This window comes from Blastomyces dermatitidis (genome assembly GCF_000003525.1).
Source record: "Blastomyces dermatitidis ER-3 genomic scaffold supercont1.1, whole genome shotgun sequence".
NCBI classification, from domain to species: domain Eukaryota; kingdom Fungi; phylum Ascomycota; class Eurotiomycetes; order Onygenales; family Ajellomycetaceae; genus Blastomyces; species Blastomyces dermatitidis.
The window spans coordinates 3,111,431-3,255,609 of NW_025544774.1; the positions used below are offsets into that span (position 1 = coordinate 3,111,431).

General features: G+C 31.1%; 8 protein-coding genes and 1 pseudogene across 9 annotated transcripts; 5 read left to right on the forward strand and 4 right to left on the reverse strand.

Annotated features, from left to right (window-relative positions):
• Positions 1 to 20,981: 20,981 nt before the first annotated feature.
• Positions 20,982 to 21,761, reverse strand: BDCG_16124 (uncharacterized protein; the record flags this gene model as incomplete). Its single annotated transcript, XM_045425387.1, has 2 exons — positions 20,982 to 21,404; positions 21,501 to 21,761. The coding sequence occupies 2 exons, from the start codon at positions 21,759 to 21,761 to the stop codon at positions 20,982 to 20,984; spliced, it is 684 nt and encodes a 227-aa protein (XP_045279148.1).
• Positions 21,762 to 23,021: 1,260 nt separating this feature from the next.
• BDCG_00393 (uncharacterized protein) lies at positions 23,022 to 23,435 on the forward strand (the record flags this gene model as incomplete). The annotated part of the gene is made up of 1 exon (XM_045415905.1): positions 23,022 to 23,435. One exon carries the CDS (start codon positions 23,022 to 23,024, stop codon positions 23,433 to 23,435), a length of 414 nt encoding a protein of 137 aa, XP_045271745.1.
• Positions 23,436 to 43,368: 19,933 nt separating this feature from the next.
• BDCG_00394 (uncharacterized protein) lies at positions 43,369 to 43,560 on the forward strand (the record flags this gene model as incomplete). The annotated part of the gene is made up of 1 exon (XM_045415906.1): positions 43,369 to 43,560. The coding sequence occupies one exon, from the start codon at positions 43,369 to 43,371 to the stop codon at positions 43,558 to 43,560; it is 192 nt and encodes a 63-aa protein (XP_045271746.1).
• A 16,349-nt stretch (positions 43,561 to 59,909) lies between these two features.
• BDCG_16125 lies at positions 59,910 to 59,998 on the reverse strand (annotated as a pseudogene). The gene has a single exon. The product of its transcript is annotated as a tRNA-OTHER (tRNA).
• A 1,967-nt stretch (positions 59,999 to 61,965) lies between these two features.
• On the forward strand, positions 61,966 to 62,376 carry BDCG_00395 (uncharacterized protein; the record flags this gene model as incomplete). The annotated part of the gene is made up of 1 exon (XM_045415907.1): positions 61,966 to 62,376. One exon carries the CDS (start codon positions 61,966 to 61,968, stop codon positions 62,374 to 62,376), a length of 411 nt encoding a protein of 136 aa, XP_045271747.1.
• A 2,620-nt stretch (positions 62,377 to 64,996) lies between these two features.
• Positions 64,997 to 68,631, reverse strand: BDCG_00396 (Ras guanine-nucleotide exchange protein; the record flags this gene model as incomplete). The annotated part of the gene is made up of 2 exons (XM_045415908.1): positions 64,997 to 68,038; positions 68,092 to 68,631. The coding sequence occupies 2 exons, from the start codon at positions 68,629 to 68,631 to the stop codon at positions 64,997 to 64,999; spliced, it is 3,582 nt and encodes a 1,193-aa protein (XP_045271748.1).
• Positions 68,632 to 69,617: 986 nt separating this feature from the next.
• On the reverse strand, positions 69,618 to 70,803 carry BDCG_00398 (uncharacterized protein; the record flags this gene model as incomplete). Its single annotated transcript, XM_045415909.1, has 2 exons — positions 69,618 to 69,842; positions 70,492 to 70,803. The coding sequence occupies 2 exons, from the start codon at positions 70,801 to 70,803 to the stop codon at positions 69,618 to 69,620; spliced, it is 537 nt and encodes a 178-aa protein (XP_045271749.1).
• A 280-nt stretch (positions 70,804 to 71,083) lies between these two features.
• On the forward strand, positions 71,084 to 72,421 carry BDCG_00399 (uncharacterized protein). The gene is made up of 3 exons (XM_045415910.1): positions 71,084 to 71,514; positions 71,754 to 71,779; positions 71,912 to 72,421. The coding sequence occupies exons 1-3, from the start codon at positions 71,191 to 71,193 to the stop codon at positions 72,216 to 72,218; spliced, it is 657 nt and encodes a 218-aa protein (XP_045271750.1). The 5' UTR covers positions 71,084 to 71,190; the 3' UTR covers positions 72,219 to 72,421.
• Positions 72,422 to 125,359: 52,938 nt separating this feature from the next.
• On the forward strand, positions 125,360 to 125,638 carry BDCG_16126 (uncharacterized protein; the record flags this gene model as incomplete). Its single annotated transcript, XM_045425388.1, has 1 exon — positions 125,360 to 125,638. One exon carries the CDS (start codon positions 125,360 to 125,362, stop codon positions 125,636 to 125,638), a length of 279 nt encoding a protein of 92 aa, XP_045279149.1.
• Positions 125,639 to 144,179: the final 18,541 nt, after the last annotated feature.

Below are 144,179 nucleotides of genomic sequence, written 5' to 3' on the forward strand. Positions count from 1 at the left end.
ATAAGTATACTCAAATCAAGAGTGTACTGGCCAAGCATGACTGAGAATATTCAGATATATGCTCATGAGTGCCCGAATTGCCAGATTGTGAAAGAATCTAAGAAAGGATTAGAATATGAGAAAGTGCAACATCAGATGAAGTGTACAATATAACTGTTTAAATAATGAGAGATGAATCTCATAGACATATTACTGTGAACATTAAATGAAAATTGATGAATAATCACTGCTATTAATTATGCTACTGACTGATCAGTTGTGAAAGCAGTTTCAGAGATAATAGAGAAGATGATAGTGAAGTTTCTATATGATGAGATCTATGTTAACTATGAAATGCTGTGTGAGATTCTAACTGATAATGATGTGAATCTTGTGAGAGAAGCAGTGAGGCATTTCATGAGCCAGTTACAGACAAGACATTGTAGAACAACATCATATCATCTGTGAATGAACAGAAAGATGAAACACTTAAATGAAATCTTGAGCAACATGCTGATAAAATATCTAGTGAGTAAGCCTACAAGACTATGAGATGAATATCTCGGGCAGGCACTATTAACCACACAGATTTGACAGTATGCAGTCTTCAAGTGTTCATCATTCTATCTGTTGTATGAATTGCATCCATGCATCTCAAAGAATGCTTTGAAAAAGGTGAGAAAGAGAGCAGTTACAGACACAGCAGAAACAGCAGTTACAGATGTAGCAGAAACAGCAGTTGTAGACACAGCAGAAACAGCAGTTGCAGATGCAACAGTTGCAGATGCAGAATCAAGATTGAAAGAGATCAGCCACACATGTATAAAAGCTAATAAGTTACTTCTGAACTGAGCAATTCAATTGAAAAGAATATGAGACTCACTTGTTAAGAAATCAAGTCTCAAGATGAGAATATGAGTTCTTATACACAATGAGAGTTCTGAGAAGTTTCAACCTAGATGATTTGAGTTATATAAAATACTCAAATCACATTCTCTGAGAATGTACATATTGAAAGAATCAGAGAGATGAATCTTACACAACTTAATCAATAATTCATGACTTATGAAAGTAAAGATATAAGATCTGGGTGAATTATAATTAACTACAGCACTATTATCAGTGTTGAAAAAGAAGAAACTTATAATTGAAAAGTCTTATAAAGTAAGAGAAATCATAGATACTTATAAATCAGATAATCTCACTTATTTCAATCTTTTCACAATTATAAGAAAAGAATGAGAAGAAATGAAGAAATCAGATGAACATCACACTTCAATAAGTAATAAAACTATAGCTGATTGTACAATAATATGCTGCAGACAGTAAGTGCAATGTGATAAAGAGTGATCTCAAAGTAACAGACTTGCATGTGAGTCAGATCATAGAAGAAAAAGAAATTCAGAGTTGAATTCAACTGTTTATATCAGTTCAATCACAGAGATCACAGAGAATAAACTATCTGAAACATCTGTGAATATGTGAAATCAAGTCATCTCAATCTCTGAGAATGCTCAGAGATTGAGTGAGATTAGTTTCAATAAGCTGTTCACTGTAGTGATCTGAGTGAGTAAAGAGAGACAGTATAATGCATGAGACAGAATTATAAAAGATGAAAGCTGCTGAACCTAGTCACTGAACACTGTATCATATAGAGATTGTATAAGAGTAGTGACTAGCAGATAAAGAAAAAGTGTAAGAAAAGAAAAGAAATAATGAATTGATTATCAACTGTAAGAGTCAGCTGTAAAAGACAAATGTTATTATATACATCTCATTCATTTTCATACATTACATGTTTAATCTATTTTCAACATCACATCATCTGAAAAACATTAAAAATAAAGAAAATCTCAAAACTCAAGATCTGTAAGGAATTTAAGAGTTGCAAGCTGCTCTTGCAATAATACTGTGTATATCTCTGATTCCTCTATCACTCTGCATACAACATTAATGTCATTTATCACAAGATTGACTGGAATGTCAATATAGAAATGTGTACATATATGTATAGAGAAATTGAAGAAGAGTGTGAAACCTGCAGAATCAGAAGCCAGAATAGAAGAAATGAAGATGAAAGAAATAGAAGAAGAAGAAGATGCAGAACTAAATAAATAACAGTGAAAGTTATCTGAGACTGAACACTTATAATCTGATGTGCACACAACCTTTTCTGCAGAGAAGAGAGAGAAAGTGATGAGAGAAGCTTAAGAGTAGAAGAGAGTAGTCTCAGCAGTGTTATCATCTTTGATTAAAATGATCTCTGACATCAGAGTAACTAAGAACTATTGTTAGTGTATAAAACTGTAAAAGCAGGGATAATAATTACTGAATAAACACCTGCTGATCTTAGAATTGTACACATAATTACAACACATACAAGGCTTCTCAGAAAGAGAGAGTGAGACATAAGAGAATACAGAAAGCAGAACACAGTGTGTGAACAGCTCATTCTCATAACAACATCTCAGACAAGACATATAAGCCTCATATTCACAGGTGTAAAAGAGTACAACATCTGCATTCTCATTCTCAAAAACATGAATATCTTTCATCTGCATCACAAAGTCAGATAATAGATACTAGAGAATAGGCTGATACAGATCTATCATTCTGAAAGAATTCATCAGAGTGAATATCTCTGTAATATTAAACTTTGCAGTTGTAAAAAGCTTCTTAATGTCTGTGAATATCATGACTTTATACACAGTAAAACTCATAACAATTTTCTCTAAGAACAGAAAAATCAGTGTCAGAAAGAAAAGATGAAAAATGAAAAGACTTATAATTTAGATACTATTGAGAGAGAGAATGATTCTCTGATATAAATGAACAATTATCTCATCATGAATATTTAAAATAAACATAATAATCAGTGTCTGCAACTGAGCTTCAGATAGTTATATTATACACTGTCTTTGTACAATAGATTATTCTAGAGGTTGATAAGAAGAATAGAAGTATATGCACTGAGAAACATGGTTCACTGAGTCTACACAACATCTTCTTGAAACAGGGAGAGCTAGTAATGAAGACAGAGACAGTAAAACCAGGAGTAGCAGAAGTAGAGGTTGTGGGAACAGGGATAGCAGGAGCGGGAGAACCAGACACAGAGGCAAGAATAGAAGATTGAGAGGGAGTGACAGAGAAAGAAGCAGCAGAAGAAGCAGGAAGAGATGCAGAAGACTCAGTCACACATAACATGAACAATTTCTTCATTATCATGTTCTTCAAGTTCTCAATCAATGATTCAACACTGAGTTCACTATCATCAGTGAATATGAATCTGTCAACATGTGACAATTCTATATGAATAAAAAACAATATATCAGCATCTGTGTTTATACAAAATTGTGCCAGAAAACACAATCAGAAACCCGCTGAGAAGAAAACAGTTGAGAGCATATAAGAAGATGAAGAAGATATGTCATTCATGATAGTATATTCTGATGATTGTTAGAAGATAAACAAGTTCTGATCATATTTCACAATGTGTTACACTTACTGCTAATGAACTGCCTGGTATGAGCACTACAAGAACACTTGTTATGAAAATGTGAGATCATTACCAGGAATATGTACAATGTAATAGATGAACAGATGAAAAGAGTTGAACAGAAGAAGAAGTAGAAATCTTGAATGAGATGATAATATTCAATGATGACGATGATGAAGATGATAATTGAAGAATGAGAAAAGTTAGTAAATGAGTAATATAATATAGTGAAAGTTTCTTTGTGAGAGCATACACAGAACACTAGCTGAATTAGAGATAGGTCACACAATTGTGAGACACTAGTGGCGAGCTAATCCGCATGAAGCTAGAGTGTATGACATGGTCACATGAGTGTGATCAAATCTGATGAGAGAGGATGTGATTCGGAAGAATGTACAATTATCAGATAATAACACAGCCGCTTTCAAACTACTAGCATATGAATGTAAAGAAGGCCCTAGCAGCCACTAATTAATTTAGTGTACGAGATTCAATATATAAGAAGCCGGCGTACGCCTGTAATCATACACTGGCTTAAGCAACCTTTGAATCACATACAGAAGAAAAAGATCAAGATATTAATTTAATCTGAGATTTAATATCATATCCGACTCTCATATTCTAGTGAGTGATATTATAGATAAAGAGAAGAAGTTTAATATTATTCAACTTATAAATATCTATAATGAAAAGTTATTGAAAGAAAACAATAATTTCTGAATAATTGATAGAGGATTTTTAAATATAATTCTCTTAAAAAACTCTATTATTGTAGAAGACTTCAATGTATATCATCTCTGATAGAATTCAGAATACAGAAGAGCAGTAAGACTAGATAAACTAGTTAAATAAACTTTTAAGCATTTAATAGATTTAGTTAACAAGTCTGATCAATAAACATTCTTTAGAAAAGATATGAAACATAAATCTATTATAGATCTAACTTTCATGTTATAAAATCTAATTAAAAAAAGACTTATAAACTGGTTTATTGATTAAATAAGACCTTAGAATCAGGTCATGAGATTATTTAATTTAATATTGAACTAAGTAAAAAATAAATGAGTGAAAATTCTTTTCTCTTTAATCAGTATAACTTTGAAAAAGCTGATTGAAAAGCAGTTGAAGAAAGTGTAAAACAGCTGAAATCTGAAAGGCAGAGTGAGCTCTATTGAAATCAGTGTCAAGATATCTCAAATGAAATACTTAAGAATAGAGTAAAGCTGATTATATCTTTTCTTCTAACAAGTATTAGAGAAAATATTTCAAACAAAAAGTCTTCTGAGTATTTCAAATCTTGATAAAATGAGAATATTACTTCTAAAAGAAAACAATTAGTCACTGCTAAGAGAGATTGAAAGAATAACTTAATATCTGATAAAGAGTTCAAAGCTATCTGAAATGAACATTTCTCAGATATTAAAAGAGCTAAAACAGACTACTGAAACAGATTTCTTGAAGAAGTATAAGAAAAAGAAGTTTTTAAAGTCTTTAACTATACTAAAACAAGAAGTGTAGCAAAGCTTTCAATCTTAGAATATGAATTGTAGAATGAATTATATACAGTAAACTCTTTTGAGAAAAAGTGTCAAGTTTTTATAAGAATTCTCTTTTCAAACTTATCATATTTAGAAGAGAGAAATGTATCACTTTGTGAATATATTAATGAAAATAACTGAGAATGATCTGAGCTTATACATAATGAACTAGAGTCGGCTATATTCTCAAGTTCAATTAAAACTACTGCAGGACCTGATTTAATCAATCACTTAATTATTCAAAACACATATTTCTACTTGAAGAATGAATATTTTAAGCTCTTTTTCAATCTCTTAAAAAATAATTATCATTCTGAATACTGAAGAGAAGCTACTGAAGTAATTCTTACAAAATCTAATAGAAAAGTCTTAATTTCTAAGTCATATAGAGTAATATCTCTGTTGAACTGTTTGAGAAAAATTCTAGAAAAGATAATAGCTACTAGATTATCTTTTATAAGCTCTATTAGTGATTCTCTTCTATTTAATGAATAAATAAGAGATAGAAAATAATGTTCTGTAATTAACACTGTTCTTTCAGTTATTCATAATATTTAAATAACAAAGTATGAAGATCTGATGTTAACTGCAGTTTTTGTTGATATAAAAGATATATCTGATTATATTTCAAAGTCTAAGATGATTTAAATTTAAAGAATATTAAAACTGTTACTTTCTCTAATAAAATAAGTTAACTATTCTCTGTTTAAAAGAATTATATAACTATTCTTTGATAAAATGAAATAAGATAAGACTGAGATAAAAATAGAAGTACTATAAGAATCTTCAATCTCATCAGTTCTATTTATAATATACACTGCATATCTATTCAAGAATAGAGATATGAGAATAGTGAGATCTTTAAGTTATATAGATAATATTAGTCTAGTTTACAGTTCAAAGATAATTAAAGAGAATTTAAAAGTGATTGAGAAAGTAGTAAAGAAAATCTTTGCTAGAGTAGTTATCAATCTAATTTAATTTAATATAAATAAAACTGAGTTAATTTAATTTTTTTCAAGATTCAATGAGAAAAATCTAAGTCTAACTCTTTTAAATAAAGAGATTAAACTCAGTCTAAATGTCAAATGACTAGAAGTATAATTACACTTCAAGTTGAATTTTAAATATTATATTCAATAAAGAATTATCAAGATAAAGAGACTACTGAATAGTATAATCAGACTATTAAATACTGAGAGAGATCTATTCTTTCAGACTATAAAATAATTATACATAGTCTGTATTATCTCAGTAGCTGATTATAAAGTTTAAGTTTAATGAAATAATCAAGATAATTTCACTGAACTCTTTCAAAGTCTGTAAAACAGAGCTTTGAGAAGAATTCTGAGAGTATTCAAATCATCTTCTATGAAAGTAATGAAAATTGAAGCTTCAATTTCATCTTCTACTATTTGATTTGAACAGACCTGTATAAACTATGCTCTGAGAATCATAAAGATGAGCTCAAATTATATAATCAGAGAAAGAGTCTCTTCTTCATTTTTATCAATTACCTCAGAAAATGAACTGAATTGAAATAGATTTCTTGATTGAAATGAGAGTAGTGTTTCAAAGAAAATGCTCTCTCAACTATATAAACTATATTCACTGATTAAAAATCAATCTTCTTTATTAAATATTGAGAAAATTGATTATGAGAAGATATCTCTCTGAAGAGAAAAGCTGAAATCTCTTATAGACTTATAAATAAGTGAACTATCTAAAGAGAGAGAATATGAACAGTATTTAAAGAAGATCTCTATAATTAATATAAATGACTCTATTCTGATTTACTTAGATGACTTAAAAAATGAGAGTTTAAATAGATTAGATACAGGTATTACTTATACTGAAGATAATATCAATTTTATCTTAGATTTCTGAAATTTAAGCTGTGAATCTGAAGTCTTTGATGCTGAACTATTTATAATAGTAAAAGCTTTCAAACTTATTGAGATAAAATCTTATACAAGAGAAAATAACTTGAAAGATATATGAATCTTCTCTAATAGTCAAGCTGTTTTAAACAGACTTAAAAGTAGTCAGATTCATAATAATCAAATGAATCTTGAACTGATATTAAATTCTGTTATAAAGATTTAAAAGAGAAGATTATTAAAACTGATAATTTATCTACACTAAGTTTCTGCTTATATAAATATTCATGACAATGAATTAGCTTATTCAGCAGTAAAAAAGAATTCGGAATTAAGCAGATTTATTCAAAAAACAGTATTCTAATCTTTTATAAAGAGAAATATAAAAGAATCATGTTTAAATAAATGAAATAAAAGCTGATAGAAACAAAAGAAGAGTATACATTATTCAAGATTTAAGACAAAATCTAAGTGAAAATCTTGTTTAATTGAATGTAAAAAGAAAATATTCTCATCTATAATTCAGCTGAAACTAGAACATAGTTATTTCAAATCTTATATACAAAGATTTGATCATAGATTTGATTCAACACAATACTCATTCTGTAATAAAAATGAAAATCCTGAGTATATTATAATACATTGTGCATTATATAATAGTCTCAGAGTCAGATTGAAGAAGAATTATGATTTAAATCAATTAAATATGAGATTCTTATTCTCAACTGAGATAGAAATTAAATATCTAATAGACTTTCTATTAGAAACTCAAGCAGCTATAAGAAAACAGCTAAATTCAGAAATATCTGAATATGAAGAGATGGAAATTGATTAGATATAGTCTGTTAAAACAGCTATAGACTATCTTTTAATAATTTTAATTTATTATAGTCTCTCTTTACTATACTTTTTCTTTTTTTTATTCTTTTCTATCTATCTATTTAATGTGTCTATCTTTAAGACTGTGTTCTCTTTTCTTGTCTCATGATATTATCTAATGATTTCAAATTATTAGAAGGTGTTAAAATACTGTAATTTATAAACAGTTTTTGTATTCTGAGCTAGAATTTTCTGATTTTGCATATCTGAAATTGGTAAATGTATAATAGTTATCTTTAGACTAGCCGCTGAAACTATGAATTTCACATTTGATCCCATTTGATCTAGTTCTATACATTTCTTGGCGTGAATTCTGCTGGAACTAATCATTAAAAAAACATGCATAGTGACTATATATCAGATTTTAAAATGAGATCATGACTTGAAAAAAATGAGAAAGTGATCTCATTTGATCTCATTTAGTTTCATTCTTGACATAAAGTTACTATTTTGCGACATTTTAAGGTTTTTTTTAGACTATTATTAATTTTTTAAAAAGTAATGCTTTTTAATAACACTCAAATGAGATTTAAAGTCATTTAAAGCAACAAAAATAATTTAAATTGAGAAGTGAAAATCATGATCTCATTTGAAAAATGTGACAAGAGTAGACAGTAAGTCTCACTGAGACAGTATGAGACTACTATCTAATGTTAAAACAGTGTAATGGGATCAGTTGAATTGATAATGAAATCATCAAATATTCTGGTTCTGGTCTCAGACACGGTCACACGGTCAGTATAGTTACCTTTATAGATATAGAAAAAACTCTGAGAACTAAAAGTTCTCAGATAGATATCATAGTCTCTAACTGCATACATCTATAATTGAAGAATAATAATAATACTAATGATATATATAAGAAGAATTATTATAAGAGAACATAATCTTCTTTCTTAACTTAGTTATAATTTTAGTACTAACTCAGATTGAATATCATTAATGTATGAAAGTAAATAAACAATCTTAATTAATCTCTATTATATTTCTTGAAATATACTAATATTGTGAAAGAGAGTGTTATCAAATTATATTATCAGATAATATTATAAAAAATATATTAATATTGTGAATATCAATGTTGAAAAAATGTTGATATTTATATATTATAGTAATTTGTGAATTATGATAGTTAAATATATGTATATATATTATTTCTGATATTAATAATTGATTACAACTTGTACAATAATTTCTGAAAACTTAAAATTAATTTCAATTATTAACTAATAGTTATGAACTTATAACTAACTAATATAAAAACAAAAAACTTTTTCTACTTATTATCTTTCTTCTCTTTCTCATTCTTCTTATTATTCTTCATAATTCACTTCTTATTCTCATTCTTCTTCTTCTTCTTATCTGAGATGATAATCATTTTAAAATCTCTCTTTACTATTGTCTTAGAGAAGAGTTCTCACTGCTCTCTCTGAGTCAGATTAATCTGTATCTCAAAATCCTGCATTTTCTGATCTACTGTCTCAGATTTCATCTCAGCAGTAAGTAGATTAATATGCTCAGAGAGTAGAGCTATCTTCTTAATATTCTGAATTATGAAGTGAATTTAAGACCTGAATAAGATCTTAATTCTCTTCTTCTCTGTCAGCTTCTGCTAATTAATTAGAGAATAGAAGTATTATCAAAACTTATTATCTCTTAATAAAAAACTTATCAGTCTTGACTTCTTTATCTTCTACTTTAATATCTTCTTAATCTTCTTCTATCACTGCTTATTAATAGTAATACTCTTCTTCTCTTCTTCTCTCTTTATCTTAATCTTAAATTATTCTTAAAACTTCTTCTGATCTTATTACTGCTCTATAAGACTCTTCACTATCTTCTTTTTCAATCTCTTATAGATAGTGTTATCTGTATTATTTCTATACTTAGTTCAGTCTAAATCTATCAAAAGTGTTACTTAAAATTATTATTATTCTACTCTCTTACAGAGCCTCTTTAAGGTATTATAATATGTCTTATAATCTGTCTCTTCTTACTTAAATATCTTCTTCTTTTCTTTCTTTAATCTGTGATAGTGCTCATACATCTTGATGATCTGCAGAACTGCAGAATATTAAACAAGAAATAATATAATTGATTTTAATAAGTGTTAAGAGAGAATAAAGACAGAGAAGATAGCTAGTAATAATATAATAGTAGTAATAATGATGATGATAATGATAATAATAATAATAGTGATAATGATGATAATGATAATGATAATAATAAAAGAGAAAGTGTATTGAAATATATTATTAACTTATCAAATATAAAGAGACTCAAAGAAAATATTAACAGCTTTCAGAGATGTACAGAAACAGCTACAGTGTTGTATAGTAATATTATCTTCATTTAATACATACACTATTAATATTGTTTGTATACAGTTATTATATAATCTATATCAGAAATACATTTAGAAAACAGATCTTTATTACTAGAGAGAATGATTACAGTGATTCTCTGTTTTTATATTATATATATAAGTTATTTATATTTCTTTCTACTCTTTTTTCTCTTCTTCTTCAACTCATCACTAATTTCAAGCTGATATGAAAACTATTAAAACACTCTTAGAAATTCTCAAATTGAAGAGTATAGACTAATCAAATTTCAAATATAGAAGAACTAAATTATATTTAATAATACTAATTATTTATTTCTTTTTAATAAAATAATAATTATGTCTTCTTCTCTCTCTCTCAAATGAAACATAACATGTGAAAAGTGAGTATCACATCAGATTATAATAATCAACACAGTCTCAGTATACAAGCTGTATACACATAGTGTATGCTAAACTGAGAGACTGTATAAGTTGTAAATCAGCAGCAGCATCTCAAGAAGAGCTGTGTAGTGTGAAAAAGCTATAACTCTTAGTTATATATACAGAGAGTGAATTACTGCAGTAAGTGTATATATATTATATAAAAGTAATGCTTTTTGATAACACTCAGTCTCTGATATTATGAAAATAGAGTCACTTTATAAGATCTGTTTTTATCAGAAGTTGAGAAATCTTATATTTTTTAAGATTATCTTCACACATTTTGTCTGTGAAATCAATGAAGAAAATTATCAATTTCAGTGTTTTACTCTTAATATTATTTAAATGACAGTAGAGTTCACTCTAATCACACTTTTTAAGTGTATATTTTCTAATTATTTACATTTATACAGATATATACTAATTATTTATTAAGTAATATTAAGATAATAACTTATTATAACTGTGTTACTCTCACTGTGAGAGATACACAGTTAATAATAAATATTGTAAAGACTCTGAGAAGTGAGTATTTTAAAAGTGCTATAGCTCTGCTATCTTGATTTCTATTAATTTTTTTTTCTTTTTTTCTTTTTTTTCATTGTGATTTTTTCTTGTTTTTATTTTATTTTTTGATTTTTATTGTTTTTTTGTATTTTATATTTTTTTTATAATTAAAATTATATAAATTATAATTTATGTTTAGAAAAGTAATAATATTTAATAATACTCTTTATTGAATTTTCAATAAATAAGTACTTTGTTATAATATTATGTAAGTGAGAAATGATTTTATAATCTCATTTAATATCATTCTCAATAATAAGATCAGAATGAAAATGTGATTAAGAATTTAAATATATTCTTTATCTGAGATTAGATTTTTATTTGAAAAGTGAATCTGAGATCTTTAATATTTAAAATAACATAATTTGAGATCAATGTGATGAATATAAACTATAATCAGAAGTAATACTTTTAGATAATATAATAAGTGTAAAGTTTGATTCTGATCTCAGACATGATCACACGGTCAGTCTAGTACTGAGTCTGATTTCATGAAGTCACTTAGTGAAAGACTTCACAGACAAAGCCTTAGAGAGAAGAGACTATATAAGAAATCTCACTTCTTATAAATTCTTTATCTCTATTTCTATCTCTTGTATAACTAATAGAGTTAGTGGCTCTTGACTACACACAACTATATAGACTGAAGTTCATAACTACTATTTATAACTCAGCTTAAATACTATTATATATTTAATCTCTATATTTTATCTTTCTACTGTGAATACTTCTAGTAGTTAACAGTACATATCACACTCAGCTGCAAACACCCGAATAATCACCTGCGAGTACTTATTCTTACAAAAGTAGAACTCATACATTCTCTGTAAGTTGAGAAAAAAAGTCTTTTCATATAATAAATTTAATAATAGTATAGCTGTAATTATTACGGACTGCTCTATTACTGTAGCTTTGAATTAAATAACTCAGTAGAAAGCTAATAATAAGAATGTTATAGTTAGAAATCAATACTTTTCTCTCTCTCTATATATAAACAGCTTCTGCTTTTCATCTACATATGCTGCTATTATTGCAGTCTGTGAAAAGATCACTGTTTATTTCTCTTATATTTTCAATACTTTTCATTTTTTCACTGTAGTTATTAAGTCATCTTCTTAAAGCTGAACAGCTCTGACTCAGACTCTAATAGATAAATTATTGACAGAGACTATTACTCTTCTTACACTGTTCTGCATTTATAAAGTGAATACATAAGAAAGTAAAACTTTCAATTTGAGCTGTTCTATCTAGACTGACTGATGAGATTATGAATTTCACATCTAATCTCATTTAATCTGATCTCATACATTTCTTGACGTGAATCCTGCTGGGACTAATCATCAAAAAACATGTAAAGTGACTATTTATCAAATCTTAAAATGAGACTATAACTTAGAAAAAATAAGAAAATGATCTTATTTAATCTTATTTAGTCTTATTCTTAGCATAAAGTGACTATTTTTAGACATTTTAAGGTTTTTTAGGCTATTTTTAATTTTTTAAAAAGTAATAATTTTTGATAATGCTTGAATGAGATTTAAAGTCATTTAAGATAATAAAATGAATTTAAATTAAGAAGTGAAAATGATTATCTTATTTTAAAAATATAATAAGAGTAGATAGTAAGTCTCACTGAGATAGTATAAAACTACTCTCTAATCTTAATACTGTGTAATGAGATTAATTAAATTGATAATGAGGCTATTAAATATTCTGATTCTGATCTCAGACACGGTCACACAGTCAGTCTAGTTCTATCAATCAGAGAACTGTACTACTATATTCATAGAAAGTAACTGTAAAAAAATCTTTATAATCGCTGCACTCTGAGTGAAGACTCATTTACAAATTATGTTAATTTTCAAGATTAATATTAAAATGTATGTGTCAGCTGTCACTATAGTAGTATAAGAAGCTGTTACTTCTATTATTAAAGCAAGTCTATTCTATCAATTTAAGTGTACATTAGTAATAAACTGATGTATAATTAGACAACTGAATAATCAAAGCAGAAGAAGAAGAAGAAAAAGAAGAAGATGATAAAGAAAAAAACAGAGATAAAGAAAAGAGAAAAGAAGAAGAAGATGAAAAAGAAGAAGAAGAAGAAGAAGAAGAAGAAGCTTATTACAATTATTAAATAAAACCTCTTTCTTTTCAAATAATCTACTGCTGCTCTTACAGCTTCAGCTCACTCTGTCAAACACCAGGTCAGAAATAATAGTGTTAAATTACTTAATATTAAAGAAGTTAAGATTAAATATCTGCACTGTAAGAACATCTTTCTTTGAGAAAAATTGAACTATATTCAGCATTTCTTGAAAATGACTGTTGAATTCATTACAGATAATTAAATAGCTTGCAGGCTAGACTGTGCAAATATTATTTTTTAAAAAAATTAATTATTACAAAGTTATCAAATTGATAATTTACAGAGAAGAATAATAATAATAATAAAAATATTCAATTTTATTATATTTCAGTCTGTCTGTAAAATCACTGTTTTTTAATGTAGATTAACTCTGGAATAATTAGCATATCAAGACTTATATACTATAAAAACATTTTATAGTTATAAATAGAATTAATTTATTAAATACATAATTCTTTCACTGTAAACCTTAGTTTTCAATTCAATAATAATGTATTAATATATATTGTATAATTATAGATATAATTAGCTAGAGTATAGTATAGATTATTATACAGCTTTGTTGCAGTTTATATACAGTAATGTATAATAAGTCAGTGTACTAGCAGCTTAGCGCTGAGAACTCCGCATATAATCTCTCTCTTTTAAAATATCTTCATCATTTAACATTCACTTTATAACTTAAAAATATAACTTTCAAGCTCAAGAAGTTGAGAAAAGAGCACTCTATAACTATTATCAATACAATTTTAAACTTATATAAGAAAAAAACACTCTTTTCTATTTATATCTCAACTTTTGAAACTGTTTTACTCAATCATATTCTTTATTATCTATCATTGAAAGTATCAGAATTCTAAGAAATATTTCTCAAAATGCTTTTAGAAATCTTTTACACTCTCTGCTTAAAATCAATAGTATCTTATTCTTTATATGAAGAAGTATATTTTAATCTCTATTCATATTTCTCACATTTTCAAAATCTGAATTTCAACTCCCTCATAATACTGCAAGACAGTATTTTTTTTAAAAAAAAAAGAATAAATGATATATCTTCAAATCTCAAAAGAAGCTCTATTTAAAGTTTATATACAAGAAAATTTGAAGAGTTTTTGATATTAAATATAGAAATTGAACAGATAAAGCCTCAGTGACTGAATGATTAATATAGCCACTCAGTAGCATCTTGATATGAGAAACCAAGGTGTGTGAGTTCAACACCCGCAGAGAATACATTAAATTCAGAACTCAAGCACCTCAGGTTTCTAATAAATACAGAGATGTATAAATCACTTCAATGAATTGCTCTATGTTTCTGAGCTGAGAAGTTATTATTGCATGTATCTAATTATCACTTCTTTGTATTTTCCTATGTTCTTGTTGTCTTGACATGATCTTAACATCTGTATTTCCTCCTGTATAATCATCACTTGACCTGTATTTAACATCATGCAAGAACTCATTATAAGCTCCGCTTGCATATAGATATAATGAAAGAATAATAATAATAATAATAATAATGAACAGATGAAAATAATATCTGTATAAGCTACTTTGATGAAGTTATATTTGAGATTGAATTGAATATATCAAGTTATTGAGTTTTTTACTTACATGATAAAGTCTTTCATAGTTAATATCTGATTTTTACATTTAAATCTGACTGAATCAAAGTGTCTGTATAAGAAGCTATAAGCTGAGATTTTAAATTAAAGCTTGTATTCATATTATTTAATGTCTGAATGAATTCTAAGAGATATATTAAGATTATACTTCTTCATAAATATTCTCACTGTATTCATATTTTTCAGAAATATGAAATTGCTCTATAAGTAAAGAATGATGCTAAATATCATATCTCTAAGCTTGTAAAGAAGTAAATGAAGAATTGACAGATAAACTAAATAAATTAATTTACATAATACTCTGATTTAAATTCTATAGAGAATCTCTGAGTTATTATAAAGCAGAGAATTTTCAAGATAAAATATAGAATACAGTTAGAAGTAGTGATAAGAGTTGAATTATAAAAGATATAAGATACAATTACACAGAAGAAGATACAGACTTTAATAAGATTAATTCTGTAGAGAATGCAAGCTGTTATTAAAATCAGATATGAAATAATTGAATATTAAAAAAGAAAACAGTATACAGATATTCTCTATTGAATTAACTACTCTAATCATGTATATAAAGCTATATTAAATACTTAGTGAAGATTCTATTTATTAAATAGAGAATGGGGTTGATATCTAGATTCTCCGCGCCGAGCCGCTAGTACGCTGAATTATTGAACATTAACGTAATCAATCACTCAACGCCCGCTTACACTAAACACCCGCTCAATCTTCATTTTTTCATTCATCTTCAAACACTTATAACATGCACTATGAAGTAGTTATACAAGTAGTAATTGATGATTTGAATACATAATTGATCTCTAATTACACTGAGACTGCTAAAAAATATGAAATCAGTTAATATATATTATCACAGTATTATATTATTATTATTATTATTATTATTCTTCAATTATAGATGTATGCAGTCAGAGACTATGACATTTACCTGAGAACTTTAGTTCTCAGCGTTTTTTCTATGTCTGTAAAGTTAACTATTATACATTCATCAATTTCAGATATGCAAAATCAGAAAATTCCAGCCCAGAATACAAAAACTGTTTACAAATTGCAGTGTTTTAACATCTTTTGATACTTTGAAACCATTTGACAATATCATGACAAAAGAAAAGAGAAAAAGAACACAGTCTCAAAGATAGACACATTAAATAAATAGATAGAAAGAAATTGAAAGAAAAAGATAAAGAAAAAGATAAAGTAAAGAGAGACTATAACAAAACAAATTATTAAAAGAGAGTGTATAGCTGTTTTAACAGACTATACCTGATTAATTTTCTCCTCTTCATACTCAGATAATTCTGAATTTAGTCATTTTCTTGTAGCTGCTTGAGTTTCTGATAGAAAGTCTATTAAGTATTTAATTCCTGTCTCAGTTGAGAATAAGAATCTCATATTTAATTGATTTAGATTATACTTCTCTTTCAATCTGGCTCTGAGACTATTGTATAATGCACAGTGCATTACAATATGCTCAGGATTCTCATTTATATTGCAGAATGAGCATTCTATTGAGTCAAATCTATCATCAAATCTTTGTATATAAGATTTGAAATAGCCATGTCCTAGTTTCAGCTGTATTATAGATGAGAATATTTTCTTTTTACATTTAATTGAACAAGATTTTCACTTGGGTTTTGTTTCAAATCTTGAATAATGTATACTCTTCTTTTATTTCTGCCAGCTTTCATTTTACTTGTCTAAACAAGATTCTTTTATTTGTCTCTTTATAAAAGACTAGGATATAATTTTTTGAATAGATCTGCTTAATTCTGCATCCTTTTTTGCAGCTGAATCAGCCAATTCATTACCATGAATATTCATGTGAGCAGGAACTCAGTGCAGATGAATTATCAGCTTTGATGTTCTTCTCTTTTGAATTTTCAAAACAGAGTTTAAGATCAGTTCAAGATTCATTTGATCATTATAAATCTGACTATTTCTAAGTCTTTTTAAAGCAGCTTGACTATCAGAGAATATCCATGTCTCTTTCAAAAAATTTCCTCTTTTATGAGATTTTATTTTAATGAGTTTGAAAGCTTTCACTATTGCAAATAGTTCAGCATCAAAGACTTCACATTCAGAGCCTAGATTTCAGAAATCTGAGATAAAATTAATATTATCTTCAGTATAAGCAATGCCTGCGCCTAATCTATTCAAGTTCTCATTTTTTAAGTCATCTGAATAAACCAGAATAGAGTCTTTTATATTGATTGTAGAAATTCTCTTTAAATGCTGTTCATATTCTTTCTCTTTTGATAGTTCACTTATTTGTAAGTCTATAAGAGATTCAAGCTTTTCTCTTCAGGGAGATAACTTCTCATGATCAACTTTTTCAACATTTAAAGAAGAAAATTGATTTTTAATCAGAGAGTATAGTCTGTACAGTTGAGAAGACATTTTCTTTGAAGAATTATTTTCATTTCAATCAAGAAATCTATTCCAATCCAGTTCATTTCCAGAGTTAATTAATGAAAATGAAGAAGAGACTCTTTCTCTGATTATATGATTTGAGCTCATCTTTACAACTCTCAGAGCATAGTTCATACAGACCTTTTCAAATCTAATAGCAGGAGGAGGAATTGAAGCTTCAATTTCCATTGCTTTAATAGAAGATGATTTGAATGCTCTCAGAATTCTTCTCAAGGCTCTGTTTTGCAGACTTTGAAAGAGTTCAGTGAAATTCCCTTGATTATTTCATCAAACTTGAACTTTATAATCAGCTACTGATGTAATACAGGCTATATATAACTGTCTCATAGCCTGGAAGAATAGACCTCTCTCTGTATTTGATAGTCTGATTATGTTATTCAATAGTCTTTCTGTCTTGACAGTTCTTTGTTGAATGTGATATTTAAAATTCAACTTAGAGTTTAATCATACTCCTAATCATTTGACATTTACACTGGGTTTAATCTCTCTATTTAAAAGAGTTAGAGATAGTTCTTTCTCATTGAGTCTAGGAAAGAAATGAATTAACTCAGTTTTATTCATATTAAATTGAATTTGATTGATATCTGCTCTAACAAAGATTTTCTTTACAGCTTCTTCAATTACTTTCAAATTCTCTTTAATAGTTTTTGAGCTGTAGACTAGACCAATATCATTCACATAACTCAGAGATTGCACTATTCTCATATTTCTATTTTTGAATAGATATGCAGTGTATATTGCAAATAAAATGAGTGAGATTGAAGATTTCTGTGATACTTCTATTTTTATCTCAGTCTTGTCTTGTTTCATTCCATCAAAGAAGAGTTGTATAATTCTTTTAGACATAAAACAGTTAACTCATTTTATTAGAGAAAGTAGCAGTTTTAATATCTTCAATGTCTGAATTAACTTTGACTTTGAAACATGATCAAATGCTCTCTTTATATCAATAAAAACTGCAGTTGAGACCAGACTCTCATGCTTTGCTATTTGAATATCATGAACAACTGAGAGAACAGTGTTAATTACAGAACACTGTTTTCTATCTCTCATTTATTCACTGAATAAAAGAGAATCATCTATAGAGCTTATGAAAGATAGTTAAGTAGCTATTATCTTTTCTAAAACCTTTTCTAAACAGTTCAATAGAGATATTACTCTATATGACTTAGGAATTGAAGTTTTTCTATTAGGTTTTGCAAGAATCACTCCAGTGGCTTCTCTCCAGCATTCAGAATGATATTCATTTTTCAAGAGATTGAAAAAGAGCTCAAAATATTCATTCTTTAAGTAGGAATATGTATTTTGAATAATCAAGTGATTAATTGAATCAGAATCTGCAGCAGTTTTAACAGAACTTGAGAAGATAGCTGACTCTAATTCATCTTATGTAAGATCAGGTCATTCCCAGTCATTTTTATCAATGTAGTTGAGAAGTGATATATTCTCTTTCTCTGAATCTGAATCTGAGTCTGATGAGTTCTGAAAGAGAATTCTCATAAAAGCTTGACATTTTTCCTCAAAAGAGTTTGCTGTATATGATTCATTCTGAAACTCATATTCTAAGGCTGGAAGTTTTGCTATACTTCTTGTTTTAGTATAGTTAAAAGCTTTAAAAATTTCCTTCTCTTGTGCTTCTTCAAGAAATTTATTCCAGCAGTCTGTTTTAGCTCTTTTGATATCTGAAAAATATTCATTTCTGACAGCTTTGAACTCTTCATCAGATATTACATCATTTTTTCAATCTCTTCTAGCAGTAGCTAATTCTTTCCTTTTAGATGAGATATTCTCATTCCATCAAGGTTTTGAATACTCAGAAGATTTTCTTTTTGAAATATTATCTCTAACACTTGTTAGAATAATAGATATAATAAGCTTCACTCTATTCTCAAGCATTTCATTTGAGATATCTTAACCAGAATTTCAATATAGCTCATTCTGTCTTTCAGATTTTAGCAGTTTTATGCTTTCTTCAACTGCTTTTCAATCAGCTTTTTCAAAGTTATACTGATTAGAGAGAAGAGGATTTTCACTCATTTGTTTTTCACTCAGTTCAATATCAAATTGAATAATCTCATGACCTGATTCTGATGTCTCATTTGAATCAATAAATCAGTTTACAAGTCTTCTTTTCATTAGATTTTGTGACATGAATATTAGATCTATAATAGACTTCTGTTTCATGCCTTTTCTAAAGAATGTTTGTTGATCAGACTTATTAACCAAATCTATTGAATGCTCAAAGGTTCATTCAATCAGATTATCAGCTCTCACTGCTCTCTTGCATTCTGAATTTCATCAGAGATGATGTGCATTGAAATCTCCTGCAATTATAGAGTTTCTTGATGAAGTTATGTTCAGAAATCCTCTATCAATTGTTCAGATATTGTTATTTTTCTTCAATGACTTTTCATTATAGATATTTATAAGCTGTATAGTATCAAACTCATTTTCTTTATCTATAATATCACTCACCAGAATATCAGGGTCAGACATGATATCAAATCTTAGATTAAATTGATATCTTGATCTCTTTCTTTCATAGATCACTACTCTTGACTTTATCTCAGACTTTTGAGGTAAAAAGCAGTAGTAGCTTGAATGAGAAATAACATATTTTTGCTCAGCATCAAAATTCGGCTCCTGAAGCAGTATAAAATCAACTTTTTATTCAAATGCAATTTGAAGACAAGAATAAATACAATTTGAGTTTCTATTCACATTATTTTAAATAAATGTGATTTTTGAAGAGTTTTTAAACTTTTTTTGTTGTTTTTGTTGTATATTCATACTAAAAGAGAGTAGAGTAGAATCTAATCACTATTATCAGATAGTAGATTATAACTGTTCTGAAAAGTAGGAATCTCAACTGCTTGCATTATATCTAGTTTATCATCAGAGTCATTTCTCAATTCTCTAATCTTAACAGAAGTTTGAGAATTCAAGTTCTATTTACATTTAGCTGAAGAGTTGGAGTTTGAAGACTTAGATAGTTGAGAGTTTCTTCTTTTTGAGCTTGCAGTTGTGAGTTTACTGGCTTGACTCTTCTCTTCAGTTTTAGATTGACTTTGAGCTTCATCTTTTCTCCAGTTCTTTTGAGTTCTAGAAGCAAACATACATTCTTTTGAGCTAGATGCATGTTTTTCTTTGCAATTAGAGCACTTAAGCAGAGTATATTGACAAATTTCACCTCTTTTTGAGCATGTTTCACATTTATGCTCACTAGTTTTGTGATCTCTGGCACAGAATGCACATTTTGAGTCTCTAAAACATGAGATTGCAAAGTGTTCATATCTTTAACAGTTTGAACACTGTGTTTGAGCTTTAAGGTTCATTCTTGAGTCTTTGTATTCATGAACTCTCATTTTCAAACCTGCTACTCTTACTTCAGAGATCTTTGACTGTTCAAGTGTTTTTATATATACTAGAACAGAGGCATTTCTCCTGCTTTGTCTGAACTCAATTGAATTTAGTCATACAGACTCCTTTCTCAGTTGAATAGAGTTGTATTCTTTCAATTCATTTTTAAGAAGTAGCATTTCTTCTTCACAGTCAAAAATTTCAACTGAAATATCATGAAGAATGAATTTGTCTCACTTTTCATCTCTTTCAGATAGAATTGTTGTGTTTAACAAAGATTCTACTGCTGACTTTCAGAGATTCTCATTCTGAATAAGAAATTCAGCACTGAATTCAGACATTGTAGTCAGAATGATGAAGTTTTCAAAGAATAATGATTTAATTGAAGCTATAACTGGTTTTTGAACTTCAATATCAGTCATTAACTGAGAAAAGAACTGCTGATTAATTTCATTTCTGATTCTGAAAATGAGATTTGAGTTTAGCTTGTTTCTTTGCAGAATGTCCTGGTTTGAGACTTTGAGAATAAGTCTTCTATTTCTGAAGATTTGGAAGTTTTTCTCTTTTTGCATTTTCTTTTCCACTTTTCTATGAATAGAGGCATGAGCAGTATTCTTCTCAGTTTTCTCAGGATTTTGAGCAGGTTTTGAGACAGCAGGTTTAGAGACAGCAGGTTTAGAGATAGCAGATTCAGCTGCCTGAGCATATGTTTTCTTCTGATTCAAAGAAGAAGAAGAAGAAGAAGTAGAAAAGAAAGAAGAGCAAACTGAAGAGTCAGTGATTATATTAGAAATTTTCAAAGTTTTTTGAACTGTGTTTGAAATTCCAAGTTTGAACTTGATCACTTCCTGTAGTTGTCTAGCCTGAGCATGAAGAATTAACAGAACTTCTTCATTCATCTCACTCAGACACTGCTTTTCAAGAATTTTACTTGCTTTTTCAAGTTTCTGTATTTCAAGAACTTGTTGTTTCTCTATCTCTTCTTTCTTTCTTCTCTTCAGAATTTCAATCTCAGGAATAACATTTGAGAACGCATCTTTTTCCACATCAACTGAGTGTACTTTTGAACTCATTGTTCTTACTCAATGAAAAGTTAATCAGACTAATTCAATTGAGATATTTATTAAACTCTTTTGAATTGAAAAGTTGATCAGACTGTTTCAATTAAGAGGTTTCTAAGTCTGTTTTCAATTGAAAAGTTGATCAGACTATTTCAAAAGAAGAATCACAGACTTTTGTGTATAAAACACCTGATTTTTTTCACACTAGTTCAGTAACTAGGTTAGATTTTTGAAGAGAATCTAATAAACTAAAATTGATTTTTAAGATAAATCAATAAAATCTTTACAATCTCTTTCTTGAGATACAGTGAGGAAAAGTATGATATCAATTGATAGTAAATCAGATGATATGACAGTTTTTGAGAGAAAAACTGACAAAAAATAAATCAATTTTTTGAAGAGAAATTGATTAAAACTATTCAATTTTATTCTAAATTATTCAATTCTCCTCACACAACAGGTGTGCAACTCAAATCAGTTAATAAAGAGTGTAAAAAAGAATTAAGTATTAATGAAAGCTCTTCAGTCACTGAAAAAGTAATTCTTACTTAAAAGAATATGAAATTATAACAGAAAACAACTCTCTCTGTTTTTAATTCTTTGTAAGAATATTGTGTAAAACCCAGAGAAAAACACCTTACTTTTTTAAGAGAAGTGAAAAACTATTTCTAAAATCTTTTTTTTGCATTAACTGCTGCAGAAGAATGAGATAGAAACTGCTAAGATATGCACTACTGTATACTCTCTATCAAGACTTTCTCTCTTCAGGGTCTTGATATTATAGAGAATATAAGTCTGTTTCTATATGATAATATAAATATTGCCAGCGAGATGTAGAGGAACTGATTATTTATATCTCAAAATAGAAGACTTTGTCAATGATTATATCAATATAGAGTTAATTCTCAAATTCAATAGAAACCTAGTGTTGCTGTTCTCAATCCCTTGCAGAATCTATTGAATATTGAGGTATTAAAACTAGATTTAATATATCTCACTGTGCAGGGATCAAAGGCTCAGTCAGACCTTGAGGTATACTGATTTTATAGTTGTTGTGTCTGCCGATTATGTATTGAGTACAGTTGCTAAGGTATCTTTTTGTACTTTTCTGTCGGGGATGGGCCAGATTGAGAGGGGTGGTACGAGGGCGAGACTTGGTGTTGATGTTCAGATACACTGAAGACAGACCGCGGAGGTTGCACTTCAGAAGTGGCTGTTGATTATGTGCTTGATATTATCGCCGAGGTATCTTTTTGTATTTTTCTGCCGGGGATGGGCCAGATTAGGAAGGGCGGTACAACGGAGGGACTTGGTGTTGGTGTTTTGGAACATCAAAGATGGACAGGGTTTTCGCGGAGGTCGCTCCTCAGATATCTCCACAACTACAGATCGGGGATCTTCCAAAATCGAGAAGATTGGTGCATGTGGCTAGGTCTCTTCACCTTACAATTTGTATGGCACTTTGGCCCGGGGTTGTGGTGTGGTAGGGGAGAACGGGGGATACTCCCACACAGGAGTTTCGAACAACGTCCGGTTCACATTTGGCTGGATAACTCCACCACCACACAGGGTATGCGGTCGGCGATGGGGTCAGAATGCTCGTATGATCGAGGGCTTTTCGATGGATCTATCGGCGGGTTCTTATTCGAAAAATCGAGCGAGTTCGTGGTGAAGCGGTTGAGATGATGTGATCACAGTATTATAGACATGTTCAAATATTAAGAAAGAAACCAAGTTTTACTTACTATAAAAATCTCACAGATTTATAAGAAGAATAGCTTCTTTTTCATATTAATTAATTAACAGATCACAGTTTTTCTTGTACATCTCAAATGCTTTATAATCTCATTATTAAGATTTTAAAAGTATATATTAAAATTAACTAAGTATTATTATTCTATCAGTGTTATAAGAATATAATCAAGTTACTCTATCTTTAAAATATTCATTAAAAATACAAGATTGTAGATAATTTAATATATTTTAAGTACTATTTTAATCTTATAATAGATTTCTTTCTTCTACTGATTTTTTATTTCTTACTAATTAATTTGTAACTATAGATAAAAATCACTTAATATAGTATTAAATCTATAAATATTTATAACTTTGATAAGAAAGAATTTCTATTCAAACTTATTTATACTCTTAAATATATTATATTAATTACTTCACTCATATCAGATTATATAATAGATATCAGTTAGAATAGTAGTTAAGAATTTATAATACTACTTATTTTAATTTATACATATAAAACTTTACTCTTATCTACTTTTATATATTAAGAAGAATTAAGAAATATATAAAATATTTAATTAAAGAATTTTAATAGTGAAAAGAATCAGATTTACTTTAGTATATTAAAAAATAAATAAAGTAATAATAAATATAAATTAATATAGTTAAAGAAGATCTTTGAATCTCTTATAGAAAAAAAGCAGAGTATGAATATAGACTTTTTATATTTAATAATCACTTCTCTTAAATTAATATAATATTTATTAATTATATATATTATTATTAAATTCTATTTACTATCTTTTCTTCTCATTCTATATACTGATTACAGTTATTAGATATTGAAATATTTGAATTATTAAGTAAATTATACTTTAATTAACTGAATGAATAGATGAGAACTAAAATGAGATTTATATATACTATAAAGAGATCTTTTTAACAGCTATTTAATACTATATAAAAGAAAGTAGTTATATCTCTAAATATTATATCTACATTTACTACTACTAATCTATATTTATTTAATTTAGAAAAGATTCTTAAGAAGCTTGTAATATAGTCTTATACTCTTTTAGATATATAATATGAATCAAGAATCTCTACTTCTATTATTAATATATAGAAATTAATAAAATAATTTAAATAGTAACAGTGTTAAATATTTAGTAATCTTAATTAAGTAATTTATACAGAGAAAAATCTTGCTCTTAATAAAGAGATTCTTCTAATAGAGAATAAAAAGCTATAGTAAGCTCTTAATTAAGAGAGAAGATATTATAAGTATAATAGAGTAGTAAGCTTATTAGATTCTTTAAATTTATTATTAATATAGTTCTTTTTATCAGTAAAGATATAGATTATATATAAGAAAATAATCACTTCTAAAGCTGCTAAATAGCAAAAGTAAACTTATAAAAATAATATTAAGTTATAATATACTATTCTTAAGAAATAGAAGAAAGTAAATATTATAAAGAAGAGAATGAAGTAAAAGACAGCTTATCAGATAGTAAAGAAGTAAAAAGATATAAATAAAACTCTAAGAGCTGCTTAATAACAGAATAAAAAGAAGCTTAGAGATGTAAGAAAGACTTAAGAGTAAAAAGAGAAGAAAGAATAAGCTGTTATACAGTAGTAATTATAATTAAATAAAAAAAAGATTAAAGAATTTAAAAGTCATCTTTCTAATTAAAAAAGTAAATTCTTAATTTTATAAATAGTAATTAAATTATATTTTTAGAGCTCTGTCAGAGTATCTATAAATTCACTGTTAAAGAAATTTAATAATATTATAATCTCTACTGCTTGAATAACTACTTACTTATTAAATCTATTTTTATTCAAGATTTCATATTTTAAATAAGTTATTAAGCTTAATAAACATCTACAGAATTAACTGTATATTTTTATATGTAATTTTCTATATATATTTTCATTATATAATATATCATCTTAAAATCTAAATGTGTTGTTAAAATATCATTGAAAATATTTCATCATTGTGATGATGAAATGACGGATATTGAGTGTAAGCAGGCGTTGAGTGATTGATTACATTACTGTACTTGAAAGTTAATTTGCGGAGTGAAGTGAAGCAATATGTTAAATGCTTTCAAAACCTGATTAGAATAGAAGATGAGATCTTACAGATCTCATTCTGTGATATAATTAGTTGAAAAAATGCACATCTTATATAACCGCCTGTAAAGAAAGCCGCAATGATCTGTATAGATAGTTATCACTTATTAAGCAGGTAATTACAGGTTTAATTACTGCAATTTCTACTGCTGTAATATAATAAAACACTCTTTATAGAAATGTAATATAATCTATCTGTATAAAGATTCAATTCTTTATTTATAATTTATATTAATTGTATAAATCTTTTATTTTCTTCTTTATAATAAACACAGTTATAAATTTATACAGTTGTTACAATTAAAGAATTAACTGTAAATAGTCTTTTGTTTATATTCTGTATAAATATAGCTTCAGATTTTTACAGTTTTTACAGTTAATTTAAACAAACAGAGAATTGCATACAACATTAAAAATAAAGATAAAAATAAAGATAGAGAAAGAGATAAATATAGAGAAATAAATGAAAATACAGATAAAAATAAAGAAAAGAGAGAAGAAGAAAGAGAAGAAAAAAAGAAGAAAAAAAAGTTATTATAATTATTAAATAAAATCTCTCTCTCTAGAAATTATTTACTACTGTTATTATAATCTTAGTCTTTATTAGTTCTTTTAAATATTAGATCAGAGATAATAGTAAGTTACTTAATATTAAAAATATTAAGATTGAATATTTACACTCTCAGAATATCTCATTTCAAAGTGTGGTTCGGAAGAACGTACAATCATCGGATAATAACGCGGCTGCTTCCAAACTACTAGCGTACGCGTACAAGTGTAAAGGGGCCATAGCGGCCGCTAATTAATTTAGTGTATAATATTACAATATATAAGAAGCCGGTGTATGCCTGTAATTGTACACTGACTTAAGCAATCTTTGAATCACATCTGATAGCATGTTCAAAAATCAGTGAGAAGTACAGACTTCTTCAGAATGTGATAATTCTGTCTATGAAGTGATTCATAGTTATCATGTCAGTGTGGTTCTAGAATGTCTCAAAAGATAGCATACAAAGAGCAGTGAGTGAAAGAGCATTTGATTGATACTGCTTCACTTGTTAAGGGAAAACTTCACACTCATGCAAATGCCACATATACAAACAGATGAGGTGTGAGAAAAGAGATGAAAGTGATGAATCAGATTCAAAGAGAACTGCTCTTCACTCAAAGAGATAAAAGAAGAGAGTGATTATCACCAGAGTCATATAATGATAACAGAAATTATATAACAATATAGTGATAGAATAATACAGCAATATAATAATAGATATCATACAATCAATAAGAAATCATTGAAATGAATATCTTCTCTAGCTGATATGAACAACACTCTTCTCTGCTATCTGAACTGAAAGATATATAGAATCTCTTAGAGAGTTTACTCAAAGCAGTAAGAAAAGCAGCTGAGATTACTGAATCAGAATTGAAGCTCTGTATATATACAAGAATTCTAAATAAGATTAAGATCTTATGTATGCAGTGACAGACTGAGATAGAAGTTAAATAACAATTGATATTCACTGCAGATTAAGCATTCACTATAAAGAGCTTCATCAACACAATCATCATTATTAATAAAAATAGAGAAAATCAGATCTTAGACCTGTAGTAGAAAATTGAATATTTACACAGATAGATGACTATACTGAATCTGAAGATCTTATCATAATTATTCACAATCTCTTCAGAAGTATACATATTATCAGAGATCACTGTACAGAATGAAAATCTGAGTATGAGATATATTAAGCTGAGAGATCTGCTGAAGTCATTAAGCTTCAATAATAACTGAAAAAATGATGCTGTAATCAGCTGACTAAGTCAGATATAATCATATTATCAGATTGAATGTGAACTTATAGACAGATAGTTAACAGAATTTTAACAAGTTTTAAGATCTGCTGCATTTCTATATAGAAAAGTAAAGTTATTATGAATAACTGATAAAAAGATAAATCTTACAGATCTGAAGTGATATTCATTCTCATGAATATGAAATGAGTTTTTCAAATGAATCTTATATAACTTTGAGAAAGTAAATGTATGAGATAAGTGTTATAAATGCTTCACTAAGTGTAGATAAGTGAGTAATCTTATATTATACTTTATACACTTCAGCTTATACTATCTTATATTGAATAAAGAGCTTTCAACATCTTTCTGTTTACAGATCTTTATTCATGATCTTATATCTGAGTTAAGAGTGAAATAAAAATGCTTAATCTCACAGTCAGACACAGTGAAGAAAGTATATAATATTCTCATTATACAGAAATAAATGAGTCAATTGTAACAGAAAATACTGCAATTGAGTATATCTCAGTGAAGAATAGATAATCAGACTTCTATAATACAAGTTATATACTCAGATATAATGAATCTAGATCTGAATGTCATTGCTAAAGCACTGAATCTCTCAAAAAAGAGATTCTCTGAGTGAAAATCTTGATATTATAAGTATTGAGCTTGCTTCAACTGCAGATATCAAAATCATGATATAAAAGATTTCACTCAGTATACACAGTTAAGAGAAGCAAGAGAGTCAAAAAACTAGCAGAATCAATAAGCTTAAAGCCACTCACTGATATTCTATGAAAAGTCTTCAAAGTGAAAGAGATGTCTGCATTAAATGACTCTCTGAATTCTGTGAATATTAAGAGAAAGCAGACTTCTGACTGAGATGCAGGTGAGAATGAAGTGAACACTCATCTCAATACCTTGAGATCTGAAATGTTAATATATAAGAGATACTTGAATAAGAATTAAGAGATGGCTGCAAAAGTGTTAGCAGACACAGAAGCTTTTACATAATATATTAGTAACTATATAATCTGAAGATTGAAAGAGATCTGTGAAGTAAAGAATTCCTGACATATAAGATTATCTGATAACTGATATTTGATATTATCTGTAAAAGTAAGAGTTCTCTTGCACTTCAGAGAATAATCTTGCTATATTTGAGCATGAGAGCTGCAGAACATGAAATACAACCTTATTCTCAGACTTGATTGATTTCAAAGGTTCAATTTGCAGATTCAATGATATACATATTATATGTAATTGACTGATAGAAAGAAAATGATTCATACAATTCTATCAACTGATATAAGAAGAACATTTCATGTCTCTGATATAGAAGAATTAAATCTGCTTATACATCAATAAGCAAAGAGAACAATTTATAAGACCTTATCTGAAAGCATTCTGTATGTTATACAGAATCTGAAAGTGAAGAAAATCAAGATAAAGAATATACAGAAGAATAAGTGTATAAAGAAGCTTCTGAAGAAGTATGAAAAGATCTTCTAAACAGATCTTTCATCAGAATTACTGTCAGAATGAGGATTTATACATGAGATTGACATAGAGAATACAAAACCAGTCAATCAGAATGTGTATTCTCTGTCACAAATACATCTTGAAGAACAGAAGTGTCAGATCACTGATCTTCTAGAACATGGTCTCATATAATTCTTATTAAGTATGTGAGGCTTTCCAGTTCTATTCATGAAAAAGACAGATGAGAAGTGACAAATATATATCAATTATCAAGCACTTAACAAGCTTATGATCAAGAATGAATATTCACTGTCACAGATTCAATAACAGTTGAATACAGTCAGAAACATCTAATATCTATTAAAGATTGATCTTCTCTCAGAATACTGATAGATCTGTGTAGATGAACTGTCAGTCTCACAAACTATATTTAATATGTAATAAGAGAAGTTTGAATTCCTGATAATGTTATTTGATCTGATAAATGTACTCATTAACTTTCAAACAATGATGAATATGATTCTTTATAAACAGAATAAAATCTCATGTCTTATATATCTTGATAATATTCTAGTCTTTTCAAACTCATACAATGAATATCTGAAGTATCTTGATGAAGTGCTTATAACTCTGACAGAGTATAAGCTCCATATCAAATTAATCAAGTGTGTGTTTGAAATAGAAGAGTTGAAGTTTGTAGAACATGTAGTGAGTGATAACTGTATATACCTTATTCTGAAGAAATTGAATATCATAGTGAATTAGTCACAGCTGAGAAATGTACATTATATATAACAGTTTCTTGAGTTAGTCTCATACTACTGCACATTCATCAAGGATTTCACACAAATATCTGCATCACTCTCAGATCTCTTAAGAGAAATGAATACAAATCTGTAAAAGAAGAAGTTTTATTCAATTATCTAAAATACTGTGTACAAAGAGACTTTTCTCACACTGAGAGAATGTATAATAACATTCTCAGTACTTATTCAATCAGATTGTGATAAACCTTTCTACATTGAGACAGACATATTTAAATAAGCTATCAGAGACACTCTTCTACAGATGAGCAAGAATAGCAAGCTACACTCAGTGATATATGATGATAGAAAACTATCAGACACTGAGCTCAATTATTCAGTGTATGAAAAGAAATTGCTAGTGATCAAGCACACACTGACATTATGAAATAGATATATTAACAACAGATATATGATAACAGTGATCACAGATCACAAAAGTCTCATCTATCTATAATTAATAATAAAACCTTTCAAATGCTTAGTATGTTGAATCTCAGAGTTTCAAGTGTACAATCTTCATATCAAATACTGAAAGAAATCAGACACTGTAGTATCTGATGCAATCAGTTACAGACTCAATTTCATGAATAAGAATTCTATAAATCAGGTATAAGAGATGTTCATATTAAACACACTGAGAGAATGCAAGAAATCAGAATGAGTGAATACTATAATCTCTCACTTGAAGAATGACAAGATATCAGATAATAAGTGTCTTATAAAAGTAGTAGAAGAGATGCTTCTGAACTTTAAGCTGAGAAAATTGAAAAATGATATTATGCTTTATTATAATCTAGAATACACAGAAGCTCTCTATCTAGAATCTTCATTTCAATATGACTTAATGACTCACATGTACAAGGAATTCAGTCACTTAGAAAGCTCTGAACTTATAAGTGTACTTAAATCAAGAGTATACTGATCAAGCATGACTGAGAATATTCAGATATACACTCACAAGTGTCTGAATTACCAGGTTATGAAAGAATCTAAGAAAGGATTAGAACATAAGAAAGTGTAATATCAGATAAAGTGTACAATACAACTGTTCAAATAATGAGAGATGAATCTCATAGATATATTACTATGAATGTCAAATGAAAATCAATGAATAATCACTGCTATTGATTATACTACTGACTGATCAGTTGTGAAAGCAGTTTCAGAGATAACAGAGAAGATGATGATGAAGTTTCTACATAATGAGATCTATATTAACTATGAAATGCTGTATGAGATTCTCACTGATAACAGTGTAAATCTCATAGAAGAAGCAGTGAGGCATTTCATAAGTCAGTTACAGACAAGACATTGTAGAACAACATCATATTATTCATGAATGAATGAGAAGATGGAACACTTGAATGAAATCTTGAGCAACATGCTGATGAAATATCTAGTGAGTAAGCCTATGAGACTATGAAATGAATATCTCAGACAGGTGCTATTAATCATACAGATTTGACAGCATGCAGTCTCTAAGCATTTATCATTCTACCTGTTGTATGGATTGCATCCGCGCATCTCAGAGAATGCTTCGGAAAAGGTGAGGAAGAAAACAGCAGCTGCAGATGCAACAGTCACAGACATAACAGTCACAAACACAGAATTAAGATTGAAAGAGATCAGTCACACACATGCAAAAGCTAATAAGTTACTTCTGAACTGAGCAATTCAATTAAAAAGAATACAAGACTCACTTATTAAGAAATCAAGTCTCAAGATAAGAATGTGAGTTCTTATATATAATGAGAGTTCTGAGAAGTTTCAATCTAGATGATTTAAGTTATATAAGATACTTAAATCACATTCTCTGAGAATGTACACATTGAAAGAATCAGAGAGACAGATCTTATATAACTTAATCAATGATTCATAACTTATAAAAGTAAAGATATAAGATCTGAGTGAATTATGATTATCTGCAGCACTATTATCAGTATTGAAAAAGAAGAAGCTTACAATTGAAAAGTCTCATGAGATAAGAGAAATCATAGACACTTATAAATCAGATGATCTCACTTATTTCAATCTTTTCATAATTATAAGAAAAGAATGAAAAGTAATGAAGAAATCAGATGAATATCACACTTTAATAAGTAATAAGACTGTAGTCAGTTGTATAATAACATGCTGCAGATAGCAGGCATAACATGGTAAAGAGCAGTCTCAAAGTGACAGACTTGTATATGAATCAGATCACAGAAGAAAAAGGAATTCAGAGTTAAATTTAACTGTTTATATCAGTTCAATTGCAGAGATCACAGAGAATGAACTATCTGAAACATTCATAGATATATAAGATCAAGTCATCTGTCACGCTCCCGGCCGCGCCAAGGCCCTGTTGCGGTTCCACACGGCTCATCACTTCCATGCGGATGATTTCATCCTGTCCGAACTGGTTTCCAACTGCCCTATGACATCATTCAGATATATCATAGGAAGATCCGATTGATGAATATGAGAACCCCACTTCTATATGAGATCAGCAGATTACTCTTCCTTGGCAATGAGGCGCTGCTGAGGTATCACTTCAGCTATTCTCACTCATGAAATGAAAGAAGGGTATCTGCTCATTGTCTATATAGAATAGCTAGATGCTGGCTCCTTATCAAAGAAGTCAGTGATTCATTTTACTCTGACTGAAATATACACAAGAGTTACTGTGTGTCTTATACAATCTTCTTAGTATACTAAGTATCATATCTGTGATATTCTTACAATAACTCTGTAGCCTACAAGATCACTATTCAAGCAAGATAGTCAAGCTCACTTATACAGCTTCTCAAACAACTATCTCTACATATCATCACTGACTAGTCACTGCTTCAGTTCTGTCATATTACAATTCAAATCACTCAACCTGATTATATGTTTGAATCAGTCAAGCTCTAACAGACTGATATGATCTCATACACTCACACTGAAATCAACTCAACTCCACTCTCTGAGAGAAACACTACATCATTTCCTAGAGTGTGTACATCTCTATCTTAGCAGAAATCTGAGATTTCTGAACTCACTGTATATTTTGACATGAGCTTTTCAACTGCTCTGTCACTGCTGTGACCTCTACACACCTACATCTATTATAAAGATAGAGAGATTAAGATCAGAGATTCTCTGAGATATAAGAGAAACATCTTATCTGAATTTCACAGCTTTATCTGTACTCTTGAACAGAAATTCCGCCTTAATCTGAGCCAGTATAATACTCATAAAATATAAGTAATATATGCTGTCAACCTTCTTGAAGACACCTCTGTGACTACTTGAATTATCAAGAAGAGAGAGCTTGAGCATATCAATGCTGCTGTGACTTGAGAAGAATTCAAGAACTTTCTATTTAATCAAATTAAAGATCACTGTAATCACAGCTTCACAGCAGTGCAGCAGTTCAACTCATTATATTAATAAGATAATGAGAATTCTTCTGATTTCAACACAAGATTTGAAGAATATTGAGAGAAATTAACTGATGATTTGAATCAATTAAAAATACAGCTTTATCTCATGAAGCTGACTTATAAGATGTGAACAATGATATTATAATATCAGAGTTCATCAATTAATTACACTGAGCTTATAGTGCTCTAATTGCAAAGAAAAACATGCATCTAGCTCAAAAGAATGTATGTTTGCTTCTAGAACTCAAAAGAACTGAAGAAAAGATGAAGCTCAAAGTCAATCTAGAACTGAAGAGAAGAGTCAAGCCAGTAAACTCACAACTGCAAGCTCAAAAAGAAGAAACTCTCAACTATCTAAGTCTTCAAACTCCAACTCTCCAGCTAAATGTAAACAGAACTTGAATCCTCAAACTTCTGTTAAGATTAGAGAATTGAGAAATGACTCTGGTGATAAACTAGATATAATGCAAGCAGTTGAGATTCCTACTTTTCAGAACAGTTATAATCTACTATCTGATGATAGTGATTAGATTCTACTCTACTCTCTTTTAGTATGAATATACAACAAAAACAACAAAAAAAGTTTAAAAACTCTTCAAAAATCACATTTATTCAAAATAATGTGGATAGAAACTCAAATTGTATTTATTCTTATCTTCAAATTGCATTTGAACAAAAAGTTGATTTTATACTGCTTCAGGAGCCGAATTTTGATGCTGAGCAAAAATATGTTATTTCTCATTCAAGCTACTACTGCTTTTTACCTCAAAAGTCTGAGATAAAGTCAAGAGTAGTGATCTATGGAAGAAAGAGATCAAGATATCAATTTAATCTAAGATTTGATATCATGTCTGACCCTGATATTCTGGTGGGTGATATTATAGATAAAGAAAATGAGTTTGATACTATACAGCTCATAAATATCTATAATGAAAAGTCATTGAAGGAAAATAACAATATCTGGACAATTGATAAAGAATTTCTGAACATAACTCTATCAAGAAACTCTATAATTGCAGGAGATTTCAATGCACATCATCTCTGATGAAATTCAGAATGCAAGAGAGCAGTGAGAGCTGATAATCTGATTGAATGAACCTTTGAGCATTCAATAGATTTGGTTAATAAGTCTGATCAACAAACATTCTTTAGAAAAGGCATGAAACAGAAGTCTATTATAGATCTAATCTTCATGTCACAAAATCTAATGGAAAGAAGACTTGTAAACTGGTTTATTGATTCAAATGAGACATCAGGATCAGGTCATGAGATTATTCAATTTGATATTGAACTGAGTGAAAAATAAATGAGTGAAAATCCTCTTCTCTCTAATCAGTATAACTTTGAAAAAGCTGATTGGAAAGCAGTTGAAGAAAGTATAAAACTGCTAAAATCTGAAAGACAGAATGAGCTATATTGGAATTCTGGTCAAGATATCTCAAATGAAATGCTTGAGAATAGAGTGAAGCTTATTACATCTATTATTCTAACAAGTGTTAGAGATAATATTTCAAAAAGAAAATCTTCTGAGTATTCAAAACCTTGGTGGAATGAGAATATCTCATCTAAAAGGAAAGAATTAGCTACTGCTAGAAGAGATTGAAAAAATGATGTAATATCTGATGAAGAGTTCAAAGCTGTCAGAAATGAATATTTTTCAGATATCAAAAGAGCTAAAACAGACTGCTGGAATAAATTTCTTGAAGAAGCATAAGAGAAGGAAATTTTTAAAGCTTTTAACTATACTAAAACAAGAAGTGTAGCAAAACTTTCAGCCTTAGAATATGAGTTTCAGAATGAATCATATACAGCAAACTCTTTTGAGGAAAAATGTCAAGCTTTCATGAGAATTCTCTTTCAGAACTCATCAGACTCAGATTCAGATTCAGAGGAAGAGAATATATCACTTCTCAACTACATTGATGAAAATGACTGGGAATGGCCTGATCTTACACAAGATGAGTTAGAGTCAGCTATCTTCTCAAGTTCTGTTAAAACTGCTGCAGGTCCTGATTCAATTAATCACTTGATTATTCAAAATACATATTCCTACTTAAAGAATGAATATTTTGAGCTCTTTTTCAATCTCTTGAAAAATGGATATCATCCTGAATGCTGGAGAGAAGCCACTGAAGTGATTCTTGCAAAACCTAATAGAAAAACTTCAATTCCTAAGTCATATAGAGTAATATCTCTATTGAACTGTTTAGAAAAGGTTTTAGAAAAGATAATAGCTACTCAACTATCTTTTATAAGCTCTATAGATGATTCTCTTTTATTCAGTGAACAAATGAGAGGTAGAAAACAGTGTTCTGCAATTGACACTGTTCTCTCAGTTGTTCATGATATTCAAATAGCAAAGCATGAGGATCTGGTCTCAACTGCAGTTTTTATTGATATAAAGAAAGCATTTGATCATGTTTCAAAGTCAAAGTTAATTCAGACATTGAAGATATTAAAACTGCCACTTTCTCTAATAAAATGGGTTAACTGTTTTATGTCTAAAAGAATTATACAACTCTTCTTTGATGGAATGAAACAAGACAAGACTGAGATAAAAATAGAAGTACCACAGGGATCTCCAATCTCACTCATTTTATTTGCAATATACACTGCATATCTATTCAAAAATAGAAATATGAGAATAGTGCGATCTCTAAGTTATGTGGATGATATTGGTCTAGTCTACAGCTCAAAAACTATCAAAGAGAATTTGAAAGTAATTGAAGAAGCTGCAAAGGAAATCTTTGTTAGAGCAGATATCAATCAAATTCAATTTGATATGGATAAAACTGAGTTAATTCATTTCTTTTCTAGACTCAATGAGAAAGAACTATCTCTAACTCTTTTAAATAGAGAGATTAAACCCAGTGTAAATGTCAAATGGTTAGGAGTATGATTAAACTCCAAGTTGAATTTTAAATATCACATTCAACAAAGAACTGTCAAGGCAGAAAGACTATTGAACAACATAATCAGACTATCAAATACAGAGAGAGGTCTATCCTTTCAGGCTATGAGACAGTTATATATAGCCTGTATCACATCAGTAGCTGATTATGGAGTTCAAGTTTGGTGGAATAATTAAGGGAATTTCACTGAACTCTTTCAAAGTCTGCAAAACAGAGCCTTGAGAAGAATTCTGGGAGCATTCAAATCATCTCCTATTAAAGCAATGGAAATTGAAGCTTCAATTCCTCCTCCTGCTATTAGATTTGAAAAGGCCTGTATGAACTATGCTCTGAGAGTTGTAAAGATGAGCTCAAATCATATAATCAGAGAAAGAGTCTCTTCTTCATTTCCATCAATTAACTCTGGAAATGAACTGGATTGGAATAGATTTCTTGATTGAAATGAAAATAATTCTTCAAAGAAAATGCCTTCTCAACTGTACAGACTATGCTCTCTGATTAAAAATCAATTTTCTTCTTTAAATGTTGAAAAAGTTGATCATGAGAAGTTATCTCTCTGGAGAGAAAAGCTTGAATCTCTTATAGACTTACAAATAAGTGAACTATCAAAAGAGAAAGAATATGAACAGCATTTGAAGAGAATTTCTACAATCAATATAAAAGACTCTATTCTGGTTTATTCAGATGGCTCAAAAAATGAGAACTTGAATAGATTAGGCGCAGGCATTGCTTATACTGAAGATAATATTAATTTTATCTCAGATTTCTGAAATCTAGGCTCTGAATGTGAAGTCTTTGATGCTGAACTATTTGCAATAGTGAAAGCTTTCAAACTCATTGAAATAAAATCTCATAAAAGAGGAAATTGTTTGAAAGAGGCATGAATATTCTCTGATAGTCAAGCTGCTTTAAAAAGACTTAGAAATAGTCAGATTCATAATGATCAAATGAATCTTGAACTGATCTTAAACTCTGTTTTGAAAATTCATAAGAGAAGAACATCAAAGCTGATAATTCATCTACACTGGGTTCCTGCTCACATGAATATTCATGGTAATGAATTGGCTGATTCAGCTGCAAAAAAGGGTGCAGAATTAAGCAGATCTATTCAAAAAATTGTGTCCTGGTCTTTTATAAAGAGAAAAATAAAAGAATCTTGTTTAGACAAGTGAAATGAAAGCTGGCAGAAACAAAAGAAGAGTATACATTATTCAAGATTTGAAACAAAACTCAAGTGGAAATCTTGTTCAATTAAATGTAAAAAGAAAATATTCTCATCTATAATACAGCTGAAACTAGAACATGGCTATTTCAAATCTTATATACAAAGATTTGATGATAGATTTGACTCAATAGAATGCTCATTCTGCAATACAAATGAGAATCCTGAGCATATTGTAATGCACTGTGCATTATACAATAGTCTCAGAGCCAGATTGAAAGAGAAGTATGATCTAAATCAATTAAATATGAGATTCTTATTCTCAACTGAGACAGGAACTAAATACTTAATAGACTTTCTATCAGAAACTCAAGCAGCTATAAGAAAATGGCTAAATTCAGAATTATCTGAGTATGAAGAGGAGGAAATAAATCAGATATAGTCTGTTAAAACAGCTATACACTCTCTTTTAATAATTTGTTTTGTTATAGTCTCTCTTTACTTTATCTTTTTCTTTATCTTTTTCTTTCAATTTCTTTCTATCTATTTATTTAATGTGTCTATCTTTGAGACTGTGTTCTTTTTCTCTTTTCTTTTGTCATGATATTGTCAAATGATTTCAAAGTATCAAAAGATGTTAAAACACTGCAATTTGTAAACAGTTTTTGTATTCTGGGCTGGAATTTTCTGATTTTGCATATCTGAAATTGATGAATGTATAATAGTTAACTTTACAGACATAGAAAAAACGCTGAGAACTAAAGTTCTCAGGTAGATGTCATAGTCTCTGACTGCATACATCTATAATTGAAGAATAATAATAATAATAATAATAACACTGAGCTTATCAACCTGACTTCTCAGATCTATTTAAATAATCAATTCTCTGAGAAAAAGATCAATAAGATCTCTTCTAAGCAATTAATAACAGAATCTAAACAGTGCTATGATGACTTCAGTGCAGAGAAAGTAAAGAAGAATTTTAAGTATTCTGATTCTTCACTCACTGTAAAGAAATGTTAAAAAAAATTTGACAAAGATCTCTGTTTCAACTGTGAAGCTGATAATCACTATATCAGTGATTATAAGAAGCTGAAGAAGAGAAGAAATTAAGAAAATATCTTCTTAAAGTTGACTTTTCTTCTGACAAACATATCTGTAGAAGATAAAGAAGAGAAAGAAAAGAATTGATAATTCTCACATCTCTGAGTTCATGTTACAATCACAATGTATACTCTGAATGAGAAGATATTAGTGAGATGTCTACTTGACTTCAGAGTGAATACTAACTTCATATTCTATTTCTTTTCTTTGATAAAGAATTGAAAGAAGATAGATTCATCAGATCATATGAAATTTACAGATGAAATGAAATATCACTGTTTTGACATAATTTAAGCAAAGTGTGTGATCACAGACTCAGAAGAAATCTTTAAGAAGAGCAGTCTGCTTCTTCATGCAGTTAATATCATAGATGAGAATGTCATTCTAGGTCTCTCATGATTGAGAGAAAACAATTCTCTTATTAACTGAGTCACTCAGATGTGATAATATCATCTCACTAATGAAGAGACAGTGATAGAGAAACCTGAAGAGTTTCATTGAAAGAATCTTAAGAAAAAGATTGAGTTGATATACTGTGTAGTAGATGATTGAAACTTGAGAACAGATGAAGAAGTCATCATTCTCACTGCAAGATTAGCAGCAGTATCTGTTATTAAAGACAGATGAATACAATGTCTCTTTACAGATTTTAAGAATATCTTTTCAGAAAGAGAAGTAGTGAAGTTTTCTGATATCAAGATACAATATAAGATTTATCTTAAAGATGATGCAACAGCACTGTACAGGTCTCTTTATAACTTATCTGTAAAGAAGTTGAATGTTCTGTGCAAATATCTTGAAGAAGCACAATTAAAGAACTGAATATATTCATCAAAGAGTTCAGCAGAGACACCTATACTCTTTGTACTCAAGAAGAATGATAGACTATGTCTATATGTAGACTACAGAGACCTCAATAAGATGATGATTAAAAATCACTATTCATTACTGTTAATTAACAAGATGATTGATTGATTATCTGAAGCAAAGATGTTCTCAAAGATTGATATACAGAATGCCTATCATAGAATCAGAGTTAATAAAGATGACATTTGAAAAACAGCTTTTTGTATTAAGTACAGCAATTTTGAATATCTTGTTTTATCTTTTAATCTTTGTAATGCTTCAGCCATCTTCCAGACCTATATAAATGAGATACTGTGAGGCCTTGTCAATGTCTTCTGCATAGTATACTTGAATGACATTCTAATCTTCTCAAAAATGAAGAAAGAACATGATACTCATGTTTGAGAAGTGTTGAGTTGCTTGAGACAGTATTAACTCTATGCAAACACTGAAAAATGCTTGTTCTACATGCAGGAGATTGATTTCTTAGGTTATATTATTAAGATGAATGGCATTTCAATGAACAGAAGCTGAGTCTTCATCATTGAGAACTGACCAGTGTCATAGATGTACTGTGAGATGCAGATATTTCTAGAATTTGTGAATTTCTACAGATGATTCATCTATATATATTCATGAATTACTGTCTCTCTTACAGATCTGTTGAAGAGAAGTGTGAAAGACAGGAAAATGAAACTGTTTATTCTCACTCAAGATATCACACAGGCATTTGCAGAATTGAAACAAGCTTTCACAGATGTCATAATGCTGAATCACTTTAATTCTGACTTACTCAGTCAGTGTGAGACTGATGCATTCAGAAATGAGATCTGTGAAATCTTTTCACAGTTGACACTGAAGATCTTTCAATGTTAAAAGAATCAGAGAATAATCACTTCTGAAGAAACAGGCAATGAATTATCTATGAGAGAAGACTTTTTCATGAAGTTTATAAGATACTGTGAATGAAGATCAGTGATCTTCTTCTTCAAGAAGTTATCACTCATGCAGAGAAGATATGATACTCATGATTAGAAAATGTTAATAATTATTGAATTCTTTAAGATCTGATGACATTATCTTCAGAGTAGTAAGTACTCAGTGTAAGTTCTCACTGATCATGCAAATCTGTGTTACTTCTTGATAACAAAGAGCTTGACAGAATGTCAAGCCAGGTGAATGAAGCTGCTTTCAGAGTATGATTTCTATATCTGATATCATTCAGATCAGCTTAATTTCACTGACACACTGTCTAGATGACCTGATTATAATATTGTTAATATGAAGAAGAATTCTATAAAAGAACCTCTATTATCACTGCAGAAGAAGCTGGCTGCAGAGAGTTGAGATTCTCTAAAGCTCAGAAACAGTGCTGAAGAGACAGCTGTGTGACTCAGTATAGAAGATGAAAGAGAACTCAGATCTCTGTGAGAGACTGACACTGAAGATCATGAGCTTCTTGTATCATATCTTGTAATCATTGAATTAATAAAGAATGAAATAGTCTATAATCTTTCAATCTGACTACTTTTAAAATTCATTGATAAATTACAGAAGAAGAATGCCTCTACTGCAGCTTGAATTCAGAAGTTAAAGAAGAAAGAGTCTGATTTGAACTTGAAAGAGACAGACTCTGAGTGAGATAATACTGCTAAGAAATCAAGTTACTGATAACTAGAAGAATGTGAACTTCTACTGCTGAATAGTTCAGTCTTCATTTCTCATAGTAGAGCAGTGTGTCAGAAGTTATTGAGAATTCATCATAATGATTCTCATACAGAGTACTTCAGATTAGAGAAGACTGAGAAGCTTCTAAAATATAAATACACTTGAGATAAGCTTCAGATAGATGTCAAAGAGTATATTAAAACTTATAATATCTGTCAAAGAATAAAGATTCTGCAGTATAAGTAATACAGTGAGTTGATATCACTGTCTATTTCAAAGAACTCATGATAGAATCTATTGATGAATTTCATAGTTGACCTGCTGAAGTCAACAAGAGTCAAAGAATATGACTCAATTTTGGTCATTGTTGACTGCTTCATGAAGATAATCAGATATATCTCTATTTATAAAAAGATTAAAGCTTCTGAATTGACTGACCTGTTTTTAAATATCATCATTTGTGATCACAGTGCTCTGAAATCATTGATAACAGATTGAGAATTTCTCTTCATCAGCAAGTACTGATCAGCTTTTTGCTATTATCTTATAATAAGATGTCTTCTCAGTATCACTTTTCATTCACAGACTGATGGCCAGACTGAACACTAGAATCAGACACTAGAACAGCATCTTTGAGTGTTCTGTTCATATTATCAGAATGATTAACTCAAATACCTTCTAACTGCTGAATTTGTATATAACAATATAAAGAATGCAATCTTAAAGATATCTTCTTTCTATGCTTATTATGAATATAATTCTTCATTACTCAGTGATGTCACAGATGATATTTCAAAGAGAGAAATAGACAGTCAGAATATTGAACAGATACAGAGAATGAAGTATCTCTCAGTGCTAGAAGTAAAAGTGAGATTGAAACTTTTGAATAAAATTCATAAGAAGATGATAAAAAGTATTCACTGTGCTTAGAAGTAGCAGATGAAATACTACAATTGAAAACATCTTCTGATGAAGTTCTTGATAGAGAATCAAGTGTTACTTTCAGCAAAGAATATCAAGATAATAAGACTGTGTAAGAAGCTCAGTGAGCAGTGACTAGGATCTTTTCTGATAATAAGAGTGATAAGTAAGCAGATATATGAGTTAAAATTATTCACAGAATTGAAATCAATTCATTCTGTTTTTCACATTTTCTATTTGAAGCTCTATAAGTAATACTCTGAGACAGAGTCATCTTGACTGAATGATATCAAGATTGAGAGTGATACTGAATATCTTATGAAGAAAATATTGAATAAGTGAATATATTATGATAAGCTTCAATATCTCATTAAATAAGAAGATTATTCATTGTCAGAGAATTCATGAGAACTGCTTGAGCATTTGAAAAATGTTGAGAAAGAGATTGCAATCTATGAGACAGCTAGTAGAGACTGCTCTGTTACATATCAGAGATATTGAGTAAGAAATGCTGCTTAAGACTTCTCATTTTTCTCAAAGGATTTTTTTAGAGATGATCTTACAGTGATGAGCTGATGTCTTATAGACTCTATAGCACTCTTCTTCTATTTTCTCTTAAAGGGTTTTTAGAAGTTTAATGAGACTACACAAGTGTAAAATTCCTGAAGTGATTAGAGAAAGAGAATATTGAAAATTAATAAAAAGATTAATATTATTGATCTGCAGGCTGCTGCTATTCTAATAGAGCTGCAGCTCACTGAAAAAGTAAAAAGAGAGATCAGAGTCTACTTATCAATAATCACACTCTTATCAAACTCATTCTTCACTGTTGAAGTCTTCAGTATCAGTATCTTTATCTGCTGAGAAGTTAGCACTACAGCACTGCAGAGAAGCATGCTATAGAAGAGTATAAGAGATGCTGAAAGTGTCAATTTATTAACTTACAAAGCATCTCAGTCATCTGCTTCAACTGAAGTGAGATTCTCTTTAATCAGTGATTAATCTCTGTGACACTTTCAACAGCAGCACTGACTGATCTCTTCTTGAGATCAGTCATTCTGAGATATTTTTTCATCTCAGAGATTCACACTTTCATCTTCTTTTGTAGATGAGTAAGAAGAACCTTCTCAGTCTTAACAGAATCTGTCAATACTTGAAGCTCTGAGATTCTTGCTCTGTACTGCTTGAGTATCTAGACTTCTTATCAGAACTGATACAACATCTTTCTGTGAGATGATACTTACAGAGAGACAGAAGTTATTATTGCAAGTATAATGAAAATAATAGAAGTGAGAGAAGAAGCAGATGCATAAAATCCCTCTCTTCTTCAGCTGCTTAATACAGTGCAGACAAGTAGCAGTGCTGGCTAGAGACTGCATCAGAGCCTTCTCACAGAGAGAAGATGAAGAAACTGAGAAACTCTGTGAACTCAACTCAGCAGCATCTCAAGCAGGGCTCAGATATGCTGTGAGAGAGGAACTATGAATTAAGCTTCTTAAAGCCACTGTTCCCAGAATCAAGCTCTTTCCAGATTTCTCTCTGAATGACTACACAGGGTCATACATCACTGTATTGACTGAGAGAGAAGGCAGTGTTGCAACAGCAGTGAGAGGGGCAGAGGACAGACCAGACATGGATGAACTAACTGACAGAAGAGATGACATCTCACTGCAAGGCACAGTGACTATCATCACAGCTGTAAAAGAAGCAGAAGAAGAAGAAGATGTAACAATGAGAGCAGTGCTTCTGCAGCTCATTGACATCACTGTCTTCACCTTCAACCTGGCTTTCTTGACAGTCATGGAGGCTGCTGCTGCACCATGAAGACATTTGTTACTCACTAGAAAATGTCAGAATAAGTCCTTGATTGTCCTTCAAGAACAATACTCTCATACACTCACTGTTGTGATTGAGAGAGAGAAGAAAGAAAAATGTTTCATAAGAGAGAGAATCTTTTTAAAAAATTCTGTCACTACTGTTAGCTTTGTCTCTAAAACACATCACTTTTGCAGGGAATTTTATACATAGAATGAAATATGTTGAGAGATCTGTAAGTCACTTGTTAACTATGTTTTTCACATTTCAAATTGATATATAAGAAACTCACTTATCACATGTTTGATTTGAATGATGATGGAAAAAGAAAGACCTATACAGTCAGCAGAAAAACTCATCTATTTCTTTGTATCATGTGCAGTACATGTGCTGTCAATCAATTGATAACTGTTGCTATACAACAAAGATAATTCCTAATTCAGTAATCTTGAGAGTATAGAGACTATGCTCTTAAAGAGAAGAACATTATCACACTCTCAGTCATGTCAAGACTCTGTTACAGTTTCACACAGCTCATTACTTTCATATGAATAATTTCATTCTGTTCAAATCAGTTTTCAACTGCTCTATGACATCATTCAGATATATCATAGAAAGATCTGATTAATGAATATAAGAACCTCACTTCTATATAAGATCAGCAGATTACTCTTTCTTAATAATGAGACACTGCTGAGATATCACTTCAGCTATTCTCACTTATGAAATGAGAGAAGAGTATTCACTCATTGTCTATATAGAATAGTTAGATACTGGCTTCTTATCAAAGAAGCCAGTGATTCATTTTACTCTGACTGAAATATATATAAGAGTTACTGTGTGTCTCATACAATCTTCTTAGTATACTAAGTATCATATCTGTGATATCCTCACAATAACTCTGTAGCCTATGAGCTCACTATTCAAGCAAGATAGTCAAGCTCACTCATACAGCTTCTCAAACAACTATCTCTACATGTCGCCGCCGACTAGCCACCGCTTCGGTTCCGCCACATCACATCATCTCAATCTCTAAGAATACTCAGAGATTGAGTGAGATTAGTTTTAATAAGCTGTTCACTGTAGTGATCTGAGTGAGTGAAGAGAGACAGTATAATGTGTGAGATAGAATTATAAAAGATGAAAGCTGCTGAATCTAGTCACTGAACACTGTATTATATAGAGATCATATAAGAGTAGTGACTAGCAGATAAAGAAAAAGTGTAAGAAAAGAAATAATGAATTGATTATCAACTGTAAGAATCAGCTGTAAAAGACAAATATTATCATACATATCTCATTCATTTTCATACATCACACATTTAATCTATTTTCAACATCATGTCATTCAAAAAACATCAAAAATAAAGGAAATCTTAAAACTCAAGGTCTGCAAGGAATTCAAGAGCTGTAAGTCACTCTTATAACATCATCATACATGTCTCTGATTTCTCTACTGCTCTATGTATGACATTAATATCATTTATCACAAGATTGGCTGAAATGCTAATATAGAAATGCATATATATATGTATAGAGAAATTGAAGAAGAGCATGAAACTCACAGAATCAGAAGTTAAGAGAGAGAAGATAAAGACAGAAGAAACAGAAGAGAGAGACACAGAACTGAACAAATAACAGAAGTCACTCAGGGCTAAATACTTACAATCTGATATGTGCACAGCCTTCTCTACAGAAGAGGAAGAGAAAGCAACAGAAGAAGCTTAAGAGCAGAAGAGAGTAGTCTTAGCAGTATTGTCATCTTTGATTAAAATGACCTCTGATGTCAGAGCAACTAAGAACTATTATTAGCATATAAAACTGTAAAAGCAGAGATAACAATTACTGAACAAATATCTGCTGATCTTAGAATTATATACACAATTATAACATGCATGAGACTTCTCAGAAAGAGAGAGCAGAATACAGAGAAATGTAGAAAGCAGAATACAGTGTGTGAACAGCTCATTCTCACAATAATATCTCAGATAAGGCATACAAGCCTTACATCTGTGAGTGTAAAAGAGTATGATATCTGTATTCTCATTCTTGAAAACATGGATATCTTTCACCTGTATCATGAAGTTGAATGACAGACATCAGAGAATAGACTGATACAGATCTATTATTTCAAAGAAATTCATTAGAGCAGATGTTCTTATAATATTGAACTTTATAATTGTGAAAAGCTTCTTAATATCTGTGAACATCATGACTTCATGCATAGTAAAACTCATAACAATTTTCTCTAAGAATAGGAAAATCAGTGTCAGAAAGAAAAGATGAAAAATGAAAAGACTTATAATTTAAACACTGTTGAGAGAGAGAGTGATTCTCTGATATAAATGAATAATTATCTCATTATGAATATTTAAAATGAATATAATAATCAGCATTCACAATCAAGCTTTAGATAGTTATATTGTATACAGTCTTTGTACAATAAATTGTTCTGAGAGTCAGTAAGAAGAACAGAAGTGTACATGCTGAGAAATATGATTCATTAAGTCTACACAATATCTCCTTGAAACAGGGAGAGCTGATAATGAAAGCAGAGATAGTAAAACCAGAGATCACAGAAACAGAGGTAGCAGGAGCGGGAGAATCAGACACAGAAACAAGTATAGAAGATTGAGAAGCAGCAGAGAAAGAAGCAGCAGAAGAAGTAAGAAAGAATATGAAAGACTCAGTCACATATAACACAGACAATTTCTTCATTATCATATTCTTCAAGTTCTCAATCAAGAATTCAATATTAAGTTCACTATCATTGACAGACACAGATCTGTCAACATGTGAAGATTCTATATAAATAAAAACAAATATATCAGTATCTGTATTCATGTAAAATCATGTCAGAAAACATGATCAGAAACTCACTGAAGAAAACAGTCAGAGATGTATAAGAAGATGAAGAAGATGTGTCATTCATGATAATACATTCTGGTAATTATTAGAAGATAAACAAGTTCTGATCACATTTCATAACACATTATACTTACTGCTAATAAACTGCTCAGTATAAGCACTATAATAACACTTGTTATAAGAACAGAGAGTCATTGTCAGAAACACATATAATGTAATAGATGAACAGATAGAAAGAGTTGAACAGAAGAAGAAGTAGAAATCTTGAATAAGATAGTAGCATTTAATGATAATAATAATGAAGAAGATGATTGAAGAATGAGAAAAGTTAGTGAATGAGTGATGTAATATAGTGGAAGTTTCTTTGTGAGAGTATATACAGAACACTAGCTGAATCAGAGATAGATCACATAATTGTGAAATACTAGTGATAAGCTAATTCACATGAAGCTAGAGTGTACAACATGATCACATGAGCGTGACTGAATCTGATGAGAGAGAATGTGGTTTGAAAGAATGTACAATCATCAGATAATAACACAGCTGCTTCCGAACTACTAGTATATATGTATGAGTGTAAAGGGGTCATAGCAGCCGCTAATTAATTTAGTGTACAATATTACAATATATAAGAAGCCGGTGTACGCCTGTAATTGTACGCTGGCTTAAGCAATCTTTGAATCACAAAAGAAAATTAAATTATACTTAAAGTCTCTTAGAAATAACTATTAAATTTATTAAAAATAATTAAATAGTTTATAAGTTATAGAAGTGTTTTTTTTTAAAAAAAAATAATAATAATAAATAAAAAATTAGTTATTATTATTATTATTATTCTTCAATTATAGATGTATACAGTCAGAGACTATGACATCTACCTGAGAACTTTAGTTCTCAGGGTTTTTTCTATGTCTGTAAAGTTAACTATTATACATTCATCAATTTCAGATATACAAAATCAGAAAATTCCAGCTTAGAATACAAAAACTGTTTACAAATTGCAGTGTTTTAACATCTTTTGATACTTTGAAATTATTTGACAATATCATGATAAAAGAAAAGAGAAAAAGAACACAGTCTCAAAGATAGATACATTAAACAGATAGATAGAAAGAAATTGAAAGAAAAAGATAAAGAAAAAGATAAAGTAAAGAGAGACTATAACAAAACAAATTATTAAAAGAGAGTGTATAGCTGTTTTAACAGATTATATCTGATTGATTTCCTCCTCTTCATATTCAGATAATTCTGAATTTAGTCATTTTCTTGTAGCTGCTTGAGTTTCTGATAGAAAGTCTATTAAGTATTTAATTCCTGTCTCAGTTGAGAATAAGAATCTCATATTTAATTGATTTAGATTATACTTCTCTTTCAATCTGACTCTGAGACTGTTGTATAATGCACAGTACATTACAATATACTCAGAATTCTCATTTGTATTGCAGAATGAGCATTCTATTGAGTCAAATCTATCATCAAATCTTTGTATATAAGATTTGAAATAGTCATGTTCTAGTTTCAGCTGTATTATAGATGAGAATATTTTCTTTTTACATTTAATTGAACAAGATTTCCACTTGAGTTTTATTTCAAATCTTAAATAATGTATACTCTTCTTTTGTTTCTGCCAGCTTTCATTTCACTTGTCTAAATAAGATTCTTTTATTTTTCTTCTTATAAAAGACCAGGACACAATTTTTTGAATAGATCTGCTTAATTCTGCACTCTTTTTTGCAGCTGAATCAGTCAATTCATTGTCATGAATATTCATATAAGCAGGAACTCAGTGCAGATGAATTATCAGCTTTGATATTCTTCTCTTTTGAATTTTCAAAACAGAGTTTAAGATCAGTTCAAGATTCATTTGATCATTATGAATCTGACTATTTCTAAGTCTTTTTAAAGCAGCTTGACTATCAGAGAATATTCATATCTCTTTCAAATAATTTCCTCTTTTATGAGATTTTATTTTAATGAGTTTGAAAGCTTTCACTATTGCAAATAGTTCAGCATCAAAGACTTCACATTCAGAGCCTAGATTTCAGAAATCTGAGATAAAATTAATATTATCTTCAGTATAAGCAATGCCTGCGCCTAATCTATTCAAGTTCTCATTTTTTGAGTTATCTGAATAAATCAGAATAGAGTCTTTTATATTAATTGTAGAAATTCTCTTCAAATACTGTTTATATTCTTTCTCTTTTGATAGTTCATTTATTTGTAAGTCTATAAGAGATTCAAGCTTTTCTCTTCAGAGAGATAACTTCTCATGATTAACTTTTTCAATATTTAAAGAAGAAAATTGATTTTTGATCAGAGAGCATAGTCTGTACAGTTGAGAAGGCATTTTCTTTGAAGAATTATTTTCATTTCAATCAAGAAATCTATTTTAATCCAGTTCATTTCCAGAGTTAATTGATGGAAATGAAGAAGAGACTCTTTCTCTGATTATATGATTTGAGCTCATCTTTACAACTCTCAGAGCATAGTTCATACAGGTCTTTTCAAATCTAATAGTAGAAGAAGGAATTGAAGCTTCAATTTCTATTGCTTTAATAGAAGATGATTTGAATGCTTTCAGAATTCTTCTCAAGGCTCTGTTTTGCAGACTTTGAAAGAGTTCAGTGAAATTCTCTTGATTATTTCATCAAACTTGAACTTCATAATCAGCTACTGATGTAATACAGGCTATATATAACTGTCTCATAGTCTGGAAGTATAGACTCCTCTCTGTATTTGATAGTCTAATTATGTTGTTTAATAGTCTTTCTGTCTTGACAGTTCTTTGTTGAATGTGATATCTAAAATTCAACTTGAAGTTTAATCATACTTCTAATCATTTGATATTTACACTGGATTTAATCTCTCTATTCAAAAGAGTTAGAGATAGTTCTTTCTCATTGAATCTAGAAAAGAAATGAATTAACTCAGTTTTATCTATATCAAATTGAATTTGATTGATATCTGCTCTAATAAAGATTTTCTTTGCAGCTTCTTCAATTACTTTCAAATTCTCTTTGATGATTTTTGAGCTGTAGACTAGACCAATATCATTCACATAACTCAGAGATTGCACTATTCTCATATTTCTATTTTTGAATAGATATGCAGTGTATATTGCAAATAAAATGAGTGAGATTGAAGATCTCTGTAATACTTCTATTTTTATCTCAGTCTTGTCTTATTTCATTCCATCAAAGAAGAGTTGTATAATTCTTTTAGATATAAAACAGTTAACTCATTTTATTAGAGAAAGTGACAGTTTTAATATCTTCAATATCTGAATTAACTTTGACTTTGAAACATGATCAAATGCTTCTTTTATATCAATAAAAACTGCAGTTGAGACCAGATTCTCATGCTTTGCTATTTGAATATCATGAATAACTGAGAGAACAGTGTCAATTGCAGAACACTGTTTTCTATCTCTCATTTGTTCACTGAATAAAAGAGAATCATCTATAGAGCTTATAAAAGATAGTTGAGTAGCTATTATCTTTTCTAAAATCTTTTCTAGACAGTTCAAAAGAGATATTACTCTATATGACTTAGAAATTGAAGTTTTTCTATTAGATTTTATAAGAATCACTTCAGTGGCTTCTCTCCAGCATTCAGAATGATATTCATTTTTCAAGAGATTGAAAAAGAGCTCAAAATATTCATTCTTTAAGTAGAAATATGTATTTTGAATAATCAAGTGATTAATTGAATCAGGATGTGCAGCAGTTTTAACAGAACTTGAGAAGATAGCTGACTCTAATTCATCTTGTGTAAGATTAGACTATTCTCAGTCATTTTCATCAATGTAGTTGAGAAGTGATATATTCTCTTTCTCTGAATCTGAATCTGAATCTGATGAGTTCTGAAAGAGAATTCTCATGAAAGCTTGACATTTTTTCTCAAAAGAGTTTGCTGTATATGATTCATTCTGAAACTCATATTCTAAGACTGAAAGTTTTGCTACACTTCTTGTTTTAGTATAGTTAAAAGCTTTAAAAACTTTCTTCTCTTATGCTTCTTTAAGAAATTTATTCCAGCAGTCTGTTTCAGCTCTTTTAATATCTGAAAAATATTCATTTCTGACAGCTTTGAACTCTTCATCAGATATTACATCATTCTTTCAATCTCTTCTAGCAGTAGCTAATTCTTTTCTTTTAGATGAGATATTCTCATTTCATCAAGATTTTGAATACTCAGAAGATTTTCTTTTTGAAATATTATCTCTAACACTTGTTAGAATAATAGATGTAATAAGCTTCACTCTATTCTCAAGCATTTCATTTGAGATATCTTGATCAGAATTTCAATATAGCTTATTCTGTCTTTCAGATTTTAACAGTTTTATACTTTCTTCAACTGCTTTTTAATCAGCTTTTTCAAAGTTATACTGATTAGAGAGAAGAGGATTTTCACTCATTTATTTTTCACTTAGTTTAATATCAAATTGAATAATCTCATAATCTGATTCTGATGTCTCATTTGAATCAATAAATCAGTTTACAAGTCTTCTTTTCATTAGATTTTATGACATGAAGATTAGATCTATAATAGACTTCTGTTTCATGCCTTTTCTAAAGAATGTTTATTGATCAGACTTATTAACCAAATTTATTGAATGCTCAAAGATTCATTCAATCAGATTATCAGCTCTCACTACTCTCTTACATTCTGAATTTCATCAGAGATGATGTGCATTGAAATCTCCTGCAATTATAGAGTTTCTTAATGAAATTATGTTCAGAAATTCTCTATCAATTGTTCAGATATTGTTATTTTCCTTCAATGACTTTTCATTATAGATATTTATGAGCTGTATAGTATTAAACTCATTTTCTTTATCTATAATATCACCCACCAGAATATCAGGGTCAGACATGATATCAAATATTAGATTAAATTGATATCTTGATCTCTTTCTTTCATAGATCACTACTCTTGACTTTATCTCAGACTTTTGAGGTAAAAAGCAGTAGTAGCTTGAATGAGAAATGACATATTTTTGCTCAGCATCAAAATTCGGCTTCTGAAGCAGTATAAAATCAACTTTTTATTCAAATACAATTTGAAGACAAGAATAAATACAATTTGAGTTTCTATTCATATTATTTTGAATAAATGTGATTTTTAAATAGTTTTTAAACTTTTTTTGTTGTTTTTGTTGTATATTTATACTAAAAGAGAGTAGAGTAGAATCTAATCACTATCATTAGATAGTAGATTATAACTGTTCTGAAAAGTAGAAATCTCAACTGCTTATATTATATCTAGTTTATCATCAGAGTCATTTCTCAATTCTCTAATCTTAACAGAAGTTTGAGAATTCAAATTCTGTTTACATTTAGCTGAAGAATTGAAGTTTGAAGACTTAGATAGTTGAGAGTTTCTTCTTTTTAAGCTTGCAGTTATAAGTCTACTGACTTGACTCTTCTCTTCAGTTCTAGATTGACTTTGAGCTTCATCTTTTCTCCAGTTCTTTTGAGTTCTAGAAGTAAATATACATTCTTTTGAGCTAGATGCATGTTTTTCTTTGCAATTAGAGCACTTAAGCAGAGTATATTAATAAATTTCATCTCTTTTTGAGCATGTTTCACATTTATGCTCACTAGTTTTGTGATCTCTGGCACAGAATGCACATTTTGAGTCTCTAAAATATAAGATTGTAAAGTGTTCATATCTTTGACAGTTTGAACACTGTGTTTAAGCTTTGAGATTCATTCTTGAGTCTTTGTATTCATGAACTCTCATTTTCAAACCTGCTACTCTTACTTCAGAGATCTTTGACTGTTCAAGTGTTTTTATATATACTAGAACAGAGACATTTCTCCTGCTTTATCTGAACTTAATTGAATTTAGTCATACAGGCTTCTTTCTCAGTTGAATAGAGTTGTATTCTTTCAATTCATTTTTGAGAAGTAGCATTCCTTCTTCACAGTCAAAAATTTCAACTGAAATATTATAAAGAATGAATTTGTCTCACTTTTCATCTCTTTTAGTGTAACGTGGCGGAACCGAAGCGGTGGCTAGTCGGCGGCATCATGTAGAGGTAGTTGTTTGAGAAGCTGTATAAGTGAGCTTAACTATCTTGCTTGAATAGCGAGCTCATAGACTACAAGATTATTGTGAGAATATCACAGATATGATACTTAGTACACTAAGAAGATTGTATAAGACACACAGTAACTCTTGTATATATTTCAGTAGAAGTAAAATGAATCACTGACTTCTTTGATGAGAAGCCAGCATCTAGCTATTCTATATAGACAATGAGTGAATACTCTTCTCTCATTTCATGAGTGAGAATAGCTGGAGTGATACCTCAGCAGTGTCTCATTGTCAAGGAAGAGTAATCTGCTAATCTTATATAGAAGCAGAGTTCTCATATTTATCAATCAGATCTTTCTATGATATATCTGAATGATATTATAGAGTGATTGAAAACTGGTTCAGATAAGATGAAATTATCTACATGAAAGTGATGAGCTGTATGAAACTGTAATAAGATCTTGATGCAGCTGAGAGTGTGATAATACTCTCTCTCTTAAGAGTATAGTCTCTATATTCTCAAGATTATCAGATTAGAAATTATCTTTGTTGTATAGCAATAATTATCAACTGATTGACAGTGTGTATACTGCACATGATATAAAGGAATAGATGAGTTGTTCTGCTGACTGTGTAGATCTTTCTTTTCTCATCTTCATCCAAATCAAGCATGTGGTAAGTGGGTTCCTTATATATCAATTTAAGATGAGAAAAACATAGTTAACAAGTGACTTGTAGATCTTTCATCATATTCTGTTCTATATATGAAATTCCCTGCAAAAGTGGTGTGTTTTAGGGGCAAAGCTGACAGTAGTGACAGGATTTTTCAAAAAGATCTCTTTCTCTGTGAAACATTTTTCTTTTCTCTCTCTCAATCACAACAGTGAGTGCATGAGAGTATCATTCTTGAAGGACAATCAAGGACTTATTCTGACATTTTCTAGTGAGTAAACATCTTTGTGATGCGGCAGTGGTCTCTGTGACTGTCAAGAAAGCCAGATTGAAGGCAGAGGCAGCAGTGTCACTGAGCCGCGGGAGCACCACTCCCATTATCACATCTCCTCCTTCTCCTTCTACTTCTCTTGCAGCCATGGTGGTAGTCGCTGTGCCCTGCAGTGAGGTGTCATCTCTTCTGCTGGTCAGTTCGTCCGTGTCCGGTCCTTCCCCTGCCCCCCCCGCCGCCGTTGCAACACCGCCCCCCCCCCCCACCAATACAGTGGCGTATGACCCTGTGTGGTCATTTGGAGAGGAACCCGGGGAGAGCTTGGTTTCAGGGACAGTGGCTCCAAGGAGCCCAATCTGTAGTTCCCCTCCCGCACGCCCGAGCCCTGCTCAGGATGCTGCTGGGTTGGGTCTGCAGGGTTTCTTTTTACTTTTTCAGCGGGCTGCGGCCCCATTAGGATAGCAGCGGCCCGCGGGTCGATAATATTAATCTTTTTATTGGTTTCAAATATCCCTTTTCTTTTAACCGCTTCAGGAATGTTACACTTGTGTAGTCTCATTAAACTTCTAAAAATCCTTTGAGAGAAAATAGAAGAAGAGTGCTACAGAGCCTACAAGGTGCTGGCTCACCACTGCAAGATCATCTCTAAAAAAACCCTTTGAGAAAAATGAGAAGTCTCAAGCAGCATTTCTTGCTCAATGTCTCTGATGTGTAACAGGGTGATCTCTACTAGCTGTCTTATAGATTGCAATCTCTTTCTCAGCATTTTTCAAATGCTCAAGCAGTTCTCATGAATTCTCTGACAATGAATAATCTTCTCATTTAATGAGATATTGAAGCTTGCTGTAATATGTTTGCTTATTCAATATTTTCTTCACAAGATATTCAGTATCACTCTCAATCTCAATATCATTCAGCTGAGATGGCTCTGCCTCAGAATGTTGCTTATAGAGCTTTAAATAGAAAATGTGAAAAACAGAATGAATTGATTTCAATTCTGTAAGTAATTTCAACTTATATATCTGCTTACTCATCACTCTTGTTACTGAGAAAGATTCTAGTCATTACTCACTGAGCTTTTTACATAGTCTTATTATCTTGATATTCTTTGCTGAAAATAGCACTTAATTCTCTATTAAGAACTTCATCAGAAGATGTTTTTGATTGTAGTATTTTATCTACTACTTCTGAACATGATGAATGCTTTTCACTGTCTTCTCATAAATTTTGTTCAAAAGTTTCAATCTCACTTTTACTTCTGACACTGAGGAATACTTCATTCTCTGTATCTGTTCAATATTTTAACTGTCTATTCTCTTCTTTGAAATATTGTCTGTGATGTCACTGAGTAACAAAGAATTATATTCATAATAAGTATAGAAAGAAGATACCTTTAAGATTACATTCTTTATATTATTATATATAAATTCAGTGATTAGAAGATGTTTAAGTCAATCATTCTGATAATATAAATAGAACACTTGAAGATGCTGTTCTAGTGTCTGATTCTGGTGTTCAGTCTGATCATCAGTCTGCAGATGAAATACAGTACTGAGAAGATATCTTATCATAAGATGATAGTAAAAAGCCAATCAGTATTTACTGATGAAGAGGGATTCTCAATCTGTTATCAATGATTTCAGAGCACTGTGATCATAAATGATAGTATCTAAAAACAGATCAGTCAATTCAGAGGCTTTAATCTTTTTATAAGTAGAGATATATCTAATCATCTTTGTGAAGTGATTAACAATGATTAAAATTAAGTCATATTCTTTGACTCTTATTGACTTCAGCAGATTAACTATGAAATTCATCAATAGATTCTGTCATAAGTTCTTTGAAACAGGCAGTGATATCAACTTGCTGTATTACTTATACTATGAAATCTTTATTCTTTAACAGACATTATAAGTTTTAACATACTCTTTGACATCTGTCTGAAGCTTGTTCTAAGTATATTTATATTTTAGAAGCTTCTCAGTCTTCTCTAACCTGAAGTGCTCTACATGAGAATTATTATAATGAATTCTCAATAACTTCTGATACACTGCTCTACTATGAGAGATGAAGACTGAATCATTCAGTAGTAGAAGTTCACATTCTTCTAGTTATCAGTGACTTGATTTCTTAGCAGCATCATCCTGCTCAGAGTCTGTCTCTTTCAAGTTCAAACTGAACTCTTTCTTCTTCAACTTCTGAATTTAAGCTGCAGTAGAGATGTCTCTCTTCTATAACTTACTAATGAATTTCAAAAGTAATCAGATTGAAAGATTGTAGATCATTTTATTCTTTATTAATTCAATGATTGTAAGATGTGATATGAGAAGCTTATAATCTTCAGTATCAGTCTCTCACAGAGATCTGAGTTCTCTTTCATCTTCTATACTAAGTCACACAGCTGTCTCTTCAGTACTGTTTCTGAGCTTTAGAGAATCTCAATCCCCTGCAGCCAGCTTCTTCTGCAGTGATGACAGAGATTCTTTTATAGAATTCTTCTTTATATTAATAATATTATAATTGAGCTGTCTAGATAGTGTGTTAACAGGGTTAAGCTGATCTGAATAATATCAGATATAGAAATCATACTTCAAAAGTAGCTTCACTCATCTGACTTGACATTCTATCAAGCTCTTTGTTATCAAGAAGTAACACAGATTTACATGATTAGTGAGAACTTACACTGAGTACTTACTACTCTGAAGATAATGTTATCAGATCTTAAAGAATTCAATAATTACTAATATCTTCTGATCATGAGTATTATACCTTCTCTGCATAAGTGATAACTTCTTGAAGAAGAAGATCACTGATCTTTATTCACAGTGTCTTATAGACTCTGTGAAAAAGTCTTCTCTCATAGATAATTCATTATCTATTTTCTCAGAGATAATTATCTTCTGATTCTTTCAATATTGAAAGATCTTTGATATCAACTGTGAAAAGATTTCACAGACTTCATTCTCAGATACATCAGTCTCACACTGACTGAGTAAGTCAGAGTTAAAGTGATTCAGTATTATAATATCTATGAAAGCTTGTTTCAATTCTGCAAATGCCTGCACAGTGTCTTGAGTGAGAATAAACAGTTCTATTTTTCTGTCTTTCACACTTCTCTTCAACAGATCTGTAAGAGAGACAGTAATCTGTGAATATACATAGATGAATTATCTATAGAAATTCACAAATTCTAGAAATATCTGCATCTTATGATATATCTGCAGTGCTGATCAGTTCTTAATGATAGAGACTCAGCTTCTATTCATTGAAATGTCATTCATCTTAATAATATAATCTAAGAAATCAATCTTCTGCATGTAGAATGAGTATTTTTCAGTGTTTGTATAGAGTTAATACTGTCTCAAGCAACTCAACACTTCTCAAATATAGATATTATATTCTTTCTCTATTTTTAAGAAGATTAGAATGTTATTCAGATATACTATACAGAAGATGTTAACAAGGCTCTGCAGTGTCTTATTTATATAGGTCTGAAAGATGACTGAAGTGTTACAGAGATTAAAAGATAAAACAAGATATTCAAAATTGCTGTACTTGATATGAAAGACTGTTTTTTAAATATTGTCTTCATTAATTCTGATTCTATGATAGACATTCTGTATATCAATCTTTGAGAACATCTTTGCTTCAGATAATTAATCAATCATCTCATCAATCAATGATAATGAATAGCAATTTTTAACTGTCATCTTGTTGAGATCTCTGTAGTCTATGTATAGATATAGTCTATTATTCTTCTTAAGTATAAAGAGTATAGATGTCTCTGCTGAACTCTTTGATGAATATATTCAGTTCTTTAATTATGCTTCTTCAAGATATTTATACAGAACATCTAACTTCTTTACAGACAAGTTATAAAGAAGTCTGTACAGTGCTGTTACATCATCTTCAAGATGAATCTTATATTATATCTTGATATCAGGAAACTTCACTACTTCTCTTTCTGAAAAGACATTCTTAAAATCTGTAAAGAGATGTTATATATATTCATCTTCAATAACAGATACTGCTGCTAATCTTGTAGTGAGAGTGATAACTTCTTCATCTATTCTCAAGTCTCAATCACCTGCTACACAGTATATTGACTCAATCTTTTTCTCAAGATTCTTCTGATGAAACTCTTCAGATTTCTCTATCATCATCTCTTTATTAGTGAGGTGATACTGTTACATCTGAGTGACTCAGTTAATGAGAGAATTGTTTTCTCTCAATTATGAGAGATCTAGAATGATGTTCTCATCTATGATATTGACTGTGTGAAGAAGCAGACTGCTCTTCTTGAAGATTTCTTCTGAGTCTGTAATCATATACTTTGCTTGAATTATGCTAAAACAGTGATATTTTGTTTCATCTGTAAATTTTATATGATCTGACAAGTCTATCTTCTTTCAATTCTTCATTAAAGAAAAGAAATAGAATATGAAGTTAATATTCATCTTAGAGTCAAGTAGACATCTCACTGATATCTTCTTATTCAGAGTATGTATTATGATTATAATATAAACTCAGAGATGTGAGAATTATCAATTCTTTTCTTTCTCTTCTTTATCTTTCACAGATATGTTTATCAGAAGAGAAGTTAACTTTAAGAAGATATCTTCTCAGTTTCTTCTCTTCTTCAGCTTCTTATAATCACTGATATAGTGATTATCAGCTCTACAGTTGAAATAGAGATCTTTATCAAATCTTTTTTAATATTTCTTTACAGTGAGTGAAGAATCAGAATACTTGAAATTCTTCTTTACTTTCTTCATACTGAAGCTGTTATGATGCTGTTTAGATCTCATCATTGATTACTTAGAAGAGATCTTATTGACTTTTTTCTCAGAGAATTGATTATTCAAATAGATCTGAGAAGCTAGATTGACAAGCTCAGTGTGATTAATTGATGAACTCTGATATTATAATATCATTGTCTGCATCTTATAAGTCAGCTTTATAGAATAAAGCTGTGTTTTTAATTGATTTAAATTATCAGTCAATTTCTCTCAATATTCTTCAAATCTTATATTGAAATCAGAAGAATTCTTATTATCTTATTAATATAATAAGTTGAATTACTATATCACTGTGAAGTCATAGTTGCAGTGATCTTTGATTTAATCAAGTAGAAAGTTCTTGAATTCTTTCTAAGTCACAGTAGTATTGATACACTCAAGCTCTCTTTTCTTAATAACTCAAGTAGTTGCAGAGATGTCTTCAAGAAGGTTGACAGTGTATATTACTTATATCTTATAAGTATTATACTGGCTCAGATTAAGATGAAATTTCTGTTCAAGAGTACAGATAAAGCTGTGAAATTCAGATAAGATATTTCTCTTATATCTTAGTGAATCTCTGATCTTAATCTCTCTATCTTCATAATAGATGTAGGTGTGTAGAGGCTGCAGTGATGACAGAGTGATTAAAGAGCTCATATCAAAATATACAGCAGTTTCAGAAATCTCAGATTTCTGCTGAAATAGAGGTGTACACACTCTAGAGAATGATGTAGTGTTTTTCTCAGAGAATGAGGTCAGATCAGTCTCAGTGTGAGTGTATGAGATCATATCAGTCTGTTAGAGCTCAACTGATTCAAACATATAATCAGGTCAAGTAATTCAAATTATAATATGATAGAACTGAAGTGATGACTAGTCAGTGATATCACATAGAAGTAGTTATTTAAGAAGCTGTATAAGTGAGCTTGACTATCTTGCTTGAATAGTGAGCTTGTAGACTACAAGATTATTATGAGAATATCACAGATATAATACTTAATACACTAAGAAGATTGTATGAGATATGCAGTAACTCTTGTATATATTTCAGTAGAAGTAAAATGAATTGCTGATTTCTTTGATAAGAAGTCAGTATCTAGCTATTCTATATAGATAATGAGTGAATACTCTTCTCTCATTTCATAAGTGAGAATAGTCAGAGTGATATCTCAGCAGTGTCTCATTGTCAAGGAAGAGTAATCTGCTGACCTTGTATAGAAGCAGGGTTCTCATATTCATCAATTGAATCTTTCTATGATATATCTGAATGATGTCATAGGGTGGTTGGAAACCAGTTCAGACAGGATGAAATCATCCGCATGAAAGCGATGGGCCGTGTGGAACCGCAACGGGGCCTTGGCGCGGCCGGGAGCGTGACATTTAGATAGAATTATTATGTTTAGCAAAGATTTTACTGCTGACTTTCAGAGATTCTCATTATTATTATTATTATTATTATTCTTCCATTATACTCATATGCAAGCGGAGCTTATGATGAGTCCTTGCGTGATGTTAAATACAGGCCAAGTGTTGGTTATACAGGAGGAAATACAGGTGTTGAGACCACGCCAAGATAACAAGAACATAGGAAATACAAAGAAGTGACAATTAGATACATGTGATAATAACTTCCCAGCCCAGGAACATAGAGCGATTTTATTGAAGCGATTTGTACACCTCTGTATTTATTAGAAACCTGAGGTGCTTGAGTTCCGGATTTAATGTATCCCCTGCGGGTTTTGAACCCACACACCTTGGTTTCCCACGCCAAGGCGCTACCAGGTGGCCGCATTAACCATTCAGCCACCGGGGCTAGAGATTCTCATTCTGAATAAGGAATTCAGCACTGATTTCAGGCATTGTAGTCAGAATGATGAAGTTTTCAAAGAATGATAACTCAATTGAAGCTATAACTGGTTTTTGAACTTCAATATCAGTCATCAACTGAGAGAAGAACTGCTGATTAATTTCATTTCTAATTCTGAAAATGAGATTTAAGTTTAGCTTATTTCTTTGCAGAATGTTCTGATTTGAGACTTTGAGAATGAGTCTTCTATTTCTGAAGATTTGAAAGTTTTTCTCTTTTTGCATTTTCTTTTTCACTTTTCTATGAATAGAGACATAAGCAGTATTCTTCTCAGTTTTCTCAGGATTTTAAGCAGATTTTGAGATAGCAGATTTAGAGATAGCAGATTCAGCTGCTTGAGCATATGTTTTCTTCTGATTCAAAGAAGAAGAAGAAGTAGAAAAAAAGAAAGAAGAAGAGTAAGATGAAGAGTCAGTGATTGTACTAGGAATTTTCAAGGTTTTTTGAACTGTGTTTGAGATTTCAAGTTTGAACTTAATCACCTGCTGTAGTTATCTAGTCTGAGCATGAAGAATTAACAGAACTTCTTCATTCATCTCACTCAGACACTGCTTTTCAAGAATCTTGCTTGCTTTTTCAAGTTTCTGTATTTCAAGAACTTGTTATTTCTCTATTTCTTCTTTCTTTCTTCTCTTCAGAATTTCAATCTCAGAAATAGCATTTGAGAAAGCATCTTTTTTCACATTAACTGAGTGTATTTTTGAACTCATTGTTTTCACTCAATGAAAAGTTAGTCAGACTGTTTCAATTGAGATATTTCTAAGTCTGTTTTCAATTGAAAAGTTGGTCAGACTGTTTCAAAAGAAGAATAAAAGACTTTTGTGTATAAAACACCTGATTTTTTTCACACTAGTTCAGTAACTAGATTAGATTTTTGAAGAGAATCTAATAAACTAAAATTGATTTTTAAGATAAATTAATAAAATCTTTACAATCTCTTTCTTGAGATACAGTGAGAAAAAGTATGATATCAATTAATAATAAATCAGATAATATGACAGTTTTTGAGAGAAAAACTGATAAAAAATAAATCAATTTTTTGCAGAGAAATTGATTAAAACTATTCAATTTTATTCTAAATCATTCAATTCTTCTCACACAACAAGTGTGCAACTCAAATCAGTTAATAAAGAGTGTAAAAAAGAATTAAGTATTAATGAAAGCTCTTCAGTCACTGAAAAAGTAATTCTTACTTAAAAGAATATGAAATTATGACAGAAAACAACTCTGTTTTTAATTCTTTGTAAGAATATTGTATAAAACCCAGAGAAAAACATCTTACTTTTTCAAGAGAAGTAAAAAACTATTTCTAAGATCTTTTTTTTACATTAACTGCTGCAGAAGAATGAGATAGAAACTGCTAAGATATGCACTACTGTATATCTTCTATCAAGACTTTCCCTCTTCAGAGTCTTGATATTATAGAGAATATAAGTCTATTTCTATATGATAATATAAATATTGTCAGCAGAATGTTGAGAAACTGGTTATTTATATCTTAAAATAGAAGACTTTGTCAATGATTATATCAATATAGAGTTAATTCTCAAATTCAATAGAAATCTAGTGTTGCTGTTCTCAATTCCTTACAGAATCTATTGAATATTGAGATATTAAAACTAGATTTAATATATCTCACTGTGCAGGGATCAAAGGCTCAGTCAGATCTTGAAATATACTGATTTTATAGTTGTTGTGTCTGCTGATTATGTATTGAGTACAGTTGCTGAGGTATCTTTTTGTACTTTTCTGTTGGGGATGGGCCAGATTGAGAGGGGTGGTACAAGGGTGAGACTTGGCATTGATGTCTAGATACACTGACAACAGACCGCGGAGATTGCACTTCAGAAGTGGCTGTTGATTATGTGCTTGATATTATCACTGAGGTATCTTTTTGTATTTTTCTGCCGGGGATGGGCCAGATTGAGAAGGGCAGTACGAGGGTGGGACTTGGCGTTGGTGTTTTAGAACATCAAAGATGGACAGGGTTTTCGCGGAGGTCGCTCCTCAGATATCTCCACAACTACAGATCAGGGATCTTCCAAAATCGAGAAGATTGGCGCATATGGCTAGGTCTCTTCACCTTACAATTTGTATGGCAATTTGGCCCGGGGTTGTGGTGTGGTAGGGGAGAATGGGGGATAATCCCACGCAGGAGTTCTGAACGACGTCTGGTTCACGTTTGGCTGGATAACTCCACCACCACACGGGGTATGCAGTCAGCGATGGGGTCAAAATGCTCGTATGATCGAGGGCTTTTCGATGGATCTATAGGCGGGTTCTTATTCGAAAAATCGAGCGAGTTCGTGGTGGAGCGGTTCTAAAAAAAAAAAAATTAGTTATTACAGAGTATAAATTAATCATTTATAGATAAGAATGATAATAATAAAAATATTAAATTTTACTACATTGTAATCTTTCTGTAGAATTGATTTTCTAATATAAACTAGCTATGTAATATCTAGCAGTTAAACTGACTGTATAATTATATCTGAGATCAGAATCAGATTTTTTACTAGTCTTATTATTAATTCAACTGATCTTATTACACAGTTTTAATATTAAATAGTAGTCTTATACTGTCTTAGTAAGACTTACTATTTACTTTTATCACATTTTTCAAATAAGATTATAATTTTTACTTCTTAATTTAAATTATGTTTATTACTTTAAATGACTTTAAATTTTATTTAAGTGTTACTAAAAAGTGTTACTTTTTAAAAAATTAAAAATAGTTCAAAAAAAATATTAAAATATCTAAAAATAGTAACTTTATACTAAGAATGAGATTAAATGAAATTAAATGAGATTACTTTCTTATTTTTTTCAAGTCATAATTTCATTTTAAGATCTTATATATAGTTACTTTGCATGTTTTTTTAATAACTAGTCTGAGCAGAATTCATGTCAAGAAATGTATGAGATTAGATTAAATGAAATTCAATATGAAATTTATAATATCAGTGACTAGTCTACTAGCAGCTGTATATCAAGACTTGTATGCTATAAAAACATTTTTTTTATAATAGCTCAAATCAAATCTTCTAACAGAATTTTTCATAGTAAAAGTCTTGATAGTTGCTTCAGCTACTGCAGTTATATTTCTCACATTCTATATAGAGAATCTTGTCAGCTAGACTATATCATTATATACTACAAGTATCAAGTACTCACTTACACTCACTTTGCTGCTTACGCAGCTCTCTATACTATTACTATTATCATCTCTATTACTTTTACCACTCTCTTTTACTTTGTATCATCTCTATCATTATTATCAGATTAATCAGAGCTGTACAGACTGCAGAGTCAGCTGATCAATTCACTTATAAATTTAAAGAGATGTATATGACATTATATAAGATTATATTACAGTGCATTTAGCAGCATATGTTATAAACACAGAGATCAAAAATGAACATAGACAAGAGTATAAGAAATGAAAATACTGTAGAGAATGTATAAAAAGAGCAGAATGAAAAAAAGAATAAAGATTTGAGAATTGATTTAAGCTGTATAAGCTGAAGTATTTAAATATTTTTAATAAGATGTCTAGACTGACTGTCAGAACTATGAATTTCATATTTAATCTTATTTAATCTAGTCTTATACATTTCTTGACATGAATTCTGCTAAGACTAGTCATTAAAAAAACATGCAAAGTAACTATATATAAGATTTTAAAATGAAATTATGACTTAAAAAAAATAAGAAAATGATTTCATTTAATTCTATTTAATTTCATTCTTAATATAAAGATACTATTTTTAAATATTTTAAGATTTCTTTTAGACTATTTTTAATTTTTTAAAAAGTAATACTTTTTAATAATATTTAAATAATATTTAAAGTCATTTAAAGTAATAAACATAATTTAAATTGAGAAGTGAAAATCATGATCTTATTTGAAAAATGTGATAAGAGTAGACAGTAAGTTCTCACTGAGACATTATGAGACTACTATCTAATGTTAAAACTGTGTAATGAGATCAGTCAAATTGATAATGAGACTATTAAAAAATCTAGTCCTGATTCCAGACACGGTCACACGGTCAGTCTAGAGGTGCCTGTGATGTCACGTTCCAGCATTTTTTGAATGGAAAAGTTGGTGTTTCTAGAATAGAGAGCTGTTGATTCTTCTACAGAAACTCAGGGGCTTGAAACAGTGATAAGAAATTTTCAAAATCAAAAGCTTTTTGAATCTGACAGTAGCAATTATTGAATCGCCTAACGTACAACATTAACATGTTTATGCCTATTAACCCCCGTCCTTGAAATCAAACCGAAACATGCGGATGTCGTCCACTTCAAGTGAACATGTGGTATGTGCCAACTCCAATTTCAGAATGTGCGTTTTCATCTCGTTCCGAGAGCAACAAAACAACGCGACTGGATGATGCGAGTTAAAAGTAAGAAGTCAAAAAGTCCAACCAAGGTTAATAAATAAGAGATTCGCTCTGCAACTCTTCCTGCCCAGGGTCAGGGTCGTGTGACCATGGTTCTCCAAATACAAAAACGCAAGGAAAAATTAAGGGCATTCGCATGCCATGCTTCTTTTCTTCAGTTTTCCTGCTGTATGTTTTCCCGAAATGAGGTTGTACATCCATTCTCCCAGTTTATACCGTTAGAAAAACGTGAAGAGAGAAACCGAAAACAGTGGCCGTCAACTACGCCCCCCCTCCCGGGCCAAAAAAAAAAAAAAAAAAAGCAAAAAAAAAGTCAAAAAAGGGGGTGTATTTATTACGTCCAAGGGATATCTGAATTGAAAAAAAAAGAGTAGAAAGGTGTGTACACATGAAAAAAGATCAAGCCAAAAACTATTGACGAGTGCGAATAAAATGATGGAAAGAGAAGAATCAAGGGAGTATCATGGTCGTCAAATCGTAACGCGTAAGAGGGTCTGTTTACCAATTATGGCGAATAAAGCCTTCCAGTACAAGAAAACTAGCCCTGAGAAGTAACCGTCTTCGTCTTGGAACTATGGGCCCACGAGAGGAAATCGAACTTGTCCTTGGGAGTTTCACGAGCCAAAGCTGGGTTGGGCTCTCGAGGGCTACTACGCTGGAGGGGCTGTTCTCTGGGCTCCAAGACTAGGGAGCGTCGATAGTAATTCTGAAAGCTTTTCTCTCCCGCAGAACGGACGCGAACGAGCTGATCCTGTATCCAAGTCTGCAGTTCAGGAACTTCAGCAAGTCGGTACGGTATCTGGAAACGCTGAAGTTCACTGATGATCTTCGCTGTTTTCATATGCTTATCAAAATTAATGACCAATTTGCTTCCATCGCCAGTCGGGAGTGCTCGTGTGTCTTGATTTCCGTGGTCCACGAAGGTCAGGTCGGTTAGGTAGGTTCCGACAAAAGGTAGGCATGGAGGCACATGGCCCTGCAACCGTTGTCTAAGAACAGCATAGTTTCTAGAAACATCCACAATTTCCCTCAATTGTTCCAGCAAAATCTTCGTCTTGTGTGAAACCAGCTCCCAAGTGCGTCTCAGCCGAGAAATGGTAGAGGAATTAAGGGAGCAGATAATCGCCATTAGAGAATCGTAGTTATTCAATTCCAAGCATTTAGACGCGACCTTGACCCATTGTTTGATGATAACGGCTCTCTTTTTGGGCTCCTCTTGTTGTAAAATACAATCGGCTACGAGATTAGCTAGGTCTGTCGACAACGTCGACATGGCTCGGACATTAACTGCAAGAGATCCGGATTTTTTCATCCACTCAGTACCTAGCAGTTCTTCTGGAAGGATGGAGCAGAATATCCTAGACTCCTTGAGCGTAAACTGTCGCGCCAGTTCCAAAGCATCAAAGTCCAGTATAGTGATAGGCTGACCCCCAGCTTTCCATTGTTTCAATAGGTTTAGTTGGTTCTTAGATATGAGTGGTGGTGGAAGAGGAACATCGGGGCTAACATATTGGCCAACAGCCGTATTTGTTTTGCCCATGGAAGACACAAGCCGTGGAACCACTGGGCCATGCACAGTGGATACCTTTTCTGCAAGGTCCACAAGCCGATTCCCCGCCGAGGGCAAGACGAGCATCAGTTTGCTCCGAGCAAACTTCAGTATTGAGGGAAGAGCGACATCATCACAGTCATGGCGCCAATGTGACTCAAGCCAACCCTTAAAGATATTGTAGACTCGAAGACGAACGGGACCAGCAGCTTCGGGATTATCCCCAATATAATCATAACGATCCATCAACGCTTCAGCAAAGTCGGTAGGCGTTGCAAAGTGTCGAAACGTGAGGTAAAAGGTGGAAACAAAAAGAGCATCGGGGGTGGATTGGTGAGCAGTCAGTTTTTCGATGAGGGCCCTAAGGCTACCTCCGATTACCTGGCCGTCCTTGAACATGAGCTCCTGGGCGTAAGTCTTTTCCAACAAATTCTCCCCATCATCGCCTTCCTCGATTAGGGTTGACTGAGAACTCTGTAAGCTGCTGTGGGCAACGGCGGATGGGAGTGGTTTGTTGAAATCGGGTGTTGTGACTCGAGTCGACGCCTGGGAAACAGTACTCACCTCCGAATCTCGAATACTGTCCACGTAAGTCGTTTCGCTTGCTACACTTGTTAAATCCGCCGTCGTCCCGGCATGGCACATATCCGAGGGATGGGAATCTTCAGGGGAAGTAGCATGGTAAGGAGCAAAAGCATTGCTATGTTCAGAAGAAGCAGAGGCATCCGCAAGATGATCGTATGAAGAAATATCCAAGTTCAGTGGTTCGCCTAGCGCTGAGGTTGGTGTTTGGGCCATTGCGCTGGTGTATTCAGAGGATGGAGTAGCACCACCAGTCAGGTCCGGGGTAAAAGGGAGTTGTTTGTTTGGTATTAGGATGCGTGGCAAGGCCGACCGCACAGAGACCTCATTGCCATCATCCACATTTTCCATTTGGTCATCTCCATTTGCTTGATCTTCCGAATCATCAATGTACCGGCTGTCAGTAGAGCTTTCATGCTTGTCCGGATTCAATCCAGTAATACCGAGCCCTATACTTTCTAGCTCAAAATCACCACTCTGCTCAAATATATATCTTGCCTTCGCAACACAGTCGCCAGCTCCTCGAACACACCCAGTCACTGCATCAACAAGCCTCTTTCCCTCATCTGGCATGAATACAACCTCGTCGTCTGTGGCGTTTGCTGGTCGAAAGACATCCCGAGTTGCATGGACAAGCTCCGTAATCCTATCATACAACGTATTTTTAGATCGTTCCAGGAGGTCCGAACGATGGAGATCCCGCTCGCATATAGTTCCGACTATCGTGAGCAATGTTCGACAGGACTGCGTTGCCTTTTGTGTCGTCAGAAGAAGTTCGGTCGAAGACCGAGATTGAAGATGGAGACCAATAAATGAACCAAGCACACCAAGGAATTCATCGTAGGCGGAGGCAAGTAGCGTGGAGGCAAGCTTAGGATTTTGAGTGGAGGATGATCCGTTGTAAGATATACGGTGTGAAATAGATATCCTCTTGGGCTGGATGGATTGCGGTTTTCGAGCATTATGGGCGTTGTACAATCCTGCCTGCTCGATTGAACCGTGGGTACCCTCCGAGCAGTCCCCTTGGTCTAGAACGGTGCTGACCCCATTGATGCTAAAGGATAAACCAGAGGAAACCGTAGATCCCATAGTAGGCCCGGGCGAGAACGACGCGTCCACAGGTGGTGTTAATGGCACGTCGTATATATCGTGGCCGAGGCTTACGGATGGAACATCCAGCTCTGCGATGGCTCTACTTAGACCAATCTCTTCATTCCAGACATCCAGGAACCGTACTCCTCGGGTAATGATTTTGAAAGCTTTGAACAGCATCTGGTCGAAGATCGTGTCCAGAGACCCATCAAGTTGCCCGCCATTCGCAACATCTTGTAGTTTTTTTGCTAGTTTTACCAAGGAGGACAGATCTGAAAGGAGCGCCTTTCTGTTTCTCCGCAAGTTATCAAATTTCTGGACTAAGTGGCAATCTCGTGTCAAGCATTCGGATTTTTCCTAGTCATCTCGATCAGTTGGAGTTGAGGTCAAGGGACAATAAGTTTACTAACCAGTAAAAACCGTACACCAGCTATCAGTCCCCTCATATAATCCTGATTGGTAAACTGATGGAGGGTGGACACGGACCCCCCACGAATAGTGTCCCAAAAATCAGTCAACGATTTTAGCAAGGGTCGCATAGGAACCTGGTCGTATGCCTCGCAATAGTTTGTCGGCAACCAGCCACGAGCACCGCTGTCCAGCAAAGTACCATCAGCCCAGCCGTTGGTATGAATTGAATGCACCAGGATTATATCCCCTTGGTCCAAGGGTAGAGTAACCGTCGATGAAGAAACTCCTGCATTCGGTTGGAAGGGGTAGAACGCGCGCAGGTAATTGTGGAATATGGAGACGTCATGACTGCGCCGCTCAACAATATCTTCCAGCGAGCTATGCGGCGTTAGAGGGGGCGTTACATGCATCTGTGATGGCAGTGGGGAAAACATATTGCTCGGGATAATGCGGTTAGGAAGGGGCACGATGTGCATTTGTGCATGAGCTTTGCCTTTCAGAACGTTAAGGGGAGCAACATGGTCATCAAGAATCTCCATGGATAATACACCAGAAACGTCAATCCTTTAAACTCCGAGAAGCGTTGATAACAAGAGCTCTATTATCTTTGCGAACGGATACAATCACACATTGTCCATGGACTGGAGAAGTCCAACCGGTCGGTTTTATGCGGGGAGGGAGTTTGATCGTCAACGATTGAAAACCTGTGGATACGATGTTAGGATCCCCTGTGGATTATTCGACTTCTTCACAAAAGTAATCAGGTGTTTACTCAAACCGGAATCCTTTGGTGATGGTAATTGGAGTATATGTCAAGCGGAATGTGCGATGTAGTAACGGATGAACGATTGCGAGGGACGTACCAGCAACAAGAGAAGGTATCGATAGATTCGATTTCGGGGGTAGTGAAGGATGACAGTCAATTCGCTTGGCGGCCTGCGTCGTTTATCAAAATGTCTTCTAAATGGTGATACTTATGCTGCTGTTATCTTATTCGTCCAGTTTATTGTCCAGCGGCAGACAGACAGACAGTACACGCCAGTATCCAGACTGCGTTGTTGGCGAGCAGAAGAGATGGAGAGATATGTCCCAAAAAGGGAATACGTCGGGAGGGGCAACGACACTCAGTGTCAACACGATGGATGCCCGCAACGACTCGCACGAATATTCAAGGTAGTATACTACCAGACAGCAAACCTGGCCAGTTCATTCAAGGCGAGGGATTAATGAATCAGGTTTTCTCCCAGGAAAACGGAGATCGACGGGGTAAGTACACTACCGGCAAAGGCAGAACGGCAGCTATGGGGTATATGCACAAGAAAGAAAAGCCCACAGCACAAGCATAGACAGAGAAAGGAAGCAAAACAAGAAACTACCTGGGGTTTACCAGAGAGAGATGAGAAAGCAAGAAAGGAGGAGGAAGAAGCAAAGAGAGTGAGAGGCGAGTGTCTGGTGGAGAAGCCTACTGAGGGAGCGAGCAGTGGAGCGAGCAACCAAGTAAGTACAAAAACACAACAACCGAAGCTTAGACTGGACCCGGTGTGGAGGCTTCAAGATTGGCCGTTCCAACGTTGCTGGTAGCGCGTGTGGAGAGAACAGCGGTAGCTTTAGCTTTGCTCTGATTCCGCTCGAGGCCCCTTGCCTTGAGAAACTCGAAAGTTGACGGCGACAAGGTGGCTTGCTCTCCCGGTTCCCGTCCCAAGAATGTCTCTGCGCTAAGCTGGGCTAGTGTACTCTTCTCCCCTGGGTTCTAGTATGCTCAGTGACTCTGACAGTCCGGTATCAGATTATGCCCACTAAAAGCGTGCCGGACCCTCGTCTAAGCCCCCAACCTCATCATGAACAACCTCGCTACGTGAGGTAGGATGAAGGTCGGCCATCAGTTTGGAGACCCCCCAGGAATGATCCGCGCGCTCTCACTGCGGGGAGGAAAAAAACTTCGCATCAATTGGAATCCAGGCGCATGAGGCGGAAGCGCAGTTGAGGGCACGGGGTTCTCAAGCTGTCGTCACAAGTTGGAGGTTGCAGCGCGGAAACCCCCCAAGCTAGTCTAACGGGCAACTGTGAGTGGCGGAATTGGGAATTTCCTCCCCAGTCGAGGGGCCCCAAGGTCACCCCCTTGCAGGGCAAAGAAAAGTTAGCCTAGAATTAGAAATTTTTACAAAACCTTTCACGCTTCGGAACCCGCTATCCCCAATAGAAGGGATACTCTCAGTCCCCGCTGTATTAGGAGCTTTCGAGGCCCAGGATTCAGCTAGTTCTTCCCCGGCCAAGCATTGTCGAGCTTACGAAGCCAAGAAAATTACGAAGGGTTACGACAGGCTCAGCAACCGAGCAAGAGAGAATTACGCTTTGGCGTTCAAGTCAGGAGTCCCGAATGGCGGTTGCTACTGGCTGACGCAGCCCATCACGATCCCGTGGCTGGCCCGGCTATCACTAGTATCCTGGTCAATAAGGGCCCTGAGCATAGACTGTGTATAATGCATTTTTGATCCTGGAAGGCCAAAATCAAAGACGTCCTTCGTGCATAATATATTGCATTCTCCCACCAAGGCACCGCTGAACAGATGCTGCATGATGGACGCGAGAGCCCGATTCGGCGACTCCCAGGAGCAATTGGGCAAGAAGAGGGAAACCCCAGATGCCAACGCCCAAGGACCAATAAGATTTTGCAATTCAATAGCCTGAATTTTGGAAGGGTCAAGCCTCATCCACTACTGTTTTCTTCCGACAGGAAGATTATTCATTCGACTTAGAAAAATTGCAACACAGTTCCATAGACGGCATGGTTCCTCTGAACACGATGCCGGTCCCCGAAACCTTAAAATCCGCCCAACAAGCCAAAGACGTTCTGGGCGCAGAGTGGCTTGCTTGGATTTCTGAGAGATCCGAAAGTTTTTGAAGAGTTTCTCATAAGGTTTACCCAGACAATGATATTGCTCGTACTCATCCCCTTCCCCTTTCACAAACAGTAGTAAATCATTCATTTTGTGTGAATATAATAAAAGCAAAGGGAACGAGCAATAAGAATTCTAGCCGGTGACAAAGCTTACTTACACAGAATTATAAACAAACTTGCTTCGATCTTTCTAATTCACATGGTCAGAGATATCTTCTTTCAAGCCTATGGCGTTCAAACTCCCAGCGGTGCTCCAGCCAAGCATATCAAGGATGTGATGATCGCTGGGCATCAAGCAGGATATCGCTCATGCAGCTGCAGGAAGAAGACCGATCAAACTTCATCTAAGGCTGGTTCTGCTTCTGCAACAAGTAGCTTGACTTGTCGACACATCCCTAGAGCTAACATTACTCTGCAGCAACAATTGATCTATCATCATATTCTTCCTACAAGTGTCTCAACTGTCCCTCATTCAGTGACCAAGTTCTTGAACCTCAAACATGAAATCTCTGGGAGCAAACAGGTAAAAATCACAAAATAAGGCTGCCAGAGGGAGACTGAAAAAAAAAAAAGAAAAAGAAAAAAGGGAGATCCATTTGGTTTCTCGGCAGAGATAACATTTGCATTCAAACACATCTCGTCTCAAATATGTATCTTCTTCCAAGATAAGCTGAAACTGACCACACACTCTGATACAAGATGGGGAAGACCTTGCGTCCTAATCGCTAACTCAGGGGGGAGTTCGCCGATTTTATTCTCCAGATGGCTGGATATGTACCCCGTACAGGGTGCATACACAGTCCCTCTTTGGATTCCTGTTCCCAGATATCGCTACACTTGATTCCTTTGAAAATGAAAAGATATTGATCCTGAAATATGTTTAAAACAAACTAATTTCTATATCACTACACCATATATAGCTCCGACCATCGCATTCTCTTAGTAGCAGGTGATAATGCTTCATATCTCTATCTTGCGGTTGGTACACATGTCCATGGACATTCCCGTACTCTGTACATACATAAGAAATATAACCCAGGGACTCCGGGCAGTCATAACTCGATCTTGGCGGCATCTGCAAGCCCTGGACGTCCGCAAGTGTGCAGGCTCATCACATCATTGTTGCTTGCCCGAAAACGCCTGCATAAATCGTTTTTCAGTAATCCGTACTCCGTACACCAGACGAGCGACACCGACTGGGCAGTTTCTTATCAACCCGCCCAGTAACGAAATGCGCAATAGTTGCCAAGAGAGCCAAGTCGAGATTGAAGCTGCTAATTAGCAGCGTCAGTATTCCATCCCCCGGCCATAACTAACTGATTGAGTCTCCTCAATTGCATACTCAATCTCAAATATCCTCCACAGCAAGGCGTGGGCTGCGAATAACAACAATCGGGAAAGCTTGGGCATCGGGAAATGTATGTGTATCAATCACACTCCCTCACAGCTAATTGGTGGTAAGAGCTGTGAGAACTTGTTCTGTCTAGGCATTAACTGTTCGAAACGAGAAGAGCAAACCTTGAGCTCTCCCCATGTCCCAGAGGATAAAAGGGGTTGCGCCCACTTGAATAGGGTGATCCAGGTCTTTGGAAATGCTCCGCTAAACTCAGGTTTAATAGCTTATTAGTGGGCCGCCGTCGGCCTATAGTCTAACCAGAGTTGGAAAGGTAGCAGACGCGGGCGTGTTATCAAAGTCAGCCACAAAAGTCTCCAAAGGGTTTGCCCCTTTTTTCGAAATCAGTTCTCAGATAGCCCGGCGCCGTTCAAAAGTTGCCGAGAGCTCAGGTTCCCGCTCTGGAATAATATTTTTGGTCAGTTACCCTCGCCCTCAGGAGAATTGTTATCAATTTGCTCTTGAAAAAGGTGCCTGAGCCAGCGTAAGATTATGGGCGTACGCTGGCTCCTTATGTGTAAAATAATTAGTGGAGCTGCTAGAGCTGCTTACATTTGTAAGTGTATTCAGAAGCAGCTGCACTATTATCCAGCAGTCAAATGTTCTTCTAAACCGCATCCTCTCTCATCAAATCCAGTCACACCAGGAAGCAGAAAACTGTTGGGGGTCCCGCGGTTGGTCGGCCCTTCTACCAGCAGTGCGCTGGTGGTGATTGAGCTCTTTTGCCCCAGTAGCCTACAGGTTATGAGACCGTTGAGCGTGAGCCCCGCTGTGGTCAACATGCATGGGTTCAATCCCAGAATGGACTTAAAAATTCCTAACAAATACCCTGGACATTTTAACAGTGCCAAGAGACATCCCAGGAGTGTGCCCTAGAAGTCCCGTGAGCCCTAGGACTGACTGAGTCCATTATTAAAAGGAGCCATTGTGGGGAGGCCACTGAAGGGAGCCACTGAGGGGAAGTATTGTACTCTGTGGTAGCTGGTCCGAGGGGGGGTGTTGGGGGTCCCGCGGTTGGTCGGCCCTTCTACCAGCAGTGCGCTGGTGGTGATTGAGCTCTTTTGCCCCAGTAGCCTACAAAAACTTGACCTCGCTAAGTGCGCCACTTGACCTCGTTATGTAAGCTGACCTCGCAAATGTGGCCCGTGCCATTGCCTGACCTTGCACAATATATAAAATTCTTGCTTCGTCTCTTTTATTGAATGAATACAGAGAGAGGTCTATTCTTTCAGGCTATGAGACAGTTATATATAGTCTGTATTATCTCAGTAGCTAATTATGAAGTTCAAGTTTAATTGAATAATTAAGAGAATTTCACTGAACTCTTTTAAAGTCTGTAAAACAGAGCTTTAAGAAGAATTCTGAAAGCATTCAAATCATCTTCTATTAAAGTAATGAAAATTGAAGCTTCAATTCTCTCTTCTGTTATTAGATTTAAAAAGGTCTGTATGAACTATACTGTGAGAGTTATAAAGATGAGCTTAAATCATATAATCAGAGAAAGAGTCTCTTCTTCATTTCTATTGATTAACTCTGAAAATGAACTGAATTGAAATAGATTTCTTGATTAAAATGAAAATACTTCTTTAAAGAAAATGTCTTCTCAACTGTACAGACTATGCTCACTGATTAAAAATCAATTTTCTTCTCTAAATATTGAAAAAGTTGATTATGAGAAGATATCTCTCTGAAGAGAAAAGCTTAAATCTCTTATAGACTTATAAATAAGTGAACTATCTAAGAAGAAAGAATATGAACATTGAAGCTTCAATTTCTTCTCCTGCTATTAGATTTGAAAAGGCCTGTATAAACTATGCTCTGAGAGTTATAAAGATGAGCTCAAATTATATAATCAGAGAAAGAGTCTCTTCTTCATTTCCATCAATTAACTCTGGAAATGAACTGGATTGGAATAGATTTCTTGATTGAAATGAAAATAATTCTTCAAAGAAAATGCCTTTTCAACTGTACAGACTATGCTCTCTGATTAAAAATCAATTTTCTTCTTTAAATATTGAAAAAGTTGATCATGAGAAGTTATCTCTCTGAAGAGAAAAGCTTGAATCTCTTATAGACTTACAAATAAGTGAACTATTTAAAGAGAAAGAATATGAACAGCATTTGAAGAGAATTTCTACAATTAATATAAAAGACTCTATTCTGATTTATTCATATGACTCAAAAAATGAGAATTTGAATAGATTAGGCACAGGTGATGCTTATTCTGAAGATAATATCAATTTTATCTCAGATTTCTGAAATTTAGACTGTGAATATGAAGTCTTTAATGCTGAACTATTTATAATAGTAAAAGCTTTCAAACTCATTGAAATAAAATCTTATAAAAGAGAAAATAGTTTGAAAAAGGCATGAATATTCTCTGATAGTCAAGCTGCTTTAAAATGACTTAGAAATAGTTAGATTCATAATGATCAAATGAATCTTGAACTGATCTTAAACTCTGTTTTGAAAATTCAAAAGAGAAGAACATCAAAGCTAATAATTCATCTACACTAAGTTCCTGCTCATATGAATATTCATGATAATGAATTGACTGATTCAGCTGTAAAAAAGAGTGCAGAATTAAGCAGATCTATTCAAAAAATTGTGTCCTGGTCTTTTATAAAGAGAAAGATAAAAGAATCTTGTTTAGATAAGTGAAATGAAAGCTGGCAGAAACAAAAGAAGAGTGTACATTATTCAAGATTTGAAACAAAACTCAAGTGACAATCTTGTTTAATTAAATGTAAAAAGAAAATATTGTCATCTATAATACAGCTGAAACTAGGACATGGCTATTTCAAATCTTATATACAAAGATTTGATGATAGATTTAACTTAATAGAATGCTCATTCTGCAATGCAAATGAAAATCCTGAGTATATTGTAATACACTGTGTATTATACAACAGTCTCAGAGTCAGATTGAAAGAGAAGTATGATCTAAATTAATTAAATATAAGATTCTTATTCTGAACTGAGACAGGAATTAAATACTCAATAGACTTTCTATCAGAAACTCAAGCAGCTATAAGAAAATAACTAAATTCAGAAATATCTGAATATGAAGAGGAGGAAATCAATCAGATATAGTCTGTTAAATCAGCTATATACTATCTTTTAATAATTTGTTTTGTTACAGTCTCTCTTTACTTTATCTTTTCCTTTCAATTCCTTTCTATCTATCTATTTAATGTGTCTATCTTTAAGACTGTGTTCTATTTTCCTTTGTCATGATATTGTCAAATGATTTCAAAGTATCAGAAGATGTTAAAACACTGCAATTTGTAAACAGTTTTTATATTCTGAGCTGAAATTTTCTGATTTAGCATATCTGAAATTGATAAATGTATAATAGTTAACTTTACAGATATAGGAAAAACCCTGAGAACTAAAAGTTCTCAGATAGATGTCATAGTCTCTGACTGCATACATCTATAATTAAAGAATAATAATAATAATAATAATAAGAATATGAACAGTATTTAAAGAGAATTTCTACAATTAATATAAAAGACTTTATTCTGATTTATTCAGATAACTTCAAAAATAAGAATTTGAATAGATTAGATACAGACATTGTCTATACTGAAGATAATATCAATTTTATCTCAGATTTCTGAAATTTGAACTGTAAATCTAAAGTCTTTGATGCTGAACTATTTACAATAGTGAAAGCTTTCAAACTCATTGAAATAAAATCTTATAAAAGAGAAAATAATTTGAAAGAGATATAAATATTCTCTGATAGTCAAACTGCTTTGAAAAGACTTAGAAATAGTCAGATTTATAATAATTAAATGAATCTTGAACTGATCTTAAACTCTGTTTTGAAAATTCAAAAGAGAAGAATATTAAAGATGATAATTTATCTACACTGAGTTTCTGCTTATATGAATATTTCTAGTAATGAATTGACTGATTCAACTGTAAAAAAGAGTTCAGAATTAAGCAGATCTATTCAAAAAATTGTGTTCTAGTCTTTTATAAAGAGAAAAATAAAAGAATCTTGTTTAAATAAGTGAAATGAAAGCTGATAGAAATAAAAGAAGAGTATATATTATTCAAGATTTGAAACAAAACTCAAGTGACAATCTTGTTCAATTAAATGTAAAAAGAAAATATTCTCATCTATAATACAGCTGAAACTAGAACATGACTATTTCAAATCTTATATACAAAGATTTGATAATAGATTTAAATCAATAGAATGCTTATTCTGCAATATAAATAAGAATTCTGAGTATATTATAATATACTGTGTGTTATGCAATAGTCTCAGAGTCAGATTAAAAGAGAAGTATGATTTAAATCAATTAAATATAAGATTCTTATTCTCAACTGAGACAGGAATTAAATACTTAATAGACTTTCTATCAGAAACTCAAGCAGCTATAAGAAAATAGCTAAATTCAGAAATATCTGAATATGAAGAGAAGAAAATCAATCAGATATAGTCTGTTAAAACAGCTATATACTATCTTTTAATAATTTATTTTATTACAGTTGTAATGTGACGGAACCGAAGCGGTGACTAGTCAGCAGTGACATGTAGAGATAGTTGTTTGAGAAGCTGTATAAGTGAGCTTATCTATCTTGCTTGAATAGTGAGCTCATAGACTACAGAGTTATTATGAGAATATCACAGATATGATACTTAGTATACTAAGAAGATTGTATGAGACATGCAGTAACTCTCATATATATTTCAGTAGAAGAAAAATGAATTGCTAGCTTCTTTGATGAGAAGTCAGCATCTAGCTATTCTATATAGATAATAAGTGAATACCTTCTTTTATTTCATAAGTAAGAATAGTCAGAGTAATATCTTAGCAGTATCTCATTGTTAAGAAAGAGTAATCTGCTAATCTTATATAAAAGTGAGGTTCTTATATTTATCAATCAGATCTTTCTATGATATATCTGAATGATATCATAGAGTGATTGAAAATCAGTTCAGATGAGATGAAATTATCTACATGAAAGCAATGAGCTGTGTGAAACTGTAACAGAGTCTTAGCACAGTCAGAAGTGTGATAATACTCTTTTCTTTAAGAGTATAGTCTCTATGCTCTCAAGATTACTGAATTAGAAATTATCTTTGTTGTATAACAACAGTTGTCAATCAATTATGCTGTGTGTGATACAAAGAAATAGATGACTTTTTCTACTGACTGTATAGGTCTTTCTTTGTCCATCTTCATTCAAAATAAACATGTGATAAGTGAGTTTCTTATATATTGATTTGAGATGAGAAAAACATAGTTAATAAGTGACTTACAGATCTCTCATCATATTTCATTCTATATATGAAATTCTCTGCAAAAGAGATGTGTTTTAGAGATAAGTTAACAATAGTGACAGAATTTTTTGAAAAGATTTTCTCTTCTATGAAACATTTTTCTTCTCTCTCATTCTTAATTATAACAGTGAGTGTATAAGAGTATCATTCTTGAAGAATAATAAAGGGCTTATTCTGACATTTTCTAGTAAGTAAATATCTTTGTGATGTGGCTGCAGCCTCTGTGACTGTTAAGAAAGTCAGATTGAAGACAGAGACAGTGATGTCAATGAGTCACAGAAGTATTACTTTCATTATCACATCTTCTTCTTCTTCTACATCTCTTACAGCTGTGATGAAAGTTGCTGTGCCTTGCAGTAAGATGTCATCTCTTCTGCCAGTCAGTGTGTCTGCATTCAGTTCATCTTCTGCCTCTCTCACTGCTATTGCAACACTGCTCCCTTCCTCAGTCAATACAGTAGCATATGACCCTGTGTGATCATTCAGAGAGAAACTCAGAGAGAGCTTGATTTCAGAGACAGTGACTTTAAGAAACTCAATTCATAGTTTCTCTTCTGCAGCATGCCTGAGCTCTGCTCAGAATACTGCTGAATTGAGTTCAGAGAGTTCTGCAGTTTCTTCATCTTCTCTCTGTGAGAAGGCTTCAGTGCAGTCTCTGATCAGCATCACTACTTGTCTGCACTGTATTAAGCAGCTGAAGAAGAGAGAGATCTTATATATCTGTCTCTTCTCTCACTCTCATTGTTTCTGTTATACTTATAATAATGACTTCTGTCTCTCTGTAAGTATTATCTACTCTATAAGAAGATGTCATATCAGCTCTGATAAGAAGTTCAGATGCTTAAGCAGTACAGAGTAAGAGTCTCAGAGCTTCAAGTATTGATAAATTTCATCAAGACTGAGAAGATTCTTCTTACTCATCTGTAAAAGAAGATGAAAGCATGAGTCTCTAAAATGAAAAAACATCTCAGAATGACTGATCTTAAGAAGAGATCAGCTAATACTGCTGTTGAAAGTATTACAGAGATTAATCACTGATTGAAGAGAATCTTACTTCAGTTAAAGTAGATGACTGAGATACTTTATAAGTTGATAAATTGATATTTTATATATTTCTCATGCTCTTCTGTAGTGCTGCAGCACTAACTTCTCAGCAGATAAAGATATCAGTACTGAAGACTTCAACAGTGAAGAATGAGTTTGATGAGAATATAGTTATTGATAAGTAGACTCTGATCTCTCTTTTTACTTTTTTAGCAGGCTGTGACTCTATTAGAATAGCAGTGATCTGTAAATTAATAATATTAATCTTTATTAATTTCAAATATCTCTTTCTTTTCTTATTGACTGCTTCAGGAATTTTACACTTATATAGGCTTATTAAACTTCTAAAAAACCCTTTAAGAAGAAAATAGAAGAAGAGTGCTACAGAGTCTATAAGATATCAGCTCATTACTGTAAGATTATCTTTAAAAAATTCTTTAAGAAAAATGAGAAGTCTTAAGTAGCATTTCTTACTTAATATCTCTGATATATGACAGAGCAGTCTCTACTAATTCTCTTATAGCTTACAATCTCTTTCTCAGTATTTTTCAAATACTTAAGTGATTTTCATGAATTCTCTGATAATAAATAATCTTCTTATTTAATAAGATATTGAAGCTTACTGTAATATATTTACTTATTCAATATTTTCTTCATAAGATATTTAATATCACTCTCAATCTTAATATTATCTGATTGAGATGACTCTGCTCTGAGATATTACTTATAGAGCTTTAAATAGAAAATATGAAAAACAGAATGAATTAATTTCAATTCTGTGAATAATTTCAATTCATATATCTGCTTACTCATCACTCTTGTTACTAAGAAAGATTCTAGTCATCACTCACTGAGCTTCTTATACAGTCTCATTGTCTTAATATTCTTTGCTGAAAGTAGCACTTAATTCTTTATCAAGAACTTCATCAGAAGATGTTTTCAATTATAGTATTTTATCTACTACTTCTGAGCATGATGAATGCTTTTCACTGTCTTCTCATGAATTTTATTCAAAAGTTTCAATCTCACTTTTACTTCTAGTACTGAGAGATACTCTGTTCTCTGTATCTGTCTAATATTCTGACTATCTATTCTTCTCTTTGAAATGTTGTCCATGACATTACTGAGTAATAAAGAATTATATTCATAATAAGTATAGAAAGAAGATATCTTTAAGATTGCATTCTTTGCATTGTTATATACAAATTCAGTGATCAGAAGATGTTTGAGTTAATTATTCTGATAATATGAATAGAATGCTTAAAGATGCTGTTCTAGTATCTGATTCTAGTATTCAGTCTGATCATTAGTCTGTGAATGAAATACAGTACTGAGAAGATGTCTTATTATAAGATGATAGTAAAAAGCTGATTAGTATTTGCTAATGAAGAGGAATTCTTGATCTGTTATTAACAATTTCAGAGCACTGTGATTATGAATAATAATATCTAAAAACAGATCAGTCAATTCAGAGACTTTAATCTTTTTATAAATAGAAATATATCTGATCATCTTTGTGAAGCAGTTAATAATGATTAAAATCAAGTCATATTCTTTAAGTCTTGTCAACTTCAGTAGATTAACTATGAAATTCATTGATAGATTCTGCTATAAGCTCTTTGAAACAGACAGTGATATCAACTCACTGTATTACTTATACTGTGAAATCTTTATTCTTTAACAGATATTGTAAGTTTTAATATACTCTTTAACATCTGTTCAGAGCTTGTTTCAAATGTATTTATATTTTAAAAGCTTCTCAGTCTTCTCTAATCTGAAGTATCTCATATAGAGATTATTATAATGAATTCTCAATAACTTCTGACATATCATTCTGCTATAAGAGATGAAGACTGAATCATTCAGCAGTAGAAGTTCATATTCTTCTAGTTATCAGTGACTTGATTTCTTAGCAGTATTATCTCACTCAGAGCCTGTCTCTTTCAAGTTCAAACTGAACTCTTTCTTCTTTAACTTCTGAATTTAAGCTGTAGTAGAGACATCTCTCTTCTGTAACTTATCAATGAATTTTAAAAGTAGTTAAGTTAAAAGATTGTAGACTGTTTCATTCTTTATCAATTCAATAATTGTAAGATATGATATGAGAAGCTTATGATCTTCAGTGTTAGTTCTCTGCAGAGATCTGAGTTTTCTTTCATCTTCTATACTGAGTTATACAGCTGTCTCTTCAGTACTGTTTCTGAGCTTCAGAGAATCTCAATTCTCTGCAGTCAGCTTCTTCTGCAGTAATGACAGAGATTCTTTTGTAGAATTCTTCTCTGTATCAATGATATTATAATCAGGCTGTTTAGACAGTGTATTAACAAAGTTAAGCTGATCTGAAAAGTATTAGATATAGAAATCATACTTTGAAAGCAGCTTCACTTACCTGGCTTGACATTCTATCAAGCTCTTTATTGTCAAGAAGTAATGCAGATTTGCATGATCAGTAAGAACTTATACTGAGTACTTATTACTCTGAAGATAATATCATCAGATCTTAAAGAATTTGATAATTATTAACATCTTCTAATTATAAGTATCATATCTTCTCTATATGAGTAATAACTTCTTGAAGAAGAAGGTCACTAATCTTTATTCACAGTGTCTTATAGACTCTGTGAAAAAGTCTTCTCTTATAGATAATTCATTGTCTGTTTTCTCAGAGATAATTATTCTCTGATTCTTTCAATATTGAAAGGTCTTCAGTGTCAACTGTGAAAAGATTTCATAGATTTAATTTCTGAATGCATCAGTCTTACACTGACTGAACAAGTTGAGATTAAAGTGATTCAGCATTGTGACATCTGTAAAAGCTTGTTTCAATTCTGCAAACATCTGCACAGTGTCTTGAATGAGAATAAATGATTCTGTTTTTCTGTCTTTCACACTTCTCTTTGACAGATCTGTAAGAGAGACAGTAATCTGTGAATATGTATAGATGAATTATCTATAGAAATTCACAAATTCTAGAAATATCTGCATCTCACAGTACATCTGTGATGCTGATCAGTTCTTAATAATGAAGACCTGACTTCTGTTCATTGAAATGTCATTTATCTTAATAATATAATCTAAGAAATCAATCTTCTGTATGTAGAATGAGCATTTTTCAGTGTTTGTATAGAGTTGATACTGTCTGAAGTGACTCAACACTTCTTGAATATGAGTATCATGTTCTTTCTCTGTTTTTGAGAAGATTAGAATGTTGTTCAAGTATACTATGCAGAAGATGTTAATAAGACCTCACAGTGTCTCATTTATATAGATCTGAAAGATGGCTGAAGTGTTACAAAGATCAAAAGATAAAACAAGATATTTAAAATTACTGTACTTAATATAAAAAGCTGTTTTTCAAATGTCATCTTTGTTAACTCTGATTCTATGATAGATATCTTATATATTAATTTTTGAGAACATCTTTGCTTCAGATAATCAATTAATCATCTTGTTAATTAATAATAATAAATAGTAATTCTTAACTGTCATCTTATTAAGACCTCTGTAGTCTATTTATAGATATAGTCTACTATTCTTCTTAAATACAAAGAGTATAGACATCTCTGCTGAACTCTTTAATAAACATATCCAGTTCTTTGATTATGCTTCTTCAAGATATTTGCACAGAACATTCAATTCCTTTATAGACAAGTTGTAAAGAGGTCTGTACAGTGTTATTACACTGTTTTTAAGATGAATCTTATATTATATCTTGATGTCAGGAAACTTCACTGCTTCTCTTTCTAAAAAGACATTCTTAAAATCTGTAAAGAGATATCATGTATGTCTGTCTTTAATAATGAATACTGCTGCTAATCTTGCAGTGAGAGTGATGACTTCTTTATCTGTTCTCAAGTTTCAATTATCTGCTATACAGTATATTGACTTAATCTTTTTCTCAAGATTCTTCTGATGAAACTCTTCAGATTTCTCTATTACTGTCTCTTCATCAGTAAGATGATACTATCACATCTAAGTAATTCAGTTAATGAGAGAATTATTTTCTCTCAATTATAAGAGATCTAGAATGATGTTCTCATCTATAATATTAACTATGTAGAGAAGCAGACTGCTCTTCTTGAAGATTTCTTCTAAGTCTGTGATCACACACTTCACTTGAATTATGTTAAAATGATGACATTTCATTTCATTAGTAAATTTTACATGATCTGACAGATTTATCTTCTTTTAACTCTTCATCAAAGAAAAGAAATAGAATATGAAGTTAATATCTACTCTAGAGTTGAGTAGGCATCTCACTGATATCTTCTTATTCAGAGTATACATTGTGATTGTAACATAGACTCAGAGATGTGAGAATTGTTAATTCTTTTCTTTCTCTTCTTTATCTTTCACAGATATGTTTATCAGAAGAGAAGTTAACTTTGAGAAGATATCTTCTTAATTTCTTCTCTTCTTCAGCTTCTTATAATCACTGATATAGTGATTATCAGCTCTGCAGTTGAAACAGAGATCTTTATCAAATCTTTTTTAATATTTCTTCACAGTGAGTGAAGAATCAGAATACTTGAAATTCTTCTTTACTTTCTCTGTACTGAAGCTATTATAATACTGTTTAGATTCTGTTATTAATTGCTTAGAAGAAGTCTTATTAATCTTTTTCTCAGAGAATTGATTATTCAAATATATCTGAAAAGCCAGGTTGACAAGCTCAGTGTGATTGATTGATGAACTCTGATATTATAATATTATTGTTCACATCTTATGAGTCAGCTTTATGAGATAAAGCTGTGTTTTTAATTAATTTAAATCATCAGTCAGTTTCTCTCAATATTCTTTAAATCTTGTATTAAAATTGAAAGAATTCTCATTATCTTATTAATGTAATAAGTTGAACTACTGCACTACTATGAAGCTGCAGTTGTAATGATCTTTGATTTAATTTAGTAGAAAGTTCTTGAATTCTTCTTAAGTTATAACAGTATTAATACACTTAAGCTCTCTCTTCTTAGTGATTCAAGTAGTTGCAGAGATGCCTTCAAGAAGGTTGACAGTGTATATTACTTATATCTCATGAGTATTATACTGGCTCAGATTAAGGTGGAATTTTCATTCAAGAGTGTAGATAAAGCTGTGAAATTCAGATAAGATATTTCTCTTATATCTCAGAGAATCTCTGATTTTAATTTCTCTATCTTCATGATAGATGTAGATGTGTAGAGACTGCAGTGATAGTAAAGCAGTTGAAAAGCTTATATTAAAATATGTAGTGAGTTCAGAAATCTCAGATTTCTGCTAAGATAGAGATGTACATACTCTAGAGAATAATGTAGTGTTTCTCTCAGAGAGTGAGATCAGATCAGTCTCAGTGTAAGTGTATGAGACTATATTAGTCAGTTAGAGCTCAACTGATTCAAATGTATAATCAGATTAAGTGATTTGAATTGTAATATAATAAAACTGAAGTAGTGACTAGTCAGTGATAATATGTAGAAATAGTTGTTTAAGAAGCTGTATAAGTAAGCTTGACTATCTTGCTTAAATAGTGAGCTTGTAGACTACAGAGTTATTGCAAGAATATCACAGATATAATACTTAGTATACTAAGAAGATTGTATGAGACATGCAGTAACTCTTGTATATATTTCAGTAGAAGAAAAATGAATCACTGACTTCTTTGATGAGAAGTCAGTATCTAGCTATTTTATATAGACAATGAATAGATACCTTCTCTCATTTCATGAGTGAGAATAGCTGAAGTGATATCTCAGCAGCATCTTATTATCAAGAAAGAGTAATCTGCTGATCTTGTATAAAAGTGAGGTTCTCATATTCATCAATCGGATCTTTCTATGATATATCTGAATGATGTCATAGAGTGATTGGAAACCAGTTCAGATGAGATGGAATCATTCACATGAAAGTGATAGGCCGTGTGAAACTGCAACAGAGCCTTGGCACGGCTGGGAGCGTGACAGCAGTCTCTCTTTACTTTATCTTTTTCTTTCAATTTCTTTCTATCTATTTATTTAATATGTCTATCTTTAAGACTGTGTTCTCTTGTCTTTTATCATGATATTGTTAAATGATTTCAAAGTATTAGAAGATGTTAAAATACTGCAATTTATAAACAGTTTTTGTATTCTGAGCTGGAATTTTCTGATTTTATATATCTGAAATTAATGAATGTATAATAGTGTCACGCTCTCAGCCGCGCCAAGGCTCCATTGCGGTTCCCACACGGCTCATTACTTTCATGCGGATGATTTTATCTCATCTGAACTGGTTTTCAATCACTCTATAATATCATTCAGATATATCATAGAAAGATCTGATTGATAAATATAAGAACTCTGCTTCTGTACAAGATTAGCAGATTACTCTTTCTTGATAGTGAGATACTGCTGAGATATTACTTCAGCTATTCTCACTCATGAAATGAGAGAAGAGTATTCATTTATTATCTATATAGAATAGCTAGATGCTGACTTCTTATTACAGAAGTCAGTGATTTGTTTTTCTCTTACTGAAATATATACAAAAGTTACTATATTTCTCATACAATCTTCTTAATATACTAAGTACTATATCTATGATATTCTTATAATAACTCTGTAGTCTATAAGCTCACTATTTAAGCAAGATAGTTAAGCTCATTTATACAGCTTCTTAAATAACTATTTCTATATAATATCACTGACTAGTCACTACTTCAGTTCTATTATATTATAATTTAAATTACTTAATCTGATTATAACTTATAAGTTTGAATCAGTTAAGCTTTAATAGACTAATATAATCTTATATATCTATACTGAGACTGATCTGATCTCACTCTCTGAAGAAAACTTTATATTATTCTCTAAAGTGTATACATCTCTACTCTAATAAAAATTCAAGATTTCTGAACTCACTGTATATTTTGATATAAGCTCTTTAATTACTCTGTCACTGCTACAGCCTCTACACATCTACATCTATTATAAAGATAGAGAGATTAAGATTAGAGATTTTTCAAGATATAAGAAAAATATATTATCTGAATTTCACAGCTTTACTTATACTCTTAAACAGAAATTTCACCTTAATCTGAGCTAATATAATACTTATAAGATATAAGTAATATATACTGTTAATCTTCTTGAAGATATCTCTGTGATTACTTGAGTTATTAAGAAGAGAAAGCTTGAGTATATCAATAGTATTATAACTTAAAAAGAATTCAAAGACTTTCTACTGAATCAAATTAAAGATTACTATAATCATAGCTTGACAGCAGTGTAGTGATTTAACTTATTATATTAATAAGATAATAAGAATTCTTCTGATTTTAATACAAGATTTAAAGAATATTAAGAGAAATTAATCAATAATTTGAATTAATTATAAATATAGCTTTATCTCACAAAGCTGACTCATAAAATGCAGATAATGATATTACAGTATCAGAGTTTATTAATTAATTATACTGAGCTTATCAATCTAGCTTTCTGAATCTATTTGAATAATTAATTCTCTAAGAAAAAGACTAATAAGATCTCTTCTAAGTAATTAATAATAAAATCTAAACAGCACTATGATAGCTTCAGTATAAAGAAAGTAAAGAAGAATTTCAAGTATTCTAATTCTTCACTTACTGTGAAGAAATATTAAGAAAGATTTAATAAAGATCTCTATTTTAACTGCAGAGCTGATAATCACTATACTAGTAATTATAAGAAGCTGAAGAAGAAAAGAAACTAAGAAGATATCTTTTTAAAGTTAACTTCTCTTCTGATAAATGTATCAGTGAAAGATAAAGAAGAGAAAGAAATGAAGAATTAATAATTCTTATATCTTTAAATTTATATTATGATTAAAATGTATACTCTGAATAAGAAGATACTAGTGAGATATCTACTTGACTTCAGAGTAAATACTAACTTTATATTCTATTTCTTTTCTTTGATGAAGAGTTAAAAGAAGATAGATCTGTCAGATTATATAAAATTTACTAATAAAATGAAATATTACTATTTTAACATAATTCAAGCAAAGTATGTGATTACAGACTTAGAAGAAATCTTTAAAAAAAGTAGTCTACTGCTTTATACAGTTAATATCATAGATAAGAATATTATTCTAGATCTTTTATAATTGAGAGAAAACAATTCTCTTATTAACTAAGTCACTTAGATGTGACAGTATCATCTCACTGACAAAGAGATAGTAATAGAGAAATCTGAAAAGTTTCATCAGAAGAATCTTGAGAAAAAAATAGAGTTAATATACTGTGTAACAGATAACTGAGACTTAAGAATAAATAAAGAAGTTATTATTCTCACTATAAGATTAGCAGTAGTATTCATTATTAAAGATAAATATATATAATATCTCTTTACAGATTATAAGAATGTCTTTTTAGAAAGAGAAGTAGTGAAGTTTTCTAACATTAAGATATAATATAAGATTTATCTTAAAGACAGTATAATAACACTGTACAGATCTCTTTACAATCTGTCTATAAAGAAATTAAATATTCTGTGTAAATATCTTAAGAAAGTGCAATTGAAGAACTGAATATATTTATCAAAGAGTTCAGTAGAGACATCTATACTCTTTATATTTAAGAAGAATAGTAGATTATATCTATGTATAGACTATAGAGATCTTAATAAGATAATAGTTAAGAATCACTATTCATTATCATTAATTAATACAATAATTGATTAATTATCTGAAGTAAAGATGTTCTCAAAGATTAATATATAGAATGTCTATCATAGAATCAGAGTTAATAAAGATAATATTTGAAAAACAGCTTTTTATACTAAATATGATAATTTTAAATATCTTGTTTTATCTTTTAATCTTTATAACACTTCAGTCATCTTTCAGATCTATATAAATAAGATACTGTGAGGCCTTGTTAATATCTTCTATATAGTATACTTGAACAACATTCTAATCTTCTTAAAAACAGAGAAAGAATATGATACTCATGTTCAAGAAGTATTAAGTTACTTGAGATAGTATTAACTCTATATAAATACTGAAAAATACTTGTTCTATATACAGAAGATTAATTTCTTAGATTATATTATTGAGATGAATGACATTTTAATGAACAGAAGCTGAGTCTCTGTTATTAAGAACTGACTGATACTATGAATGTACTGTGAGATGCAGATATTTCTAGAATTTATAAATTTCTACAGACAATTCATCTATATATATTCACAGATTACTGTCTCTCTTACAGATCTGTTAAAGAGAAGTGTGAAAGACAGAAAAATAAGACTGTTTATTCTCACTCAAGATATTATACAGATATTTATAGAATTGAAACAAGCTTTTACAGATATTATAATACTGAATCACTTTAATTCTGATTTACTCAATCAGTGTAAGACTGATGTATCTGAGAATGAGATCTGTGAAATCTTTTCATAGTTAATATCAGAGATCTTTCAATATTGAAAGAATCAGAGAATAATCATCTCTGAGAATACAGATAATGAAATATCTGTGAAAGAAGACTTTTTTATAGAGTCTATAAGATATTATGAATGAAGATCAGTGATCTTCTTCTTTACTAAGTTATCACTTACACAGAGAAGATATTAATACTCATGATTAAGAGATATTAGTAATTATTGAATTCTTTAAGATCTGATAACATTATCTTCAAAGTAGTAAGTACTCAGTGTAAGTTCTCACTGATTATACAAATCTGTATTACTTCTTGATAATAAAGAGCTTGATAGAATGTCAAGCTAGATGAGCAGAGCTGCTTTCAGAGTATGATTTCTATATCTGATATTATTCAGATCAGCTTAACCTCATTAATATACTATTTAAACAGCTCAATTATAATATCATTAATGTGAAGAAGAATTCTATAAAAGAATCTCTGTTATCACTGTAGAAGAAGCTGACTGCAGAGAATTAAGATTCTCTGAAGCTCAGAAATAGTGCTGATAAGACAGCTATATAACTCAGTATAGAAGATGAAAGAAAACTCAGATCTCTGTAGAAGACTGATACTGAAGATCATGAGCTTCTCATATTATATCTTACTATTATTGAATTGACAAAGAATAAAATGATCTACAATCTTTTAATTTAACTATTTTTAAAATTTATTAATAAGTTATAGAAGAGAGATATCTCTACTACAGCTTAAATTCAGAAGTTAAAGAAGAAAGAATCTGATTTAAACTTAAAAGAAACAGACTCTGAGTGAGACAGTGCTGCTAAGAAACTAAGTCACTGATAACTAGAAGAATGTGAACTTCTACTGTTAAATAGTTCAGTCTTTATCTCTCATAGCAGAGCAGTGTATCAGAAGTTATTAAGAATTTATTATAATAATTCTCATATAAGACACTTCAGATTAGAGAAGACTAAGAAGCTTCTAAAACATAAATATATTTAAAGAAAGCTCTGAACAGATGTCAAAGAGTATATTAAGACTTATAATATCTATTAAAGAATAAAGATTCTGTGATATAAGTAATACAGTGAGTTAATATCACTGTCTCTTTTAAAAAACTCATGATAAAATCTATTAATGAATTTCATAGTTAATCTGCTGAAGTTAACAAGAGTTAAAGAATATAACTTAATTTTGATTATTATCAACTATTTCACAAAGATGATAAAATATATCTCTATTTATAAAAAGATTAAAGCCTCTGAATTGACTGATCTATTTTTAAATATTATTATTTATAATCACAGTACTCTGAAATTGTTAATAACGGATTAAAAATCTCTCTTTATTAGTAAATACTGATCAGCTTTTTACTATTATCTTATAATAAGATGTCTTCTCAGTACTATATTTCATCTGCAGACAGATAATCAGACTGAATATTAGAATCAGACACTAGAACAGTATCTTCAAGTATTCTATTCATATTATTAGAATAATTGACTTAAATATCTTCTAACTGCTGAATTCATATATAACAATATAAAGAATGTAATCTTAAAAGTATCTTCTTTCTATAATTATTATGAATATAATTCTTTATTACTCAGTGATATCACAGATAACATTTTAAAGAGAAGAATAGATAGTCAGAATCTTAAATAGATATAGAGAATAGAGTATTTCTCAGTATTAAAAGTAAAAGTGAGATTGAAACTTTTAAATAAAATTTATAAGAAGATAGTGAAAAGTATTCATTACACTTATATTATTATTATTATTATTATTATTCTTTCATTATACTTATATGCAAGCGGAGCTTATAATAAGTTCTTGTGTGATGTTAAATACAGATTAAATGTTGATTATACAGAAGAAAATACAGATGTTAAGATCATGTCAAGATAACAAGAACATAGAAAAATACAAAGAAGTGATAATTAGATACATACAATAATAACTTCTCAGCTCAGAAACATAGAGCAATTCATTAAAGTGATTTGTACACCTCTGTATTTATTAGAAACCTGAGGTGCTTGAGTTCCGGATTTAATGTATCTCCCTGCGGGTTTCGAACCCACGTGCCTTGATTTCCCACGCCAAGGTGCTACTGAGTGGCCGCATTAACCATTCAGCCACCGGGGCATCACACTCATGTGATTCAAAGATTGCTTGACCCAGTATATAATTACAGGCGTACGCCGGCTTCTTATATATTATACACTAAATTAATTAGTGGCTGCTATGACCTTTTTACATTTATAAGCAAGTTCAGACACAGCTGTGTTATTATTCAATAGTTATACATTCTTCTGAATCACATTCTCTCTCATCAGATTCAGTTACACTTATATAATTATAATGTCTGTTCTAGCTTTATGCAAATTAGCATGCTACTAGTGTTTACAATTATGTAATCTATCTCTGATTCAGCTAGTGTCTTATATACACTCTTACAAAGAAACTTTTACTATATTATATTACTCATTCACTAACTTTTCTCATTCTTTAATTATCTTCTTCATTATCATCATCATTGAATATTATTATTATCTTATTTAAGATTACTATCTCTTCTTCTGTTTAACATCTTCTATCTGTTTATCTATTACATTATATGCATTTCTGATAATAATCTCTCATTCTCATAACAAGTGTCATTGTAGTGCTTATATCAGGCAGTTTGTTAGCAGTAAGTGTAACATGTTATGAAATGTATATGATCAGAACTTATTTATCTTCTAATAATTATCAGAATATATTATTATAAATGACACATCTTCTTCATTTTCTTATATACTCTCAATCATTTTTCTTCTCAGTGAGTTTCTGATTGTGTTTTCTGGCATGATTTTGCATGAATGCAGATGCTGATATGTTTGTTTTTATTCATATAGAATCTTCATATAGTGACAGATCAGCATCTGCTGATGATAGTGAACTCAATATTAAATCATTGATTGAGAACTTGAAGAATGTAATAATGATGAAATTGCTTATATTATATATAACTGAGTTTTCTATATTCTTCTCTATCTCTTCTACTACTTCTTTCTCTGCTACTCTCTTCTCTGTTTCTTTCTCTGTCACTCTTTCTCAATCTTCTATACTTGTTTCTATATCTGATTCTCCCGCTTCTGCTATCTCTGTTCTCACAATTCTCACTTCTGCTACTTCTGCTCTCATCACTGTCTTCATTACTAGCTCTTCTCATTTTAAGAAGATATTGTGTAGACTCAGTGAACTATATTTCTCAGTATCTACACTTCTGCTCTTCTTACTGCTCTCTAGAATAATTTATTACATAAAGACAGTGTACAACACAACTATCTAAAGCTCAGTCACAGATGTTAATTATTACATTCATTTTAAATATTCATGATGAGATAATTATTCATTTATATCAGAGAATCATCTTCTCTCTTAACAGTGTTAAGATTATAAGTCTTTTTCTTTTTCATCTTTTTTTTCTAATGCTGATTTTTCTGTTCTTAAAGAAAATCATTATGAGTTTTATTATGTATAAAGTCATAATATTCACAGATATCAAGAAACTTTTTATAACTGTAAAGTTCAACATCACAGAGATATTCACTCTGATAAATTTCTTCAGAATAATAGATCTGTATCAGTCTATTCTCTGATATGTATTATTCAACTTCATGATGCAGATGAAAGATATTCATATTTTCAGAAACAGAAATTTAAATATTATACACTTTTACACTCATGAGTGTGAGACTTATATATCTTGTCTGAAATGTTATTATGAAAATGAGCTGTTCACACACTGTATTCTGCTTTCTGTATTTCTCTGTGTCTCTCTTCCTCTTTCTCAGAAGTCTTATATATGTTGTAATTATATGTATAACTCTAAGATCAGCAGGTGTTTATTCAGTGACTGTTCTTATCTCTGATTTTATGATTTTTATACACTAATAATGATTCTTAGTTGCTTCAGTGTCAGAGGCTATTTTAATTGAAGATGATAATATTATTAAGACTACTCTCTTCTACTCTTAAGCTTCTCTCATCACTTTCTCTTTCTTCTCTGCAGAGAAGGTTGTGTACACACTGAATTATAAGTGTTCAGTTCTGAGTGACTTCTGCTGTCATTTATTTAATTCTGTGTCTTCTTCTTTTATTTCTTCTGCCTCTGCTCTCTCTGCTCTGACTTCTGATTCTGCAGGTCCCGCGCTCTTCTTCAATTTTTCTACACATACATGTATGTATTTCTATATTGACATTCCAGCCAATCTTGTGATAAATGACATTAATGTCATATACAGAGTAGTAGAGGAATCAGAGATATGTACAGTGTTATTATAAGAGTGACTTACAGCTCTCAAATCTCTTACAGATCTCAAGTTTTGAGATTTTCTTTATTTTCGACATTTTTTAAGTGATATAATGTTGAAAATAGATTAAACATATAATGTATGAAAATGAATGAGATGTGTATAATAACATTTATCTTTTGTAGCTGATTCTTATAGTTGATGATTAATTTATTTTTCTTTTTCTTACACTTTTTCTTTGTCTGCTAGTCACTACTCTTACACAATCTCTATATAATATAGTATTCAGTGACTAGATTCAGCAGCTTTCATCTTTTATAATTCTGTCTGATACATTATTCTGTCTCTCTTCACTCACTCAGATCACTACAGTGAACAGCTCATTAAAACTAATCTCACTCAATTTCTAAGCATTCTCAGAGGTCAAGATAACTTAATCTCACATATCTGTAAATGTTTCAGATGCTTCATTCTCTGTTGTCTTTATAATTGAACTTATGTAAACAGTTGAATTCAACTCTGAATTTCTTTTTCTTCTGTAATCTGATTCATATATAAGTCTACTGCTTTGAGACTGCTCTTTACTATGTTGCATCTACTATCTGTGATATATTATCATATAATCAGCTACAGTCTTATCACTTATTGAAGTGTGATATTCATCTGATTTCTTTATTACTTTTTATTCTTTTCTTATAATTGTGAAAAGATCAGAATAAGTGAGATTATCTGATTTGTAAGTATTTATAATTTCTTCTACTTTGTGAGACTTTTCAATTATAAGTCTCTTCTTTTTCAACACTGATAATAGTACTGTTAATGATTATAATCTGCTCAGATCTTGTATCTTTGCTTTCATAAGTTATGAATTATTTATTAAGTTGTATAAGATCTGTTTCTCTGATTCCTTCAATGTATAAGTTCTCAGAGAATGTAATTTGAGTATTTTATAGAGTTTAAATTATCTAGATTAAAACTTCTCAGAACTCTCATTGTATACAAGAACTTATATTCTTATCTTGAGACTTGATTTCTTAAGTAGTGAGTCTCATATTCTTTTTAATTGAATTGCTCAGTTTAGAAGTAACTTATTAGCTTTTACACATGTGTGACTGATCTCTTTCAATCTTGATTTCATATTCACAACTGTTGCATCTGCAACTGATACTGCTGTATTTATAACTGCTATTCTCTTTCTCATCTTTTCTGAAGCATTCTCTGAGATGGGCGGATGCAATTCATACAACAGATAGAATGATGAATGCTTAAAGACTGCATGCTGCTGAATTCATATTACTAATAGTATCTGACTGAGATATTCATCTTATAATCTCATAGACTTACTCACTAGATATTTCATCAGCATGTTGCTCAAGATTTTATTTAAGTGTTTCATCTTTCTATTCATTCATAAATGATATGATATTGTTCTATGATGTCTTATCTGTAAGACTGTAACTGACTCATGAAATGTCTCACTGCTTCTTCTATGAGATTCACACTGTTATCAGTTAGAATCTCACACAGCATTTCATAGTTAATATAGATTTCACTATGTAGAAACTTCATTATCATCTTCTCTGTTATCTCTGAAACTGCTTTCATAACTGATCAGCCAGTAGTATAATCAATAGCAGTGATTATTCATTAATTTTCATTTAACATTTACAGTAATATATCTATGAGATTCACTCTTCATTATTTAAACAGTTGTATTGTACACTTCATCTGATATTATACTTTCTCACATTCTAACTCTTTCTTAGATTCTTTCATAATCTGATAATTCAGGCATTTATAAGTATATATCTGAATGTTCTTAGTCATACTTGATCAGTATACTCTTGATTTAAGTATGCTCATGAGTTCAGAGCTTTCTAAGTAGCTGAATTCCTTGTGTATATAAGTTACTAAGTCACATTTAAATGAATGTTCTAGATAGAGAGCTTTCACATATTCTAGATCATGATAAAGCATAACATCATTTTTCAATTTTCTCAGCTTGAAGTTTGAAAGCATCTCTTCTACTACTCTTATAAGACACTTATTATCTGATATCTTGTCATTCTTCAAGTGAGAGATTATAATATTCACTTATTCTAATTCCTTACACTCTTTTAGCATATTTAATACAAACTTTTCTTATATCTGATTTGCAGAATTCTTACTCATGAAATCAGGTCTGTGACTGATTACATCAGATATCACAGTATTCAATCTCTTTCAGTATTTAATATAAAGATTATACAGTTGAAACTTCAAGATTCAACATACTAAGTATTTAGAAGATTTTATTATCAATTGTAAATAGATAAGACCTTCATAATCTGTGATCACTGTTATTATATACTCATTGTCAATATATCTATTCTACAACATCAGTATATGCTTAATTACTAGCAATTTCTTTTCATACACTGAGTAATTCAGCTCAGTATCTAATAGTTTTCTATCATTGTATATTACTGAGTACAGCTTGTTATTCTTACTCATCTGTAGAAGAGTGTTTCTGATAGCTCATTTAAATACATTCATCTCAATGTAGAAAGATTTATCATAATCTGATTAAATAAGCACTGAAGATATTGTTATACATTCTCTCAGTGTCAGAAAAGTCTCTTCACACACAGTATTTCAGATAATTGAATAAAACTTTTTCTCTTACAGATTTGTATCTGTTTCTCTTAAGAGATCTGAGAGTGATGTAGATATTCATATAAAATCCTTGATAAATCTGCAGTAATATGAGATCAACTCAAGAAACTATTATATATAATATATATTTCTCAGCTGCAGTTAATTCACTATGACATTCAATTTCTTCAGAATGAGGTATATACAGTCATCACTCACTATATATTCTATGAACTTTAACTCTTCTATTTCAAACACATACTTTGTTGATTTAATGTAGAGCTTATACTCTGTCAGAGTTATAAGCACTTTATCAAGATACTTCAGATGTTTATTATATAAGTTTGAAAAGACTAGAATATTATTAAAATATATGAGACATGACATTTCATTCTATTTATGAAGAATCATATTCATCATTATTTGAAAGATGATAGATACATTTATCAGCCTGAATAATATTATCAGAAATTTAAACTTGTTTCATTATATATTAAATGCAGTTCACAGAACTGACAGTTTGTCTATATAAATCTGCTAGTATTCTGAGAGAAGATTGATCTTTGATAGATATCAGATATTTTCAACTGTATTCAACTGTTGTTGAATCTGTGATAGTGAATATTCATTCTTATTCATAAGCTTGTTGAGTGCTTGATAATTGATATATATCTATCACTTCTCACTCATCTTTTTCACAAATAGAACTGGAAAGCCTCACATACTTGATAAGAATTGTATAAGACTATGTTCTAGAAGATCTGTGATCTGATACTTCTGTTCTTTGAGATGTGTTTGTAACAGAAGATATGCATTCTGATTGACTGATTTCATATCTCTCATATCAATCTCATGTATGAATTCTCATTCTGGCAGCAATTCTGATGAAAGATCTGTTCAGAAGATCTTCTCATGCTTCTTTAGAAGCTTCTTCATACACTTATTCTTCTGTATATTCTTTATCTTGATTTTCTCCACTTTCAGATTCTATATGATATACAGAATGCTTTTGAATGAGGTCTTATAAATCATTCTCTTTGCTTGTTAATGTGTAAGCAGATTTAACCCTTCTACATCAGAGGCATGAAATGTCCTTCTCATATCAGTTGATAGAATTGTATGAACTGTTTTCTTTCTATCAGTCAACTGTATATGATATGTAGATCATTGAATCTGCAGATTGAACCTTTGAAACCAATCAAGTTTAAGAATAAGGTTGTATTTCACATTCTGCAGCTCTCACACTCAAATATAGCAAGATCATTCTTCAAAGTGCAAGAGAACTCTTACTCTTGCAGATGATATCAAATATTGATTATCAGATAATCTTATGTGTTGAGAATCCTTCACTCAGCAGACCTCTTTCAGTCTTCAGATCATACTCTGACAGGCTGCGCCCGATCAATTATATAGACTATTTCATTACACTTCATAGATTCTTTCATTCCACTCTCAAACACATACACTCTGATTCTCAGCCATTCCCGATCGCCGATTCTCAGTCACTATGAACATGTATGTTTCAATCACTGATCCTCGGTCACTATGAACACGTGTATATTCTTCTGTCTTGAAGCTCCACCGCGTACATCATTATATACACATATAAATATTCATCTGAATCACTGATTCTTGCACTTTCTCTTTCTTTTCTTCTCTAATATTTTTCTCTTTGTTATATAAGACCTATAATATTATACTGATCTATTCAGTGTAGACCTCTTACATAAGAAAAACATTCATTATCTTCTTATTAGAAATGATTATTCACATATCATCTTCTCATTAGAAATGATTATTCATTGAGAGATATCTGAATGCATAATAATATGTAAGAAATAGAGAAACAGTCAAACAGTTAAGCAGACACTGAGTTTTCAGATAGAAGCTTGCTTATCAGTCACTCTAACCTCATAATAAGATCTTACAAAGAGAATATCAGTGAAAGACTCAAAAGTTCTGACACTCAGACATATGAGATATTCATATGATTACACTTCTTCAGATTTCACAGATATTATACATTCAATAAAACAATATAATCATGTCTGACAATAATATAAGAGAACTCTCAAGTATGAGCATAGAGATAATATCATAGTGACTCTAAGTAATGTTGAAATTACAACAGTAACAGATAGCAGACATGCATGTAACTCAACAACTTCAATATAAAGAGATTCAATGATTAACTCATGTGATTTTAACATCTACAGAATTAAATACAAAAGCACTGAAAGAATGCTTAGATACTCTTATATATTTCAATACTTCTGACCTCACTCTCTACTCATCATGAAGAATGGAAATGCTTGTGAAACTGAGTATAGATGAAGATGTCATCAGTTCATTAATCAATCAAGATTGATATATCAATAGATGATTGAAGAATCACATGAAACAGAAATTTCACTCATGAATAAAAGCATGTAAATCAGTGTTATAAACACCTGATAATATTATAAAACATCTTGATGTCCTGTTCTGAGACACTGTCATGCAATAGAAAGTATTAGATTGATTACAGAGAACTTAACAGAGAAACACTTCTCTTACAACATTCATTTCTAACTTCAACATCAAGATTCTAGAAGCAGATAATCAATCTTGAGAGAATTAAATAAAGATTAGCATGCTCAAGAAGACATTAACTTTTGAACTCTTACAGATTCTTATAAGTGTAAATGAAGACTCAACTTATGAAGACTTCTGCACACAGCTTCAGACATTGAATGACTGTCTTATCAAGCTCAAGAATATACAGAACAGTGACAGAAGATGTTATATCTCAGTGACTCATACACCCATGCTGAAGAACAGCAATGACACAGATATCATGAACTGAATAGATTCAAATGTCTATACACAAGCAAGAGTGTCTGCTGTTTGAACAGGCTTTTAAGTTTCTGAGATCACTTCTGAAGAAGTCACTGATCAATGTCAACATGAAGTGTATATTAACTGTAACTGATCATAACACATTGCTTTCAACTGCTGATCAATCTATGTGTCTTTATACTTGAGAGAAAGATCAGTGTCTTCTCAATCAAAGAATGAATCAGTGTCTGTCCACATCAACCATGTTATATTAGAGAAAGATTCAGAAGATAACTATGAGAATGTCTCAGTGAAACAGGGAAAAGATTAGCTTCTGTTCAAATTCACAAACAGAAGCTTAAAGAGGTCAGATGACAACAATTTGAAGAGAAAATAACAATGAATGTGATTCTTGTATCTACTGTGATTGATAATATGTATAATATGAAAGTCATGATAGACAGCAGTCTATATTACTATGCAATGATAAAATCTTCAGTTATAAGATATCATAATCTTCAGTGTATTTCTTTATCAAAACTCTAACTTCTTGCAGAATTTGATGATCTGAAAGATGTTTATATCTATTATATAGTGAAACTAAACATAGATGTAAGAGAACATTAATATGAAGATATCTATATATATGAAGTTAACAATCTTGATTATAATCTTATATTAAAACTTATTCAGTTATCTGAATAAGACATCTTACTGAATACTTGAAACAGAAGCTTGATATTTTCTAATGATGATAGAATTCATGAAGATGATATTCATAAGACTATGAACCTTACACAGATCTCTGTCAACACTTATGAAATACTTCAAAAAAGAAGTCATTATTAAAATCACTGACAGAGTCACTGACAAGTTCACTGACAGCAGAATTATATATCAATCTATTCTATTAGTCTGACTGATATTAAAAAGACTCTAGAAAAATTATTCTGTGTTATAATAACAGATTCTCATACAAAACTCTCTTAATAATATCATGAATATCTAGATGTCTTCTGATAAGATAATATTATAAATATACTCTTCTTATAAGATTCTGAAGTGAATCACAGTATCAAGTTAGAGAAAAAGAATGATAAGAACTCTGAACTTTTATGAGACTCTCTTTATAACATGTTCTGAGATGAACTTCTTCTTCTTCAAAAGACACTCAATGATCTGTTAAATAAAGAATTCATACACATTAGCAACTCTTTCATCACAGCCTCTATTCTCTTTACAAAGAAATCAGATGAAGAACTCTGATTCTGTGTGAATTATCAAGAATTGAATGAATTAACAAAGAAAGACTGTTATTCTTTATCTCTTATCAATGAAACTCTAGCTCATATTGAATAAGCTCAATGATTTACAAAGTTAGATGTCATCATCATGTTTGATAAGATTCACATTGCTGAAGAAGATGAGTGGCTTACAGCATTTTAAACACAATATAATCTCTTTGAATAAGTAGTCACACTCTTTGAACTGATCAATGTCTTCAGTATATTTCAGAAGTATATCAACTAAGCACTCTGAGACTTTCTTAATGAATTTGCCTCTACTTATCTAGATGATATTCTCATCTTCATCAATAGATTCAGAAAGAAATATCAAGAGTATGTGTAAAGAATATTATAATAACTATAAGAAGCAGAACTATCAATTGATATTGATAAGTATGATTTTGAAGTCAAGAGTACTAAATACTTAGATTTCATCATAGAAGATGATAAGAGAATCTGAATGAATTCTGAGAAAGTCTCTGCTATTCTTGAATAAGAGGCCTCATGCACTGTGAAAGATGTACAAAGCTTCATCAGATTTACTAACTTCTATCAGCAATTTATATAAAACTTCTCAGATATCACAAGATTACTTACAGAACTCACTGAGAAAGACTCAGTATTTCAATGATCAGCAGACACTGAAGCTGTATTTATATAGATGAAGAAGATGTTTATTAATACTTCTCTACTGATAACATTCAATTCTGATTGTGAGATAGTTATTGAAGCTGATTTCTCTGACTATGTAATAGAAGAAGTGATATTATAATATAATAATGAAGATATTCTACAATTATGTGTCTTTATATTTAAGAAACTAAGTTCTGCTGAATGCAATTATGAGATCTATAATAAGAAACTTCTCACAATTATATACTGTTTAGAAGAATGAGACTCTGAACTCTGAAGTATCTCTGAATTTGAGATAGTCATAGATTATAAGAATCTTAAATACTTTATAACTATCTGTAAACTCACTGAACAACAGATACAATAATCTGAATTTCTAAGTCACTTTCATTTTACAATACACTATCACTCTGACAGTCAGAACTCGATGACAGACACTCTCTTATAATGAGAACAAGATATACTGTCTGATGTGACAGACACATGCTGAATAAACTGAGAACATCAGCTCTTGAATCTGAAGATATTGATTGACTAAGATAGAATAACTCATGACACTATATACACTTCTCTGATTAGAACATTTTCTCTTCAAACTGTCACTGACACTGATATCTCAACTTCTTTTGAATCTACACTGAATGAATTATAATATGTAACAGCTTAAACTGATAAACTTCTTTAAGTGCTCACTGAAGCAGTATATCAAGAAGCACTCTGATTCCTCTCAGAACTATGTATAAGAATTAACCTCTCAGAATGCTCAATTGATGACAATAATACTCTATAGTTCTGTGAATAATATTGAGTTCTCTACTGTGAACTCTTACACACTCAGATAATGCAAGAGATACATGATTTATATATAACTGATTATTCAGATTATAAATAATTATATTAAATAATCTCTTGAGAGTTCTACTGATCTGAGATATTAAACAGTATTAGATATTTTATTTGAAACTGCAACTGTTATTCTTCTATTATCTTGTGAAAGAACTGTAGAAAAGATCTACTGAAATCACTCAATATCTCTGATAGAATCTGATAAGATGTGATAATTGACTTCATAATTAATCTTTCTGAGAGTAAGAATTGTAGAAATATTCTGATCATTGTGAACTGATTGAGTAAAGATATAATATTAAAATCTTATAATAAGATAAATACTGAACAAGTCACTGAAGCTTTTCTATAAAGTCTGTTCTATTGAATGTATGAATTGTCAAGATTTATAGTATCAGATCAGAGCTGTCAATTCATAAGTACTCTCTGAATAAGAATCTATCAAGTTATCAAGATTATATACTATCTGTTAACTATCTATCATTCTGAGACTGATGATGCATCAGAATAGATAATTCAGATTATAAAAAATTATCTTCACAAGTTCTGTAATCACTTATAAGGTGATTGATATGATCTGTTTCTACATACAGAAGTCACTATCAATGAATGAGATACTGTTTCAATAGATGTAAGTCTGTTCTTTCTTACACACAGTTACTATATAAAAGTATTGAATCTTCTAGAGATTACACAGTTCACACTGAACTCTCACAGTCTGATTCAGATCACTGATAATATAGTAATAAAGCTCTGAGATGCTCACAATTGAGCAGAGACCTTCATAATAACTGTGAAACAAGATTAAGAGAATTAAATCAATGTTTATTAAGACCTCACTGAATAATATAAGATAGAAGATCTGATATAATTGAATCTTAAGAATATATAAATCACATATTCATCTTGTACACTAGATTATCATCATATCAGATATAAAGTGATAGAAGTTCTAAATAGTTATAACTACTATCTTAATACATTATCAGAGATTTATGATATATTTCATACAAGCTTGTTTCACTGTACTATCACTGATTTATTCTTCTCTTAACTAAGTTCTGACTAACAGTCATCAGACATCATAGAAGAAGATAATGAGCTTGAGTGAGAGATTAAGAACATTCTTGATAAGAGATTCTGCAGCTGTGATCAGTAATACCTTGTGAAATGAGTTAACTATAATCAACTGACCTGAACTCTGAGTTCTGTATTATCTGAAACAGTGACTCTTAACTGATAGAAACTGCTTCTGAAAGAAGGAGGCTAATATAACAGGCTGCGCCTGATCAATTATATAGACTATTCTGTTACACTTCATAGATTCTTCTGTTCTACTCTTGAACATGTACACTCTGATTCTTGGCCATTTCCAATTGCTGATTCTTGGCTATCATGAATGTGTATATTTCAATCGCTAATTCTTGACTGCTATGAATGTGTGTATATTCTTCCGCTCTGAAGCTCCACCGCATACATCATCACATACATGTATAAATATTCACCTCAATCACTGATTCTTGCACTTTCTCTTTCTTTTCTTCTCTAATGTTTTTCTCTTTGTTATATAAGACCTATAATATTATACTGATCTATTCGGCGTAGGCTTCTTACACATATAATTATCAATATATTATGTAGAAGCTTCTGTGTCTGCTAATACTTTTGCAGTCATCTCTTGATTCTTACTCAAGTGCCTCTTATACATTAACATTTCAGGTCTCAAGGTATTGAGATGAGTATCTGCTTCATCATCCTCACCTGCACCTCATTCAGAAGCCTGCTTTCTCTTGATATTTACAGGATTCAGAGAGTCTTCTAATGCAGATATCTCTTTCACTTTGAAGACTTTTCATAGAATATCAGTGAGTGTCTCTGAGCTCACTGATTCTGCTAGTTTTTTAACTCTCTTGCTTCTCTTAACTGTGTATACTGTGTGTAATCTTTTACATCATGATTTTGACATCTGCAGTTGAAGCAAGCTCAATACTCATAATATCAAGGTTTTCACTCAGAGAATCTCTTTTTTAAGAGATTCAGTGCTTTAGCAATGACATTCAGATCTAGATTCATTGTATTCAGATGTATAACTTGTGTTATAGAAGTCTGATTATCTATTCTCTGCTGAGACATACTCAACTACAGTATTTTCTATTGTAATTGACTCACTTGTTTCTATACAATGAGAATGTTATATGCTTCTTTCATCATATCTGATTATAAGATTAAGCATTTTCATTCTGCTCTTAACTCAGATATAAGATTATGAATGAAGATCTGTAAACAGAAAGATATTGAAAGCTTTTCATTCAATACAAAATAGTGTAAGCTGAAGTGTGTAAAGTATAATGTAAGATTACTCACTTATCTATACTCAGTGAAGCATTTCTAATACTTATCTCATATATTCACTTTCTTAAAGTTGTGCAAGATTCATTTGAAAAACTCATTTCATGTTTATAAAAATAAATATTACTCTGAGTCTGTGAGATTCATCTTTTCATCAGTTATTTATAATAACTTCACTTTTCTGTGTAGAAATGTGACAGATCTTAAGACTTGTTAAAATTCTGTTAACTGCCTGTCTGTGAGTTCACATTCAATCTGATAATATAGTTATATCTGACTTAGCCAGCTGATTGCAGCATCATTTTTTCAGTTATTATTAAAGCTTGATAACTTCAGCAGATCTCTCAGCTTAATATATTTCATACTCAGATTCTCATTCTGCACAGCAGTCTCTGATGATGTGTACACTTCTGAAGAGATTGTGAACAATCATGATAAGATCTTCAGATTCAGTGTAGTTGTCTATCTATGTAAATATTTAATCTTCTACTGCAGGTCTATGATCTGATTTTCTCTATTTTTATTGATGATAGTAATTGTGTTGACAAAGCTCTTCATAGTGAATACGTAATCTGCAGTGAATATCATTTGTTGTTTGACTTCTGTCTCAGCCTGTCACTGTGTACACAAGATCTCAATCTCATTTAGAATTCTCATACATGTATAAAGCTTTGATTCTGATTCAGTGATTTCTGTTACTTTTCTTACTGCTTTGAGTAAACTCTCTGAGAGATTCTGTATATCTTTCAGTTCAGATAGCAGAGAAGAGTATTGTTCATATTGACTAGAAAAGATATTCATTTCAGTGATTTCTCATTAATTATATAATGTCTATTATTATATCACTATATCATTATATCACTATATTATTATATCACTATATCATTATATGATTTCTGTTGTCATTGTATGACTTCAGTGATGACTATTCTCTCTCTTTTTATTCTTCTTTTAGATAGAAAGTAGACTTCTTTGAATCTTATTCATTACTCTTATTCTCTTTCTCACATCTCATCTGTTCACATATCATACATGGCATTTATCTGAGTGTGAAGTTTTCCCTTAATAAGTGAAGTAGTATCAATTGAATACTCTTCTGCTCACTGCTCTTTATACACTATCTTTTAAGACATTCTAGAATCACACTGACATGATAACTATGAATCACTTCATAGATGAAATTATCATGCTCTGAAGAAGCCTGCACTTCTCACTGATTTTTAGACATGCTATTAGATGTGATTCAAAGATTGCTTGACTCAGCATATAATTACAGATGTACACTGACTTTTTATATATTATACACTAAATTAATTAGTGGCTGCTATGACCCCTTTACATTCGTAAGCAAGTTCGGAAGCGGCCGCGTTATTATCCGACAGTCATACGTTCTTCTGAATCACACTCAGAAGTAGCAGATAAAATACTATAATTGAAAACATCTTTCAATGAAGTTCTTAATAGAGAATCAAGTACTACTTTTAGTAAAGAATATCAAGATAATAAGACTATATAAGAAGCTCAGTGAGTGATGACTAGAATTTTTCTCAGTAATAAGAGTGATAAGTAAGTAAATATATAAGTTGAAATTACTCTCAGAATTGAAATCAATTCATTCTATTTTTCACATTTTCTATTTAAAGATCTATAAGTAATATCTCAGAGCAGAGCTGTCTCAGCTGAATAATATTGAAATTAAGAGTGATATTAAATATCTTATAAAGAAAATATTGAATAAGTGAATATATTACAGTAAGCTTCAATATCTTATTAAATAAGAAGATTATTCATTATCAGAGAATTTGTGAAAATTACTTAAGTATTTGAAAAATGCTGAGAAAGAGATTGTAAGCTATGAGATAACTAGTAGAGACTGTTCTATTATATATCAGAGATATTGAGTAAGAAATACTGTTTAAGACTTCTCATTTTTTCTCAAAGGATTTTTTTAGAGATAATCTCATGATAATAAGCTGATATTTTATGAACTCTGTAGTACTCTTCTTCTATTTTCTCTCAAAGAGTTTTTTAAAAGTTTAATGAGATTATATAAGTGTAAAATTCTTGAAGCAGTTAGAGAAAAGAGATATTTAAAATTAATAAAGATTAATATTATTACTCTATAGACTGCTGCTATTCTAATAGAGCTGCAGCTCACTGAAAAAGTAAAAAGAGAGATCAGAGTCTACTTATTAATAATTACATTCTTATCAAACTTATTCTTCACTGTTAAAGTCTTCAGTACTGATATCTTTGTCTGCTGAGAAGTTAACACTGCAGTGCTGCAGAGAAGCATGCTGTAGAAGTGTATAAGAGATACTGAAAGTATTAACTTAGTAACTTACAAAGCATCTCAGTCATCTATTTCAACTGAAGTGAGATTATCTTCAATCAGTGATTAATCTCTGCAGCACTTTCAACAGTGATATCAGCTAATCTCTTCTTAAAACTGATCATTTTGAGATATTTTTTCATCTCAGAGATTCATACTTTCATCTTCTTTTACAGATAAGCAAGAGAGATCTCTTCAGTCTTGACAGAATTGATCAATACTTAAAGCTCTGAGATTCTCACTTTATACTACTTAAGCATCTGAGCTTTTTATCAGAGCTGATATAATGTCTTTCTGTGAGATAATACTTATAGAGAGACAGAAGTTATTATTACAGATATAACAGAAATAACAGAAGTGAAAGAAGAAATAGATGTATAAGATTCTTCTCTTCTTCAGCTGCTTAGTATAGTGTAGATGTATAACAGTACTGATCAGAGACTGCACTAAAGCCTTCTCACAGAGAGAAGATAAAGAAACTGTAGAACTCTGTAGACTCAACTCAGCAGCATTCTGAGCAGAGCTCAGACATGTTATGAAAGAGAAACTATGAATTGAGCTTCTTGAAGCTACTATTTTCAGAATCAAGCTCTTTCTGAGATTCTCTTCAAATAATCACACAGGGTCATACATCACTGTGTTGACTGAGAGAGAGAACAGTGTTGTGACGGCAGTGAGAGAGATAGAGAAAGAATCAGACACAGATAAACTAATCAGCAGAAGAAATAACATCTCACTGCAAGTCATAGCTACTACTACTGCAGCTGCAAGAGATGCAGAAGAAGAAGATATAATAATGAGAGCAGTGCTCTCATGACTTATTAACACTACTGCCTCTGTCTTCAATCTGACTTTATTAACAGTCACAGAGACTGCAGCTGTATCATGAAGACATTTAATCACTAGAAAATGTCAGAATAAGTTCTTTATTATCTTTCAAGAATGATACTCTCATACACTCACTATTACAATTGAAGAAAGAAGAGAAGAAAAATATATCACAGAGAAAAGAAATCTTTTCAAAAAATCCTATTACTACTGTTAGCTTTATCTCTAAAATACACCACTTTTGCAGAGAATTTTATATATCGAATGAAATATGATGAGATGTAAGAGGTCTACATTGAATAGATCAGTATAATATTATAGGTCTTATATAACAAAGAGAAAAATTTTAGAGAAGAAAAGAAAGAGAAAGTGTGAGAATCAGCAATCAGAGTGAATATTTATACACATATATAGTGATATATATAGTGAAGCTTCAGAGTAGAAGAATCTATACATGTTCATAGCAGCTGAGAATCAGTGACTGAGAATGACTGAGAACTGAAGTATACACATTCAAGAATGAAGTAGAAGAATCTATGAAGTGTAACAGAATAGTCTATATAATTGATCAGAAGCAGTCTGTCATATTAATCTCTCTCTTTCAGAAGCTGTTCTCATTAATCAAGAACTGCTGTTTTGAATAATACAGAATTCAGAGTTCAGATCAGTTAATCATAGCTAACTCATTTCATGAGATATTATCAGTTACAGCTGCAGAGTCTCTTATCAAGAATATTCTCAATCTCTCACTCAAGCTTATTATCTTCTTCTATGATGCCTGACGGCTGCCGGTCAGAAGTCAGTTGAGAAGAGAATAAGTCAGTGATAGTGCAGTGAAGCAAGCTTGTATGAAAGACAATATAAATCTCTGATAATATATCAAGACAGTAATTATAACTATCTAGAACTTCTATCACTTTATACTTGATATAACAGTAATTCAGTATACAAGATGAATATGTGATTCATATATTCTTAAGATTCAATTATATCAAGTCTTCTATCTTATATTGTTCAGTGAGATCTCAGTGAACATTGATTTGTTTCTCTTAATCTTGTTTTACAGTTGTCATGAAGATCTCTGCTCAGTCACAGATATCTCAGAGCTTTATTACTATATTATCAGTGATCTTAATCAGACTGCAGATGTCTGATATGAACTGTGTGATCTCTAGAAGATTCAACATCTTCATATAATAACTGTATGTAAGAAAGAACAGGCTTATATCTATTGAAATAATATCTTATTCATTAATAGTGACCTCTGTGTGTAGAAACAGATCATATTAATTATCTTATAAGTAATTGCAGAACTTACAGAGATAATTCTTTACAGTCTGAATTATCTATTCTAATGTATTATCAGTCTCAGAGTAATAGACAGTTGACAGATAGTATATAATCTTGAGAACTTGACAGATTCTTGTTCAGAGAGTACTCACAAATTAATGACTCTGATTCAATACTATAGATCTCAGTAACTTATATATCTGATAGAATGAACTCTGTAAGAAGACTTCAGTGACTTATTCAGTATTCATCTTATTACAAGATTTTAATATTATATCTTTACTTAGTCAGTTAATAATAATCAGAATGTTTCTATAATTCTTACTCTTAGATAGATTAATAGCAAAGTCAATCACTATATCTTACTAGATTCTATTAGAAATATTAAGTGATTTCAGTAAATCTTTTCTACAGTTCTTTTGTAAAATAATGAAATAACAGCAGTTGCAGTTTCAGACAAAGTGCCTGATACTGTTTAATATCTCAGGTTAATAGAACTCTCAGAAGATTATTCTATACAGTTGTTCACAGTCTGAATAATCAGTTATATACAAATCATGCATCTCTTACATTATTCAGATGTGTAAGAATTCAGAGTGAAAGACTTAGTATTATTCATGAAATTATAAAGTGTTATTATCATCAATTGAACATTCTGAGATATCAATTCTTACACATAGTTCTGAGAGAAATCAGAATACTTCTTATTATACTGCTTCAGTGAGTGCTTAGAGAAGTTTATCAGTTTAAGCTGCTGTATATCATAGTTCATCTAATATAGATTTGAGAGAAGTTGATATATCAGTGACAGTTCTAATTGAAGAAGTATATATAATATCATGAGCTGTTTCATCTTGATCAACTAGTATCTTTGAATTCAAGAGCTGATGCTCTCAGTTCATTCAGCAAGTATCTGTTACATCAGATGACATATCTTACTCTTATTATAAGAGAGTATCTATCATCAAGTTCTGACTGTTAGAATAGTAGTGTATTGTAAAATGAAAGCAGCTTAAGAACTCAGATTATCATGTCTGTTATTCAGTGAGTTTACAGATAGTTATAAAGTATTTAAGATTCTTATAATCTGTATTTATCTCAAATTTAGAGACACTTCAGAGTTCAGAGTCTCATTCTTCTAAACAGTGTATAATTGTGAGAAGTTTCTTATCATAGATCTTGTAATTGTATTCAGCAGGACTCAGTTTCTTAGACATGAAGATATATAATTGTAAGACATCTTTATTATTATATTATAATATAGCTTCTTCTATGACATAGTCAGAGAAATCAGCTTTAATAACTGTTTTATAATCAGAATTGAATATTATCAGTAGAGAAGTATTAATGAACATCTTCTTTATCTGTGTAAATACAGCTTCAGTGTTCACTGATTATTGAAATACTGAGTCTTTCTTAATAAGTTCTGTAAGTGATCTTGTAATATCTGAGAAGTTTTATATAAATCACTGATAGAAGTTAGTAAATTCAATGAAGCTTCATATATCTTTCACAGTATATGAAGCTTCTCATTTAAGAATGACAGAGATCTTCTCAGAATTCATTTGAATTCTCTTATCAGCTTCTATGATAAAATCTAAGTATTTAATACTCTTAACTTTAAAATCATACTTATTAATATTAATTAATAGTTCTACTTCTCATAGTTGTTGTAATACTCTTCATACATGCTCTTGATACTCTTTTCTAAATTTATTAGTGAAGATGAGAATAATATCTAGATAAGCAGATATAAACTTATTAAGAAAATCTCAGAGTGCTCAGTTGATATACTTCTGAAATGTACTGAGAGTATTAGCTAGTTCAAAGAGTGTGACTACTCATTCAAAGAGATCATAATATGTTTGAAATACTGTAAGTCATTTATCTTCTTCAGTGATATAAATCTTATGAAACACAGTGATAACATCTAGCTTTGTAAATTATTAAGCTTATCTAATACATGCTAGAGTTTCATTGATAAGAGATAAGAGATAATAATCTTTCTTTGTTAATCTGTTCAGATCTTAATAGTTCTCACAGAATTGAAGTTATTTATCTGACTTCTTTGTAAAGAGAATGGAAGCTGTAGTGAAAGAGTTGCTAATATATATAAATTTCTTATTCAACAGATCATTGAGTGTCTTCTGAAGAAAAAGAAGTTTATCTTGAGATATGTTATAAAGAGAGTCTCATGATAACTCAGAGTTCTTATCATTCTTCTTTTCTAACTTGATACTGTGATTCACTTCTGAGTCTTATAAAGAAGATATATTTATAATGTTATCTTATCAGAAGATATCTAGATATTCATGATATTATTAAGAAAGTTTTATGCAAGAATCTGTTATTATAGTACAGAATAACTTTTCTAGAGCTTTCTTAATATCAGTCAGACTGACAGAATAGATTGATATATAATTCTGCTGTCAATGACTTTGTCAGTGACTCTGTCAGTGATTTTGATGATAACTTCTTTTTCAGAGCATTTTATAAGCATTGGCAGAGATCTGTGTAAGATTCATAGTTCTGTGAATATCATCTTCATGAATTCTATCATTATTAGAGAGTATTAAGCTTCTATTTTAAGCACTCAATAAGATGCCTTGTTCAGATAATCAGACAAGTTCTAGCATGAAATTATAGTCAAGATTCTCAACTTCATATGCATAGGTATCTTCATGTTGATATTCTCTAATATCTATGTTTAGTTTCATTATGTAATAAGTGTGAATGTCTTTTGAATTGTGGCGGGCTGCGCCCGATCAATTATATAGACTATTTCGTTACACTTCATAGATTCTTCCAGTTCATTCTCGAACGTGTATGCTCTGATTCTCGGCCATTCTCGATCGCCGATTCTCGGCTGCTATGAACATGTATAGATTCTTCCGCCCTGAAGCTTCACTGTGTACATCATCATATACATGTATAAATATTCACTCAAATTGCTGATTCTCACACTTTCTCTTTCTTTCCTTCTCTAATATTTTTCTCTTTGTTATATAAGACCTATCAATATTATACTGATCTATTCAGTGTAGGTCTCTTATACTAGAAAAATGTTCTTCATCTTCTTATTAGAAATGATTATTCATGTATCATCTTCTTATTAGAAATGATTACTCACTGAGATATTTGAATATGTAACAATGTATAAGAAATAGAGAAACAGTTAAACAGTTAAGCAGATACTAAGTTCTTAGATAGAAGCTTACTCATCAGTCACTCTGACTCTGCAATAAGATCTTACAAAGAGAATATCAGTGAATGACTCAAGAGTTCTGATACTCAGATATATGAGATATTCATACAATTACATATCTGACAAAATGATATAATCATATCTAATGATAATATAAGAGAACTCTTAAACGCGAGTATAGAAGTGATATCACGGTGACTCTGAACAATGTTGAAATTACAACAGTAACAGATAGCAGATATACACATGACTAAGTAACTTCAATACAAAGAGATTCAATGATTAATTCATACAATATCAACATCTACAGAATTAAATACAAAAGTGCTGAAAGAATACTTAGATACTCTTATATATTTCAATACTTCTGATCTCAATCTCTACTCATTATGAAGAATGAAAATACTTGTGAAACTGAGTGTAGATGAAGATGTCATCAGTTTATTAATCAATCAAGATTAATATATCAATGAATGATTGAAGAATTGTATGAAACAGAAGTTTCATTCATGAATGAAAGCATATGAATCAGTGTTATGAACATCTGATAATATTATCAAACATCTTGATATTCTGTTCTGAGACACTGTCATGCAACAGAAAGTATTAGATTGATTACAGAGTACTTAACAGAGAAACACTTCTCTTACAACATTTATTTCTGACTTTGACACTAAGATTTTAGAAGCAGATGATCAATCTTGAGAGAATTAAATGAAGATTAGTATGCTTAAGAAGACCTTATCTTTTGAACTCTTACAGACTCTTATAAGTGTAAATAAAGACCAGACTTATGAAGATTTCTGCACACAGCTCTGAATAGACTGACCGCTGGGACCATGAATTTCACATTTAGTCTCATTTGATCTGGTCTCATACATTTCTTGACGTGAGTCCCATCAGAATCAAGCCTTAAAAAAATCTGAAAATGAATCATTTCTGAGAGAAATGATGTGAAAAATGATTAGATTTAATTCAAGAACAGTGAAATGAAAGTAATTTCTCAGAATAAACTGTGAAAGATGATCATTCTTTCAAAATCAGAATGAGACTGAGACTGAAGATCAAATTCAGTCTCATTCAGTTCATTCAGTGATTGCTTATATAATCAGAATTTGATAATAATTATTGATAACACTCATGAAATAACTAAATACATTCTTGTATAAGTTTATTCTTTACTTTCTCATGAAAACTACACTTCTCTGATATACTGTGATCAGAGGTATTAAACTGTCTGATAATTCTATGTTTTATAATCATGAGTTTCTTGATTGTTTCTTCTTGTAATTGTTCTCAGTAATAGTGATAAATATCTCAGCTTGAGTTGAACTTTCACTTCATTCTCATCTCTGTCAATCAAATTGTCAGAATATCACATATCATCAGTATAACAGTTAAATATATACTCTCAATAATTTTTTATAACTCTAGAATTGATTTGATGTATAAATTTATTGAATCATCTTCAAGATAGTGATCAAATTCAGTTTTATAAGTATGTAGTTTTATCTGATTTTCAATTGTAATTAATGTATGTAAGTTCTGTTTCAAAGTTAGTATTATAGTTCTATATAATATAAAGTGTTATCAAAGATCATTACTTACTAGAGAATTATATTTCACTATCTTCACATCTCTAATATCTACTTATTCAAATCTCTGATAGTTAATATTATAGTAGTCTCAGATTAATTTAACATATAAGTCTCATTTCTTCTCTATTCAATCTTGAGAAGTGTAGATATTAACTTGATAAGAGAGATCTAGTAGAGCTGTTACAGTATAGTACTCTATAAAAGATTGTTCAGTTTTACTGTAGTAATATATTAGTTTATCTCTTACAGTAATAATAGTCTATACTATAGTATTATCTCAGACTGAATTTCCTTTTAAGTGATTCAACTGCTTCTCAAGATGAGTAAATAAACTATTATATACTTATCAGACTGACTGCAGTATTGATGTATAAGTGATTGAGACTGTCTTTATTATCTTATAAAACTGAAACAGTAAATCAATCACATATTTCAACTGAGTTCACTTTATATCAGAAAGTTTCAATATCTGAATCTTTTCTCAATTAGAGTATTACACTTAATAATTAATTATCTGATATAATTGAAGAGTCTAAACAGTTATCTTATATATTGAACTTTATCATATTTTAACATTCTGTATTATATTCAGTGATATGAGGGATTTATTTATTTATTGAATATCATGAAATCATTGTTATTATTTAGAAAACATATAAATTACATTAGCAATGTTTTAAATCTGTGATATTTAAATTATTAGTCAATCTATTCAAAATTAACAGTAGTATTATTAAAAAGTGTTATTAAAAAACAATATTAAAAAGTGTTAGCAAAAAATATTATCTTTTGTAAAGTAAATATAAAAGTTACTTAAGTAATCACTTTCATCTCATTCTTATCTCAAGAATCAGTCATCTCATTATTCTTCATCTTAATATTAAGATTCTTTATCAGTGTTTGTATTACAAGTTGAATCATATGAGTAATACAGAGAATATGATCTTGTTTATTATTTCAGAAATGCAAAGTCAATTTTTACTTCAAGCTGTTTATTATAATATAGTTATTTACAGTATTATCAGTTGTAATTATAAGAAGACTGAAACTAATATCTCAATAGTCATTTTTAATCACAGTTATTAATATCTCTATTATATAATTCTTAGTATGACTACTGATTAATGATTCAAATTCAATTAATATCTCTTAATAAGTTCAGTTCTTATCAATATAATAACATGTAACTCTTATAAATATAAGATTATTTATACTAGTTTATATATTCACTGTGAGTAGACTGGCCGCCAGGACCATGAATTTCACGTTTGATCCCATTTGGTCTGGTCCCATACATTTCTTGGCGTGAATCCCGCTGGTGTGGTTCGGAAGAACGTACGACTGTCGGATAATAACGCGGCCGCTTCCGAACTACTAGCGTACGAATGTAAAGGGGGCCCTAGCGGCCACTAATTAATTTAGTGTACAAGATTCAATATATAAGAAGCCAGTGTACACCTGTAATTGTACACTGACTTAAGCAACCTTTGAATCACATCTGATAGCATGTCTAAAAACTGGTGAGAAGTGCAGGCTTCTTCAGAGTGTGATAATTTCATCTACAAAGTGATTCATAGTTATCATACCAGTGTGGTTCTAGAATATCTCAAAAGATAGTGTATAAAGAGCAGTGGGCAGAAGAGCATCTGATTGATACTGCTTCACTTGTTAAGGAAAAACTTCACACCCAGGTGAATGCCATGTATGTGAACAGATGAGATGTGAGAAAAGAGATGAGAGCAGTGAATCAGATTTAAAGAAGACTGCTCTTCACTCAAAGAGATAAAAGAAGAGAGTGACCACCACCAGAGTCGTATGATGATAACAGAAATCATATAACAATATAGTGATAGAATGATATAGCAATATAATGATACAGTAATATAGCGATATAACAATACAGTGATATAGCAATATAATGATACAGTGATATAGTAATATAATGATAGATATCATATAATCAATGAGAAAACCACTGAAATGAATATCTCTTCTAGTTGATATGAATAACACTCTTCTCTGCTACCTGAACTGAAAGATATACAGAACCTCTCAGAGAGTTTACTTGAAGCAGTAAGAAAAGCAGCTGAGACTGCTGAACTGAAATCAAAGCTCTGTATATATACAAGAATTCTAAATGAGATCAAGGTCTTATGTACACAGTGATAGACTGAGATGAAAGTCAAACAATAATTGACATTTACTGTGAATCAAGCATTCACTATGAAGAGCTTCACTGACATAATTATTATCATTAATAAGAATAGAGAAAACCAGATCTTAGATCTGCAGCAGAAAATTAAATATTTACATAGATAGATGACTACACTGAATCTGAAAATCTCATCATAATTATTCATAATCTCTTCAGAAGTATACACATTATAAAAGATCACTGTGCAGAATGAGAATCTGAGTATAAAATATATCAAGCTGAGAGATCTGCTGAAGTCATTAAGCTTCAATAATAACTAAAAAAATAATACTGTAATCAGCTAACTAAGTCAGATATAATCATATTATCAGATTGAATATGAACTTACAGACAGATAGTTAACAGAATTTTAACAAGTCTTAAGATCTGCTGCATTTCTACATAAAAAAGTGAAGTTATTATAAATAACTGATAAAAAGATGAATCTTACAGATCTGAAGTAATATTCATTCTTATAAATATGAAATGAGTTTTTCAAATAAATCTTGTACAACTTTGAGAAAGTGAATATATAAGATAAGTATTACAAACACTTCACTGAGTGTAGATAAGTGAATAATCTTATATTATACTTTATACACTTCAGCTTATACTATCTCACATTAAATGAAGAGCTTTTAACATCTTTCTATTTACAGATCTTCATTCATAATCTTATACTTAAGTTAAGAGTGAAATGAAAATGCTTAACCTCATAGCTAGACACAGTGAAGAAAGTATATAATATTCTCATTGTACAGAAATAAGTAAGTTAATTATAACAGAAAATACTGCAATTGAGTATATCTCAGTGAAGAACAGATAATCAGACTTCTATAATATAAGTCACACATCTGAATATAATGAATCTAAATCTGAATATCATCACTAAAGTATTAAATTCCCTGAAAAAGAAATTCCCTGAGTGAAAATCTTGATATTATGAGTATCAAGCTTACTTCAACTGTGAATATTAAAATCATGATATAAAAGATTACACTCAGCATGCACAGTTAAGAGAAGTAAGAGAGTTAAAAAACTAGCAGAATCAATGAGCTCAGAGACACTCACTGATATTCTATGAAAAGTCTTCAAAGTGAAAGAGATGTCTGTGTTAAATAATTCTCTGAATTCTGTGAATGCAAAGAAGAAGCAGGCTTCTGAATAAAATACAGATAAGAATGAAGTGAATACTCATCTCAATGTCTTGAGACCTGAAATATTAATGTATAGAGAGCACTTGAGTAAGAATTGAGAGATAGCTGCAAAAGTATTAGCAGATATAGAAGCTTCTATACAATATATTAATAATTATATAATCTGAAGATTGAAAGAAGTTCACTAAGTGAAGAATCTTTGATGTATAAGATTATCTGATAATTAATATTTGATATCATCTGTAAGAGTAAGAGTTCTCTTGTACTTCAGAGAATGATCTTACTATATTTAAGTATGAGAGCTATAGAATATGAAATACAATCTTATTCTTGAACTTAATTGATTTCAAAGATTCAATTCACAGATTCAATAATATACATGTCATATACAGTTGACTGATAGAAAGAAAACAGTTCATATAATTCTATTAACTAATATAAGAAGAACATTTCACATCTCTGATATAGAAGAGTTAAATCTGCTTATATATTAATAAGTAAAGAGAATGATTCACAAGATCTCATTTAAAAGTATTCTGTATATAATACAGAACTCAGAAGTGAAGAAAATCAAGATAAAGAATATATGAGAGAACAAGTGTATGAAGAAGCTTCTGAAGAAGTATAAGAAGGTCTTTTGAACAGATCTTTCACTGAAATTACTGCTGAAACAAGGATTCATACATGAGATTGACACAGAGAACATAAAATCAGTCAATCAGAATATATACTCTCTGTCACAAACACATCTCAAAGAACAGAAGCATCAGATCACTGACCTTCTAGAATGTGATCTCATACAACTCTCATCAAGTGTGTGAGACTTTTCAGTCCTATTCATGAAAAAGACAGATGAGAAGTGATGAATATATATCAATTATCAAGCACTTAACAAGCTTATAATCAAGAATAGATATTCACTGTCATGAATTTAATAACAGTTGAATACAGTCAGAAACATCTGATATCTATCAAAGATTAATCTTCTCTCAGAATACTGACAGATCTGTGTAGATAAACTGTCAGTTCTGCAAACTGCATTTAATACACAATGAGAGAAGTTCAAATTTCTGATAATATCATTCAGTCTGATAAATGCATCTGTTATCTTTCAAATGATGATGAATATGATTCTTTATAAACAGAATAAAACCTCATGTTCTGTATATCTTGATAACATTCTAGTCTTTTCAAACTTATACAATAAACATCTGAAGTATCTCAATGAAGTGCTTATAACTCTGACAGAGTATAAGCTCTACATTAAATCAATCAAGTGTGTGTTTGAAATGAAAGAGTTGAAGTTTGTAGAATATGTAGTGAGTGATGACTGTATACATCTCATTCTGAAGAAATTGAATATCATAGTAAATTAATCACAGCTGAGAAATGTACATCATATACAACAGTTTCTTAAGTTGATCTCATACTACTGTAGATTCATCAAGGATTTTGCATGAATATCTGTATCACTCTCAGATCTCTTGAGAGAAACAGATGCAAATCTGTAAAAGAAGAAGTTTCATTCAATTATCTGAAATACTGTGTGTGAAGAGGCTTTTCTCACACTGAGAAAATATATAATAACATTCTCAGTGCTTATTCAATCAGATTGTGATAAATCTTTCTATATTGAGATAGACACATCTGAATGAGCTATCAGAGACACTCTTCTACAGATGAGTAAGAATGACAAGCTGCATCTGATAATATATAATAGTAGAAAACTATCAGATGCTGAGCTCAATTATCCAGTGCATGAAAAGAAATTGCTAGTAATCAAGTACACACTGACATTGTGAGATAGATATATTAACAACAGGTATATGACAACAGTGATCACAGATCATGAAAGCCTTATCTATCTATAATTAACAATAAAATCTTTCAAACACTTAGTATATTGAATCTCAGAGTTTTAAGTGTACAATCTTCATATCAAATACTGAAAGAGATTGAATGCAGTGATATCTGATATAATCAGTCACAGATCTGATTTCATGAATAAGAGTTCTGTGAATCAGGCATAAGAAATATTTGTGTTAAATGTGCTGAGAGAATGCAAGAAATCAGAATGAGTGAACATCATGATCTCTTACTTAGAGAATGACAAGATATTGAATAACAAGTGTCTTATGAAAGTAGTAGAAGAGATGCTTCTGAACTTCAAGCTGAGAAAATTGAAAAATGATGTTATGCTTTACCATGATCTAGAATACACAGAAGCTCTCTATCTAGAATCTTCATTTAGATGTGACTTGATAACTTGTATATACAAGGAATTCAGTCACTTAGAAAGCTCTGAACTCATGAGCACACTTGAATCAAGAGTATACTAGTCAAGTATGACTGAGAATATTCAGACATACACTCATAAGTGTCTGAATTGTCAGATTGTGAAAGAATCTAAGAAAGGATTAAAATGCAAGAAAGTGCAACATCAGATAGAGTGTATAATATAACTGTTCAAATGATGAGAGATGAATCTCATAGATATATTACTGTGAATATCAAATGAAAATCAATGAATAATCACTGCTATTGATTACACTACTGACTGACCAGTCATGAAAGCAGTTTCAGAGATAATAGAGAAGATGATGATAAAGTTTCTATATAATGAGATCTATATCAACTATGAAATGCTGTGTGAGATTCTAACTGATAACATTGTGAATCTTGTAGAAGAAGTGATGAGACATTTCATAAGCCAGTTACAGATAAGACATTGTAGAATAACATTATATCACTCATGAATGAACAGAAAGATGAAACACTTGAATGAAATCTTAAGTAACATGCTGATAAAATATCTAGTGAGCAAGCCTATGAGACTATGAGATGAATATCTCAGACAGATGCTACTGGCCATGTGAATTTAACAGCATGCAGTCTTCAAGTGTTCACCATTCTATCTGTTGTATGAATTGCATCCGTGCATCTCAGAGAATGCTTTGGAAAAGATCAGAGAGGAAGCAGTTGTGAAAACAGCAGGAACAGCAGTTGCAGATGCAGCAGAAACAGCAGTTATAAATGCAGCAGTAGCAGTTGCGGACACAACAGTTGCAGACATGGAATCAAGATTGAAAGAGATCAGTCATGCATGTGCAAAAGCTAATAAGTTACTCCTGAACTGAGCAATTCAATTGAAAAGAATACAAGACTCACTTGTTAAGAAATCAAGTCTCAAGATGAAAATGTAAGTTCTCATACATAATGAGAGTTCTGAGAAGTTTCAATCTAGATGATTTAAGTTATATAAAATACTCAAATCACATTCTCTGAGAATATACACATTGAAAGAATCAGAGGAACAGATCTTATACAACTTAATCAATAATTCATAACTTATAAAAGTAAAGATGTAAGATCTAAGTAGATTATAATCATCTGCAGCACTATTATCAGTATTGAAAAAGAAGAGACTTACAATTGAAAAGTCTTACAAAGTAAGAGAAATCATAGACACTTATAAATCAGATGATCTCACTTATTCTGATCTTTTCACAATTATAAGAAAAGAATGAAAAGAAATGAAGAAATCAGATAAATATCATACTTCAATAAGTGATGAGACTGTAGCTGATTATATGATAACACACTGCAGATAGCAGATATAACATGATAAAGAGCAGTCTCAAAGCAGCAGACTTACATGTGAGTCAGATCACAGAAGAAAAAGGAATTCAGAGTTGAATTTAACTATTTACATCAGTTCAATTGCAGAGATCACAGAGAATGAACTATCTGAAATATTCACAGACATGTGAGACTAAGTCATCTCAATCTCTGAGAATGCTCAGAGATCAGATGAGATTAGTTTTAATGAACTGTTTACTGTAGTGATCTGAGCAGGTGAAGAGAGACAGTATAATACATAAGACAGAATTACAAAGATGAAAGCTGCTGAATCTAGTCACTGAACACTGTATTATATAGAGGTTATATAAGAGTAGTGACTAGCAGATAAAGGAAAAGTATAAGAAAAGAAAAGAGATAATGAATTGATTATCAACTGTAAGAGTTAGCTGTAAAAAGACAAATGTTATTATACACATCTCATTCATTTTCATACATTACATGTTTAATCTATTTTCAACATCATATCATCTGAAAAACATTAAAAACAAAGAAAATCTCAAAACTCAAGATCTGCAAGAGATTCAAGGGCTGCAAGCTGCTCTTGTAATAATACTATACATATCTCTGATTTCTCTACTGCTCTGTATACAACATTAATGTCATTTATCACAAGATTGACTGAAATATTAATATAGAAATGCGCATGTGTACATGTAGAGAAATTGAAGAAGAGCACAGAACTCACAGAATCAGAAGTCAGAGCAGAGAGAATAGAGGCAGAAGAAACAGAAGAAGAAGAAGACACAGAACTGAATAAACAATGACAGAAGTCACTCAGAGCTGAATACTTACATTCTGATATATGCACAATCTTTCTCATAGAAGAGGAAGAGAAAGCAATGAGAGAAGTTTAAAAGTGAAAGAGAGTAGTCTCAGCAGTATTATCATCTTTGATTAAAATGACCTCTGATGTCAGAGTAACTAAAAACTATTATTAGTATATAAAATTGCAAAATCAGAGATAAGAACAGTTACTGAATAAACACTCACTGATCTTAGAGTTGTATGTATAATTACAACATGCACAAGACTTCTCAGAAAGAGAGAGAGAGACACAGAGAAATGCAGGAAGTAGAACACAGCATGTGAACAGCTCATTTTCACAATAACATCTCAGACAAGGTGTACAAGTCTCACACTCACAGATGTAAAAGAGTATAACATTCATATTTCTGTTTCTGAAAACACAGATATCTTTTATCTGCACTATGAAGTCAGATAACAGATATTAGAGAATAGACTGATACAGATCTATTATTCTGAAGAAATTCATCAGAGTGAATGTTCTCACAATATTAAACTTTATAGTTATGAAAAGCTTCTTGATATCTGTGAATATCATAACTTCATACACAGTAAAATTCATAACAATTTTCTCTAAAAACAGAAAAATCAGTATTAGAAAGAAAAGATGAAAAAGAAAAAGACTTATAATCTTGACACTGTTGAGAGAGAAAGTGATTCTCTGATATAAATGAATGATTGTTTTATTATAAATATTTAAAATAAACATAATAATCAGTGTCTGTGACTGAGCTTCAGATAGTTGTGTTGTACATTGTCTTTATACAATAAATTATTCTAGAGATCAGTAAGAAGAGTGAGAGTGTATATACTGAGAAACATGATTTATCAAGTCTATACAACATCTTCTTAAAACAGAGAGAGCTGATAATGAAAGCAGAGATAGTAAAACCAGAAGTGACAGAAGTGAGAATTGTGAGAATAGAGATAGCAGAAGCGGGAGAACTAGACACAGAGATAGATGTAGAAGATTGAGAGAGAGTGGCGGAGAAAGAAACAAAGAAGACAGAAGAAGACATAGAAGACTCAGTCACACATGACACAGATAATTTCTTCATTATTATATTCTTCAGATTCTCAATCAATGATTTAATATTGAGTTCACTATCATCAGTGAATACAGAGCTGTCAACATGTGAAGATTCTATATGAATAAAAACAACATATCAGTATCTGCATTTATACAAAATTATGCTAGAAAACACAATCAGAAACTCACTGAGAAGAGAAACAGTTGAGAGCATATAAGAAGGTGAAGAGGGTGTATGAGAAGGTGAAGAAGATGTGTTATTCATGATAATATGTTCTGACAATCATTAGAGAATAAACAAGTTCTGATCATATTTCACAACATATTACACTTACTGCTAATAAACTGTCTGATATGAGCACTACAAGAATACTTGTTATGAGAACAGAGAGTCATTGCCAGAAACATGTACAATGTAATAGATGAACAGATGAAAAGAGTTGAACAGAAGAAGAGATAGAAATCTTGAATGAGATGATAATGTTTAATAATGATGATGATGAAGATGATGATTGAAAAATGAGAAAAGTTAGTGAATAAGTGATATAATATAGTGAAAGTTTCTTTGTGAGAGTGTATATGAAATGCTAGCTGAATTAGAGATAGATTACATGATTGTGAGACACTAGTGACAAGCTAATCCGCATGAAGCTAGGGTGTATGACATGATTACATGAGTGTGACTGAATCTGGTGAGGGAGAATGTAGTTTGGAAGAATGTATGACTGTCAGATAATAACACAGCCACTTCCGAACTACTAGCATATGAATGTAAAGAGGGCTCTAGCGGCCACTAATTAATTTAGTGTATGAGATTCAATATATAAGAAGCCGGCGTACGCCTGTAATTGTACGCTGGCTTAAGCAACCTTTGAATCACACTGAGACTGGCTATCAAAAAAACAGATAAAGTGACTATATATCAGATCTTAAAATGAAACCATGACTTGAAAAAAATGAGAAAGTGATCTTATTTGATCTCATTTAGTCCCATTCTTGGTATAAAGTTACTATTTTTAGACATTTTAAGGTTTTTTTTAGACTATTTTTAATTTTTTAAAAAGTAATGCTTTTTGATAATGCTCAAATGAGATTTAAAGTCATTTAAAGCAATAAAAATAATTTAAATTGAGAAGTGAAAATCATGGTCTAATTTGAAAAATGTGACAAGAGTAGACAGTAAGTTTCACTGAGACAGTATGAAACTACTATCTAATGTTAAAACCGTGTAATGGGATCAGTCAAATTGGTAATGAGACTATCAAAAAATCTGGTCCTGGTCTCAGACACGGTCACACAGTCAGTCTAACTGTGAGAGACACTTTTTGATAATTCTTCAACTCTGATTCTAGATATTATATATTGACTTTATAGTATATCTCAAGATTGAACTGAAGACAGAATTGATGTGAAATATGAAGATTTAAATTAAGTATTTAAAGAAGTATTCAGAATTCAGAGTTTTCAATTAATTGAAGAGAAAGATTCAGAGATATATATATATAAAGTAATTATTCACAGAAGTTATCAGATGAGAGTTATGAAATCAGAGTACTAATATATGATTATTTTCACATAATTTTCTTCAAATTAGAAAGTTAGTATTATTAAAAATTATTATCTAATAGAGTAACTTATCAGCTTATTAGTAATTTTCTGATTATTTTTCTTTTATTATCTGTATTCTGATAACTTCAGATGTGAGAAAATTTCTTCAGAGCTATAATCAGTTTATAATGAATGTTTCTGAATAAAGTTACAGTGATTGTAGCAGAGAGATGACTCTTCAGTAATCTATAATACAATCTATTAATAATTATTTCATAGTTCATCTCAGTATTTATGTTGAGTTTTTTATAAATTTCATGACCTGAAATCAGATATGAAGAATAAAGTAATTATTTATCATGATTGAAAAAGAGCATTCTGTGTTGAATTATAAATAATATAGACTTTGTAATTCACAGTGATTTCTTGAAGAGTTTATAAATCTTCAATAGAAGTAAAAGAAGTGAAAGAAGTGAATTCAGAAGATATAATAATAATTTAAGAAAGATAATAATTTATTTTTAATAACTAATCACTGATATGTATAAGAAGAATTAATATAAGAGAAAATAATCTTCTTTCTTAGCTTAGTTATAATTTTAGTACTAACTCAGATTGAATATCATTGATGTATAAAAGTAAATAAACAATCTTGATTAATCTCTGTCATATTTCTTGAAATATATTAATATTATGAAAGAGAGTGTTATTAAATTGTATTATCAGATAATATCATTAAAAATATATTAATATTGTGAATATCAATATTGAAAAAATATTGATACTTATACATTATAGTGACATGACATAATAGTTGAATATATATATATATATTATTTCTGATATTGATAATTCATTACAACTTGTACAATAATTTTTGAAAACTTAAAATTAATTTCAATTATTAACTAATAGTTATGAACTTATAACTAACTAATATAAAAAGAAAAAAACTTTTTCTACTTATTATCTTTCTTCTCTTTCACATTCTTCTCACTATTCTTTATAATTTACTTCTTATTCTTATTCTTCTTCTTCTTCTTCTTATCTGAGATGATAATCATTTTAAAATCTTTCTCTTCTGCCTTCTCAGAGAAGAGTTCTCACTGCTCTCTCTTAGTCAGATCAATCTGTATCTCAAAATCCTGCATTTTCTGATCTGCTGTATCAGGTTTCATCTCAGCAGTAAGCAGATTAATATGCTTAGAGAGTAGAGCTGTCTTCTCAATGTTCTGAATTATGAAGTGCATTCAAGATCTGAATAAGGTCTTAATTTCCTTCTTCTCTGTCAGCTTCTGCTAATCAATTAGAGAACAGAAGTGTTATTAAAAATCATTTTCTCTTAATAAAAAACTTACTAGTTTTGACTTCTTTATCTTCTACTTCAATATCTTCTTAATCTTCTTCTATCATTACTTATTTATAGTAACACTCTTCTTCTCTCTCTCTCTCTTTATCTTGATCTCAAATTATTCTCAGAACTTCTTCTAATCTTATCACTACTGTATAAAACTCTTCACTATCTTCTTTTCTAATCTCTCACAGACAGTGCTATTCACATTATTTCTATACTTAGTTCAGTCTAAATCTATTAAAAGTGTTACTTAAAATCATTATCATTCTACTCTTTTACAGAGTCTCTTCAAGGCATTATAACATGTCTTGTGATCTGTCTTCTTACACTTGAATGCTCTCTTCTTCTCTTTCTTCAATCTGTAACAGTACTCACGCGCCTTGATGATCTGCAGAACTGCAGAATATTTGAAGAGAAATGACATGATTGATTTTAATAAGTGTTAAGAGAGAGATAAAGACAGGTAATAATATGATAATAATGATGATAATGATGATAATAATAATGATAATAATAATAATAATAATAATAATAATAATAATAATAATAATAATAATAATGATGATGAAAGAGAAAGTGCATCAGAATATATTATTAACTTATCAAATATAAAGAGATAAAGAAACTATTAACAGCTTTCAGAGATGTACAGAAACAGCTACAGTATTATATAGTAATATTATCTTCATTCAATACATGCACTATTGATATTCTTTGTATACATTTATCATATAATCTATATCAGAGATACATGCAGATGTGGTTCGGAAGAACGTACGACCGTCGGATAATAACGCGGCCGCTTCCGAACTACTAGCGTACGCGTGTAAAGGGGCCATAGCGTACGCTAATTAATTTAGTGTATGAGATTACAATATAAGAAGCCGGTGTATGCCTGTAATTGTACACTGGCTTAAGCAACCTTTGAATCACATCTGATAGCATGTCTAAAAACTGGTGAGAAGCGCAGGCTTCTCCAGGGTGTGATAATTCTGTCTATGAAGCAATTTGTAGTTATCATGCCAGTGTGGTCCTAGAATGCCTCAAAAGATAGCATACAAAGAGTGATGAGTGAAAGAGCATTCAATTGATGCTGCTTTGCTTGTTGAGGGAAAACTTCATGCCCAGGCAAATGCCATGTATGTGAACAGATGAGGTGTGAGAAAAGGGATGAGAGTGGTGAATCAGATTCAAAGAAGACCGCTCTTCACCCAAAGAGATAAAAGAGAGAGTGGCCACCACCAGAGTCATATGATGATAACAGAGTGATATAGTGATATAATGATATAGTGATATAACAATACAGTGATAACAATAGACATTGTACAATCAATGAGAAACCACTAAAATGAATACCTCTTCTAGCTGATATGAATAACACCCTTCTCTGCTACCTGAATTGGAAGATATGCAGAACCTCTCAGAGGGATTACTTAAAGCAGTAAGAAAAGCAGCTGAGACAGCTGAACTGGAATTGAAGCTCTGTACATGTATGAGGATTCTAAATGAGATTGAGACCTTGTATATGCAGTGGCAGGCCAAGACAGAGGCCAAACAACAATTGACATTCACTGCAGATCAAGCATTTACTATGAAGAGCTTTATCAACACAATCATCATCATTAATAAGAATAGAGAAAATCAGATCTTAGGCCTGCAGCAGGAGATTGAACATTTACATAGATAGACAACTACATTAAACCTGAAGATCTCATCACAATTGTTCACAATCTCTTCAGAAGTGTACACATCATCAGAGACTGCTGTGCGGGATGAGAATCTGAGCATGAAATATATCAAGTCAGGAGATCTGCTGAAGTCATTAAGCTTCAATGATGACTGAAAAAATGATGCTGCAATCAGCTGGCTAAGTCAGATGTGATCATATTATCAGATTGAATGTGAACTCACAGATAGACAGTTAATGAAATTCTAACAAGTCTTAAGATCTGCTGTATTTCTACATGAAAAAGTGAAGTCATTATAAATAACTGATGAAAAGATGAATCTTACAGATCTGAAGTGATATTCATTTCTATGAATATGAAATAAGTTTTTCAAGTGAATCTTGCACAACTTTGAGAAAGTGAACATGTAAGATAAGTGTTATAAACACTTCACTGAGTGTAGATAAGTGAGTAATCTTACATTATACTTCACACACTTCAGCTTACACTATCTTGTGTTAAATGAAGAGCTTTCAACATCTTTCTGTTTACAGATCTTCATTCATGATCTTACACTCAAGTTGAGAGCAGAATGAAAATGCTTAACCTCACAGCCAGATATGATGAAAGAAGCATACAACATTCTCATCATATGGGAATAAACAAGTCAATTATGATAGAAAATACTGCAATTGAGTATATCTCAGTGAAGAACAGATAATCAGACTTCTATGACATAAGTCACACATCTGAACATGATGAATCTAGATCTGAATGTCATCACTAAAGTACTGAATTCCCTGAAAAAGAGATTCTCTGAGTGAAAATCTTGATATCATAAGCATCAAGCTTGCTTCAACTGCAGATGCTAAAATCATGATGCAAAAGATTGCACTCAGTGTGCACAGTCAAGAGAAGTAAGAGAGTCAAAAAACTAGCAGAATCAGTGAGCTTAGAGACACTTGCTGATATTCTATGAAAAGTCTTCAAAGTGAAAGAGATGCCTGCATTAGATGACTCTCTGAATCCTGTGAATACAAAGAAGAAGCAGGCTTCTGAATAAGGTGCAGATAAGAATGATGAAGTGAACACTCATCTCAATGCCTTGAGACCTGAAATGTTAATGTATAGAGAGCACTTGAGTAAGAATTGAGAGATGGCTGCAAAAGTGTTAGCAGACATAGAAGCTTCTATACAATATATTGATGATCATATGATCTGAAGATTGAAAGAGGTCTGCTGAGTGAAGAATTCTCAATGTATATAATTATCTGATAACTGATATCTGATATCATCTGTAAAAGTAAGAGTTCCCTTGCACTTCAGAGAATGATCTTGCTATATTTAAGTGTGAGAGCTGCAGAACATGAAATATGACCTTATTCTCAGACTCAATTGATTTCAAAGGTTCAATTCACAGATTCAATGATGTACATGTCATATGCAGTTGACTGATAGAAAGAAAATGATTCATACAATTCTATCAACTGATATAAGAAGGACATTTCATGTCTCTGATATAGAAGAGTTAAATCTACTTACATATTAACAAGCAAAGAGAACAATTCACAAGACCTCATCTGAAAGCATTCTGTATGTCATATAGAACTCAGAAGTGAAGAAAACCAAGATAAAGAATATATGAAAGGACAAGTGTATGAAGAAGCTTCTGAAGAAGCATGAGAAGATCTTTCAAACAGATCTTTCACTGAAATTATCACCAGAACAAGGATTTGTACATGAGATTGACACAGAGGACATAAAATCAGTCAATCAGAATGCATACTCTCTGTCACAAACACATCTTGAAGAACAGAAGTATCAGATCACAGACCTTCTAGAACATGGTCTCATACAATTCTTATCAAGCATGTGAGGCTTTCCAGTTCTATTTGTGAAAAAGGCAGGTGAGGAGTGACAGATGTGTATTAATTATCAAGCACTTAACAAGCTTACAATCAAGAATGAATATTCACTGTCACAGATTCAACAACAGTTGAATACAGTCAGAAACATCTGATATCTATTGAAGATTGATCTTCTCTCAGAATACTGACAGATCTGTATAGATGAACTATCAGTCTCATGAACTGCATTTAATACACAATGAAAGAAGTTTGAATTTCTGACAATGTTATTCAGTCTGATAAATGCATTCATCATCTTTCAAATAATGATAAATACAATTCTTCATAAACAGAATGAAACCTCATATCTTATATATCTTGATAATATTCTAGTCTTTTCAAACTCATATAATGAACATCTGAAGCATTTCAATGAAGTGCTTACAACTCTGACAGAGCATAAGCTCTATATTAAATCAATCAAGTATGTGTTTGAAACAGAAGAGTTGAAGTTTGTAGAATATATAGTAAGTGATGACTGTATATACCTCATTCTGAAGAAATTGAATGTCATAGCAAATTGACTGCAGCTAAGAAATGTACACCATATACAACAGTTTCTTGAGTTAATCTCATACTATCACAGATTCATCAAGGATTTTGCATGAATATCTGCATCACTCTCAGATCTCTTAAGAGAAATAGATGCAAATCTGCAAAAGAAGAAGTTTTATTCAATTATCTGAAATACTACATATGAAGAGGCTTTTCTCACACTGAGAGAATATATAACAACATTCTCAGTGCTTATTCAATCAGATTATGATAAACCTTTCTACATCAAGACAGATGCATCTGAATGAGCTATCAGAGGCACTCTTCTATAGATAGACAAGAACAGCAAGCTGCATCTGATGATGTATAATAGTAGAAAACTATCAGGCACTGAGCTTAATTACTCAGTGTATGAAAAGGAATTACTAGCAATCAAGCATGCACTGATATTATGAGATAGATATATTAACAACAGACATATAACAATGATGATCATGAATTATAAAAGTCTTGTCTATCTACAATTAATAATAAAACCTTTCAAATACTTAGCATGTTGAATCTTGAAGTTTCAAGTGTATAATCTTCATATCAAATACTGAAAAGAATTGAATGCAGTGATGCTGAACACAATCAGTCATAGACCTGATTTCATGAATGAGAATCCTGCAAACCAGGTACAAGAGATGTTCACATTAAACACACTGAGAGAATGCAAGGAATCAGAATGAGTGAACACCATGATCTCTTACTTGAAGAATGACAAGATATCAGATGACAAGCATCTTGTGAAAGTAGTAGAAGAGATGCTTCTGAACTTCAAGCTGAGGAAATTGAAAAACAATGTTATGCTTTACTGCAATCTAGAATATGCAGAAGCTCTCTATCTAGAATCTTCATTTCAACATGACTTAGTGACTCACATGCACAAGGAATTCAGTCACTTAGAAAGCCCTGAACTCATGAGTGTACTCAAACCAAGAGTGTACTGGTCAAGCATAGTCAAGAACATTCAGATGTACACTCACAAGTGCCTGAATTACTAGGTCACAAAAGAATCTAAGAAAGAGTTAGAACATGAGAAAGCACAACATCAGATGAAGTGTATAATACAATCATTCAAATGATAGAGAATGAACCTCATAGACATATTATCACAAATATCAAATGAAAATCAATGAATAATCACTGCTATTGACTACACTACTGACTGGCCAGTCATGAAAGCAGTTCCAGAGGTGACAGAGAAGATGATGATGAAGTTTCTACATAATGAGATCTATATCAACTATGAAATGCCATGCGAGATTCTAACTGATAATGATGCAAACCTTGTAGAAGAAGCAGTGAGGCATTTCATGAGTCAGTTACAGACAAGACATTGTAGAACAATATCATATCACTCACAGATGAATGAGAAGATGAAACACTTGAATGGAATCTTGAGCAACATGCTGATGAAATATCTAGTGAGCAAGCCTACAAGATTATGGAATGAATATCTCAGACAGGTGCTATTAGTCACACAAATCCGGCAGCATGCAGTCATCAAGTGTTCATCATTCTACCTGTTGTATAAATTGCATCCGCGCATCCTGAAGAATGCTTTGAAAAAGGTGGAGAAGAAAACAGCAGTTACAGACACAGCAGTCACAGATATAACAGTTACAGACACAGAATCAAGATTGAAAGAGATCAGTCACACACACACAAAAGCTAACAAGTTACTCCTGAATCAAGCAATTCAATCAAAAAGAATACAAGACTCACTTATTAAGGAATTGAGTCTCAAGATGAGAACATAAGTTCTCATACACAATGAGAATTCTGAGAAGTTTCAACCTAGATGGTTTGAGTCATATAAAATACTCAAATCACATTCTCTGGAAATGTACACATTGAAAGAACCAGAGAGACAGATCTTATGCAACTTAATCAATGATTCACAACTTATAAAAGCAAAGATATAAGACCTGAGTGAATTATGATTATTTATAGCACTATCATCAGTATTGAAAAAGAAGAGACTTACAATTGAAAAGTCTTACAAAGTAAGAGAAATCATAGATACTTACAAATCAGATAATCTCACTTATTCTGATCTTTTCATGATTATAAGAAAAGAATGAGAAGAAATGAAGAAATCAGATAAACATCACACTTCAATAAGTGATGAAACTGTAGCCAGTCATACAATAACACACTGCAGACAGTGAACACAACACAGTAAAGAGCAGTCTCAAAGTGACAGACTTGCACATGAGTCAGATTGCAGAAGAAAAAGAAATTCAGAGTTGAATTCAACTGTTTACACTAGTTCAATCACAGAGATCACAGAGGACAAACTATCTGAAATATCTGCAGACATGTGAGACCAGGTCATCTCAACTTCTGAGAATGCTCAGAGGTCAGATGAGGTTAGTTTTAATAAACTGTTCACTGTAGTGATCTAAGCAGGCAAAGAGAGACAGTATAATACATGAGACAGAATCACAAAAGATAGAAGCTGCTGAACCTAGTCACTGAATACTGTATTATATAGAGATTATGTAAGAGTAGTAACTAGCAGACAAAGAAAAAGTGTAAGAAAAGAAAAGAGATAATGAATTAATCACTAACTGTAAGAGTCAGCTGCAAAAGATAAATATTATTATACACATCTTATTTATTTTCATACATTACATGTTAATCTATTTCCAACATCACATCACTCAAAAAACATCAAAAACAAAGGAAATCTCAAAACTTGAGATCTGTAAGAGATTCAAGGGCTGCAAGTCACTCTCACAACAATGCTGTACATATCTTCAATTCCTCTATCACTCTGTATACAACATTAATGTCATTTATCACAAGATTGGCTGGAATGCCAATATAGAAATGTGTACACATATACATAGAGAAATTGAAGGAGAGCGCAGAACCTGCAGAACCAGGAGCCAGAGCAGAAGAAACAGAGACAGAAGAAACAGAAGAAGAAGGTGCAGGACTGAACAAATGACAGTGAAAGTCATTCAGGGCTGAACACTTACAATTCAGTGTGTGCACAACCTTCTTCACAGGGAAGGAAGAGAGAGAGAAAGCAATGAAAGAAGCTTAAGAGTAGAAGAGAGTAGTCTCAGCAGTATTATCATCTTTGATTAAAATGACCTCTGACACTGAAGTAACTAAGAACTATTGTTAGCATATGAAACTGTAAAAACAGAGATAACAATTATCAAACAAACACCTGCTGGCCTTAGAATTGTACATGTAATTACAACACACACAAGACTTCTCAGAAAGAGAGAGAGAGACACAAGAGAATGCAGAAAGCAGAATACAGTGTGTGAACAGCTCATTCTCATGATAACATCTCAGACAAGATGTACAAGCCTCATATCTGTGGGTGTAAAAGAGTACAACATTCATGTTCCTGTTCTCAAAAACACAGATATCTTTCACCTGCATTATGAAGTTGAATGACAGATATCAGAGAATAGGTCAATACAGATCAATCATTTCAAAGAAATTCATCAGAGTGAATGTCTCTATGATGTTGAACTTTACAGTTATAAAAAGTTTCTTAATATCTGTGAATGCTATGACTTCATACACAGTAAAACTTATAATGATTTTCTCTAAGAACAGAAAAATCAGTGTCAGAAAGAAAAGATGAAAAAGAAAAAGACTTACAATCTCAACACTGTTGAGAAGAGAGATGATTCTCTGAGATGAATAGATGATTGTCTCATCATGAATATTTAAAATGAATGTAATAATCAGCATCTGTGATCAAGCTTCAGATAGTCATGTTATACACAGTCTTTATACAATAAATTATTCTGAGAGTTGATAAGAAGGGCAGAAGCATACATGCTGAGAGACATGGTTCATTAAGTCTATACAACATCTTCTTGAAACAGGGAGAGCTAGTAATGAAAGCAGAGGCGGCAAAACCAGGGGTCGCGGGAACAGGGGTAGCGGGAGCAGGAGAACCAGACACAGGGGCAAGTATAGAAGATTGAGAAGTGGCAGAGAAAGGGACAGAGAGAGGAGCAGCAGAGAAAGAAGTGACAGAAGAGGCAAGAGAGAACACAGAAGACTCAGCCACACATAACACAGATAATTTCTTCATTATCACATTCTTCAAGTTCTTGATCAAGGATGCAACATCAGGTTCACTATCATCAGTGAATGCAGATCTGTCAAAGCATGAAGATTCTACATAAATAAAAACAAACATATCAGCATCTGCATCTATGCAAAATTGTGTCAGAAAACATGATCAGAAACTCACTGAGAAGAAGAAACAGTCAAGAATGTACAAGAAGATGAAGAAGATGTGTCATCATTCATGATAATACATCATTCTGGTGATCATTAGAAGATAAATAAGTTCTGATCATATTTCACAACATGTTACACTTACTGCTAACAAACTGCCTGATATAGACACTATGATGACACTTGCTGTGAGAATGAGAAGTCATTGCCAGGAACATGTATAATGTAATAGATGGACAGATGAAAAGAGTTGAACAGAAGAAGGAGTAGAAATCTTGAATGAGATGATGACATTCAATGATGATGATGATGAAGATGATGATTAAAGAATGGGAAAAGTTAGTGAATGAGTGATGTAATATAGTGGAAGTTTCTTTGTGAGGATGTACGCGGGACACTAGCCGAATCAGGAATAGATCACATAATCACAAAACACTAGTGGCGAGCTAATCCGCATGAAGCTAGGGTGTATGACATGGTCACGTGGGTGTGACTGAATCTGGTGGGGGAGGATGTGGTTCGGAAGAATGTACAACCATCAGATAATAACGCGGCCGCTTCCAAACTACTAGCATACACATGTAAAGGGGCCATAGTGTACACTAATTAATTTAGTGTACAAGATTACAATATAAGAAGCCGGCGTACGCCTGTAATCGTACGCTGGCTTAAGCAACCTTTGAATCACACAGAAAACATATCTTTGTTACTAGAAAGAATAATTGCAGTGATTCTCTGTTTTCATATTATAAAGATAAGTTATTCTTATTTCTTTCTTCTCTCTTTTCTTATCTTCTTCAACTCATCACTAAGTTCAAGCTGATATGAAAACTATTAAAACACTCTTAGAAACTCTCAAATTGAAGAGTATAGACTAGTCAAATTTTAAATACAGATAAATCAAATTATATTTAATAATACTAATTATTTATTTCTCTCTTAATGAAATAATAGTCACATCTTCTTCTTCTCTCTCAAATAAAACATGATCTGTGAAAAGCAAGTATCATGTGAGATTATAATGATCAACACAGCCCCAGCACACAGAACTGTATACACACAGTGCATGCTGAACTGAAAGACTGTATAAGTTATAAATTAACAGCAGTATTTCAGAGAGAGCTGTATAGTGTGAAAAAGCTGTAATTCTCAGTCACATATACAGAGAATGAATCACTGCAGTAAGTGTATATACATTGTATGAAAGTAATACTTTTTAATAACACTCAGTCTCTGATATTATGAAAATAGAGTCTCTCTGTGAGATTCATTTTTATCAGAAGTCAGAAAATCTTATATTTCTTAAGATTATCTTCACATATCTTATCTGTGAAATCAATGAGAAGAATCATTAATTTCAGTATTCTACTCTTGATACTATTCAAGTGACAGCAGAGTTCACTCTGATCACACTTTTTAAGTGTATATTTTCTAATTATTCACATTTATACAGATATATACTGATTATTTATTAGATAATATTAAGATAATGATTTATTACAGCTGTGTTACTCTCACTGTGAGAGATACACAGTTAATAATAAATATTATAAAGACTCTGAAGAGTGAGTATTTTAAAAGTACTATGACTCTATGATCTTGATTTTTTTTGTTTTTATTTTTTGTTTTTTTTTTTCTTTTCTTTTTTTTTTCTTTCTCTTTTTTTTTCTTTTTTTATTGTGATTTTTTCTTGTTTTTATTTTTGTTTTTTATTTTTTATTTTTTTTTGTATTTTATATTTTTTTCATAATTAAAATTATATAAATTATAATCTATGTTGAGAAAAGTAATAATATTTAGTAATACTCTCTGTTGAATTTTCAATAAATGAGTACTATGTTATGATATTATATAAGTGAGAAATGATTTCATAATCTTATTTAATATCATTCTCAATAATGAGATCAGAATAAAAATGTAACTAAGAATTTAAATATATTCTTTATCTGAGACTAGATTTTTATTTGAAAAGTAAATCTGAGATCTTTAATATTTGAAATAATGTGATTTGAAATCAATATAATGAACATAAATTATGATCAGAAGTAATGCTTTTAGACAATATAATAACTGTAAAGTTTGATCCTGGTCTCAGACACGGTCACACGGTCAGTCTAGCTCTGAACATTGAACAACTGTCTTATCAAGCTTAAGAGTATACAGAACAGTGACAGAAGATATTATACTTCAGTTATTTATACACTTACACTGAAGAACAGTAATGATGCAGATGTTATGAACTGAATAGATTCAAATGTCTATATACAAGCAAGAGTTTCTACTGTTCAAATAGGTTTCTGAGTTTCTGAAATCACTTTCAAGAAAGTTGCTGATTGATATCAATATAAAGTATGCATTAACTGTAACTGATTAGAACACATTACTTTCAACTGCTGATTAATCTATGTATCTTCACACTCAAGAGAAAGATCAGCATCTTCTCAATCAAGAGAAAGATCAGTATCTTCTTATTCAAAGAATGAATCAGTATCTGTTTATATCAATCATATTACACTGAAGAAAGATTCAGAAGATAACTATGACAATACTCTGATGAAACAGGGAAAAGATTAGCTTCTGTTCAAATTTGTAAACAGAAGCTTGAAGAGATTGAATAATAATAATTTAAAGAGAAAATGATAATGAATGTGATTCTTATATCTACTGTAATTGATAATATATATAATATGAAACTCATGATAGACAGTGATCTATATCACTATGTAATGATAAAATCTTTAGTTGTAAGACATCATAATCTTCAGTGTATTCTCTTATTAAAACTCTGACTTCTCACAGAATTTGATGACTTAAAAGATATTTATACTCATTACATAGTGAAACTAAACATAGATGTGAGTAGACTGGCCGCCGGGATCATGAATTTCACGTTTGGTCCCATTTGGTCTGGTCCCATACATTTCTTGGCGTGAATCCCGCTGGGACTGGCTATCAAAAAAACAGATAAAGTGACTATATATCAGATCTTAAAATGAAACCATGACTTGAAAAAAATAAGAAAGTGGTCCCATTTGGTCTCATTTAGTCTCATTCTTGGCATAAAGTTACTATTTTTAGACATTTTAAGGTTTTTTTTAGACTATTTTTAATTTTTTAAAAAGTAACGCTTTTTGGTAATGCTCAAATGAGATTTAAAGTCATTTAAAGCAATAAAAATAATTTAAATTGAGAAGTGGAAATCATGGTCTCATTTGGAAAATGTGACAAGAGTAGACAGTAAGTCTCACTGGAACAGTATGGGACTACTATCTAATGTTAAAACCGTGTAATAGAATCAGTCGAATTGGTAATAAGACTATCAAAAAATCTGGTCCTGGTCCCAGACACGGTCACACGGTCAGTCTAGATGTGAGAGAACATCAATATGAAGATGTCTACATATATGAAGTTTATAATCTTGATTATAATCTTATGTTAGAACTTGCCTGACTATCTGAACAAGACATCTTATTAAATACTTGAAACAGAAGCTTGATATACTCTAATGATGATAGAATTCATGAAGATAATATTCACAAGACTATGAATCTTACACAGATCTCTGTCAACACTTATGAAATACTCTGAAAAAGAAGTTATTATTAAAACTGCTGACAGAGTCGCTAACAAGATCACTGACAGCAGAATTATATATTAATCTATTTCATTAGTCTGACTGATATCAAAAAGACTCTAGAAAAGTTATCTTATATTATAATAACAGATTCTTGTATGAAACTCTCTAAATAATATCATGAATATCTAGATGTCTTCTGATAAGATGATAATGTTACAAATCTATCTCTCTTATAAGGTTCAGAAGTGAACCACAGTATCAAGTTGAAAAAGAGAGATGACAAGAATTCTGAATTATCATGAGACTCTCTTTATAATATGTTCTGAGATGAACTTCTTCTTCTACAAAAGACACTCAATGATCGGTTGAATAAAGAATTGATATGTGTTAGTAACTCTTCTACTGCAGCCTCTATTGTCTTTACAAAGAAATCAGATGAGGAACTCTGATTCTGTGTAAATTATCAAGAATTAAACAGATTAATAAAGAAGAACTGTTATTCTTTATCTCTTATCAATGAATCTCTAGCTCATATCAGACAAGCTCAATAATTTACAAAGTTAAATATTATCACTGTGTTTTATAAGATTTGCATTGCTGAAGAAGATGAGTAACTTACAGCATTTTAAATATGTTATAATCTCTTTAAATGAGTAGTCACACTCTTTGAACTGACTAATACTCTCAGTATATTTTAGAAGTATATCAACTGAGCACTCTGAGATTTTCTTGATAAGTTTATATCTGCTTATCTAAATAATATTCTCATCTTCACTAATGAATTCAGAAAAGAGTATTAAGAGTATATATAAAGAGTATTATAATAACTATAAGAAGCAGAACTATTAATTGATATTAATAAGTATGATTTTAAAGTTAAGAGTACTAAATACTTAGATTTTATCATAGAAGCTGATAAGAAGATTTGAATGAATTCTGAGAAGATCTCTGTCATTCTTAAATGAGAAGCTTTATATAGTGTGAAAGATGTATAAAGCTTCATTGAATTTGCTAACTTCTATTAATAATTTATATAAAGCTTCTCAGATATCATAAGATTACTTACAGAACTCACTAAGAAAGACTCAGTATTTCAATAATCAGTGAACACTGAAGCTGTATTTATATGAATAAAGAAGATATTCATTAATATCTCTCTGCTGATAATATTTAATTCTGATTGTAAGATAGTTATTGAAGCTGATTTCTCTGACTATATCATAGAAGAAGCTATATTACAATATAATGATAAAGATGTCTTATAATTATATATCTTCATGTCTAAGAAACTGAGTTCTGCTGAATGCAATTATAAGATCTATGATAAGAAACTTCTTATGATTGTATACTATTTAGAAGAATGAGACTCTGAACTCTGAAGTATCTTTGAATTTGAGATAATCACAGATTATAAGAATCTCAAATACTTTATAACTATCTGTAAACTCACTGAATAATAGATACAATGATCTGAGTTCTTAAGTCACTTTTATTGTATAATATACTACTGTTCTGACAGTCAGAACTTGATGATAGATGCTCTCTTACAATCAGAGTAAGATATATTATCTGATATAATAGATACTCACTGAATGAACTGAGAGCACTGACTATTAAATCTGAAGATACTAGTTAATTAAAATGAAATAGCTCATGACACTATACAAGCTTCTCTGATTAGAACTGTCACTGATATCTCAACTTCTTCTGAATCTACATTAGATGAACTATAATGTACAGTAGCTTAAACTGATGAACTTCTTCAAGCACTCACTGAAGCAGTATGATAAGAAGCACTCTGATTTTCTTCAGAACTATGTGTAAGAACTGATATCTTAGAATATTCAATTGATAATAATAATACTCTATAATTTCATGAATGATGCTGAGTCTCTTACTTCAAACTCTTATACATCTGAATAATGCAAGAGATGCATGATTCATGTATAACTGATCATTCATATTATAAATAACTGTATAGAATAATTTTTCAAGAGTTCTATTAATCTGAGATATTAAACAGTATCAGATGCTTCATCTGAAACTGCAACTACTGTTCTTCTATTATCTTATAAAAGAACTGTAGAAAAGATCTACAGAAATCACTTAATATCTCTGATAGAATCTGATAAGATATAGTAATTAACTTTGCTGTTAATCTATCTAAGAGTAAGAGTTATAGAAACATTCTGATCATTATTAACTGACTAAGTAAAGATATAATATTGAAATCTTGTAATAAGATGAATACTGAACAAGTCACTGAAGTCTTCTTACAGAGTTTATTCTATTAGATATATAAGTTACTGAGATCTATAGTATTGAATCAGAATTATTAATTCATGAACACTCTCTGAATAAGAATCTATCAAGTTCTCAAGATTATACACTATCTGTTAACTGTCTATTACTCTGAGACTGATAATGCATCAGAATAAATAATTCAGACTGTAAAGAATTATCTCTGTAAGTTCTGTAATCACTTATAAGATAATTAACATGATCTGCTTCTACATGCAGAGATCACTATTAATGAATAAGATAACATTTCAACAGATATAAGCCTGTTCTTTCTTATACATAATTATTATATAAAGATGTTAAATCTTCTAGAGATCACACAGTTCACACTGAATCTCTGCAGTTCAATTTAGATTACTGATAATATAGTAATAAAGCTCTGAGATGTCTGTGAGTGAGCAGAGGCCTTTATAATAACTGTGAAACAAGATCAAGAGAATCAAATCAATGTTTATCAAGATTCTGCTGAATAATATAAAATAGAAGACTTGATATGATTAAATCTTAAGAATATACAGATCACACATTCATCTTATACACTGAATTACTATTATATCAAGTATAAAGTGATAGAAGTTCTAGATAGTTATAACTACTATCTTAACATATTATCAGAGATTTATAATGTCTTTCACACAAGCTTGCTTCATTACACTGTCACTGACTCATTTTCTTCTCAACTAACTTTCAACTGGCAGCTGCCAGGCATCATAGTAGAAGATAATGAGCTTGAGTGAGAGATTGAGAATATTCTCAATGAGAGACTCTATGACAACAGCTGATAATATCTCATGAAATGAGTCAGCTATAATCAATCAACCTGAACTCTGAGTTTCATATTATTCAAAACAGTGACTCTTGATCAATGAGAACAGCTTCTGAAAGAGAAGAGCTAATGTGACAGACTGCATTTGATCAATTATATAGACTATTTCATTACACTTCATAGATTCTTTCACTTCATTCTCAAACACATACACTCTGATTCTTGATCATTCTCAATCACTAATTCTCAGTTACTATGAATATGTATAGATTCTTCTGCTCTCAGGCTTCACTGTGTATATTATTACATATGTGTATAAATATTCACTCTGATTGTTGATTCTCATACTTTCTCTTTCTTTTCTTCTCTAACGTTTTTCTCCTTGTTATATAAGATCTATTAATATTATACCGATCTATTCGGCGTAGATCTCTTACATAAATCATTGAATTCTGTGAGAAGTTAGAGTCTTGATAAGAAAATATACTGAAGGTTATAATGTCTTATAATTGAAGATTTAATCATTGTATAATAGTATAGACTGCTGTCTATCATAGCTTTCATATTATATATGTTATCTATTACAGTAGATATAAGAATTGCATTCATTGTTATTTTCTCTTCAAATTGTTGTTATCTAACCTCTTCAAGCTTCTGCTTGTGAATTTGAACAGAAGCTAATCTTTTCCCTGTTTCATCAGAGCATTCTCATAGTTATCTTTCAAATCCTTCTCTAATGTAATGTGATTGTCAAAGACAGGTGCTGATTCATTCTTTGAACAAGAAGGTACATAGACTGATTGACAGTTGAAAGCAATGTGCTCTGATCAGTTACAGTTGATGCACACTTCTTGTTAATGTTGATTGATGACTTCTTCAGAAGTGATCTCAGGGACTTAAAAGCCTGTTTAAACAGCAGACTCTTGCTTATGTATAGATATTCAAGTCTACTCAGTTCATAGCATCTGCATCATTATTATTATTTCTCAGTGCGGATGTATAAGTGTAATGTCTTCTGTCACTGTTCTGTATACTCTTGAGCTTGATAAGACAGTTGTTCAATATCTGAAACTGTGTGCAGAAACCTTCATAAGTCTGATCTTTGTCTATACTTATAAGAGTCTGTAAGAGTTTGAAAGTTAATGTCTTCTTAAGTATACTAATCTTCATTCAATTCTCTCAAGATTGATCACCTGCTTCTAGAATCTTGATGTCAAAGTCAGAGATAAATGTTGTAAGAGAAGTGTTTCTCTGTCAGATACTCTGTAATCAATCTAATACTTTCTATTGCATAATAGTGTCTCAGAACAGAATATCAAGATGTTTGCTAATATTGTCAGATATTTATAACACTGATTCACATACTTTCATTCATGAATGAAACTTCTGTTTCATGTGATTCTTCAATTATTCATTAATATATCAATCTTGATTAATTAATGAACTGATGACATCTTCATCTATACTCAGTTTTACAAGCATTTTCATTCTTCATGATGAGTAGAGAGTTAGATCAGAAGTATTGAAATATATAAAAGTATCTAAGCATTCTTTCAGTACTTTTATATTCAATTCTGTAGATGTTGAAATTGCATGAGTTTCTTGTTATAATAATTGTTTAATCTCTTTATATTAATGTTATTAAGTTGCATGCATATCAGCTATTTATTATTATTGCAATTTCAACATTACTCAGAGTTACTTTAACATCACATCTATGCTTGCATTCAAGAGTTTCATATTATTGTTAGACATGATCATATTAATTATCAAATGTGTAATCATATGAATATCTCATATGTCTGAGATGTCAGAACTCTCAGATCTTTCACTGACATTCTCTTATAAGATCTTATTACAGGGTCAGAGTGACTGGTAAGCAAGCTTCTATCTGAGAACTCAGTGTCTACTTTAACTGATTGTTTCTTTTTCTTATGTGTTGTTATATATTCAGATATTTCTCAATGAATAATCATTTCTAATGAGAAGATAATATGTGAATAATTATTTCTAATAAGAAGATAAAGAATGTTTTTCTAGTGTAAGAGACCTATACTGAATAGATTGATATAATATCATAGATCTTATATAACAAAGAGAAAAATGTTAGAGAAGAAAAGAATAAGAAAGTGTGAGAATTGATAATTAAAGTGAATATTTATGAACATATGTAGTGACATATATAATGAAGCTTCAGAGTGGAAGAATCTATACGTGTTTATAGCAGCTGAGAATCAGTGATTGAGAATGACTGAGAATCAGAGTATACATGTTCAAGAATGAAGTGAAAGAATCTATGAAGTGTAACAGAATAGTCTATATAATTGATCAGATGCAGCCCGTCATATGAGAGATCTGTAAGTCACTTATTAACTACATTTTTCATATTTCAAATTAATATATAAGAAACTCACTTATCATATATTTAATTTAAACAGAGATGAGAAAGAAAGACCTACACAGTCAGCAGAAAAACTCATCTATTTCTTTATATTATATATAGTATATATACTGTCAATTGATTAGTAATTATTGCTATTCAATAAAGATAACTTCTAATTCAGTAATCTTGAAAATATCAAGACTATACTCTTAAAGAGAAGAACATTGTCATACTCTCAGCTGTATCAAGACCTTATTGTGATTTTACACAGCTTATTACTTTTATACAGATGATTTCATCTCATTGAAACTAGTTTTCAATCACTTTATAACATCATTCAGATATATTATAGAAAGATAATTAATAAATATAAGAATCTCACTTCTATTCAAGATCAGCAGATTACTCTTTCTTAATAGTGAGATACTGCTGAGATATCACTTCAGCTATTCTCACTCATGAAATAGAAGAAGAATATTCATTCATTATCTATATAAAATAGCTAGATGCTGCTTCTTATTAAAGAAGTCAGTGATTTGTTTTTCTCTTACTGAAATATATATGAGAGTTTACTATGTTTCTTATATAATTTTCTTAGTATACTAAGTATCATATCTGTAATATTCTTGCAATAACTCTGTAGCCTATGAGCTTGCTATTTAAGCAAGATAGTTAAGCTCACTTATACAGCTTCTCAAACAACTACTTCTACATGACACCGCCAACTAGCCACCTCTTCGGTTCCGTCACGTTACAAATAGTTCACTTTACAGATATAGGAAAAACTCTGAGAACTAAAAGTTCTCAGGTAAATGTCATAGTCTCTAACTACATACATCTATAATTGAAGAATAATAATAATAATAACAGCTCTGTGTAATCACTAGATGGAGCTCTGATGACTGAATGATTAATGCAGCCACCTGGTAGCGCCTTGACATGGAAAACCAAGGCATGTGAGTTCAAAACCCGCAGAGAATACATTAAATCCGGAACTCAAGCACCTTAGGTTTCTAATAAATACAGAGGTGTACAAATCACTTCAATAAATTACTCTATGTTTCTGGAATGAAAAGTTATTATCGCATGTATTTAATTGTCACTTCTTTGTATTTCCTATGTTCTTGTTATCTTGGCATGATCTCAACACCTGTATTTTCCTCCTGTATAACCAACACTTGACCTGTATTTAACATCACGCAAGGACTTATCATAAGCTCCGCTTGCATATGAGTATAATGAAAGAATAATAATAATAATAATAATAATCACTAGATTGTCATTTCTCTGATATTTAATCTCTATTTTAAGATATGACTTGATCTCTTTAATATTCTTTATCTTAAATCTCTTCACAATCTCTTTTCATACTCAGTTTAATTACTGTTCTTGAGATTTTGTCATCTGATAATTATTAACATGTAATGTCAAATAGATCTTATAAACAGAGTAATATAGAAATCTGCTATTATAAAATAATATCTTAAATTCTAATATAGTTAGATACTCTGTTATAAGAAAATATCATACTCTTATAACTTACTTCATTTTATATAGACTCTGACAGAGTAATTTCATCAAGTTCTCTCTGCTATGCCTAACACCTGTGAGTAGTTATATATAGATCATCTCATTCTGAGGTAATATATTATTTAAAAATGTAGATACATAGTTAATCAATTTAATCTTTCATTCTTTGACAGTTAATATAGTGAATACTGTCAGGTCACGTGATCTGGCTTACTAATCCTTCCACCATATAACTTTCCACAAGCTAGCAACCTTTCAATCACACAAGCTTTACACCTTCCACAGGTTATGAGACTCATTTTGCGCAAAAATCGCTGCCAATTCGGGATTCCTTGTCAATATACTTATTATTTGAACTACTGCTTCATTTGATACACTCATCAGAAGTTAAAATTGTCTTATTCTATCAGTATTAATGTGTTTGAGATCTTGATGATCAATAATACTACTGCTCACTTAAAAAAAAGAGGCTTGCAGAAAACACATCACATTTACAAAAAAAAAGCAAGAAAAGAGAATGATATTGACAAGGATTCAATAAAGGAATATCAAGATGACAGATTCAATATGATCACACTCACACATACATTCACAATCTCACATTCTTTTCACTGAATCAGTTGCAGTTGATGATGATGATTCTTCACACTTATACTCTGTCAGTGAACATTCTTCTGAAGTCTTTAAAAGCTTCATTGAAGAACACCCTGTAACACTCTCTTAATTCAAAGCTGGTTTGAATACAGCTTCTGACACAGTCAGGCCAGCCTTTCAATCTACTCAATAGCTTGATAAAGCTGGTTCTCTTGATGAGAATATTGAACACTCAGATATCTACTGTTCAGACAAGGCAATATCAGACCAACAGATGAAGTATCTCAAGATAATGCTTGAGATGAACAAGAGAAAGCAAAGAGTCTTAGAACTCAAACTATAACTGAAAAAACTTCATCAACAGAGATTCTCATTCTTCACAGTTTAATCACAGAATGTCAACAATCATTCTGCTACCACATCAACAGTCACATGGAATTCTAATCTCAGTGAAAGGTTGAAATTCAATCTTTATAAACTGAATAGCTGTGTTGACAAGACAATCTCTCAATTCAAGGAAGATATCAAGAATACTGTGAGATCAAACAGTCTAACTGACACATTCAATTACATCACATAAAGTATCTTCATGAAATTGAAACTGGTTGATGCACAGTGTTGATATATGATAGAGAAATAACAGACTCAGAACCCTCTACAAAGAGATGATGAATGAGCATCATTCTGAGATGTCAGAAACCGGTGACTCTACACATTCATCTCAAACTCCTTGGATGCAGGT

Coding starts and splice junctions, on each gene's coding strand:
- BDCG_00399 (XM_045415910.1), top strand. CDS start 71,191: ATGGTCAGAGATATCTTCTTTCAAGCCTATGGCGTTCAAACTCCCAGC. Junction 71,515..71,753: donor AAATCTCTGGGAGCAAACAG/GTAAAAATCACA, acceptor TTTATTCTCCAG/ATGGCTGGATATGTACCCCG. Junction 71,780..71,911: donor GGATATGTACCCCGTACAGG/GTGCATACACAG, acceptor CACCATATATAG/CTCCGACCATCGCATTCTCT.